Source organism: Marmota monax, unplaced genomic scaffold, assembly GCF_021218885.2.
Source record: "Marmota monax isolate L192 unplaced genomic scaffold, Marmota_monax_Labrador192_F-V1.1 WCK01_AAM20220418_F8-fsc00003, whole genome shotgun sequence".
NCBI lineage: Eukaryota > Metazoa > Chordata > Mammalia > Rodentia > Sciuridae > Marmota > Marmota monax.
This window is the reverse complement of record NW_026694084.1, coordinates 3349939-3474620: the sequence shown is the minus strand read 5'-3', so window position 1 is coordinate 3474620 and position 124682 is coordinate 3349939. Positions and strand designations below refer to the sequence as shown.

At 40.4% G+C, this 124682-nt stretch overlaps 1 protein-coding gene across 2 annotated transcripts; it reads left to right on the top strand.

The window, feature by feature from the left end:
* The first annotated feature begins 28139 nt into the window (after positions 1 to 28139).
* Positions 28140 to 93617, top strand: Cdh17 (cadherin 17). 2 transcript variants are annotated; one of them, XM_046464765.2, is made up of 18 exons: positions 28140 to 28248; positions 39307 to 39377; positions 43475 to 43573; positions 58213 to 58347; positions 59167 to 59305; positions 62198 to 62356; positions 62452 to 62651; positions 64911 to 65042; positions 65342 to 65492; positions 67872 to 68087; positions 71432 to 71508; positions 73429 to 73620; positions 79213 to 79457; positions 83154 to 83284; positions 85393 to 85632; positions 90407 to 90523; positions 90657 to 90770; positions 92326 to 93608. In XM_046464765.2, exons 2-18 carry the CDS (start codon positions 39330 to 39332, stop codon positions 92424 to 92426), a joined length of 2496 nt encoding a protein of 831 aa, XP_046320721.1. In that variant the 5' UTR covers positions 28140 to 28248; positions 39307 to 39329; the 3' UTR covers positions 92427 to 93608. The 2 variants fall into 2 exon arrangements, with proteins under 2 accessions (XP_046320721.1, XP_058441601.1); XM_058585618.1 differs by lacking the exons at positions 28140 to 28248; positions 39307 to 39377; positions 43475 to 43573; ... (1 more) ...; positions 59167 to 59305; positions 62452 to 62651 and having other exon boundaries at positions 62300 to 62356; positions 92326 to 93617.
* The last annotated feature ends 31065 nt before the right edge of the window (positions 93618 to 124682 follow it).

The following is a 124682-nucleotide window of genomic DNA, read 5'->3' as shown; positions in this document are numbered from 1 at the left end:
CTTGAGTAGCTGGCACATCCAGCTCGGGTCAGATGTCCCGGAGAGAGCTGTTTGTGAAGATGCCCCAGTCTGCTGGCTGCACCTGGTGCCAGTTTGAGGAGCAGCCCAGGGGGCACTGAGAGGGCAACAGAGGACAACCTGGAGTCACCCAGAGTCAGAGTCAGCAGTTCCCTTTGACATCTGACGCACACACAAGGAATGAGAATCTAGAAGAATAAACACACCCCAAGCTGTGGAACTGGTAGAGCTCCAATTAGGGAATCATGGGAATTATAACTGTCATTTGTGTCCTTTGGGTCAGGCTTTGTGTGAGGGCTTCTTCTTCTTTTTATTTTTTATTTTTTTTTGGTACCAGGAATTGAACCCAGATTCACTTAACCACAAAGCCAGTCCTTTTTATTTTAATTTTTTATTTTGAAACAGGGTCTTACTAAGTTGCTTAGCACCTCACTAAGTTGCTGAGGCTGGAGCCAAAGTTGCAATCCTCCTGCCTCAGCCTCCAGAACTGCGTGATTACACCACCATGCCCAGCTTGTGGGTTTTATCTCTGCCATTTGAATGATGTCTCGAGATGCCAAGAGGCAAACCAGATGGGCTCCACCTCGTAACTGAGAGAACGAGACTTAGCAGTGTTATGATGTCACAGCAAGTACATGAAGTGTCAGGTCCCAGTGCTACCTGCAATACCATAAGGACTGTCTCAGGCACTGGAGGGACACTTCAAAAAATCCTACAAAATTTCCATTCTCCTTGGAACAGGCCGCTCACCTACCGCAAATGTAGATTGAGATTATCTCTGTGGTATGATTGTAGGAAGGTCCTGAGTTAAAAAAAAAAAAAAGAAAGAAAAACAAACCTTTCCCCAAATGTGAAAACCAGAAAACTCAAACCTTACTCCAGTTTTCTTTCATTTTATGCACTGGTACAAGAAAACTAGTGCTGAATTTAAGGTTTTAATTTCTGATAAAATGGAGACATTCTTCAAAGAAGCTAAAACTGAATGTGGACTAAAAGCAGCAACATATTGGGGGTGGGCATTGGTTTGAGAGTGTAGTGTGTGACCTCATACTTGAAATAACCTCCTTGGGTTAAAATTGACTAGTCTAGGGCTGCGGATGTGGCTCAAGTGGTAGTGTGCTTGCCTGGTAGGTGAGGGGCGCTGGTTCGCTCCTCAGCACCACATACAAACAAAGATGTTGTGTCCGCCGAAAACTAAAAAATAAATATTAAAAAATTCTCTCTCTCTCTCTCTCTCTCTCTTATCTCTCTATCTTTAAAATAAAAAAAATTGACTAGTCTAGTAAAGGTCACATAATTGGAACATTATGGAGAAAAGGCAGGGATAATATCTTATTTGGTAGGAAAACAATCTAAATTCTAAGATATTGAGAAAACATAAAATTTTAGTATGGACATTATTATAAACAAATGTATGTGATACTATTATGCAAAATAAGATAGAATAAAACTGACAAATTGTAATAATAATGTTTCATAAGCACAAATATACATTTGATTATATATTTTTGTGTAACAGAGTAATATATTTTATATATATATATATATATATATATATATATATATGTTTTTAGACTTGAGAGTCAGACTTCCTGGTGGTACACTTAACTAGTTGAGTTCTTTTGTACAAGTTTACTTAAGCTCAATGGGTCTGCATCTTCTTATCTAGAAGATAGTAAACTCATAGTCCACACCTTGACTGGAATGAGTGAATACATTGTATTAATAATACATTGTTATTTTTTTTCCTGGTGCAGGATACTTTTGACATGAATCCTTGCATGGTTATTGTTTTATTGCTGGTAATAGGGTTTGGGAAATAAAGCAGCTACTTTCCTGGTTTCTGATCATTGAAGTGCCTGGGATTACTTCTTGGCAACTGTAATTTAGGGACTTGAACGTAGCTGACTTGGCAGAGAGGGACTGATCTGGCTTTGCCTTATAGCTTCGCTATGATTTTCAGAGCTTTGGTAAATGTGCATTGGCCAATTCTTTGCAGCAAGAGACTCTAAGGAGGGAAGGAAGGGTCTCTTGTGCTGCTGTCACAGAAGACGGTTATTGCAAGACTGGCTGGTCCTGGGGGTGAGATTTTCCTCATGTCTGCATCTCAGAGCTCTGCTACGTGCTCAGATCCACCCCTCCTCTCAGGGCTCCTGGTCCTCCTTCAGGTCAGAAAGGGAACAAAAGCAGGAAGAGGACTCTCTTCACCTTCCCAGGTATAAAGCTGATGGGAGGTGGGCACACAGGGAGAAGAAAGGACATAGACCTCTTTTCCTGCCCCAATCCCACACAAAATTTAAAGACAAACAGCACAAGGGCTTCATAGGAATCATCTCCTTGATGTTTCTACCCTCTGAACAGCTAGCCATGAGCAAGGACAGTTCTGAACCTGAGCCAAAGACATGGTCTCCCTAGGGGAGCCCTGGAGTGGGTCACCTAGGATGCTGTCAGGGGTCAGCTAGAGACCCAAGAGCAGCTGCGCCATTAGCTAGCACGTGTCCGCTGCTCTTTGGAAAACCTGTACTACCAAGTACCAGCAATCACTAGCCCAAGCTTGGTGTTAGCAAAGCCAAGAGCCTGCAGATGGCCTGTGTGATTGCCTTGCCAGGGCCTCAGTGAGCTTCCCTGACAAATGATGATGGTTAAGAGAGTGTGGTAGGTTGGCACCTGTGGTGTGTCTTGCTATGAAAAGCATCCCCAAATCTCTTTGGAAGGGGAAGTTCCAGGTTGCAGTCCCCAGGCTTAGATGAGCATCTGAGAATGCTGCTTCCCACAGTTTTCACCAGAGGAGAAACCACCAACACTGTGGAAGATTAGATGCTCCCCAGGGCTTCTCTTCCTCCTCCTCCTTCTTCTTCTTCTTTCTCTCTCTTTTTGGTATAGGGGTGTTTTTCTACTGAGCTAACATCCCCAGTTTGTTTTCCTTATTTTTATTTATTTATTTTTTGAGACAGGGTCTCACTAAGTTGCTGAGCTGGTCTTGAACTTGGGATCCTCCTGCTTCAGCCTCCTGAGTTGGTGGAATTACAGGTGTGCGCCACTGTGCCCTGCTAATGGCTCCTTTTCTTACACACATTTTCTGATCTTCTTGCTTCCCTTCCCTGTGGGGCCTGTGAAGAAAGATAGCAGGGATGTTTGAGGATCTACGTTCAAATGTAGATTCTTCTGAATGGATGTTGGGGTGTCACTTAACCAAAAAGAGTTTCTTCATCTATGAGATGGGGATTCCACACTTTTATTTGAGAGGTTTAGGAAATATCACATATTAAGAATGTCTGTGTTCAGAACCAATGGATTATTTTTGTCATTAAACAAGAAGAAGAGAGAAAATCTTCCCAGGGAATTGATGCAGTGGTGTTTGAGGTTACTGTCCTCAGTCATAGGCGGTGTCTGTGGAGGGTCCCATGATGGTCTTGGTGTGATGCCTTGATGCTTTCTTCCCCTCTTGGTGACAAACTTCACTCAAGTGCATGTCAGGGAGACAGAGATTGTGATAGCTAATTTTGCTTCAACGTGGCTGGGCCATGATGTCCAGATAGATGGTCACATGTCATTCTGGATATTTCCTGGAGGATGTTTTGGGAAGAAATTAACACTTAAATCAGTGGTAGAGCAGACTGTCCTTCCCAGGCCTCATCCCATTAGCCAAAGGCCTGAATCAGCACAAGGTGGACCTCACCCAGGCAGGAGGGAGTTCTTAGCAGATGGCCTTCAGTCTTGACAGGTGACATATCCCCACCCTGCAGATTGTGGACTTGTTGGCCTCCATAATCACATCAACCAATTCCTTAAACTAAATCTTTTTCTATATAGATCCATATCCTATTATTCTGTTTCCCTGGAGAATCTCGAGTCACACAGAGATGAACCGATTGTGTGAGCATCGGCATCCTCAGCGGCCTTCTTGAGGCTGAGGGATTTGACTGGACACCCAGGCTCCCACCCCTTTTTCCAGAAATAGCTTTTTAGTCTCAGGCCTGCTTTCCATTAATTTGCTTATTTGGGATAAATTGAAAGCACAAAATGGGGGAATAGTATGCTAATAATTAGATTGCACTATGTTGAAGTGAATCTTGACTCAAATGAAGACCCAAAACACAGACCCACTCCTCTTTTGATGACAAAGACAACACAAGCCACCAACCTAGTTCTAAATACAGTTCCTACAGGGTAGCATCATGATTCAATAATTATAATATGATCATAGTAACAATGGCTGCCACTTAAAGCCCTTGCCAGTTCCTGGGCATAGAGAGCCTAAATTATATTATTTCTTCTTTTAAAAAATTATTTTGAGTTGCAGATGGAGACAATGCCTTTATTTATATTTATTTATTTATTTATTTTTTATATGCTCTGAGGACCAAATCCTGTGCCTCACCTGTGCTAAGTGAGAGCGCCACCACTGAGCCACAACCCCAGCCCTCTTTGTTTTTTAAATATATATATTTTAGTTGCAAATGGACACAGTACCTTTATTTATTTATTTTTATGTGGTGCTGAGGATGGAACCCAGTGTCTCACACATGCTAGGCAAGTGCTCTACCACTGAGCCTCTACCCAGTCCCCATATATTATTTCTTAAATAAACTAATAGATGCTGGGGGCCTCACCCAAATGCACTGGGGCATTCTCACAGGCTGCCAAGTTGTAGTGCTAAATTTCTCCCTAGAAATGACTCAGTATTATGAAAGGGCTATCCCCAGGTCATTTTCTAGTATACTCTTCCTAGTTCAGTTCTGAGTCTAACCTTACCACAATCTTCAAGCGATGGACGAAATAGGTATGACACTGGGAGTCGCATTTATCTAGATCCATGGCAGAAAAGACAGTGTGGCCAGGAATGTGAGGCTCGGGGTGATCAGGTATTCTGGTTCTCCAGCCTTTACATAACCACATGTGGCTGAACAGTCATCAGATAAATTTAACTCAATAAGATACATGTAGTACCCTGCCTCTGTGCACTATGATTGTGCTTTGATGATGCATCATAAACCTCCTTAGGAGAGCTTGTTGCCTCCAGGTTGTGTTCCTGGTCATCAATTCCCATTGGACTGCATAGCTACTTTCTAATCAATAGGGTGCTAAACGGAATTAGCTTTTATTGTATGACTTGCCACAGGGGAGAAAGGGCTGCATTTGTTTAAGATATTGTTATGATCTATTTAAAAGTGATATAAGGAGACAGGTCAAGGGAGCTGGAATACGCCTCCTTCTTTCTCACTGTCCACTAGCACCTGCCAGGCTCTGAGGGCTCTTGTCTGGATTTGCAGCCTAAATAGATAACTGAACCCACTGGCTTTCCCAGATGATGCTATTGCCTTTATTTGAAGTTATGGAACCTTTACCCAGGAAATTCTCTGTGTATGACCCCTGTAGTGACACCAACCAGGGGTGTCTCTAAGGTGCTGTCCTGTTGCTTACCAAACTCCGAGAGTGGAGAGTTTTCCAGGCAGACTCTCCTAGTTAGAGGGTTAGCCAGGTCACCTACCATCTGTGTTATCCCAAGCAAGTTACTCAACTTCTCTGAATGCCCTTATTATTTGTCAAATTGGTGCTAACACATCACATGGGGGTGGGGTGTAAAGATTCAATGAGGTAATTATTATAAAATGCTTACTTTGGGACTGGGGTTGTGGCTCAGTGGTAACGCGCTTGAGTAGCATGCGTGAGGCACTGGGTTCGATTCTCAGCACCACATACAAAATAAATAAAATAAAGGTCCATCAACAACGAAAAAATATTAAAGAAAAATAAAATGCTTAATTCATGGCCTGGGATGATAATTCACAAATGATCCAATAGTTGCTCTCATCTCAGATTTCCCTGACTGTTGGAGGTTCAGACAAAATTCTCTACAACCTCAAATCATGCTGAAAAAAACTCCTGCCATCCCCACGCCTCCTGCAGATCCCTGAGTTACAATCTCAAGTGGACAATTTGCCCTGTTCCCCCACCGGCTCTGGCTACCACGCCATCTCCTTGGGTGTTTTCACACTACACCCACCTGGGCAGGTCCCAGCACAGGTGAGGGGTTGACATTATCAGAGACTAACATTGAACAGTCTCATGCTTCAATAATTGTATTCTAGTAGTTTAACATCCAAATTTTCCTTCTAACTCTGAAGTCTTACCTTCCAGCTCGGAAGTTTCCATTCAACTTTTCTGTAAGGCCAGATCCAGAATGTGAAATAAGACAGTTCAGCACAAGAGGTCATGGTCTCTCCTCAGGGCGGCTTTTCCAGTTAGAACATGATCATTACTATCTACAGAAGTCAATGCCTCAATTAAGGAGAGGAAGAATCACCGCTCACCCATTACAAACCCAATCAGGATGTGTGTGTAATTTGTATTTTTTATATCAATTTTTTAAAAATAGAAAATCTAAAACACAAATAAAAGTGGAGAGAAAAATCAAATGGATCCTCATGTACCTTCCAGCTTGGGGAGTCATCAGTGCATGCCTAATCTCATTGCATCTATATTTTCCCCACCCCAACAGCCCAGAGAGATTCTCTTGAGGCAATCCTGAGCTGGCAAACCATTTCCTCCATATGGATTTGTCAGTGATCAGAATGTGTATATAAGTGACCAGAATTCTCTTTAAGAGCTGAAACCACATAACGGTTCTCACACCTAAAAAGGGTTAACATTCAAATTTCCCTAATTGTATCATTCTCCCTTTTTCTTTCATTTTAAAAAAGAGTTGGCTTGTTTCTATCAGGTTCAAGTTTCTTAAATTTCTTTTACTTTGTAGGCTTCTTCCCTCCCTGTTTTTTTTTTTCCTTTTCAGTTTATAGATGGAAGAAACAGCATCATTTGTCCTGCAGTTTCTCATGGTTTGTATTTTGCTGGTTGCAGCCCTGAGGGGTCATTTTTTCCATAACCTGTTTCTTTGACCAGCCTTTTTTTTTTTTTTTTAATTCTAGACTCCATAATTGGAGGTTTGATCTGATTCTCTCAGGAAGCACCTAGTGACCAGTAGTCTGTCTGAGATGTAACAGACATTGTTGGTCTTTGCTTAGATCCATGCTCTGGTCTGTCCCCACAGGATTCATGTGCTAGAATTTTGGTCCTGAGTGTGGTAGTGTTAAGGTGGCTTTAAGATGTAGAGCCTAGGGCTGGGGTTGTGGCTCAGAGGTAGAGTGCTCGCCTAGCACTGGGTTCAATCCTCAGCACCACATAAAAACAAAAGATATTGTGTCCACCTATAATTAAAAGTAAAAAAAAAAAAAGATGTGGAGCTTAGTGAAAGGTGGTTATGTAGTTGGCTCATCTATGCCCTCAGAAAGGATAATTCATCTGGTGGAGTGAGTGAGTTCTCACAAGAGCAGGTTGTTATAATGTATGGTCACCCCATGAGCTTAGCTTCTTCTACAAGAACTAGTTCCTTTTCTGTTTCTCTGTAATGATGTGACACAGGTAGGCGCCCCTTGCTATGATGCCAGTGCTATGCTATTTAGACTCCTAGCCACCAGAATCATGAGCCAAGTAGAACTCCTTACTGAATAAAACACCCAGGTATTTTATTACAGCAACCCAAAATAGACTAATACAATCTGTTATTTCAGTACTCATTATAAAATGGTTATATTCTAATTCTAGCATTCATTTATTAAATGGAAGACTTCCATACAGAGAAACTTTTCCTTAAAAACTATTTGGGTGGCTAAGGATGTGGCTCAGTGGTAGAGCACTTGCCTAGAATGTGCTAAGCCCTGGTTCCATGAAAACAAAATAAAACAATAAAAAAAAAAAAAGAAAACTAAAAAAAACCTATTTGGTTAACCTGATATATTGTTTATAAATCAAGGACAGATTAAATCCTTGATTCTTGACTTGTTTTCAGAATAAAAAGTTGGTTCCCTGTCATCCTCCAAAGGTAGTCGATGAGAAGTTATTGTTCAGTACAGTTATGATCACATGGATTTTCACATTTGGTGCACTTAAATTCATTGACATCATTACTCTTACTGGTTCTTAAATTTTTCCATTTTTACTGGTGAGAACTTCTTTCTGTTGTCTTCTGATGTTTGATAACTCCCTTGCTGTCTCTTGTGACAGATGTTCGAGGCACATCTTGTACATTTCTTGCACCAGACCTAGAGTCAGCAATTTCTCCAAGGAGGCTTGGTTCCTTTTAGATGATGCTGAAAAATCACAAGCTGGCTCAAGAGTTGGTCATAATTTCTAGCTTTTTCAGTGGACAGAATTAAGAACAATACTTAAGAGAAAACACATCATGAGTTCATACTAATATTTTGAATTTGAATTTGGTATGCAGGGTTTTAAGTTTATTTCTTTAATTTTCATTTGTATATTTTCTCCACCTAAAATCTTGATTCTAAACAATATTAATATGATTGCTTATTTGCTTTACTGTACATGTTTCAGAATAAGAATATTGGTTTCATTGTTAATGCGAGATTTCTGAAAACAGTTTAAGATTTTTTTTAAAGTGTTTTTTTTATCCTTAGGCTCTATCCCAATAGGGATATATAGTCAAATAACTGTTCTTAAATTACTTAGATTAATTCTTTAGTGATTATGCTGCCAACTCAATACACAGTGAAGTTCATTTATTTCATTTTACTTTCAACTTTTAGGAATTGCTCTCTTTTCATTTTCATTTAATGTGGTTTTATAATTATGTAAGTAATTTACATTTTTCCAATGTCAAATCTATACAGTAAATTATATTCAAGAAGTTCCAGCTTCTGTGCTTGCTCTCTCCACTTGATCTCTCTCTTGCCTGTGGTAACCAAAGTGGTTTATTCTTCTAATTTCTAAAATATAATCAAATTGATATATATATATATATATATATATATATATATATATATATTTGCATCAGTGTATAATTTTATATATACACATATATGAACTATATACTATTATACACATGTATGTATACATCTTCTTTTTAGATATTGATAAATGTCTATCATAAATAGTATATATGTATATGTAAAAAGTATGCTATATATACTTTTTTTTTTGGTGTTGGAGATTAAACTCAGGGCTTTGCACATATTAAGCACAAGCTTTTCTACTGAGCTACAGCCCTAGCTCATGATCTTTCCTTCCATAATTTTTCACTTAACAGTATATCCTAGAGATTGCTCTAGAATGATATATATAAAGTGTCTTCATTTATATTGTGAATTAAAAATATTAAAAAATATGTGGTTGACACATAGTAGTTGTTCACATTTGTGGGGTATAGTGTGATATTTTAATACATAGATACAATATGTTATCATCAGATCACGGTAATTGGCATATCCATCACCCCGAACATTTACCATTTCTTTGCGCTGGGGGATTTCATCATCCTCCACTGCTATTTGAAATACACAATTAAATGTTGTCAATCATAGTTATCTCACTGTACTGTAGAACATTAGGAGATATTCCTTCTATTCAACTGCACTAAGCACCATTGCCTCCCCAACCCTTCCCAGGCTCTAGTAGTAATTACTATTATATGCATTACTTCTATAAGATTAACATTTTTAGCTTCCAAATATAAATGAGAATATGCAGTGTTTGTTTTTCTGTGCTTGGCTTATTTTACTTAATATAATGTCCTTCAGATCCATCTAGGTTGCTACAGATGACAGGATTTGATTTCTCATGGCTGAATATCCACCCCCCTTCTCTCTCTATGTATGCACATGTACCACATTTTCTTTATCCATCAATGGACACCTACGTTGATTCCATATCTTGGCTATTGTGACTAGTGCTGCAATAAACATGGAAGTGCAGGTGAATCTTCAATATACTAATGTGCTTTTCTTTGGGTCTATACCTGATAGTGAACTTGCTGAATCATATGGTAGTTCTATTTCTAATTTTTAAGGAACCTCCACTGTTTTCAATAATGGCGGAACCAATATACAATCCCATCACAGTGTATGAGAGTTCCCCTTTCTCTGCAGCCTCACCAGCATTTGTTATTTTTTGTGTTTTTGATAGTAGTCACTCTAACAGGGGTGAGATGATATCTCACTGTGATTTTGATTTGCATTTCCATAATGGTTTTTATATACTTGGCCCTTTGTATGTCTTCTTTTGAGAAATGTCTGTTCAGATCATTTGCTTTTTTTTTTTTTTGCACTGGAGTTGAACTCAGGGGCATTCAACCACTGAACCACATCCCTATCCATTTTTTGTATTTTATTTAGAGACAGATTTCACTGAGTTGCTTAGGGCCTCACTAAGCTGCTTAAGGCTGGCTTTGAACTTACAGTCCTCCTGCCTCAGTCTCCCAAGCCGCTGGGATTACAGGTCATTTTTCCTTTTTTTTAAAATTGGATTTGTTTTTCTGTTGAGTTGTTTCCTTATTCTTAAAAGCTGCAACTATTCATTGAGTAATGTGCTGTATTTTGCTCAACTAGAACCCTATTGGTGGACATTTTGGTTGTTTCCAGATTTTTCTGGCAATAACTAGTGCTGCAACGAATAAGCTTCCACATACATCTTTGGACAGTATGTCCATCGTATCTTGGATATATTCCTACAAGTGAGATTTCCAGGACAAAAGTTAAGTGTGATTTTGCTGATATTGCCATATTTCCATCCCTGGGGTTGTATCATTTGGCTTTCTCACTAGAAATGTCTGAGGGTAACTATTTCCCCACATCATCTCCCACAGGCCAGGTAATTTGGGTTTTTGTTAATCTGATAGGTGTAGTTTTTTAAAAAAATATTTTTAGTTATAGATGAACACGATTCCTTTATTTTATTTATTTATATGTGGTGCTGAGAATTGAACCCAGTGTCTCACACAAGCTGGGCAAGCATTCTACCACTGAGCTATAACCCCAGCCCTAATAGGTGAGGTTTTTAATATACCCCTTTCTTATTTTTAGTGAGATACACTGGTTTTTTTTTTGCATGTATTTAAGAGCCATTGCATTTCTTTTCTATGAAATATTATTCATATTGCTTGCCCATTTGTCTGCTATCTTTTTTGTCTTTTTATTCATTATTTATCTAAAAAAATTATTATCATTGCTTTTTCTGGTGCTTGGGATGGAACCCAGGACCTTGCACAGGATAGGCAAGTGCTCTCCCATAAGCCACATCCCTGGCCTTAGAAGTTCTTATGTAACAAGTCCATTAACCCTTTCCCTGTTATATGTTGCATTTTTTGAAAAACTATCATTTCTTTTCACTTTGCTCTTGGTGTTCATTTCCATGTGAAAAAATTTAAATGTTAATATTTTTAAATGTATCATTCTTTTCATTGTCGATTCTGGATTTTGAATTATAGTTAGGAAACTTTTAAAATTCCCTGGTTATAGAGAAATTCACCCATATTTTCTCCTATTACTTGTATTTTTTTTTAACACTTCAATTTCTGGTCCATTTGAAATATATCTTGGTGTGCTATATGAGGAATAGCTCTTTACCCATGTTCCTTCAGGGGTTTTACTAGATCTAGGTAGCAGTAGTCAGGCAAAGACTTAACAGTTTGGTTGGAGCTGGGGAATTAGAATATGACCATTGTGTAAACTCCTACAGAAATAAGTCTAGACAAGGATCATCAAGGCTAATCTATTCATTACTCCGAGCAGCCATGAACACAGCTCAACTGAGGAACTTGCATGGTGAGGGGTCAGAGCAAAAGTTCCTCAAAATTGCAGACCATAAATAGAGGTATAAGAAGGAACTTGAATGGTACAATGTTAGATTGGAGCACAAAGGGACTTGAAAAAAAGGCCTTCCAGAGCCCACCCTGTTTGTAAGTAGACCTTCTATATTTTGAATATCAGTCAGGTGTAGAACAAAGGTAATGTAAAATTTCATGAATTGGCAAACCTGGCCTAGATTCCAGGTACACAGAAGGCCATTCCATCCTGTCCAGCATCTTCCAGAGGGCTGCTTCCAGACTTGCTCACCATGGTTGTTGATTTTGTTTTCTTTTAAGAAGCCAATTTGGATGCTTTGGGGTTGGGTCTTATGATTCAAGGAAACAAGATTTGGCAAGAGCTAATCACTGCTGAAACTGGGTGATTGTACATGGAGGTTAATAACATTATTCTCATTATTTTTGCTTCTGTTTTAAAATTTCTATTACAAACTATTAAAATGAGAAAATCCCACTCATTTCTCTCTCTCTCTCTCTCTCTCTCTCTCTCTCTCTCTCTCACTCACTCGCACGCACGCACGCACGCACGCACGCACGCACGTGCGCGCACACAGCCTACTGGGGACATTTGTATCTGATTACATGCACTCTTCTGGGCTTTCTACACTATCCTTGAATCAAATTAATCACCAGAAGATGGACCCCATTAACTTAACCCTTGCAAGAAAAGTCTTCACCGAGTTACCCTTTGAAGTTTCTTCTTTAGTTCGTATCAAGGGTGGACATAAAACTTGCCTATACAGAGAATGTCTCTGCATCATCTGTATAATCAACACAAAGAGACTTCCCTGTACATTGTTTGATCTGTAGAATTGGTTTTATCTGATTCAGCTATATTGTTCTTTTAATAGGACTCTCTCATAAGTAATATTGCAAACTTATACCAGGAGGGACATGGCAATCAGCTGTTTTTCTTTGTGATGTAGTAGCCATTGATGATCCTTGCCTAGACTTATTTCTGTAGGAGTTTATACCGTTGTCGTATTCTAATTCTATCCTCCTCTCATTTATTAGCAGAAAGACTTTAATAAGAGACACTGTTCCTTGAGACCCTAAAGTTCTCTCCACAAAACATGGTAGACAGGGCTTAAGGCTGGAAAATGCTAAGGAAGGGTATCACTGGTTGCTTTCCTCAACCTCAGGAGAAACTTGGATACTCTGGGCAGCTTCTGATGGGGAGACCTTCGTATTTGGATAGAACAGTTTAGATAAATTTATATAAATATTTTCTTCTGTCCAGATAGGCCATCCTGGAGGAATGTCCAAAGTTCTTGCTTGGAAGACTTCTGGGCTTCATAAAATAGGAAGATTGCTATTTTATTGCTTCAGGGTTGCTTCAGGGTTATAAAGTTAGGGCAATTAACTTGTAGCTACCAGCAGAAGTCACAGTTCCCACTGGGCTTCCAGAAGCCATTTGGTGAGAAATGGTATCCCCAAATTTTGCTCACTATGATGCCTAATGGCTCATCTCAAAATCTCTCACTGATGAATTGATTGACTAATTTAATTAATCAATGTACTGGTGCTGGGGAGTGAACCCAGAGCCTTTGTATATGTTAAGCAGGTTGAGCCACACTTATAAATCTACTGTTGAGCTACACTTCCACACCTTGGTTTTATTATTTTTTAAATAGAAACAATAATATTTGAATTTAACTTTCTCTGGTTTTCTTGGCAAGTGGTTTGATATGTTAATGACTCTAGGGTTTGCTTTTAGTTTTCCAACAGCCTTTGTGATACTACAGGATGAGTAATCAGCCTCCTGATTGCTTAGGCTAATTGCTATCAGTTTCTGGATTGAGAGTGGTTGGGAGACAAATGGGAAAATAAGGTAGGGGAAGTAGAGCTGAAAGTCTCTTCAGAAAAGTAATTTTCGAAAATGTTGGAATCTCCTCTTTCCATCTTCAATATATACTCAAGGAACTTGGTATCATTTTGAGATAAACAGGATTCTCTCACCTAGACCTCTTAAGCCCCCATATCCTTGTCCCATTGGTCACTGTAGTTGTGAGTTCAGAGGAGGGCTGTAATATCAATAGAACAAGGTTATCTAGAGGAAGAATTCCAAATCCATGTTGGTACTAAATACAGAGCCCAAAGAATAGTACTGGAATTGGGATTCAGATCCCAATTTGCCAGTCTCCAAAGTCTGTGGTCTTAAACACTATGCCTTAGAGAATAGGAGACGAACTAGGAAGCTGCATGGAGATGGGGGAGGTTCTCGTTGCCTCCGGAAATGTGCCACACTGAGTCCCATGCAACTATGTTTTTGGTCATTCTCCCTACATACCTTTTCTTCATGACCAAAAAGCAAAGCACCCCATATTCCAATGATATTGGAAAATTAGTTTGCCAAAGTTTAAGGTCCTTGCAGATCAATGATAAATTTCAGAATGAAGGGCGGCAAGTCATTGTCGTGGTATTGGGAACCACATGCTACTCCTGATCTGGAAAGTGTTGTCCACATTGAGGGAGGATGCCGTTTAGGAACTCCACTGAGTGGAACTAATTCAATTATTGCTGGAACCGAGGTGCTCCTGGTGTTCTTTGAGTCATGTGGGTTGCCTAGGCCTGGGGAGTCAGAGCTGAGCTGAGCTAGGGCTCAGTTAATCATTTCCTTATTAACTGTGGGGGAGAACAGCATTCCCCCAGATTAGCTGAAAGTGAGTGGCTAGATGAAGTCTGTGCTCTTGCTTCATGCCCAGGGAGGTCGGGAGGAAGGTAGGGCTAGCAGCTGGGGAGGAAAGCGAGGAGGAAACGTGGTATGTGCCTTGGGCTGGTGCAAGTGCCACCTGAGCAGCTTTCTCAGCTGAGGGGCATTGCTGGTGATGGATGGAACACTCAGAAAAGAGCGAGGGGGAGGGACGGCAGGCGAGAATGCTCGTGGGGTAGGAGCGTTTATATTTTGGCTATGGATGTGTGAGTTGATTGACTGCGATGTAGACTTGGGTCATTGACGTGGGATTGCTGCTCCTCCTAGGTAAGAAGAGTGATGCCAGAGAAGTGTTCCCCCACTGTCAGTGGGCTCGCTGGAGGGTAGCGGTTAGTGCTTTTAGTATGTTTTTTTTTTTTTTTTTAATCAGAACTGGAATCAAATCTTAGAGTATCTACTTTTACTTTCTTCGTTCTTCTGTTTCTTCATTTGTAAAGTAGTAAGAACTACCTCTCAGTTTTGCTGTAAAGATTAAATGAGATAATATATACACAGAATTATTTTAAAAATACCAGGTAGAGAGGAGACATTCAAACTAGTAGTTCTCAACCTCAACTGTAGGGTGGAACCAAGGGAATTTAAAACCAAACAACGCACTTCCATCAGGTTCACCAAACCCCGCTAAAGTCAGAATCCCTATGATTCTGTGCAACCATGGTTGAAACCTCTTGGGCTAAAAATTTGTTATGTGTGTTAGGTGCAGGACAGGCTGAACGAATGTTAGCTGCAGGATAACTCACGCACTCAAACCCCTCTCTGTTTGGTCTTTATCACCTGTTTTCCTCAAGTGTGAACACTCAACCCCACTCAAGGCTGAATACTTGACCCTCGCCCGTCTGGTGCAATGGAAACCCACATCTAGCCCCAGCCCCGTCTGTCTGAAGGCAGAAGATGACACTATTGTATGATCCAATCAGGGTTCGCCAACAAGGCAGTTTGCAGACCCAGAAACCCCATTAGAATTGGGCTATAAAAATTCCCTCCTGCCAGGCCCCTCTCTCTTGCTCTGTCTCCCTCTCTTGCTCTTTCTTCTCTCTCTCCTCTTTTGCACTGCTGCAATAAAGCAGTGCAAAGTGACCACAACACTCTTGGTCACTCCGAGTGTTGTGGTCACTTTCCTTTCATTGGGCAGAAACCCAGGAAGAGGGTTAAAACCCACTTTTGGGTCCCTCTTCCTTTGGAAGTGCCACTCACCAGATGGCCTGCACCATTTTCTTGACCGCCAGAACCCCTGGCCTTCGATTGGTGAGTTTCCCCTTCCTGGAGTCCTAAACCCAATGGTGGTGTCGGGAGGATTTGGCCGTTGATTGTCCGGAAAACCTCTTTGCCCACCTGCGGGGAGGAAAGCACCCCACCACAGCCTTCAAGGCCACGGTGGCCCTCAGGGACTCCTTCCTCGGGCAGATTCGACTCTTGGGTTCAAAATTATTTCCCTTCCCGGCTGCTGATTTACCAGCATAGGCTTTGTAGGTCACCCTCAAAGGACTGTGTATCCTCCAGGGACACATAACAGAAAGCTGAACATCACACCCCACCCAGACCTTCACGGTTTCGATGGCTCTCATAAAGTCTTAATCCTCGCACCTTTAAGACTCGGCTGCTAGAGAGACGCTTACCCTCCCCTTCCTCTCTCTTCCCCTTCTTTTCTCTTCTCTTTCCGGCCCTGGGAGTTTCCGGCCTCTCCAGGAGGGGTCCCGAAAAGCCTTGGCCAAGGTCTCCCACGGATCCGGCCCGTCCAGGACGAGAGCCTTCTCTGTTGGCATTCGGTGACAACCAATCTCTGCAGCTCAAACCTGCCACTAGGCATTCCTGATTTTGGGCTCTAGCGGGGATGCCCCTTTTGCCAATAAATCAGTTTCCTCCCCCTCCCTTATACTACGTTGGCGTCCTCCTCCCTCCTCCTTATACTACGTTTGCGACATGGGTAATGCGTCCTTGCTGCCGGTGGACTCCCCTATAATGCCTCTTGGATAACCTCAAAACCCTCTCCTTGACACCAGACATCAACCCCCCAAAATTGATCAAATATAGCACCCAGGATTGGTCCACTTATCCTCTAGACAACCAAAGCAAATGGACCCCTTTTGGGTCTCTGGATCTCTCCATTCTAATGGATCTCTACAACTACTGTGAGCATTCGAAAAAATGGGTAAACATCCCCTATGTCCAAGCTTTCTTCTTGCTCCGATTCAATCCTGCTCCCTGCACCTCTTGCAAACCTCTACAAATTCTAGCTTGCAAACCAACCCAATCTTCTCCTCCTCCGGACTCATCCACTACTTTTGACCCTGCTGATGAATTTCCACCCTATGGCCTGGCTCGAATAGGTCCTTACCCTCAATCTTCTGCCCCAGCCCCTCCACCGTCACCCCCACCTCCACAACCTGCTTTCTCTCCTCCAATTACTAGATCAAAACCCCACACCACTGCCCTTCCTCAAATTATCCCTCCACCCACTCGCTCCTCTCTTCTCCTGTCAGTGCCCATACCAGGTCCCACCAGGCCCTCTTACGAGCTAACCCAAAGCTCAAACCAGCTGAGGAGGGCCCTCAGACCCTGATCCAAGATCTGGTGAAAATGGCCTTTAAAGTTGCTTTGTCATCACTGAAAACAGGTTACTAAGAATTGTCCCTTACAGGCTTTTTGGGATATTTGCTCCTGTCCTCCCCTCTGCTCTACCTGTTCTACTGCTCAAGTTTTCGTTGCTAGGGAAAACCCCAAACCCCTTTCCCATTATTCTTTTACATCTCCTTCCTCATTCTCAGATCCACCTGAGCTGCTCTCAGCCCCGACTTCCTGTCTTAGCCCCTCCCTACCCAGGCCCACAGAAAAGTCTTAACTGGGCTTCTCCAGAAATCTTCACCATGGCCGATTTTGGGACTGTCAGAAAAGAGTCTCTATAAAAGAGTTCAGTGTAGATAAACTTCCTCTTTTCGTGTTGCCCTGTTTTACTTGGCCACTGGCTGGGAAAAATCGGCACTCCAGATGCTGGACACCCCCTTACTAGTTTTTCACAAAAATATGAAAACAAGTCCTCTGTCCTTGAGCTGGGCTTCACAGAGATGTCTACTTTTTTAAGAGAAGTTACCAATTGGGCTCCATGGTAACAGCTGGCAGGGGGAGGAAAGAAAGGGGAGAAGCAGCTCTCCCCTCCTCGGGTGTTGTCCTTGAAGGGTTAACTTGCCCAAACCAGTAAAAGAAAAAGCTGCTTTTATGTGAACTTCTGCAGATTGTGAACTTCTGAGCCCCTCCCCTTACATGCTGGGTGCAAAATTTTGAAACTACCTAAACTTGGGGTTCAGGGAATTGATTACAGTAGAAGCTGTGCCCTCTGAATCTGGCTACAACCAAATAACACTGGAGATAGGGAAACAGCTTTATCTGAGGTGCCTTGCCTTGTCTGTCCCTACAACAGTATAATTCTATATACTTAAACATTGTTTATTTTCATGAAATGGTAAACAGATGTGATTAATTGTGTAATCCAAATAACAAAATATCTTATTAAAATGGAATAAATTGCCTAAATTCAGAAACTTACAAGAATTGTTTCAAAGTGTGAATAAAGGAGTTAACAGATAGGAAAGAGAAATTAGATGGTTCTAAGTATGGATTTAATAGAAGGAAAATGTGTTTCTGGATAAGAGAGTCTATGTGATTAAGTAAATAAGAGGGTTTAAAGCAAGGAAATTCTTGTATTTGTACTCAGAAGCTTAATGGAGGGAGATCCTCATTGTTATACAAAATTACATATAAGAGGTTGTGAGGGGAATGGGAAAATAAACAAGGAGAGAAATGAATTACAGTAGATGGGGTAGAGAGAGAAGATGGGAGGGGAGGGGAGGGGAGATAGTAGAGGATAGGAAAGGTAGCAGAATACAACAGTTACTAATAGGGCATTACGTAAAAATGTAGATGTGTAACCGATGTGATTCTGCAATCTGTATTTGGGGTAAAATTGGGAGTTCAAAACCCACCTGAATCAAATGTATGAAATATGATATGTCAAGAGCTTTGTAATGTTTTGAACAACCAATAAATAAATAAATAAATAAAGCTGAAATGTAATTAAATGGAGAAAAAGTTTTTATAGCTTGAAACATGTACTAAATGGAAACTAATTAAAATACAAACTTAATGTAAGATAACTGGCTTACTTATTTAGCACTAAAAAAAAAAACTTTGCAGGAATGATTAGTGAAGTTTAACTTTTGGTCATGTATGCATGGCTAGCTATCCTTGATATTTTTATTTATTTTTTAAATTACAAATTTTGTATTTTAGTAATACATGACAGTACAATGTATTTTGACATACATGCATGGAGTTTAACTTCCATTTTTATGGTTGAACAGGATGTGGAGTTTCACTGGTCGTGTATTCATATATGAACATAGGAATGTTATGTCTAAATCATTCTACAGTCTTTCCTATTCCTATCTTCCTTCCTTCCCTTCATTCCCATTTGTCTAATCCAGTGAACTTCTATCCCCACGCCATCCATGTATCAGAAAGAATATTTGGCCTTTGTTTTTTTGATACCCTTGATATCTTTTCATAACATGATGACTTAGCCACATCAGTTGTAAATCTGGTTGGATATAAGCCTGATTCTGTGGAATTGCCTTTGTCTCTTATGGCTACACAGAGCTTGGAAGATCTGGGAGTGAACAAACCTACCTCCATCAGTAGAACAGAGGAAGGACCAGGGAGGGAGGAGGGAAGGAAAGGGGAAATACTGGGGAATGATACTGGTCAAATTCATGTGCATGTATGAATATGTAACAAATGCCACCATTATGTACAACCATAATGTACCAATTAAAAAAAAAATCAGGGGGAGGAAAAAAAAACTCTCCCTCTGAAGCTTAGCCTTTTAGAGAAGCAGGTCAATCTAATCAGGCTTAAACCAGGAGAAGGGGGCTAATTTGTTCTCCAGCCACATAATTAGGGATCTCCCACTGGGCAGCCCCCATGCTGCCTTTCAAGGATTTGAGGGAGCCCTTCCGCTCTGTCCTCTGCCTGGTGGGCTGGGTAGGGACTTCCTTTGGCAGGGGAATAAAGTGGATGAAAATCATGAGATTTCAGTTCCTGTGTTTCCTCATACAGCAACTGGAAAATTCCAGTGTTGAGATAACTTGGCTTCTCCAGAAAATTTCCTGCGTCATTCCTAGGACTAGGCTTCATGTTATCCTGGGTGGGAAGACCAAAGGGAGGATAATTTGGCCTCTTTTGTCTCCTGAGTTACTAGGTTTAGTCACGTAGAAAGAAAGTTGTCCCCTCTCTTGCACAGGCAGCAGGGTCAAGAGGTTGAATTTCCTGAGCTGAAAGTCTAGGAGAGAAACAAGAGGGCCACTGTGGTCATTTGTTTTCTCCTTATTTTATTGCTTAGAACAAAGATAACTTCCATGTACTGAAATGTTCTTATTCACATTTTACAAAGTAGAGCATATATCATGGTAAAACTAGTAAAAACTAATATTTTTAAAGGAAAATAAATGACAAAACTCCAAACACCTATGATAATGGAACACAAGTGATCTGATGTGATTAGACTGAGGTGATTGAAAGTTTTTGCCCATATATATATATATATATTTTTTTGGTACTGGGGATTGAACCCAGTACCATTGGTTCACATCCCCAGCTGTCTTTTATTTTGAGACAGTCTCACTAGGTTACTTACAGCCTTGCTAAGTTGCTGAAGCTGGCTTTGAACCTGAAATCCTCTTGCCTCTGCCTCCTGAGGAATTACAGGTGTGCTCCACCAAGCCTGGTTTAGCCCGGAACTTGTGTATTTGTCAGGGTGGGATTGTTAGCCAGAATACTTCTTTTTTTCTATCAGCTTTATTGGGATACAATTCACATATGGTTATTCCAATCTTTGCCCATTTTCTGATAGGTTCTTTGAGTTGTAAGAGCTGTGCATAGGGCTGAGGAGTAGCTCAGTTGCTGTTTGCTTAATATGCATGATGCCCTGAGTTCAATCCCAAGGAAAAAAAAAAGTTGTTTATATATCCAATTCCTTTCTCAGATGTATTTTACAAATATTTTTTTTCTATGAGTTGTATTCTTCCTTTTCTTTTGAATTTCAATTTTAGAAATCTATTTTGGCAGAGATAAGAGTTGTGGGCAGAGTAAATTTTTTTTCCTTTACATATCTTTGATTGCCACACTTGAGAGAAGAACTCCAAGAGCCATCCCTAAAATATGACATTGGCTTTGATGAGCCACAGAACTCTTACTGTACCTCTGAGTGAATTTGGCATTCTGAGTTGCCACGATAGGAATGTCTTTGCCATTCTTCAAAATACTTTTGAATGGCTGTGAAGTAAAGAGGGAAATCTATTTGTTTTTCTCCCTTTATGACCTAATATATTAGTGTACAGTTTGATCATCCCTTTTACCAGACTCTGCCCAAAGTCCCTTTCAGATGTTTCTAGAAGTTATATTCTGCCTTAAAGGAGGAAAATTATCCTAAAGAAGATTGACAAAAACATGTAAAGTGAGCTATGGAGGAACAGAAGAGGTCCCTCTTTCTGGGAATGAAGTATAAGAATTACTCTGAAGAAGCTCTCATGTACTGGTTAAAAATTAATTCATAGTACTTCATAATCATATGCTACATTGTAGAAAATAAAACATATTCCACTGGAGAAAGCCCACAGAGTGTCAGAAATCTATTTTAAACCCTTTTGTTTGACTTTATAGGAAGGTCTAGAGGAGTTAAATGACTTCTGAAGTCTCATAGCTAATTCTTGGTTGATCTGGCACCGGAGTCCAAGTTTTCTGAGCCCAGTCTAATATGGCTCTTTATTTTTGATTCATTACTGTATCAACTTTGTAAGATTGTAAGAAATTTAGAAGGACTCATTCATAATACAATGGTGCACTCTTAAGTGATATTTTTATGTCTTTGGGTTCTTCTGTTCAAATGCACATTGTTTTTATATAATAATTATGGAGCAAATATATAATCTGTGCTCTGTATTTTTTCCACTTGTTTTATAAAACAAATCTTCTCCTTGGTAAGCATATTTATCAAATTTGCGTGGTGGTCTAATAATCCCGTGTAGACTGATTACATAACCTGAGTTGTAGGATGACTCCTTCCAGAAGTGTGTTCAGGGGGAAAATATCCCCCTTGCACCCACTGGAAGTACTGTGGTCAATAAAGAGCTGCTCAGTTTTACATGGCTCCTGATACATGGAGCCCTCTCTTTGATGTGGAGTTGGACTAGAATGGGCAGCTTTGGGGTAACACTTTCCACTTCTAGGTCCTGGATCTGGAGTGGGTCCCTACAAGCCTAATACAATGCCCCAGGACCTAAAAGATAGTCTAGGAGAGGCCTTTGCATACTCTATGCATGTCTCAGCTTAGAGATGCTCCAAGATGTCACAGCCCTCAACATAGTGCTAGGTGGGGTCAGGAGAAGCTGGGGTCTCTGAGGTGCTGTAGGGATGGTGGGGGGACAGGAGAAAGTGAACTCCCTGGGATGAAGCCTCTACCAGCACCATAGTCGTTGGAGGATGCTGGTACTTATTCAGCCATGGTTTGGATCAGAGGCTAAGACACCCCTGCCCTGACCACCAGGCCCTCCAGTCTTTGATGTAGTTGATGTAGCTGGATCTGTGACCTTTGACCCGGGGGAGATCCTGAATGGGGGGTTAGATCCTGCTGATGCTTTTATTGAATGTGCACCAAGCTGGTTTAGGGGTGAGGTATCAGGTATCTAAGGTGCAGGATTAATGCCTCCTTGCTTTCTGGGGTACCTGAGGTAGGTGCCAGGTGGCTTTGATGGTGTTTCAATCCAAGTTTGTCCTCTTTACCATAATAGCTGGCAGCTGCTGTCAAGGCATGCCACCCAGCTCTTCACCTCCTTCTTGGCTTTTGGGATCTTGTCCAAGATGGCAGTGGGGTTGGGCAAAAGGATTAGCCAGGGCAGGAGCAATATCATCCTTTGGGTTGGAGTCTCCAGAAGTCTTCATTTCTAGCTTCTTCCATAATGCTAACCATTATTCCTCTTCCTGCCTATTCCTGCTGCTCTTCCACAAACAGAAGGTATTGCTGCAGCATGACTTTGGAGTCCATGTGGACCTGCCACTGGCTCAAGTCCTTGAACCTCAGTTTCTTTAGTTTCTCCATTCTCCAGCACCTTCATAGGGTTGTTCAGCTCCTCTTCCTTCCTTTCCTTCTGTGTCCTTGGAGGTTTGTAGTCTGGAAATTATGCATGATGGTTTCATGCTCTATGGTACTTTCTGTTTTCAGAGTCTGTCTTGAAAGTGACTTCTGCCAGGCAGCAGGTGTACTAAATGTACAACTGGAAGATGGGCAGCCAGGTAGACGTAATCTGCACCACCTCTTTGCCAACATTAAACTTCTTCCCCTTGATTTACTCTATAGACTTCTTATAATTCATCTTGATGAGGGTCACTAACTATTACACTTCCTGCCCGTCACTGAGAAGCTTGAGTTTAGGAGTCTTCAACCAGGCAAAGTCTGGTAGATAGTATTTGTTTAAAACTTCTCTGACATCTTTGCCTCCTCCTCATCTCACAAGCCCAAGAGAACTGGTTAGGGTTGGAATTTACCAAGTTTCTCCAACAGTACTCTGTTCCAGTTTTTTAATAATGTTCTTTGAAGCATGAAAGTTATTAATTTTGATGAAATCCAATTTATCTGCTTTCCCCTACTATTGTTTGTGCTTTTGGTATTTATATCTAACCATTTCCAAATCCAATATCAGGAAGATTTACCCCTGTTTTCTTAGAGTTTCAGTTTTAGCTCCTACATTTGTATCTTTGATCCAGTTTAATTTTTCTGAATGGTTGTGAGGTAGGGATCCAATTTCATCCATTTGCATGGGGATGTCCTTCTCACCATTTGTTCTTTCCCAGGAAACCCTTCTTAAGGGCAAAATTTCTAGAAGCAATCCTAAGGTTTTAGTGTCTAGTGGGAGACTCATAGGCAGAGAAGGGGAACAGGTATCTACTGTCCGAGTCCTTCCAGGCAAGGAGGTAAAACCCGGACATCTGCAAGCCAGTCTGTTTGTATATGTGACAGGAGTTTCTAATCAATCACAGCACACCATCTGGCTAAGCTGTGACAATTGCAGAGGTGATATGAGGAGGTGTTATCCCAGGAGGAGCATGATTTGGAGAAATGAAAACAATAAAGTTAATATTGGATATGTGGAGTTTGTTGTGCGTATGGAACATGGGAATGGTGTTGTGTAATAGGAGCCTAGACACAGAAGATTAGAACCCTGACCAGAACAGAGACCCGGCTGGAGAGAGACACTTGAGGCTAAGGCATGTAAGTAGGACCAGATCTGATCTCCCAGAGTGACAAGGCAAGATAATCTGGAATTAGACCTGACAAATCTGAGGAGCCCACAAGGGGACTACCAGGGATTGAGAGGTAGAAGAAAAACCAGAACAGTATTGGTTGAGGAAGCCAGGGATGAAGGGACAGCTATTGATGGTGACGAACCGTGTCAGAGGTTGGTAAGGTGCAGACTGGGAAGTGTCCCTCGATCATTATGAGAAGGTGGTTGGTCACCTTTGCAAGCATGGAGGTAGAAGCCAGATGCAGTGATGAGCTGTGAACTTGGTGTGAACAGAGTCTTGTTGGTTGAAACCTGGTGTGTGTGAGAGAGAGAGGTCTCAGAAAACCATCGACATTGTTATCATTCTGAGGAATTGAAAGAATACCCAAGGTCAAATGAAGAAGTTCAGCTGACTGTGAGGGGAAAAAATGTCTGAGGGAGGTGAGGGAAGACGAGCATGTCTGTGTCTGCCAGACACGGCCTGCCACGTTCACCACCAAACCTTCTTTCCATGGTCTGAGACATTCCTGCAGAAATGGATCCTACCCAGTGGGGACAAAATTAGTCTCAGACACAAACTTTGCTAAAGAATATTTTCTGGCAGATAAAGCACAAAATTCCTAAGCTGGGTTGGTTCTCATGAAAGGGTCTGTGTTTTTCTGCAGCAGAAATGTAGAGTGTTTTAAATTGTCGATTGTGTAAGATCCCAGACTTACTGACCCAGGATCTCGTGGTGTAAGGCCTAGTTTTTAAATAAACTCTTTAGGTTTGGCAAGACGAGAAGGCTTTTGTTCAATATAAAGATGTGATGTGAATACTTTTACTACCTATTCCATTCATGATTCTCCACCAGTTTCCTGGCCTGGGGAACAGAAGCCAGATAAAGGGTCTCACCTATTGGGTAGTTGCTTGAAGCTACAACTATAGGTGAAGGAGTTGAAATATTTCTGGAACAAACAGTTGCAAACTGGATCCACTTCTTTCAGGGGAGGACGGAGATGGGGTTGGGGGTGTTTTATTAGCTTCAAACCATCTTTGTTAAGTCTTTTTAGGAGGCACACAAGGTGGCTGTCAGCTAACAGCCTGGTTTATGGTTCCATGTTTCTATTTGAACCCAGTGATTCATTTTGTTATCTAAGTTTTAAACCCTTTCATGATTCTTTAAAGTGATCTGGTTTGGAAAATGGCTTAGAACAAAACCATAACAACTAAAAACCCCAATCCAAACAAACCAACCCAGAAATAGGTTTAACAGCTATACACAAGTGGGAGTTGGTTACTTGCATTTATCAGAAAGCAATCTCTTCTGGCCGATTAATTAGGGAGGATTGTGCTTCAACCTAAAGCACAGGCTAGCAGAAAGTTTTCATCCATTCCACTAAGTGTAAACCAAAAAATGTAAAATATTGGCTAAAGGCTATAAAATCATTCACTGTCTAGACTCCCACTAGGTTTGGTTGTAGGTAATCCTGGCCATTTAGAACTATTGAATTAAATAACAGGAGTTCAGTTCTAAGAAATAGAACTTTTTTATTGGTTCTTCTTAATTATACATAGCATTAGGATTCATTTTAGCATAATTTTAAAAGCATGGAATATAATATGCTCTAATTCAGTCCGCAGTACTTCTCCTTTCCCTTCTTCATCTCTCCCTGGTTACCTTCCCTCTACTCTCCTGATTTTTTTGCTATTTACTCAGTGTTTTTTAGTATTTTTGTGGACATACATAATGGTGAGATTCACTGTGGTATATTCAGATATGTACACAGGAAGATCAGGCCAGATTCATTCCACTGTCTTTCCCTATCTCATCCCTCTTCCCTCCCCCTCCACGCCCTTCTACTCCACTGATCTATCTACTATTTTGATAGACACCCCCACCCCAGATTTTCTTTTAAGAAATATTTTCTAAGAACTAACGGAGGACATATTAGATAATTAAAATATTATACTTTTGTTTGGTGAAGCTTTATACTGATAGACGCATGACAAAAATATTAAAATACATGATATGTAACATGTAATTAAGGATCATATTAAAATATAAGTGCACAAAAAATGTAAAACATTAGCAATGAAACTCAGATTCCATTTATTTAGAGTTTTAAAGGATAAAAATAATAGAAATGTAACATACTTTGAATTTTAAGAATAATTCCAAAATTTCATAAAAATTTTTGTCTGGGAGGCCATCCAGACTTTATTCTTGCTAACTAACCATAAATTAAACATTGTGTATTACTTGGGCCAGTGTTGGAGGAATAGTTCAAAAGGATGAAGTGCTGAAATATTTTTACCCTCATGAAACTGTTAACTAAAAGCATCTGCCCAAATCCTTTTAACTGTTTACTTGTTTCCATCATAAAAATCACATCTCCTTTGCTCTGAGAAAGGAAATAATTAGTATCTATGAACTATATTTTCTTTATTATTTCTATATTAGTGCTAAGTTCTTGAACTAGCAATGTCTCACTCTTGCATGCAAAACAGATTCCTAAAATGCAGTGGTGCTCCCTTTGAAACGTGCATGCTCTTTATCTTTGAATTTAACCTAGAAGAATGTATCATAGATGTGATGAATATTATCAGTAGCACTCAGAACCATGTGGACCTTTTGTGCCATAGAGTACAGGAACAGACACTGTCATTCAGAAGTGCAGTCACATGACACTTTCTTTGGCTGGTTTTGGCCATCTTATGGAGTTGGAAGCTAAGGCATGAAGTGGCGTGAGATGTTCAGGAAAGCACAGGTAGAGTCTTGGCCATCTTCCAACAACAATGAGCTCCCACAGGGAGATTTCTTCCCTGGGGAATTTTTATTATTTTCATGGAACTGGAGGAAAAGAATCCAGCAGAATTATAGTTGTGGTGAATTGGCTGGGCTTTGAATTGGACCAGAAGGGAGTCCCAATTTTGTTGTACAGGCTGTATGACTTGAGCAAAAAGGGAAAACCTCTTTGATTCTGTTTTCTATTTCATTGATGTTATAAAAGAGTAACTGAGAAAAACCTACTTTTAACTGATACACCAATATGCCATGAACATAGTAGTATAATGTTTCTAAAAAAATAAATAAATAAATAAAAATGACACATAGATGTACTTTCTTTTTAAAAAACTTGATAGACTTAAAATTGCTTTTTTATGTATGTTATTAAAAAGTGTGTGGAGAAGAAACCATCTCCTTTCAGAGCAATGCGGTGAGAGGAGACCACACTGGTTCTAGGAAGTGAAACTCAGGCGCAGGGGGAAGCTACTTGACTTTGTAGAAGAAGTTCATTTGATTCAGCTAGGGGGTGAGCAGAAGTGGTCTGAATTTGAGAAGGGCTTAGCCTCACTGCTCCCATTTCCCTAACATTGTGATGTTGGCTGTGAAACAAAGGAGGGACCCTTCCAGGGCTCACTGCTCCAATGAGGATGCTGACCACGGGCAGGCAGCAAAGTGGTTTCACTTTTAAGGTCCCCAATATGAGTGTGGTCCCCTCCCAACATGGCTGAGGGCACCTAAGAAGGCTTCTCCCAGGATCCAGGAAGGAGGGTGCCCACCTAGAGAGCGCTGGGCCCCCGGGGCTTTCACTGCATAGATGCCCACCCAGGGTAGCTCCACCTCGGCTCAGGAGGGGCCCAGGAAAACGGGGCAAAGTGTGACTCCTCTGATCCCAAGATGGCCTTGATTCTTCTTCTTCAGCATGGGCTCCCAGAGCGAGTAAAATAAGGGAATTGGGAATTGGTCTTAAAGAGGTCTTGACTTAAGAAGTCTGGGGGTCTTGGCTCTCATTGGCTAGTGGGAAACTTCATTTTGAGGGGAAAAAATAACTTGCATTTTTAAAATCCATTCCCTGAGTTGTGAGTTAGAGGGGAAAAGGACTTTTTTTTTTTTTAAATAAAGGAAAAGTTTGTTATAGGTTGTTTCATGCAGACATGATGACTTTGCAGGGGACCCTTAATTTCAGACACAGGCACAGCCAGCTTGTGGCTTCAATCACGCCTTCTGAACCTGTTATAATGTCTCTTGTGGCTGGTCATCAATAAACAGCATTGCTGCTCAGACTTAGTGCCCTGTGCTCTGTCTTTCGTGTTTAATATGGAATCTACATTTGATGGAATCTCCTCTGCAGATGATGCTAAATGTTGGAGGTGCAGAATAGAGCACAGTCTGGAGATGGCTGAAAATACACAAAACTTTATCCTAACTTTTCCTGGTCCTCTAATTTGCTCATCTACATTAAAAAAAAAAAAAAATTCAGCAACCCATTTTGAGATGTGTTAAGGTGGAATGGAACTTCTTTCAGCACACACTCGTTTCTTTCCTGGAATGAATGCAATGATAACTTTTATGATACCCACTGGTTCCCAAAGATCAATAAAAAATGTTACTGGTTAATGTTTGACTGAAGGTGAGGGAGAGGCTGGGGAGGCAGAGCAGGGCAGAGGCAGTGTTCTCGGGAGAGCCTCCAGACTGAGCAGGCGTCTCCACAACCGAATGGAAGAAAAGAACTTTTAACCACCATTTTCTTATTTACAGAACGGTAAGTCTTGATACATCTTAATTATGTCAATAACATATTTCTTCAAGAAGGACAAATTAGATTGGCAGGGGGATTGTCAGGCAAATATATTCCTTGAGGTGATCTATGTGACATTGCTAGGAAGACACTCCCAGTGCGACAAGTGGAGCATAGTTGCTTTCTTTTGCAGTTCCTTTTTGTGGGTCTATGTTTTGGAAATTCATTTGACTTAGTTAGACCAAGCTTAGTAGTGGAATTAAAGGGAAAACGGGGTTCTTGGGTTAAACATATATTTACTCTTTGTGATTAACATATAAATGCCTGGACTTACAATGTTCTGGAGCCCTTATATTCTAGGCAAAGGAGGTTAGAGTCTCTCAGATGGGGTCTTTAAAGATTGACCATTCCATCTACTTCTCAGAGAACAAGATTTGATTTGGAATTTGTAGGACTGTTTAGGATGCAGCATGGAAGGAGGTAGAAAGGAGAGAAGTCTTTTAAAGAAAGTACTGGAATAAGAATTAAAGACATCAAGGCAGACCTGCCTTTACTGCGAAAGGAAGGCTGATGGTGCCGGTCAGCTTCAGGTGCTGCATCTGCTGTGTTGGTGGATTGGTATTATCTTGAGATGTTAAATCATGTCCCGCTTATTGGGGGCTTCAAAGTTCCAGTCTTTGCTGGTCTTGTTTATTATGGGCAACTTTCTAGGGAGAAAGACCCTCTGTGGGGTGGGGTGGGGTGGAGGATGCCAAATGGGAGATTGAAAAGGCGATGAATGCATTTCCTGAGATTTTCTTGACTTTATTATTATTTTTTTAAAAAGCTTCACTAGTAAGTGAGGCAGTGTTTGAAAGAAGTACATGTTTAAATGATCAGGAAAATGGATGACATTCAGCTCTCACCAGGAAGCAAGATGAGTCGTTTCCTGAGCAAGACTTTACAGTCGATTATGGGGCATGTGGTTTATGAGTCTTCAGGGTTGGTCAGATGAGTCAGGCCAGTTTCATCATGTCCAAAGTGTCAAGCCCAGAGCGGAAGGCTCCATTGCTCTGACTTAATTTTTTCATCTGTAAAACCAGATAACCCGCCTAACGAGGTAATTTTGAGAAGTAAAGTAAATTAGGTTGGAAGGTAAAGAATTACCACATTGCTTGGCCATGGTGGACGTTCAATGAGTGCTGGCTCCCTTTTTCATGAGCAAGTTAAGGTCATGACTTGGGTTTAACTGAGAAACTACTGTTTGTTCTGTAGGAGGAAAAAAAAAAATCACTATTGCCACAAACACACATCTTCCATTTTTTTCAAGAAAGTAACTAATGCTATATTAAGGAGGTGGGAACCAACAATATAGGAAGAGAATGATATACTGTTGGGTTCTCATAGATATTTAATTAAAACCCAACAGATAAATGCCCTTTTAATTGTTCCCATTTAAATCTTCAGGTGCAATGTGGGTGTGGCATCCTTTGAAACTTACCAAGATGAGCCCTGAAAAAAGTCTGTTGTTTAAGATGAAGGTCACATCTCCAGCACCTTCTTCCTTCTCTTATAAAAGGGAAAAAAAAAAGATCCTGGTGGGAACTTAAACTCTCATTCCATTGTTGAAGGAAATTTCTGGAAGGGAGAGCATGCCCTCACTTTTCTCCATGTCAAGAGAGGTGACTGATAAGGAAAGCTGAGTTTTGTCACCTTCCTTTCTCTGAAGGTCCATAAATGAATGGTATAGGTGCTAATTTACATGGCTAGAATATATAGATTTATTTGCTGCCATAAAATTGCATCCATTCAGAAATCCCTGGTGTTGATTTAGAAAGGAGTTAGTTGCTCTGTGGCCTGCTTGCTGACTAAATAAGAAAAGCTATTCTGAATTTTGTTAGGGGAATATCCATCTACCTATTAATTGTGAGAACAAACAGAAATGTTTACCTATGTATAAGAAATATTAACTTAATAAAAGCAGATGTTCACTCAGTGGCTAAGGTATTAATTATACTAGAGCTGATTTTCTTTTTCCACTCAAGCAGTTTGTAACAGACTAAGCTATACTTGATGATTATATGTAGGCAATGCAAGAAAATTATTCTTAAAATATTTTGTAATGCTGACATTTTGAAGTCTTTTATCCTCGGTAGTCTAGTCAATTATTTCTTACCATATTTTAATTACTTTAAAACATCAGCACTTGTAGTTGTTGTGTAATGGTCAAAGAGAATCAAAATGATAGATTTTTGCTCTTGAAGAATACTTAAAATAAAGATGGGCACCTCCTCCCCTCATGAAGGCTGCCAAGTCCTGTGGTTCCGAGCTTGGTCTTGGTGCTGAGATTGACATCCTCTGTAAACTATTTTCCTACCCTGAAGGATAACAGGATTCGTGTTGTTCAGAGTACTTAACTTAGCAAATTGTCAATAAATATGAAGGGTTTTTTTTTTGAGGATTTTAATTAAAAAAAAAACAACTAATTCATGATGAGATTTCACAGTGGCATGGCACCTTTTATTAGGTAGAATTAAATTCACTTTTCCTTGCCTTCCTCCTCATCCATCATCAGTTATGATTTAATTATAGAATCACAGCATTAACCTGTTGTACCTGGGCATGACTGTACATTTTTTGTCATTGTAATTCTTGCCTTGGGGTCACCTTGTAAAGGAACTAGTATTACAGCAAGTGGTTTTTGATTTTTTTTTTTTTAAGTCCTTCAATGTCTAAACCCTGTGGGATGGAATCTAATTTAGACTTACCTCTACTGAATTGCTAAGGCCAGAAAGTGTGATCTTATTATCTTGATAAAGTGCTCATCTGTGCACTTTATAATACATGAAGAAGCGTGGTTTAATACATGAAGAAACACTGTCAAAAATAATTAAGTTGCCTTTTATAAGAAATAGGTGTCCCCTGGTGTAAAGAGGAGGATGGGAGTCACTTTGGGATGATGATCTTCTAGATATGGAGGAAAGAATAGTCCTTCCCCTGCCTCCCACCTAGGGTTTCTGAGGTGTGAACCTGTCTCCCTCAGGGAATTCAATGCTGTCTACAGGCTTAAGATGTCAGAGGGGCACCGGGGCAAAGTGGCCTTCTGTTGCCCATGTTAGAGCCTGCCTTCCCTCTGCTGACTAGTTCAGGGCTGGCACACTCTGAGAGACTCTGCAGAGAGACCCCTTCTTCCTAGTTGACCATCCCTTGCTCAGTTTAGGGGATGTGCTGGGAGAAAGAAAGCTAACCAGGAATAAACAAGACCACATTTCTCAAAATATTCCTTAGAACTCCTTATTCTTTTTTTTTAAAACATAGTTTTTAGTTGTAGTTGGACACAATACCTTTTTTATTTATTTTTATGTGGTGCTGAGGATCGAACCTAGTGCCTCATGTGCCATTGAGCCCCAACCCCAGCTCCTCCTTATTCTTTAATAAGAATAATTATTCTAGCAATTTATATGGCAATTGATCATATAAATTTGAACCATGTTAAGTTTTCCAGGGAAGCCATCTATCCTCCCATGAGGTCATGGGCCCTAGTCATGAACATATTAATAATCATCCCAGTTTTACATATGTATAAAAATTTCACATTCTGAAAGACTTATATATCTATATTGTAAAGTTTAGTGAGAAAAGTGCTCACGTGTGTGTGTGTGTGTGTGTGAGAGGCAGGGGTAGGGATGTCTCTCCCTCCTTTTCTCTCTCGATACTAAAAACACGCCATCCAGCGGCCCACTCCCTCCTCAGGTGGAATAATCAGTCTGAAGTGTGCGGCAGCAGCCCAGATTTTATGCCTGCCTGCTTGCTCCTAGCTTATTAAGAGCCACTTTAATTGCGTCCCTAATTTGTCAAAGTGCAAATTGGTCTGCTCCTCCTGTGGTTTTCTAAACCTTAAGTGATGTAATTGGTGCCTGTGATTTGTGAGTCAGACCAAAAGATGGGCATGATTGATCTGGACACTGCTTGATGAACAATAGTGTGAGCCAGCTTTTAATCTGATTTTTATTCATCTCTGGCCTTGCCTTATAATTTATGCTGCTCTTAGCAATACACAATGCAGATGTAAAATAAATGGCACACAGGATATTTGGTGCTATTCAGTTCTGGTGCTGTTATGAATTCTAGCCACATCCTTTCCTGCCCACACCACCCTATAATATTTGAAAACAAAATTTGCAATCCTCTCCTCCTGTCCCTTCTTTGTTCTTTGGAGCTGCCTGGCTCAACCTCAGCCTTAGATGAATTACTAAAAGTCTTTTATATGAATTATCTTACTGATTCTGGCTCTACTTAAAATTTACCTAGCACTTTTGTTTTTGCAAGGGAGGGGGGTGGTGGAATCAATGTTTGCATATTGAAGTTACTTGTAGGTTTGGAAAACTGGGACCGGAAATTCCTTGTCCTTACTCAGATAAATAGGGAAATTACAAAAGTATCTAAAAATGTCTTAATGTCTCTTGGAAGAATTGGAGCCCAGTTGGAGAATAAATCAAGCTTCAAGTTCCCCAGGGATTCCAGGGACACTACATGTATAATAGCAGAGTAAACCCCCGCTTTGAGGCCATTCCTGTCCTGAGATAGTTAGCACCTTACTCAGTCAAAACCAAGAGTAGTTTGGCGTATTGGTTTACTAGGGTTGCCATAACAAAATACTATAGAATGAATGGCTTAAATGACAAAAATTTGCTGTCTCAGATCTGGAGCTATAAGTCCAAGATCAATGTGTTTGCAGGGTTGCATCCTTTGAGGGCTGCAGGAAAGATCTCTTCCAGATCTGTTGTCCTGGCTTATAAATATTATCTTCATATTTGCCTCTCTTCTTCCTGTATATATGAGTCTGTCTCTAAATTGTCCCTTTTTATAAGGTCACTAGTCATACTGGATTAGGGCCCGTCCTAATGGCCTCATTTTAACTTTATGTCTGTAAAAACCTTAAGGTCACATTCTGAGGTACTTGGGAGTTTGGACTCCAGCATATGAATTGGGGAGGGGGGTGGTCCATGCTGACATTTGGATTAATTAAAAAAATTGGAGATGCATGAAGGGAAATGAGAGAGAACTTGACACAGAAGTATATTCAGCATAGGGGCAAGAATCCCAGGCTGATGCAGTCTCTGTCTTTGGATAGAGGTGATGTGTGTGTGGGCCGGGGGGAGCCATGTCAGCATATGAAGAGGGGAAACAGCCATGAAGTAAAGAAATTTAGTATTTGTGTCTTTGGAAAGATTTGCCAGGTGAGGTGATACTTGGTATCTTATCAGGACGTTCATACTTTCAGAGGTTGAAGATTATGTAGTTAAGAGCACAGGCATGGGAATGAGCCTGGCAATGTAACTTTGGGCAAGTCTATTAACTTCTTTGACCTTTATCTTTTGATTTCATTTAAGAGGCAGATTATGATAGTATCTGCTCCTAGGGTTCTTCTGAGAAATTGGTAAGATAATTCACATAAAAGTCTCAGCATGCCGGATGCGCTGGCACATATCTATAATCCTAGTAGCTCAGGAGGCTGAGGCAAGAGGATCACAACATTGAGGCCAGCCTCAGCAACTTAGCAAGACCCTGTATTAAAAATAGAAAATTTTAAAAAGGCTGAAGATGTAGCTCAGTGGTAGAATACCCCTGGGCTCAATTCCTAGTATAGCATTAAAAAAAAAAAAAGATTCAACACTATGGCAAATGATTTCTGATAAATGTGAGATGCCTTTGTGTTGTGATCCCGGTAGACTCAGTTTCAATGTGCAGGGATTTCCATGTTTTCTGGGCTGCCGTGAATTCAGTGAAGGTACATCCCTGGAGGTCAAGGCCAGCAGCCCTGATTCCACATTTTAAGTTAAGGAAGGCCCTGATCCGTGGTTAAAGCAAGCCGTGGTGGTGATGTCTGGTAGGTGAGGTGTGTCCACATTTTGGGGACTGAGTTTTTCTTTTCAAAATTCCTTTTGAAAAGAGCCTGCTAAGGATATGCTTGGCCTGTCTGATAGTTGCCATAGGAACTGTCTGAAGTTAGTCCTTGCACCTGAGGGAGACACTGATAAATAGCAGAAATTCCAAGCAGATGGTTGGGTCAACTGTTTCAATAGTTCAGATGAAATGTCGCTGAACTCTCTGAAAATCTACTGAGTGGACCTATTGTATATGGATGATTGGTGGTTTTAGACAGCTTCAGTTTCAAATAATGGTTTCCCATCAGCCTCATCATGACCCCAGGTATAGTATTGGTGTATGGTGTCCTTGCAAAGAGGAAGTAAAAGCAAGACTTATTTGAGAGAACAAAGTCCTCCTCAGACATAATCCTAGCATTAGTGAAATTTGCTCTGAATCATTTGGGTAAAGTCTGTGCCTCACCACTTGATTTGGCTGTGATGATGTGCTGTGGAGGCTGATTCTTGAATATTCTCAATGGTGGGCTGCCAGAAGTTGAGCATTGGGAAGAGAGGGGTCCTATAGGGCAACTAAATCTCCCTCCAAGCAAACTTGAGTGCAGGGTGACTTTCTGTTTGACAAACACTGTTCCAAATATTAACCCATTGAATTCCATCACTCTCAATGATAGATGCTGTTATTATTCCTGAATTACAGAGGAGTAAATGGGGCCATGAGGCAGTGGAGGAGCCAGGGCCCAAATGAATAGGTCTAACTCCAGAGTTCACATTCCCACCAACTGCATGGTGTGGTAGATTTGTCCTCAAGTCATGGCACCCCATGCATGGGAGTGGAAACCGATTCTGTTTCCCACTGGAAATCCTCCTGTAATGGGTGAGACTAAATGTAAATGACAAAAGATAAACGCATTTCCATTAAAACATTAGTGGCCTGTGGAGCATCGGACTAAAGTAAGGCATTCATTTTATTTGCTTTTCTATCATTCAACCTGTATTTCTTTGAAAGGTTAAAAGTGCTAAAAAACAAAATTGGTTTAAGGATAGATGATATATTTCAACCATTTTTCAACTGTTACCCAGCAAAAAAATGTTTGTATATTTAAAAGAGAAACCAGCTTTCTTATCGATAGTAAAAATGTATGATTGTATTTTATGTCCAATAATGCTTTAAATCTGAAACTGGTTTCCTTTAACATGTTACGTTTTTTGGGGTGTGTGTGTGTGTGTGTGGTGTTGGGGATTGAACCCAGGGCCTTGTGCATGCGAGGCCAGCACTCTACCAACTGAACTATATCCCCAGCCTATTATTCTGAAAGGTCTTAGAGATGAGAACAAATTAATAGGACATCCATCTTAGACAATGACAAGTATTTTTGATTTTAGCAAACATTTGTTGAGGGCTTAATATATTCAAGATATAGTATAAAGAGCTCTAAGAGGTTAAAAAAAAAAGGCCTCTAGCCTGTAGGATTTTATTTTCTATTAGAGGCAGTAATTCCAACATATAAATAAATGATGGAAAATGTGGGTGGAGAAGGGCTTTGGGAAGAAGAGGCTTTTGACTGGAAATCGGGGAAAATTTCAAAGGATTTGAGTCATAGCTCTATGAAGGCAGACCCCAAACTCTTTATTTTGATGTCCCAATTCTTAACATAAGATCTGGCACATACAGGAAGCTTGGTTCAATGTTGTTTGAATAAATGAATAAGTTGGACCTAGATGATAAGGTATGAAGACTAAAAGCAGAGATAAGAAAGGATAATCTCAATCCAAGTTCATTGATCAAGTATCCATTGTCCGTCTTCTCTGTGCCAGGCCTGTGCTAGGTTGGGGAAAGCGGCAAGGGCTGGAGCATGGACCCAGTGGAGCTTTGGGGCAAAGTGCATGGGGTGTATAGCATGGCTGGGTGTGGGAGGGAGTGGCAGATAAGGCTGGGAGAGTTGGGAGCAGCCTGTGAGATCATGAATGCTGAGCAGTTTGAGGAGAAAGATCCCCGGATGTGTCAGGATCCCCAGATGTGTTGTTACTGTCTCTTAAAACTTTTTTCTTTGCATCAGGGATTGAACCCAGGGGCACCTAACTACTGAGCCACATGCCCAGCTCTATTTTGTATTTTACTTAGAGACGGGGTCTCACTGAGTTGCTTAGCACCTTGCTGTTGCTGAGGCTGACTTTGAACACACGATCTTCCTGTCTCGGCCTCCCAAGATGCTGGGATTACAGGCCTGCACCACTGTGCCCAGCTCCCTTTTTACTTCTATTAAGCAAATCTTGGTTGATAGCTGATCATGTGCATTGTGGTTCAGTTTGCTAATATTAAAAAAAAAAAAACTAGTTAAGAGAAATTTATTCATTTATACATATAGTCATCCTAAAGTTTCCATAAGGATTAGTTCCATGATCCCTTTGGATACCAAAATCCAAGTGTGCTCAAATCCCCTTATAAAATGGTACTTGCATATAACCTGTTCATTTTCCCAATACTTGAAATTATCTCTAGGTTACTTAAATACCTAATACAATGTAAATACTATGTAAATAATAATTATACTGTATTGTTTAGAGAATAATGACAAAAAAGTGTGCATGTTTGGTACAGATGCATTTTTCTATGAATATTTTTAATCTGGTTGAACCTGTAGATGTGGAATTTATGGATATGGAAGTATTTCATCTTGTGATATTCTAGGTTCTGGGATTACTTGTAACTTGTTTCCATTTGTCTCCATACCTGTCTTCTTAATTAGAAGTCTATAACAATTAAAAAAAAAAACCTCTTATGTTTAACAAGTTAGTCTAAAATGATGTTTGCACATGTCAACGAAATTCTTTTGCAAAAACTAATTTTTTTAATATTTATTTTTTAGTTTTCAGTGAAGACAACGTCTTTATTTTTATGTGGTGCTGAGGATCGAACCCAGAGCCCCGCACATGCCAGGCAAGCGCGCTACCACTTGAGCCGCATCCCCAGCCCCCAAAACTAATTTTTAAACAATCAAGGAATTCATGAATCTAAGAATCTAGAAAGATTTTAATCCTAGCTTTTCCTTAAAATTGCTGTGGAACCTTGGCATAAGATAGATCTATGTAAATATAACTATATCTCTCTCTATATATGTATATATGTATGTATCTATATAGATCTATGTAGATATAGATGTCTATATAGCTATTTTATCTGTCTATATCTGTTTATATATATTTACATCTCTCTATGTCTATATCTGTATACATGTAACTATCACACTATAATAGGTTATAGCAGTTAGTTGAAAGAAGTTTTGAACTTTGCTATCAAGAGAACTGGTGAATCCCAATAATGTTACTTCTTAGCTGTATGTCTTTAGGCAAAAGGTTTAACTTTGAATCTCAATTTCCTCAAAATGAGAATAACAGTTCCTAACTCATGTCTGTGAGAAAATTGTAAGAACACATATTTGTTAAGCAATTGCTAGGTGTTTTGAGGAAACTGAGTCACTGATCAATGAAGTTGTACACTCATGGCCAAAGCAGAGCTGGGTTGTAGCCTAGACTATCTGGCTCTGAGCCTCCCTTCTGTACCACTCAGTTAGATCTTTTTTTTTTTTTTCAGGGGAGGGGGTATGGGGATTGAACTCGGGAACTCTACCACTGAGCCACATCCCCAGCCCTATTTTGTATTTTATTTAGAGACAGGGTCTCAGAGTTGCTTAGTGCCTTGCTTTTTGCTGAGGCTGGCTTTGAACTCGCTATCTTCCTGCCTCAGACTCCAGAGCCATTGGGGTTACAGGTGTGTGCCACCACACCAGGCCTGTTAGACCATTTTTAAAGTTCTCTCCACAAATTTACCTCATAGGTAATCATAATAAATGCTCATTTTTTTTAATCTCCCAGGGCATTTGTGAGACTAAATTGGGATAGCACTATCACCTTTTTAAAGTTAAAATACTAGCTACAGAAATGTAAAAGCGTTTACTACTTTTAGGGTCTACATTTTCAGGGTAGTTAAATTTTTAATAACTATTTTTCCCCTGATTATTAGTGATATTTATGTTCAACATAGAAAAACTTCAAAAATAAAGAAAAAGATGAAGTAAATCAGGATCATCCATAATCCCTAAAGATAATAGAATTATTAGATTGTAGTGAAATGAATACATTTTTTATTTCCTCGTTTTTAAATTTAATTTAAATTTTTGACAGTCCAGTGTTATAACAGGCAGCAGTGCTGCTTTATAGGCCATTTGGAAAATTTATGTCACATCTTAAAGTTGTTTAATCATGACATGTCTCTGGCTGAAAGTTATAATTTCTCAAATATAAAACCTCAAGGAGAAAATGAAAAATTATTCTGAACAGAAGACAATGTGAACAGAGTTTGGATTTTTATTTGGTCTCTTTTGGAGAAATAAGTAATATATTATTTTCTTCAGGTGTATTGCACCAGGTCACAATAAAACTTAGAACACCAAAGAGGCAGCAGGGTGAGGCCTTTGAATGAAGGATCATAAACATTCTTGAGCTTTTTCTACTTGAGGAATCTTATGTATTTGCAGCTTTTTTCTTTTTTTGGTGTGTGTGTGTGTGTGTGTGTGTGTATGCGCGCACATACTAGGGACTGAACTCGGGGGCACTCAACCACTGAGCCACATTCCCAGTCCTGTTTTGAATTTTATTTAGAGACAGGGTCTCAGAATTGCTTAGTGCCTCACTTTTGCTGAGGCTGGCTTTGAACTCACGATCCTCCTGCCTCAGCCTCCTGAGCTGCTGGCATTACAGGCGTGTCCAACCACCCAGCTGTCTGTATTTGCAGATTTGAATAAGAACGATTAATGTTTTTTAACCTAGTTATCCTGGCATTTGCCAAAATGTATCTTCCACACCCATATAATAAGAGTGAAAACTATTTTAAAAACCAAATCCAAACAAAATAATCCCCAAAGTTGAAAAAGACTTCTTGACTATCTTTTAAGGCTCTGAAGAAAGTTATAATAGAGGAAAGCAGTTAAATGAAATTGCAGAGAGCTCCTTGGGAGATGTCAGCCTACAAGTTGCTATGGATAGGGGAATCATGAAGCTTCTGGAAGACCGGGCTGTTCCACAGAGGGGAACTGGCCTATAGGAATCCCGTTTTACTAGGTTTGCAACTGGATATCATCCAGTGATTCTTACTGGTTTGGAAAAAGATGGTTTTAAGACTGGCGAATAACCACGTTTATCTGCGGTTTATTCACAGGAGTGTGAGTAGAGAACAGCAAGATGTCTCCGGTGCTCCTTCGCTCGCTGTGTCTTCTTACACTTTATTTGGTAAGAGAAGAGGGTGTTCTTCTCTGCTTGTTTACTGGAATATTTTCTGTTATCCTTCTACCTCATACTAGAGAAAGAATGGTTATCATCACTTCAAAAGGTGTCCTATCAAAATCAACTTGCTATAGAATGGACACAGTGTTCTGATGTGACAATTCCAATGAAGTGGTTACAATCATGTCTGTCCTTTATCTGGAGGAGGCACTTTCTCCTCTGCCTGAGTGCTGGTATTGGGTTTTAGAAGCTAAGTCTAAAACTAATCTATCCTTTGTGTGAAGACGTACAGTTTAGGGAAGGAAAGAAATTATAGTGACACATGTCTAAATCTGTATTCCTTAATCCTGACATTTTTTTTCACTTTGATCATGAATGACCATCACCAAAACATATCAAGAAAATCATTCCCTCTATTTTCAACTCTTCTTTGCTCTGTATTTTTCTTTTTTCTTCTAATAGAAGTTCTGGAGTTCTCTGGTGCAGTTGTTGTTAGCCATTTGTTGAGCTAATCCATGGACTGATCGGTTTCTAGAGCTTGGAACCAAGGGGGGGGGTGGTTAGAGTCCTGCCCTTGACCTTGGGGAGAGAGTGGGAGCCATTCTTATTTTACCCATGAGGCTCCTGAGGTTCACAAAGTTTGCCCAAAAGTTCATTGTATTATGAAGCAAGGTTATAGGGACACATCTGTTTTTTCCCCTTAGAAAGAAACTTTAGATCCACACACCTCAAATCTTGCTTCCTTTCTTCTGGGATTCCAAAATAATACACCAAATTTGAAGTCCCAGAAAGTCCCTTAAAGCTCACACAGCTCAACATCTTAGTGGAGTGAAATAGTCCAACTTGCCAAACCATCTGAACTTCCTCCAGGGGAAAAAAACACAGCTCAAACTTGGAGCCAAGTGCGTCCTCACAGTCTGGTTGCTCAAGGCTTGTCCCAGGATTGTATCAAGGGCTGGGACAAACACCCCCATTGGACTTCACTATCCTTCCTACTCTCTCATTTGACTTTCTATCTACATGACTTTATGGTGGCGGTAAAGTCAGACCTGGTTCAAACTTGTTGCTACCACTTATCGCTAGTAGGAACTTGAATGAATTATGTTGGATTTGGACCTCAGTTTTCTGCCCTTTGAAATGGCTTGAATGACAGTACTTGCCTTGTGGGATATTGTTGCAGTTAAATAAAATGCACTTATAAAGCTCTTGAGTCAGTGACTCACAGTCTAAGAGCTCAATAAATATTAGCTGTTAGTGTCGCTATAGCATTTTAAATGTTCAGTGTCTACAGCCATATGGACCCTGACTTCCATGAAAGGACTGTATAGTGATCTTTGCAACAAACTCGGCACCTAGCACAGTACCAGAAGCAGTAGAAATACATGATTATGGACTTATATTAAGAAGCAACAGTGAGATTCAAGAGAGAAGATTCTAACACATTTCTTGGCTATCAGTGAGCTCATTTGCTTCTTGTCTGAGAAGGGGACATGCGTTTTTCTTGCTGGATGAAGGTGTCCTTTCACTACTTTCTACCACACCATCCTTCCCAGTTCTTCTGGTGTGGCCTGATGACTCATAGCATGCACATGTATTTTGAAATCTTTATAGCCCCAATAGTCATATTAATGGGCAGGAAGAAAGATTTGTTGCCCCGAAACAAGGATGCAACTTTGAACCCTGGAACTGTGACCCAGCCCTCCTTTCTGGTGGGTGGGACAGCTCATCCCCATAGGGATATGGAGCCTTGTTAGTGAGGTTTGCTAGCTAAGGTAGTTTCACTGGTGTGAGCAGCTCAAAGGCTGTCTGCTGGCTGGAGTGAGCACAGAGCTGATGGTGGTATGTTGCTGTTGAGCAGTAGCTCCACGGAAAGTACTGCCTGCATCCTGGAGCCACCAGGGTGGCACCTGGACATCAGTACCAGCTCTTGTGTCCCCACCTTCCAAGCAGTTAATGACAGTAGACAAGAAGTGGAGAAGCGGCGGAAAGAAGGCTGAGCCCCCAAAGGAAAAAAACTTATTAAGAACTAGATGGCTAGAAGTCTGTAAAGTTACTGAGTAAGTGTGCTTTTAGCTGCAAGTAACAGGGAATTTGACTCTAGAACTTCTTGAATAAATAGGGGTTTGGTTTCCTCAGATAATAAGAAACCCGAAGTGGTTAATCCAGGGCGGGTGGTAGGTGCAGCAGTTTCATGAAGTTATCAGTGACTCGGGCTTCTTTCTCTTTGCTCCAGTATCTTTTGATCTGGTTTGTGCCCTTGTGGATCCTGGTGGCTGTCCTGGCTCAGACATGAGGTCCACCAAATCAGCAGGAGCCACAGGGAAGGGCTGTGACACCCACATCTTTCCTCCTCCGTCGGGAGTATAAAATGCAGAATTCCCTCTTATTTCACAAACCAGAAGTGGTTGACTTGGCCACCATTCTGGCTGCAACAGAATCTGAAAGACATGCAACTTGACTTCCAGTTGGTGGAATACAGCAAAAGAGAGGGGTTGGTAATGACCAAGGATAGCAAACCCAAAGATCTGCCACAACTCAGAAGAGCAAGTTTAACAGTCTTCTGTTTTTGTGTGTTGCTGTTTTTTTTTTTTAAATCATACTACTAATACCAACTAGTTATGATTCAACAAACTGAGGGATTATATGTAGGACTTTGCTCATATTCTGATTATTTTAGGTGATCCTCAGTGGGCAGCAGTTTCCATGACAAGAGTGTGCTTGCTCTCCCTAAAGTAGAAAACACATTCTCTTCACCCCACCCAGTTCTCCCTTTTTTGATTTTTACTTGTCTAGTTTCAAAAATTGGCTTGTCATTCATGCTTCTGATTTTAACCTAACCTATGTCCTATTTCCACCAAAAATGGGAGACGCAAAGAGCCACCCGGGAAGGAGGGGAGGTCAGCATCCCATATGGGACACCAAGTCCCTGGTCCTAGAGGGTGTCCCCACCACCTGGGTGGCTGGCTGGCTGTCCCTTCCTCTATACCCCTGCTCCACTCTGCCTGGCATCTCCCTTCGGTAAGCTGTCATGGTGAGGAATACTGTGCTGGCAGGGCTGCCCCTGAAGGCTCCCCATTCTCCAGGATGAAAGTCACAACTTCTGGCACATTGCCATTATAGCTGGCTTTCCATTCAGGCTGCTTTTGTGTCCTCTGGTGGGCAGTGGCACATAGTAGCTAAGAGAGCCTGTCTCAGAATTAAAGGTTTAAATTCTGCTTCTAGCCATGAACTGGGCAAATTGCTTCTCTTCCTCTTGAGTTTACCATTACCCGTTTTTACAGGAGATAGTTTATTCTGGTAGAGTAAATCCTGTCACCAGGATTAAATGTACCTATGACAGAGCCCCACATATACTAACTTAGCAAATATGAACTCTTACTGTCACAGCTGGTCTGGGTTTGTTTAAGGTCTTTAGATTTTAGAATCATTGTGAGGTCACTGCTTATAGTAAATATTTTGTGATTTTATTTTTCTAAATGAATATAAGGTACAACCCAATGTTAAAGTAGTAAGCTTTTAAAAAGTTTCAGTACAATTTCAGATTCAAATTGGACTAAAATTAACTTCATGCCAAGTAAGCCTGTGCTTCACACATCCACATATTTTCTTCCCTTATAGAATCAGTTGGCCTTAAGGTGACTATAAACTCTAGAATGCTGGGAATCTGCCATGGATGGCCTCATAAAATAGGAGTGGAGGGAAGTGTAAAACCCTATAGAATTTAGAAGGCTGAGCAGTATTGTGGGAGAACTTGAGCTTTGGCTCAGACATATCTGTCCATCACTTATATGTGTCACTCTGGGCTCAACTCCTCTCAGCCTCATTGGTAACAGGCGATGTTAATATTCTCCCCTTGAGCAACTGCAGAGATGGTTAAACAGCAAGAGCAATACCAAGCTCACAGCAAAGTGCTTTGACAGGGTGGTCCCTTAGCCAATATTAGATTGTTTTCTGCCTGTTTTGGCCAGATTTCACATTGTTTTTATCTATGTTAGAATCCCATGATTCATATTACTGCTTCTGAAATCCCTAATAAAGTCAGCCAGGGACACATGCTCATATGTTCATCATAGATGCTGATTTTTCTCTTTCTTTGTTAACAGACAATTGGATATGGCCAGGAGGGGAAGTTTAGTGGACCCCTGAAGCCCATGACATTTTCCATTTTTGAAGGTCAAGAGCCGAGTCAAGTCATATTCCAGGTAAAGTCTTCCCTAGATCACAGTCGTTTTGTTTTCTCATGTTCTCGCAGTGGAATTTCTTTTTTCTTTTTTGCTCCCTTCTCTACTGTACAGCAGGAAATAAAATAGAGGCTGGCAAATTTCATCAGGAATGATTTCAGAAGCCTAATTAAACAGATGAGTGGCTGCAGTATGTATGAGTCGTACTGACTTCCTCAATCATCTCTGGGGTCAGTGCTCTGTCCCTCTTGCTGAGAGCTTGGTATCTGTGGCCTCCACCCCTCCTCTGGAGTGGGAGTGGCACCAGTCTCCGGAAAAGGCATTGTCTGCCCAGGGAGCTCCCTGATTGAAGTGTTGGAAGGTGGGGCTCTGTGTGGCCAAGGCCTACTTTTTCTTTCCTGCCTTCTCTGAGCCCAGGACTGGGCACTTGGATATGGACTGGGAGGTGATTCTATCATTTGGTTAGGTAACTGTGAAATGCATCAGACTGAGGGGTGCCCTGCAGGTGGAGTGGAGACTTTAGCTATTAAGGGCACTGAAATAGTCCTGGAAATGTAACAAGAGAAGGAGAAACTCATACTACTGCTTTGCCGGGACATTCCCTTGCAGGCTGCTTGGTTGGAGGTGCTTCAATGAGTCCCTGGGGGTGGGCGGGGCAGGGCTCATACCCACTCCCCACCCATGCATCAGAGAAGCAACCCAAGGTTACTGAATGACTTCTGAACTACATGCCTTCCATTAACTACTGAACATTGTTGGACGGGTTCCTGTCCAGAGTGAAGGCTCAAAGCTGTTTCATTTCCCTTTCTCTCATTTGGAGCCAGATTAGTACACAGGAGCCCGGGGTCTGCGTCCCCTGGCAGGGATGTACCTGTGTGCTGGGAACTGAGCTGAGCAGGGTTTTCCTGACCTCTCAGGACAGGGAAGCCCAGCACTGAGCCAGTAAGAATGCCTTGAGGGCTGGAGGCTGGCAGGAATCAACTTGAAGCGGCAGGGAGGGACGGTGTTCAGCAGAGACACAGCAGGAACAGCTGAACTTGCCATGGGAGAGGCAGAGCAGCAGCAAGCAAGGACTGGCCGAAGGCCACATGACTGGGGAGGAGAGAACCAGGAGAAGGTGGGGCTGGGGCTTCAGAGACAGGAAAGCCCTGCCTCCAGAGGTGCTGAGGGAGTCCCCCAAAAGGAAAGTGTTTGAATCCAGGTTGTATTCAGAAAAAACCCCTCTGGCTGCAAACTGGGCATGGGGAACTGGTTAGGAGTCTCTTGCAGGGTCTCTCACAAGAGTTGAATTCTTCATTTTCTTGCTTTCTCTGCCCTGCCAGGGAGCACTTGGTCATCTGTTCTCTGACATTTTTTATTCATTTGTAACTCATGTTTCATAGGCCGATAAGAATTTTGTGTGCTAGGCAAACATTCACTTTCTTTGATTACCCACGAATGGAGTGCCTAAGGTGTACCAGGCACTATGCCAGGTGCTGGGGATACCAACACTACCCCTGGCTCAGTGAGCTCACTAGTTGGAAGGTAAAAACTGACAAGCAGATCAGCGCATGCACCAGATTCCCATGGAGTCTAGCGGGTGGTCAAAGTGCTGGTGAAGAAAGAGACTGATTTTTATTTAAACTGACAGTTGTACATATTCATCATATACAACATGGTTTTTGAAATACATATGCACTGTGGAATAGGTAAATGAGCTAATTAACATGTATCAAATTCTTTTTTTTTTTTTTGGTGATTAAAAACACTCGAAAGGTAAGAGTAACCAGTTTTAACTGAGGATGGTGGTGGGATAAACAGACATGGTTTTCTCAAGCCCTGGACTGAGTACTGAAGGATGAGCGGGTGTTCATGAACAGGAGGCAGGCACTGAGTGCAGCAGGGAAAAGCACAGGGATGTGCATTTAGCAAGAAAATGACAGATGACAGGTGGTGCAGTGTTGAGGGTAGGAGGCGGGTGTGTCGGGTTGGCACACCTGCTGAGGTCTGCATGGGCTGGACTGACCTCTGACCTCCTGTGTAGGTGCTGTGTGCCACCGAAGTTGCAATGCTGAGTGCTCTAAATAGATTTGTGCTTGTTCGAGCTAATCTGGGACCACAGGGAACATGGGTTGAAGGGAGTGAGCCTAGAGGCATGGAGGGTCTTAGGGGACTATTTGCAATAGTGCTGTGAGGGGTGAGAGGGCCTTGTTTAATGAAGGGCAAAGGGGGTACTGTGGTCTGTCCTCTCAAATTCATATGTTGAAACCTAACCGTCCCAGCAGTAGTATTAAGACTTGGGACCTAAGGAGGTAATTAGACCATGAGTGCAGAACCATCATGAATATGATCAGTGCCCTTTATTAAAAAAGGCTTGAGGGAACCTGTTTGTCCTCTCTGCCATGTGAGGACTCGTAGAAGGTGTTATCTATGAGGAACAGGCCTATTGGCACAAATCTGCTGGTGACTTGACCTTGGAATTCCCAGTCCCCAGAACTATGGGCAATAAATTTCTGTTGTGTTTAAGTTACCCATTCTAAGATATGTTGTAGCAGCTTTAATGGAGTACGATAGGGAGACTGGAAGGCAGGAAGACAGAAGCTATGTGAAGGAAGTCATTTGTACTAGAATCTGTCACTGAATGGGTGCAGGAGGTGAAGGGATGGGCTGCTTAGGATAACCCTTAGGTCTCTGACTTGCGTAGTTATTGGCATATGCTGTGTGTGCAAGAAGGAGGAAGGAAATGGAGAAGAGCAATGGGTTTATGGAAAAGGAAGCCAGGTGGTCTGGACAGGTGATTGGAGCATCCTGATCAAGTGCTTGTATGTGACTCGAAAGCCCATCCTTTGTGAGTTATCTCAGTTGCTTGTTGGGGTCAAGGAGATGCTAAACAAAGCTATTTGGAGATGTGACAAACAAGAGCAAACAAACCAACAATGATAACAAAAATGTGAGGAAAAAGCCCCAAGTGTACATGGGAAATTGGTTTCTGATACTTGTCCTCAGTATATGAGACGATAAGGAACAGTGGGAACTACAGTCATCTGGGAGTGCAGAGAAAGGGGACAGGCTCAATTCAGCTCCAGACAATTTTCACAAGTCAGAATTCAGGTACTGACATGCCAGATTTATCAATTTTTCTTCAAAATTCAGAAGTTTTTCTATTTATGTAAAATTCTCTGGCTTAGAAATACCAGCATACTGCCAGCCTGTAAACATCATTCCTTAGGCTGCTTCACTGCTGTTTGGTTCTTTTTCTATTAGCCATGTTTTCAATGTTAATTCAAGTTGTATCCTATATCAGAACTTTATTTGAATGACTGAATAATATTCAATTGCATGGATGTACTGCATTTTGTGTATTTATGTATTAAATAATGGACATTCGGGCTGTTTTCACTTAGGGCTGTAATGAAAAATGTTGCTATGGACGTTCATGTTCAACTTTCTGAGAAAACAATGTTTTCTACTCTTGGTCACACACACAGTAGTGAAATGATTGGGACATAATTCTATGTTTAACTTTTTGAGGAAGTACGAAACTCTTCTTAAGAAACATTTATATTTCTACCGGCATTGTATGAAAGTTCCAATTTCTACACGTTCTCAACATTGGCTTTATCTGTCTTTTTTAAACTATAGCTATCCACATGTTTGTGAAGTGATATTGCTTTGTAGATTTGGATTGTATTTCCCTAATGACTAATGGTGTTGAGTGTCTTTTCATAAGGTTATTGGTTCTCTGTGTCTTCTTTAGTGAAATGTCTATTTGAATCATTTGCCTACTTAGTTGTATCATTTTGTCTTTTTGTTGTTGTTGGAGTTCGTTGTATATTCTGAGAATCTGTATACAAGTCTTCCCCTCTTAGATATGTTTTTCAAATATTTTCTCACATTCTGTAGTTTAATTTTTTGTTTTAAACCTCCTACTCTTTCTCCTTTTGTGCAATTCTGGGGATCAAACTCAGGTCCTTAAATATGCCAGGCAAGCCCTCTACTTCTAAGCCATGCCCCTAACCCTATTTTTTTACTTTACTGATAGTGTCCTTTGAAACACAAAATGCATTTAATTTTGATGAAGTCACATTTTTTTTTTTTATTTTTGTGTTTTTGAGATCAGATCTTAGAAAACTTTGCCTCATTCAGGGCCATGAAGATTTATATATTCTTCTTAGTGTTTTACAGTTTTATATTTAGGGTCTTTGAAGCATTTCGATTAAGTTTTTGTGTATGTTATGGGATAGGGATACAATTTCATTCTTCTGCATGAGGATATCCAATTGTTTCAGTACCATTGGTTGAAAATACGATTCTCATGAATTGTAATGCATTCTATTGTTATATATAACAAATTAAAATTGAAAAAAAAATAAGATTTTTTCCCCATTGACTATCTCACTCTCCTCGGCTGATAATGAAATTGGCTGACCACAGTTGTAAAGTTTTGTTTCTGGACTCCCATTTATTGCATTGATCTATTTGTCTGCCTTAAATACCACAGTATCTTGTACGGTAGCTTTATATTACATTTGGAAATCAGGTAGCGTTAAGTTCTACAACTTTGATTTTTTTTTTTTTTTAATCTTCAGGGTTGTTTTGTCTATTCTGGGTCCCTTGCATTTGTATATGAATGTTAGGATCAATCTGTCAATTCTACAAACAAAGCAGCTATAATTTTGATAGGAATTGTGCTGAATCCCCAGGTCAACTTGGGCAGTATTGCCATCTTTACAACATTAAAACTTCCAATCTGTCAACATGGGATGTATTCTATTTGCTTAGATCTTTTAATTTTCAACAATATTTTCTTGTTTTCACTTTACAAGCAAATTTACAATTTGTCTTTCATTACATTGATTCTGATGCCACTCTTTTTTATCCTATTTTAAATGGCATTTAAGAAGTATTGTCAGGTTGCTCTTTAGTAGTGTGTTAAAGAGATAATTGACTTTTATATATAGATCCTTTAACTTACACCATTACAGGATTTACAGAATTTGTTTTAGCTATTATCTGTAAGAGTCCCCCACCTACGCAGTTAGGATTTTCCATAGATAAGATTATGTCTTCTGTGAACAGCAAGTTTTATTTTTTTCTTTCTAATCTAGATGCATTTTCTTTCTTGCTAATTCCCCTTGCTGGAACCTCCAGCACAATGTTAAATTGACATGGAAAGATTGAACCTTCTTGCTAGTTCTTAATCTTATGGGTAAGGCTTTTAGTAGTTCACTATTAAGTAGGATGTTAGCCAGGAGTTTTTTTTTTTTAAGATGACCTCTATCTTCTATTCCTAGTATATTGTGTATTGAATATATTTTTAATGAAAGGACGTTGGATTTTATCAAATGATTTTCCGCCTCTTTGGAGATATTTGTCTGGGTTTTGTCTTTTAGTCTATTAATACAAAGAATTATATTGGTTGATTTTCATATACTGAGCCAGCCATCCACCTGGTTATTATATATAATCCTTTTTCATATTGCTGGATTCAGTTTGCTAGAATTTTATTTAAAAATTTGGTGTCTACATCGAGGAAAGAAAATTTCAGACCAATATCCCTGATGAACATAGATGCAAAAATTCTTAATAAAATACTGATAAGTTGCATACAAAAATGCATTAAAAAAGATAGTGCCCCATGATTAAGTGGAGTTCAACATATGAAAATCAATGAATGTAATACATCCCATCAATAGACTTAAAGACAAGAATCAGATGGTTCCCGAAATAGATTCAGAAAAAGCATTTGGCAAAATACATCATCCATTCATGTTCAAAACACCAGAAAAACTAGGGATAGAAGGAATATACCTAACATTGTAAAAGCTATAAATACTAAACCTAATGTTAACATCTTTCTAAATGGAGAAAAGTTGAAAGCATTCCCTATAAGAACTCAGACAGGGATGCCTTCTCTTATCACTTCTCATCTACATAGTCCTGGAAACTCTAGCCAGAGCAATTAGAAGAAAGAAATTAAAGGGATTATGAATAGGAAACGAACTCAAACTCAAACTACCTCTATTTGCTGACAACATGATTCTATATTTAGAAGACTCAAAAAAACTCCACCAGAAACTTCTAGAATTCACAAATGAATTTAGCAAATTAGCAGGATATAAAATTAACACACATAAATCAATTGCATTCCTATACATTAATATGAATCAAATGAAAGAGAAATTAGGAAAACTATCCCACTCACAATAGCCTGGAAAAAATATTTGGGAATCAATCTAGCAAAAGAGGCGAAAGACATCTACAATGAAAACTACAAAACTCTAAAGAAAGAAATTGAAGAAGACCTTAGAATGTGGAAAGATCTACTGTGTTCTTGGATAGACTGGCTATTTTGACAGTATTAATTCTTACTACCAAAAGTGCTATACAGATTTAATGCAATTCCTATTAAGGTTCTGATGATGGTCTTCATAGAAATAGAAAAAGCAGTCATGAAACTTACTTGGAAAAATAAGAGGCCCAGAATAGCCAAAGCAATCCTTCTTGAGAAAAGTTGAAACAGGAGGCATCACAATACCAGACCTTAAATTATACTACAGAAATATAGTAACAAAACGGCATAGTATTGGCACCAAAACGGACCTAAAGACCAATGGTATAGAATAGAAGACAGGGGGAAAACCCACATAAAAAAAGTTATCCTATACTAGGCAAAAGTGCCATAAACATACATTGGAGAACAAATGGTGCTAGTAAATCTGGAAATCCATATGTAACAACGTGAAATCAGACCCCTATCTTTCACCTTGCATGAAACTTAAAGTAGATCAAGGACCTATGCATTAGAGACCCTTAGGAACCAAATTCCTCAACAAAACTCCCAAAGTGCAAGAAGTAAAATCAAGAATTAATAAATGGGAAAATAGCAAACCAAAAGGCTTCTTCACAGCAAAAGAAACAATCAAGAACGTGAAGAGAGAGCCTACAGAATGGGAAAAAATCTTTGCCACCTGCACCTTAGAGCATTAATCTCAAGGATATATAAAGAACTAAAAAATTTAACACCAAAAAACAAATAACCCAATCAATAAATGGACTAAGGAATAGACACTTCATAGAAAAATATGATCAGTTAATATATGAAAAATGTTTAACATCTTTAGCAATTAAAGAAATGCAAATTAAATCTACAGTGAGATTCCATCTCCAGTCAGAATGTTGGCGAGGATATGGGGAAAAGGATACATTCATACATTTCTGGTGGGACTGCAAATTGGTACAACTGCTCGGGAAAGCAGTATGGAGATTCCTCAGAAAATTGGGAATGGAACCACCATTTGACTCAGTTATCCTATTCCTCAGCATATTACCAAAGGACTTAGGCATACTACAGTGATGTGGTCAATATTTATGTAGCAGTTTAATTCACAATAGCTAAGCTATAAAACCAACTTAGATGCCCTTCAACAGATGAACCACATTTTCTTTATCTATTCATGTACACAATGGAATATTACTCAGCTTTAAAGAAGAATGAAATTATGGCATTTGCCAGTAAATGGATGGAACAGGAGACTATCATGCCAAATGAAATAAGCCAATCTCCCCAAATCCAAAGGCTGAATGTCTTCTGATATGTGGATGCTGACTCATAATAGGCTGGGAGGGAAGGAGTGGAGGTTTACCAGATTCAACAGGGATAGTGGAGGGTGGGGGGAGAGATGGAGGAGGTTGGGAATTGGAAAGGCAATAGAATGATTGGACATAACATTCCTATGTTCATATATGAAGGTTTGGTATACTGGTTCTGTTCTTGTTTTCATTTATCTCAAAGTGTTTTCTTTGGATTTCTTCTTAGACCTGTTGATTATTAGAACACATTATTTTCATGACCAGTGTAACTCCACATTATGTACAACCACAAAAATGGGAAGTTATACTCTACGTATATAAAATATGTCAAAATACATTCTACTGTCATGTATAACTTAAAGGAACAAATAAAAAATTTAGTGTTTATATTCATAAGAATACTGAAGTTTTCTTGGGTTGTCTTTTTCCAGTTTGGGTATTAGGATAATACTGGACTGAGTTAGGAAATGTTTCTTTTCTGGTTTTTGGAAGAATTTGTGAAGGTTTAGTGTTACTTTTTACTTGTTAGGTATGATTCACCAGTGAAAGCTTCTGATGTAGTCTCGTCTTTGTGAAAATTTTTGATTACTAATTCATCCTCTTTTTCTGTTCATTAAAAAGAACAAGATTTCTTCATGGATTTCTTCATTGATTATTAGAACATATTATTTTCACATATTTGTAAATTCCTCATTTCATTCTATTATTGATTTCTGATTTCATTGCATTGTGTAAGAGACCATACTTTGAATGACTTCAATCCTTTTAAATTTGAGACTTGTTTGTGGTCTACTCTGGAGAATATGCAATATAATCAGCCTTTAGTGGATGAAATATTCTGTAGGTATCTTTTAGCTTCCAGTTGGCTTATAGTTCAAGTCTTCTATTTCTTGTTTTATTTAATTCTATACCTTATTACAAATGAAAATTTGAAATCCTCAATGATTACTCTTGAATCAACGGTCTTTCATGTTTTAGGGGGTGTGTGTAGGCACATATGTTCATAATCATTGACTTTTTTCTGATATAGTGACCCTGTGTCATTGGTGAACGTCATATTTTTCCCTCCACATCTTTTTATTGGGGCATTCTAGTTGTACATAATGATAGGATTTGTTGTTACATATTAGTACACGTACGTACTATAACAATATAATTTGACCCATATCATTCCCAGCAGTTCCCCCTTGAATATCATTTTTAAAATGTATTTTGTCTGATAGTAGGTAGTATAGCTTGATTTTTATTCTTATTTTGAACAATAGTTTTGTTGGATTTATAAACCTTACTTGGCAGTCTTCCTCTTGAAGCACTTAGACTATGTCCGTGCACTGCCTTCTTGCCTTAATGAGAAACTCTTAATTTTATTGAGGAACCCCTGTGATGAGTCTACGCACATTTGAGATTTTTTTTCCCTGCTGCTTTCAAGATTTTCTTTCTAATGTTTGATTATGATGGGTCTAGGATTGGGTCTCTTTCAGTTTATCTTACTTGAAGTTTATTGATCTTCTTGGGTATGTAGATTGGTGTTTTCTCCAAATATGGAACGTTTTCCATCATTTCATCTGCAAATGATCTTTCTTCCCCTTTTATGTTTCCTTTCCTCCTAGGACTCTTATTAAGCATGTGTTTGCTTGATGGTCTCTGGGGCTCTATTAATTTTATTCTTTTGTCTTTCTGTGCTTCAGGGTAGATAATCTACTTAAGTTGACAGATTCTTCTGTTGGCTCAAAGCTGCTTTCAAGCCCCCTCAAATAGAATTTTCATTTCAGTAAATGAAATTGTCATCTCCAAAAAAATTTTTAAAGAAAATTTCTGTATCTTTATCGACATTCTCTATTTGGTGAGACATTGCTTACATACATTCTTTTTTAATGCTTTTATTAGTACAATATAGTTATGTATAATAGTTGGGTTCATTTTGACATAGTCACACATGTATAAAATTTAATTTGCTCCCTTTCAGGCCCCACGTCCTCTTCTTTCCATCCCCTCTCCCCTCCCCTTTACTTTATTCACTTTCCTTTACTCAGTTGGTCTTCCTTCTATTTATCTACTTATTTTTAATTTCTGCTGTATAGATATGCACAGGACAGGAGTTCACTGTGGTATATTTGTACATGCACATAGCATAATTTTGTCAAATGCATTCCACATTTCTTCCCTTTCTCATCTTTCTTCCTTCCTCTTCTATTTCCTCCTCCTACTCCACGGTCTTCCTCTCTCCGTAGGATATCTTATCCCCATCCATCCCCCACACCTCCTTTCCCCCTTACTTTGCTCTATCTTCCACAAATGAGAGAAAACATTCAACACCTGATTTTCTGAGTCTCTCTCACTTCAGTTGGCATCGTTCTCTGTTTCCATCCATTCACTAGCAACTGCCCTAATTTCATTCTTATTTATGGCTGAGTAAAAATACATTATGTGTGTGTATGCCACATTTTCTTAATCCATCTATTGAAGGGCACCTGAGCTGGCTCCATAACTTGACTATTGTGAATTGCACTGCTCTAAACAGAAATGTGGCTGTGCTGCTATTGTATGCTATTTTGGTTCTTTTGGGGAAATACCAAGGAATAGGATGGCTGGGTCATCTGGTGCTTTCATTCCTCGTTTGTTTGAGGAATCTCCACACTGCTTTCCAGAGTGGTTGTACTAATTTGCAATCCCACTAACAATGTATGAGTGTACCTTTTATCCCACATCCTTGCCCATTTATGATTTATATTTTTGATGATTGCTGTTCTAATTGGAGTGAGATGAAATCTCAATGTAGTTTTGATGTACATTTTCCTGATTGCTGGAAAGTTGAACATTTTTTTCATGTTTGATCATTTGTATTTCTTTTTCTTTGAGAAGTGTGTGCAGAGTTATTTTGCTCATATTGATTGGGTTATTTGTTCTTCAATGTTAAGCTTTTTGAGTTCTTCATATATTCTCTTCATTAATCTCCTGTCAGAGGAGTAGCTGGTAGAGATTTTCTCTCATTCTCTGGATATTCTCTCTTCACATTCTTAATTTCTTTTGCTGTGCAGAAGTTTGTAAGTTTGAAGCTATGCCACTTATTGGTTCTTGGTTTTATTTTTTTGAGTATTAGGGGTCTTGTTAAGGAAGTCACTACCTATGGCAATATGTTGGAGTGTTGACCCTCTGTTTTCTTCTAGCAGTTCAAGGTTTCTGGTCTAATTCTGAAGTCTTTGATCAACTTTGACTTGACTTTTATGCAGATAGGTCTAGTTTCATTCTTCTACATGTAAATATTTGGTTTTTCCAGCACCATTTATTTAAAAGGCTATCTTTTCTTCAGCATATATTTTTGGCAAGTGTCAGATACCTGTAACCACGTGGGTCTGCCTGTGTGTCTTCTATTCTGTTGGTCTTCATGTCTATTTTGATGCCAATACCATACTGTTTTTGTTATAGCTCTGTGTTATTACTGAGATCAGATATTGTGATACCTCCAGTATCACTCTTCTTGCTTAAGATTTCTTTGGCTATTCTGGGAACTTTGTTTTTCCAAATTTTAGGGACTTTTCCCCATAGTTCTGCGAAGAATGTTATTGGTATTTTGAAGGGATTGCATTGGCTATGTATAATGCTTTTGGCAGTATGGTAATTTTGACTATTAATTCTGCATATTCAGGAACATGGAAGGTCTTTCCAAATTTTCTAAGATGGTCTTCAATTTCTTTCTTCAGCATTCTATAGTTTTAATTGTAGAGGTCTTTCACCTCCTTAGTTAGATTAATTCTCAAGTATTTTTAAAATTTTAATGTGAATGCAATAGTTTTCCTGATTTCTTTCTTAGCAGAATCACTATTAGAGTATAGGAAAATTACTAATTTATGAATGTTGACATTATGTCCTACTACTTTGCTGAATTTATTAGCTCTAGAAGTGGAGTTTTTTTGGGGGTCTTCTACATATAGGATCATGTCATCAGCAGATAATTTGACTTTATATCTCTTTAAGTTTTTTCTCTAATTGCTCTGGCTAGAGTTTCAAGAACTATATTGAGTATGAATGGTGAGAGTGGACATCCTTTTGTTGTTCCAGATTTTAGGGGAAATGCTTTCATAATTTTTAGGTTCAGTATGGCTTTGGATTGGTCTCTTTATAATTTCTAGGTGAATTCCCTAATTTCTCCAGCATTCTAGCATAAATGGGTACTGGATTTTATCAAAGGCTTTTTCTGAATCAATTGAAATGATCACATGCTTCTTGTCCTTAATTCCACTTTTGTGGTGAATTACATTTATTGATTGGCATATGTTGAACCAAGCCTGCATCCCTGGGATGAAATCCATTTGATCATGGTATCCTATCTTCTTGATGTGTTTTTGAATCTGGTTTGTGAATATTTTATTAGAATTGATGTGCATCAGGGATATTGATCTGTAGTTCTCATGCTTTCTATTTTGGCTCTTTAAAGATTTTTTTCTTTTAAGTTTTGAACTTATTTAAAAGAAATGATTTGAAGTGTTTATCTAATAAATCCAACATCTGAGTTTTCTTAGGGATTATTTCTATAATTTATCTTTTATATATGGACGTACTTTCTTGTTTACTTATGTCTAATAATTTGCTGAAAATTTGGCATTTTAAATAGTATAATGTAGCAACTCTAGAAATCATATCTCTTCCTTTTTAGAATTGTTATTGCTTGTTTAGTGACTTTCATAAACAAATTCTGTGATGGGTGGCCACTGAAGTCTCTGCTCAGTTAGCATAGCATCCAGTTAATGTCCAGATACAGATTACCTTAGGTGCTTTGCACCAATACATCTCTAATCCTTACCAAGGTCTGCCGCAGCCCGGTGGCTGGGCAAAATAGCCAGGGGGGCGGGGTGACGAGCAACTTGTGAAGACTGATACAGCAGGAGTGGGAGCCGTTTATTGTAGGACCGGAGGGGTATATATACATTACACACAGCTTATCTTAATTAACATAAACTAGATACAGCAGTCAACCAATAAGGAATTTCCACACTTACTGGCTCACTGGCGTTACTTCACAAACCACTCCATCTGGCAAAATGCCAGGCGCCATCTTGACTTGTTTACAGACCCTAACAAAGGGCCACTGGTCCATGTTGGGCACACCTTCAACAGTTTGTCATCAGTTTATAACTCTGCCTTACCCTTCACATCCTTCTCATGTAGAGCCTCAAAGTCAGCCAAAGATGAGGGAGAGGGCCTTCTCGGGACCTTCCTGGACATGTTCACAGCCCTGCTCATGAATGTGAGCTTCTAGATTCCTAGGAACAAATCAGAGATTTTCAATTTTCTATGGATAGCTTTCCTCTCAGCTTTTCCTTTAAAATTTTTAGTTGATTTCTTACTTGCTTCAGTTACAGAATCAGGCAGCTACGATGTTAAACAATAGCTGATGATTCTTTTCATCAAATGCCCCTGGGGAAAAAAAAAATCACAGTTGGAAAGCTCTGAGTCAAGTCAAATAAAGACAGGCCCTGTGAGTAAGTGCTTCCAGGGGCTGCCTGACAGGTGAGATGATGAAGTTCTCTGTTGGGTTTTGGGGAAGCTCCAAGCCCCTTCTGCCTGCTCTATGGTACTGTAGTTATGAAGTTGCTGATTTTCAAGGGCACTTCAGGTTTTAGGAAAGCACAAAGGGATTAGGCAAGGCAAACTACCACGAAACTTGATTCTTATTGATATTCAAGAGGCTTTTTTTTCCCCTTATAAACATGCCTTGGATTTCACAAGCATTGGTTAATTCCTGTGGTTCTGAGAAAGTTGATATTTATAATATTTGTCAGTGTGCCCACTGCTTTTATGGAGGAGTGGTTTTGTGCCAGCCTTGGTGCCACCTCTTCCACTGATGTCTGCATCTTTTTCTTTAAACACAAATTCAACACTTTTATCTATTAACTAAATAAAATATCAATAAGAAGATATGCACAAAATCTCTTTACTCAGTTTGTTTGTTAGTAATATTATGGGTATTCTTGTATTTTTTAAAACTTCCATTTTTTGCCCACTGACATGAATATTTTTGGTACTGTTACAGCCCAGCATGGTTTTACCCTTATGTTTTTCTGATACTTTGCATCATGTCATTCTATTTGTCTTCATAACGAACCTCTTAATGATTAATATTCTATCAAGTTTGTTATAATTTCATTATCTTTTTTTTAAAGTTTTCAACCTTACCCAGTATCGGAAATAATAATATTATTAGTAGTATTCTATATACTTATACGACAAGTATATAGAATTTATCTTAAGGAATATTTGAAAACAGTAAAGTTTACTATCAAAAGCTACAAATATTTTATTGCTTCAAGTTATTTCTAAGAGCATTATGTGAATTATATTTCCATCAATGTGTTTTATTTACAGCCTTATTAACACTGGCATGATTATTATAAAATTTATTAATATATAAAATATATTTGGAATTATTAAGGAGGGTAAAAATGTTTTTAAAATTTTATGTAAAGTTTCTATTTTTGTGGTCTTTAAAGGTTATATAGCTATCACATGAATAGTGGATTTTTATTTCTGAAAAAGAAAAGAGGCCATCTAGCATAGTATTAAGTTGAAGCCACTTATGAAATCCTCCCTGAATAGTAACATGTTTCTTAATTTTATCAAAAGTTTTAGAAGTACTAAATGACATCTTTTTACTCTAATGCTACCTTTGAAAACGTTTCTCAGATGTAATATTATAGCTTTCAGATATTCCACGAAAAATATCCTTTAACCTCATTAATGCTTTAATAATCTAATAATTATTAAATTATTTTAATAAATTAACAATTGTTAATAAATCAAGTATTTTAACAAATTATCAATCATTCAAATAATTATCAATTAAATATTAACAAATTCTGCTTTAAAGCATTAATGACTTTTGTCAATGTATGGAATTATATATTGTTTTCTGAGGAAAACATATTTTGAATTGTTACATAATTAATGCACAAGCACAATTTTAGACTGATAACTATTAAGGATTTCTTAGTGATTACATGAATGAAAAGTCTGCTTGAAAATGGTGAATTTCTGGAAATTCCACAACATCATTTTTTCTTGCAACCTAATCTGTTTTTGCTTTCTCCCAGTTTAAGGCCAATCCTCCTGCAGTCAGTTTTGAACTAACTGGGGAAACGGACAACATATTTATGATACAATCAGATGGACTTCTCTATTACGTTAGAGCACTGGACAGGGAAACGAGAGCTACTCACCACCTCCAGGTAAACTGAGACCAGATGAAGGGCTCTAACTCTAACCTCTGCAGCACCCTTCATCCTGGGAATCTCACTGGTACCCTCATCCCTGCATCCCGTGACAACTCTTCTGACATTAGTAGCATACTTTGTGAACCTCATATCACCATTTTTTTTTTAACCAACTACAGCAGAAGTAGTTGGTTGACCAAAGTAAATCAATTTATGTAGCTAAGACCCTCAAATGACCTCCTCATGAAGGCCCTGTTCAGGCACCGGGGCCCAAACCAAGCCAGTGTTGCACTGATGTCTACGTGCAGCTATGGGGTGGGCCCTAGACTCACAGCTTAGTCAGCCTCCATGCTGGGATGGAGCTCCTTTGGCCTTGGAGAAAGCAGAAGGAACTCAGGGTCTCCAAAGACCCTGATCTTTCTCTTTCCACCATAGTTTTCATGGTTGGTATCTGAATACCTAGGACAGAAAGTTAACCGGAAAAAGAGCAAGCCAATAGCCTCCTCTGGGCACCTTCTAAAATGGCTGTGCTTTGGAGGCCACCATAACAGCTCTGTAAGAAGACATGCACTTCATAGGCTCAGAGGGTTCTCCTTTCACCACTTGAAGTCATTTAGAACAGAGTATGTTAGTGCCCAGCACACCCCGCTGCTAGAAGGCTTCTGAGATTAGCCAGGCTTAACTAACTGGACCTCTCTTTTAGCAGCTATCAATTTGGGCTTTTGTGGGTTCTTCCTTTCCTAGTTTCACCAGGCCACTGTAATTTCCTTCAAATGATTTTTGGACATGTAATGTGATGTCTCATGAAGGTGACTTTATTTTCCTCAAAATCAGATTTCAGCCCTGGATGCCCAAGGAGCTACAGTGGAGGGCCCAGTCCCCATCACCATAGAAGTGAAGGACATCAACGACAACCGACCCATGTTTCTCCAGTCAAAGTATGAAGGCTCAGTAAGGCAGAACTCTCGCCCAGGTAACAGGCAGGAGCCTGGAGATGTTTGTGGAAAGACATAAGGGATCAGGTAGAGGAGGCAGCTAATGTCATTCATTAAGCACTTACTGACTTATTTGAATTTCACAGTCATCTTTTAGGAGTTGTTTTATTATCCTAGGGTTTCTCATCTGTCCTTGGCACTATTGACTTTTGGGACCGGATAAGTATTTGTTTCTTGGTCAGGGGCTATCCTGTGCATTATAGGATGATTAGTAGCCTCTGTGACATCTACCCACTACATTTCCAGTAACACTCCTTCACCCTAAGCTGTGACAATAAAAATGTTTCTAGACAGTGCCAAATGTCCTGGGGGAGGGGAGCAGAACCACTGCTTTATGGTGAACTTGAAGACACTTTAGAGTTCTAGAACACCCTAGAACAATCTGGAGAAGTGAACCCATTCTCCAATACGCTTACAAGAACCTCCATGATCATAGTCACTGTGGGGTCCCAGTGATGGTTCATTTTTTCCCTCTGTGCTCCATTGACCTTCTACCCTTCATTTCCACAGAAACCCTCCCTAGAGGCATCAGTGCATACAGCAGGCACCAGTGAAGTAACATCCATCAAAAACAGGGCACAAAACAAAGATGAACTTCCAAGTTCTCAGACTCTTGGCCGTGACTCACATCAATTCTACTTTCATGTTAATCTTTTCCTTTTCTCAGTCTTCAGTGCCTACAACTAATAACTTAGGAAGCAAAGTTCCTTCCACTTTATTACATAGAGCAGTTCACAGTCCCTGTCCCATGTCTGAGTTTGCATACTATAGACTGCCATGTAGAATTCTCCATGCCTTAATTTTTTTTTCTTTAATAATAAAATCTTCTAGAGAAGTGGTTCTCAAAATTTTTGTACCTGGGACTCTTATATTCTCTTGAATTTTTCTGAAGTCTTCAATGAATATTTAGACATGTGGGTTAAATCCAATGTCTTGGTCAGAATTTAACAGCTGTTTCTCTGGGGGACAAAGCCCTGATTTGTGGCATTTGCCAATATCCAGGATATAAAAACTCTCAAGCTACCAATGATGCTACTAATTGACTCACAAAATTTTTTATTTTAAAATTTGTTCTAATTATATATGACAGCAGAATGCATTTTGACACATTGTACACAAATGGAGCATAACTTCTCATTCCTCTGACTGTACATGGTACAGAGTCACAGGGGTAGGGTAATCATACATATATAGGGTAATAATGTCTGTTGCATTCTACTGTCCTTCCTATCCCTCCCCTCACTCCACTCTGCACAAAGTTCATTCTTCCCTACTTCCCCGTACCCCCACTATGGAACAGCATCTGCTTATCAGAGAAAGCAATTGGCCTTTGGACTGGCTTATTTCATTTAGCATGATATTCTCTAGTTCCATCCATTTACCTACAAATGAAATAATTTCATTCTTCTTTAAGGCTGAGTAATATTCCATTGCATATATGTACCACATTTTCTTTATCCATTCATCTGTTGAAGGGCTTCTAGGTTGGTTTCATAGTTTAGCTATTGTGAATTGAGTTGCTATAAACATTGATGTGGCTTTGTAACTGTAGATGCTGATTTCAAGTCCTTTGGGTATAAACTGAGGAATGGGATAGCTGCGTCAAATGGTGGTTCCCTTCCAAATTTTCTGATGAATCTCTCCATACAACTTTCCAGAGTGATTGCACCAATTTGTAGTCCCATCAGCAACGTATAAGTGTACCTTTTCCCCACATCCTCGCTAACACTTATTATTGTATTCTTGATGATTGCCCTTCTAATTGGAGATGAAATCTTAGAGTAGTTTTGATTTGCATTTCTTTAAATGCTAGAGATGATGAAAATTTTTTCATGTTTGTTGATTGATGATTGTATTTTTTTCTATGAAATGTCTGTTCAGTTCCTTGGGCTTTTGTGTGGTGTGTGTTAAGTTTTTTGAAAGTTCAAAACTGGTTCTCACAAAGTGATTCCAGTACATCACTGGTTACATCTATCAATATTTACTGTATTAGATTTTTTAAAAAAAGATTTACTAAATAATTTAAAAGAATGTTAAGGAACATTTTAATGAAAGCTATATTTTCAAGACAAAATGATAGAGGAGTGGCATTGTTTTGATCTTTGCAGATTTCTTTGGTTGGATTAATAAACAATTGGGTTATCATAGCTGTTTCAACATTCTGTTGCCACCTGCTATTTTGGGTTGAAGTAATAAGTGAAGAAAAATTAGTCACACAGATATGTAGTAGGGAAAGAGATGCATATTATAATAGTATTTTCAGATAACTGTGGATCATCTTTGGTAAGGTATCAAAACTTGAAGTGATGGTTTCCTAAAGATTAGTTGTGGCTGGGCATAGTGGCACATGCCTGTCATCCCAGTGACTCAGGAGGCTGAGGCAGAAGGATCACAAGTTTAGGGCCAGCCTCAGCAATTTGCCAAGGCCCTAAGCAACTTAGGGGGACCCTGTCCTAAAATTTTTAAAAAGGGCTGGGGAGATAGCTCAGTGGTAAAGTACCTCTGGGTTTAATACCTGCTACGAAAAGAAATTAGCTGCAACAAAGAATATGAAACTACATCAAGCTATTTTGTACTCTGTACTCCTTTACATTAAAATCCATTAAATGATCTTGTGCTTTGAATGGATTTTTACAAAGGCATGAATTTCAGTGCCACAGAATCCTTGAAATAGACTTGGATTCCCAGAATTCCCTGACCCACACTTTGATAAACCTCTCTTAGGGGAAGGGAGCAGAATAAAAATTCATTTCCCCACAGATATGAATCATGGCCCCCTTCCCCCATGTCTCTGCTTCTTAGGGGGTAAAAAAATGGCTACGATTGGTTTGGGTTTCACTTATCTTTTCTGGGTATGTTTTGTTCAACAGGAAAACCCTTCATGTATGTCAATGCTACAGACTTGGATGACCCAGCCACTCCCAATGGTCAGCTTTTTTATCAGATTGTCATTCAGCTTCCCAATGTCAACAATGTCATGTACTTTCAGATCAACAACAAAACAGGAGAAATATCACTTACCCAACAAGGTAAGTCAAGGGATGCTCTCACAAGACTGAGTCGGAGAAAGGGGCTGTCACCTTCTGAGATACTTCCTTCTCTCCCCTACTCTTCTCCCCTGTAGGGTCTCAGGAACTGGATCCTGTTAAGAATCCTTCCTACAATCTGGTGGTCTCAGTACAGGACATGGGAGGCCAGACTGAGAATTCCTTCAGTGATACTGCATCTGTGGACATTAATGTGAAGGAGAATATTTGGAAAGCACCAGAACCGGTGGAGATTGAAGAAAACTCAACTGCTGCTCATCCCCTCAAAATCACTCAGGTAGACCCAGGGACACCTAGCGCCTCCTACAGAAATATCCTTGCTTTGTAGAAACCTACGTACCCCCACGGTCTTCACGGATACATTTATTAGAGATGTTTTTGCAACACATAAAGCAAATAGTTTCTGGTCCCAGGCCTCTGGAGTTTATCATGGTAGAAAACTTGGATTCAAATACAAATTTGTACTTTCAGAGAGAACTTCATTCCCCTAACCTTAAAACACACACACACACAGGGGCTATTTATTCTTCCCTGTCACTAGTATAGAATATGGGGGCTGCCTTAGAGCAGGTCCCATGTGGTGTACACATCATGTACATGCACATGGTTTGAATTTGGGATTGCAAACATTTTTAGACAGCTGGTGTTTAATCTTATGGGAAATTCTTTACCCAATAGACTCAGAGGATGAGGGACACAGATGGGACTGGCCAAGGGTCAGAGTCAGAGCAGGCAGTCTTTCTCCTAGGAGACTCCCTGTTCTGTCTCCTGTTGCTTCTTCCTTCCATTCAAATGGTCCACGGTCCTCCTTCCCACCTCCATGGACGGGTGCTTACCCTGGGACCCTCCTATCTCAGTTCCTGGAAATCCAGTCTGGATCCCACCAATGTCTGATCTTTTCTGGAAGTCTAGGAGGTTCCATGGCCTGAAAGCCGTGGGCTACGGGGAGAGCCCTGGAGTTGGAAGCAGGTGACTGAAACCAAGTTCTTGTTCCCTTAATAACTAATCATGAACAAGCTGAGCTCTTCCAACCCCCAACTTCTCATCAATAAAATGGGGGTGATAACACCTCTTGGGGGATATTGTAAAGATTCATTGAGGTAGTATTTTAAAAGTAAATGAAAGATCTTAATGTTATGAAGAAGTGCTCATCTGTACTTCCCTGAAGATTTTTTTTAAAAATGAGACTATTGTTAAGGGGGTTGAAGTATGATAGCCCATCCCATCATATCTATTATCTTACCTAAAAGGGACTTTATTTATTGAATGTTGAATTAACTAATGTTAACCTCAGAGGGCAAAAAACAAAAGGGGTTCTACTTTGCCAACTTAAGCTTGCCAGAACTTATTACCAAGAGGATTTCAGATTCGGGGCCTGGCCTAAAGGCTGTTTATTATTTAAGTTATTCCCATGAGGATTCATAAATGCTAAAAAGAACTCATGTACTTAGTTGCTCTTGGGGCTTCCAAAGAAAAGAAATTCTGGAGGGCCACACTCTGTTTCCAGGCCCAGAAGAAGTGCTTTGAGTGTTCTGAACCCCATGAAGAAGAGTAGAGAGGCACAACTCAAGGGAAAAAGTATAGGAAGAACTTTTAGGATATAAGAGCAGCTCACTTTAGAGCTAGGAATATAGTCTTTGGCACAGACCAGGGGCGGGGCTTAAATAACTAGCAAGAGATAAATTTATCTCCTTGATGGTTTTCCAAGCTGGTCTGAGAGAAGAGTTTCATGTGGAAATTTGAACTGACTCTAAGACCCTAGGGAAAAAAAAATCTTAATTTTTTACACACGAATTTCTTCATCTATAAATGAGGTGTATCAGTGGCCCCCATTTCATAGGAGTGTTTGAAGATTAAATGAGATATACATAAAAGTATTTAGAATTGTGAATGGCATGTGGTAAACTCTTGATAAATATTAGTAGTAGCGGCAGAATATCTGAAGTGAGGCTCTTCTATAAGCAAGTAGACTGGTCTTCCTATGGAGTCTGTTTATTTTTTGTTAGGTTGTTTGCAGAACAACTGCCCCAACCCCACTTATTTTCAATTACAATTACAGTGGGCAGTTCACTCTAATCCTGAAGACTAAATAAGTCAGGGGAGGAGTGTGCCTTTACATATCATTTGTCTTACTTAACTAACTTCATAGAGAAGAGTCTAAAGTGTCTCCTATTACTTGTCTTCCTTGGTGAGTTTTAGAAGCTCATCATGGGTCATGGTGTGATTCTCAGATAACTACTACAAAGTTCATTGATGTTTCATGAAGGTGAAGTCTCCGTAGTCTAAATTCTAAAAGGAACCACCCACAAACTCTTGAGGGATTTATAAAGAATTGCTTTAGAGAAGAACAATTCTCTGGCTTGCCTTTTTTTTTGATCCTACTTTAGGTTGAAAATGAAAAAATGGGTATTGGTTACTACAGGAAACTACTGATATACAAAGTTATCAGAAATTGAGAACCAGAAATTTGTTTATATCCTTTCAAGTTCCCTTGGTCCAGTATGTCCTTCCTCACGATTCTCTTTGGGCCCTGTAGGTGCAGTGGAATGAGCCAGGTGCACACTATTCCTTATCTGACAGAGACAAGCTGCCAGTACTCCCATTCTCAATTGACCAGGAAGGAGACATTTATGTGACTCAACCCTTGGACAGAGAAAAAAAGGATTCAGTGAGTAAAATGGGAAGAGTTTCACAGATGAGAAGACAGAGTCCAGCATCCACTTACCCTTGGGAGCAAGATCCATTTTTCTTAAAAAAATAATCTGTGTCCTGGACACATAATCACTTGACAAATTCCCTGCACCTCTGAACCATTTGATTTTTTCCCCCTCTTCATTTCTAAATAAATTGAAAATAAGTGGGGGTGGGGCAGGATGGTCAATGAAATAGAAATGAAAAGCTACTTTCTCGGCTTCTTAGAGGGGACAGTGAAGGAGTCTTGTCATAATTCTGACCTTCCTATTGTAGTACACTTTTTACGCCATTGCAAAGGATGAGAACGGAAAACCACTTGCATTCCCACTGGAAATTCATGTGAAAGTTAAAGATATTAATGACAATCCACCAACATGTCCATTTCTGGTGACTGTATTTGAGATCCAGGAGAATGAAGGACTGGGTAAGACCTGTCTGCCCTGTGTTAACTCTGCGGTCTTTCTCCTCTGTCTGGTAAATGGTGGGTGGAGAGACTTATTTGGTGGTCAGCTGTGGCACAGCACAGGGCTTGAATGTACTGTGAGAGTCACATGGGCACAATATTTTATTTATTTATTTTTAAAAATTTTTTATTGTTGGCTGTTCAAAACATTACATAGTTCTTGATATATCATATTTCACAATTTGATTCAAGTGGGTTATGAGCTCCCATTTTTACCCCATATACAGATTGCAGAATCACATCAGTTACACATCCATTGATTTACATATTGCCATACTAGTGTCTGTTGTATTCTGCTGCCTTTCCTATCCTCTACTATCCCCCCTCCCCTCCCCTCTTCTCTCTCTGCTCCCTCTACTGACATTCGTTTGTCCCCCTTATATTATTTTTCCCCTTCCCCTCACTTCCTCTTGTATGTACTTTTGTATAACTCTGAGGGTCTCCTTCCATTTCCATGCATTTACCCTTCTCTCTCCCTTTCCCTCCCACCTCTCATCCCTGTTTAATGTTAATAATCTTCTCATGCTCTTCGACCCTACTCTGTTCTTAGTTACTCTCCTTATATCAAAGAAGACATTTGGCATTTGTTTTTTAGGGATTGGCTAGCTTCACTTAGCATAATCTGCTCTAATGCCATCCATTTAGATCAAGCATTGTTCGGAGAGTATTCTGAAGTTGAAGCTTTTATGACTACCACCCCCACTAATGATTACTACCATCTACTACTACTGCTATCTCCCTGTCACCATTACCACCTTACCAGTATCCTGTGTACATGGATGTGTCATTTGCAAGATTCTTCCACAAATTATCTTATTTGACCTCTAATCAATTAACTTAAAGGACCAAATCTCATCAAGTCTGCTAAAAACTTAAACATTTACACTCAAAGTCAGGTATCCTGAGATAAGTGTAAATAATATTAAATGGGAGTTGAATTTGACCCCTGAACCTCCCTCTCTAGGCAGCAGATAATTTGGGAGGCTGGCATAGGGACTGAAGTCCCAACTATTGTAAGAATGTTATGATTTCTGGGAGTCTTAGGACATCCCTTGTTCATTCCTGCTGTTAGTGTTGAGCCCATGGAGTAGGCAGATGTGTCTTGAATGTTCTGACCTGTTGTGCCACGTAAGCTTCAGAGGCTTAAAAGCCCTGTAGCCTCTTATGACTCATTTCTGGGGCTGTGCTCTTCTGTGGGCAAATGCTCATGTGCCTGTGGACATTCTCACCATTTCCTTTTGGTCTCTCCACTCCTGTCACCACACACCTTTGCCCCAGAGGCTGCTTTCCTGGTGGCTTGCTGGCTGCTCCTTGGCTTCTCCCTCAGCACTCATTTTTTTTTAATTACAGAAGAAGAAAATTTAATTTCTTAAACAACAATGAAAGATTTCAGCTTATGAGTTACCCTAAATCCAGGATGATTTCATCTCAATATCCTTAACTAGTTACATCAGCAATGACCCTATTTCCAAATAAGGTCCTGTATTGAGGTTTGGGGAGGACATAAATTTTGAGGGTGGAACACTATTACTGCTATCTTTCTGTACATCCTGAAGGGAATGCCTTTGAGAAGAAATGGTAAGGGAGACTCAAGTCTGGGAGAACCAGCAGTTGTCTCCCCAAATTCATATGCTAAAGTTCTAAACCCAGTGCTTCAGAATGTGGTTATATTTGAAGATAGGTTCTTTTTTAAAATTTTTTTTCAAATTAAAAAGTTATTATTTGGGGGGATTAGGGAATGGACCCAAAGGCACTTTACCACTGAGCTACAGCCTTTTTTATTTTGAGACAGGGTCCTTAAGTTCCTGAGGGTCTTGCTAAGTTGCTGAGGCTGGGCTTGAACTTGTGATCCTCCTATCTCAGACTCCCCAGGCACTAGGATATTGGAGATAGAATAAAGATAGAATTAAGGTAAAAGGAGGTCCCTATGGTGGGCCCTAATCCACTAAGACTGGTGTTATAATAAGAAATTAGGACAGGGATGTTCAGAGGGAAGATGATATGAATACATGGGGAGAGAAAAAAAGCCATTTACAAGTCAGGGAGAGAGGAGGCTCAGAAGAAAGCAATCTTGTCAACTCCCTGAACTCAGAAAATAAATTTCTTTTAAGCCATCTAGTCCATGGTAGTTAACGGCAGCCCTGGCTAACTGATAATTAAAGTGTTCAACACAGTACACTATGGGAAGGGTTAAGGAAACCAAAATAAACCTAAAATCCTTGTCTTTATACCAAAAATTATTTACAGTGTTTTCTAGGAACCTGCTTATCCTGTGAAACCATTTTTAAGTAGAATCCATGGAGTCAGTATGAATGGATTTCTTCCTTTTTCTCTCCATAGGTAGCAGCATTGGGACCTTTACTGCCAGTGACATGGATGAAAAAAACACTATCAATAGTATTTTAAAGTATAAAATTGTGGCACAAACCCCCCAAATTCCCACAGATGGACTCTTTCTGGTTGAGGAATATACAGGAAAGCTCCAGTTAGCTAAACAGGCTTTGAAGAAGCGAGATACTCCTCAGTACAACCTAACAGTAGAGGTGTCCGACCCAGGTGAGTATCCATCTGCTGTCATGAGTACAAATACGTGCCTTCTTTCCAGTTCTGATTTGTTGGGCTGCTCCAGTGCCTGGCTACGTTACAGAAGGATGCCATTTAAGAATTCTTTGCTTCCGTTGTGAAATCATGCAACACAGAGGCGGGTGTTTTCATAAAGGCCAGAGCTCTAGCTCAGGTAACATTGTTGTGTTGTTCTGCATCCTCCAAGAAGCAGACACCAAGATGGGACTAAATGTACATCCTGAAGGGGATGCCTTTGAGAAGAAATGGAAAGGGAGACTCAGCAGACTGCAATGTAAGCCTGACCCTGATTGAAGGAGACGGGGATGAAGACTGATGGGAATACCCTAGACCACTGAGTGGTCTAAGAAAAGTTCCAAATGGCTGTCTGGGAGTCCAAAATACATTATCTCTAAAAATGAGCCCATCCTCATATCACTGCCTTGCTTAATAACTGGCGGGGCAGCCTGTGGGTAATGAGGCCTTATTACAAATATAGTGTTGGATTTTGTAGCCTAGCATTAGGGCAATCATCAATCAATATCCTAGTCATTGATAGTTTTGCCAGGCACAATTTTACAGCCATCCTGATAAGAGGAAATTAATTGTATTTCCCAGTTCTTGCCTTCAGACTCCATGGGCTTTGTGTATGAAAGTGGGAGGTATTATTTTCTCCTGCCAGCTTCTAGTTGGTCATTTGACAGTGCAGGAGACTTTCTTCCCTGCTCTTTGTACACTTTCAAAACAAGTGGTTCTTAATACCTGGGTCACAAGGCTTTCTGAGGATCTGATGAAAACTGCATTCTAAAGCATACACTTCGACAATTGTGTGCAAATGCAGAAATACTTATTCAGAGACTCATTTCTGGGATACTCAGACTTCTAGGAGGTTGAAAATCCTTCTTTGAGTTAATTAGCACTGAATTCTAGATTGCCAAGGAATTCAGTAATTATTATGCTAGATAGCACTGGTTATATAGGCAAGGAGAAAAAAAAAAAAGCATTGTTCCACTCTGCACTTCACATCTCTCTCCTTTCCATGGAAGTTGATGTACTGGGCGAGGTGAGCGGGTTCCCAGTGCAGAATGTTTGGAACCCAGTAATTTGGCAAATACTGAAGGTCAAATATTTGTTTAGTACTATGTTAAGAAGTACAACAGAAGTCAGTATAGTAAACCATCTGTCTCAATGAAGAGGTGACAATTTGACACTATTAGTCATCCATTCTTTCAGCAGTTATCATTTACCTTATTTGAGGTACTGGTCAAGGTATTGAGGAGACACAGCTAAAGTAGATCCAGTGTCCTCAAGGAGGGCTCATTCTGGGATCAATCAATTGTAAGGACATGTACAAGGCAGCTCACAGAGGAGGGAGAGAGCAGGGAAGGCTTTCTGCAAGAGTATCATTGACCTAAGTTTTGAATAGATATGACAAGTTACAAAAGTGTAAGACTTACTGAGGAGTGGGGATTCCACCTGCAAAGACATCAGGACCTGAGGTAGTTTGAGATTATTGGAGTATAAAGTAGAAATCAAGTTACAAATTTATTTGTGTGCATGAGTACATCTAGAGAAAACATGGACCAGATTATAATATATATCTATATGTAAGTATGTGTGTATTGATGGAATTAATGCCCAATTGTGTACTAATTAGCTGAGGCTATAATTAACCTAGTTTTATATTAATGGCCCTCCTGGATTAAGTGGAAGACCCACTGCTGGCCCAAAGAAAGGTTTTGCAAAGTCAGTGGGGCCAGCAAGTTCAGGACCTGGGATCGGCAAATGTTGGGGGACTGGCCCCAACTTTATGTTGGCCTGCTTATAATTAGATTATTATTAAAGTACCCCTGCCATCCTGTTCCATGCATGGAGTACAAGCTCTAGAGTTAGACCACCTGTGTATAGTTGTCAAGATCCCAGCAGAAAATGAATGACCTTCTCAAAAGGAGTAACCAAACATGTTAAACAAGGATTATTTGTAAAGGTCATGGGCAGGGCTAAGGGAGACCAATAGGAGGTGTGAAGCAGGGAAGAAGGCTTTGACTGCTTTGAAGCCTGAAGGGGTGAAGGGAGGAAGCTTTCCCCAGGAGAGCAAGACCTTAGTTGGAAGCCAGGAAAGAGGGACACCTCAGTCACTTTCCTCCTGCCCCTTTCCCCAGTCCTGTGGGGGCTCCCATTGGCAGAACCCAACTGTTGCCCATAGGGCAGTGACATCCACTGATGATGTTGATAAATCAGTCCTGGGGGCTCAGAGCAGGCAGTGCACGGGGAGGACAAAAGCAGCATGTGGATTTGAATCCTGGCCCCACCACTAGTTAGTTGTGTGGCCTTGGGAGAGGCTCCTCATTTCTGTGTCCCTTGGCTTCCTCCATTTTTAAATGAGAATGATCACAGCAACTACATCATGAAGTTATTGTAAAGATGAAATGGGTAAAGCAGACACTTAACATGGTGCCTGGTACAGGGACGTCACTAACAATTTGTATTGTGACGAGAACCTTGATTCTATGCTTATCCACCTTGGGTAGATAAGCTGAGGCACAGAGACACACCCACATTCACACCTCTGATAAGTGGGATCGAAGAACCAGAGGCTTAACCATTATCCATTATGGTATGCTGGGATTGAAACCCCTAGGAAGAACCTGTCATTTTGCTTCTCCTTCTGGCTCTCTCCTCGGGCATCCCATCCCCACCTTCACTGCATGATGATTTTGGATCTAGGATCTACCTGCTGTCTGACGGGGTCTTTGGCTTGTCAGCTCCACACCTCAAAGCCTGTGCCATTTCCTCAGGGTTCCACAAGTTATCTCATAGCTTCCTTTGGATAATTGTACTACTTTCTCCCTGACTTAGAGGGGAGGGAGTTGGTGCCCTTGAATCTCCCATCCCAGGGGACAGAGCTGATGTAGGACAGAACTGCTTCAAGAAGGAAAGACGACTCCTGGGATGCCTCAAGAAGGCTTTCTGGAATGATAGTTTTACACAGGACACTGAAGACGGCTTATATTTCGCTAGTCAGAAAAGGGTGGCTGCTCTTCCCAGAAAAAACCATCTTCCTCAGGGCCAAGCCTTCCCTAGGGTGAGAGCAGGTGGAGGGCGATGGAAAGCCCAGGAGAACTTCTGTTTGGTTTTTCTTCAGCGCACACTTCCCATGCCTGAGGGTGCAAGTGGGGAACAGAGAGAGCATCCATCCTCTTTCCACACAAATTGCATGTCAGTTGTGAAATTTTGGCTACGGTTGTCACGTCTCTTGCCAATTTTTCCTTACAGGTTTCTGATTTTAATGCATGATTTAATGCAATGAAAATTTCTGTGATATGACTATTTTTCAGGTTTCAAGACCTCCTGTTTTGTGCAAATCAATGTCATTGATATCAATGATCAGATTCCCATCTTTGAAAAGTCAGATGTGAGTAGTTGAGACCATTTGTTTTTTCTTTGCTTTGTCCATGTTACTAAATCCTGACTTCTGGGATAGAAGCACAGATTATAGTTAAGGAACATATCAGACCTGACAGGTAGCCTTGGTCAGTGAACCAGTAATAAACACAGGCACCATCTTTAGTGAAAATCTTTAGGGAACAATAACATTCATTGTTACAGGATCTGGGAACGAATGTTTATCAACTCCTGCCAACAGCTCATTTATTCAAAGAGCTGCTTAAAAACTACAACCACAATCTTTGTCAAACTGAAAGGAATCGAGTGGTTGTTTGCCGTTTATTGTTGTAGATTTTGTGTGTGTGTACTGGACAATTAGTAGATTATTGGTAATTCTCAACCAAGCCAAAATTTGTTTTTTGAGTCAAATTTAATTTTTGGGAATACTGTTGACTTAACTCACTTTGCAATATTTGGGTAAGAGAAAGAAGAATTGAATGTCTGGATTAAATGGAAGAAAAAGATGTGCTCGAGATATTGGCAAGAGTTAGGAAGAGAATTGGGCATAAAGAAAAGCTCAATATAAGACATCAAGAAAAATGCAGATTACTGTTTTTTGTCATTAATATAGGCATGAGATTTGCTGATGATTTTCCCACTGCTTCCCTTCAAAGGAATGTCTGTTTATTTTGAAGGATAGAGACACCCATTTGGCTAGATTGTTATGTCATGTTTGAAGTCAGTTATGAGGTGGCCCAGAGCCTTCTCATGATGTTCATAAATCAAAATAGGGACAAGGCTGTGACAAAGAAGGGGATTGATGTATGATGGGGGTTGGAATGGTAAGAGGTATGACTGAACTCCACAAGAGGCAAGGTTAAGCAAGTATAAAATAAAGAACGGGTTTTTTTTTCTCAGGCTCCATTTCTTGAGCATTTTTATCTTTCCCAATATTGTGATTTCCCTGCATTTCATCTAGACAATATTTAGATTGAAGGTAAAAATTCTGCTCTGGATGTCTCAAAAGCTTAGAAATGCAGATTGGCTATGGGGAGAGAATATGCTTCCTTCATTGTGGTGGTCCTCCCAGTTACGTCTTTAAGATCAGGAGAGATGACCTGGGGAAGTTTCAGGGACTTGGGGAATGGTTCACACCAGTGACTAACAGCATCGTCTTTGGAGTTGGAGACACAGGGGTTTGAATCCTGATTCTGGGACTCACTAGCTGTGTGATCCTGGGTGGGTTTAACCTGTCCAATCCTTTGCTCCTCTGTCAAAGGGAGATAACATAGCTACCTTTCTAACATAGCTCCCTTTCTTACATTTTTCGAGCCCTACTTATGTACCAGATATTCAGGGGCTTTAGATGCATTATTATCTTTCTTAATACCTATAGCAAGCATGACATAGATTCTATTACTGTCCCCATTAAACTTATGATCAAATTGACACTCAAGGGAGGTAATTTGCTTCAGGTCCTTCAGTTAACAAATGGCAAGTTTACCCAGTATGTAGACTCCCAAGTTCAAGCTCTTAAGCTCTACTCCTTGGTTAAGAATTAAAATAATGTATGAAATACATTAAAATAAATTAATGAACAAAATTAATAGATGCAGAGTGCTTGTCACATTGTAGGTACTCAATATATTGTAGCTATTTATTATTGCTATTAAAATATCATGACGGTTATTCAACATTGGATATCAGAGTGAGATTCTGTCTGGGAATCCTGCCAGTGGGTCTCTGAAATGTACTCTGTACCATGGGTATTGGTTCATGAATATGACTGTTAAAATCAAACACAACATATTCATCAATAGGAAAAACATGGTTGGTAAATGTCAGTACAAACTATGACTTGTGTCCATTCTGAAATCGGGGACAAGTTTGCCCTTGGGCAACTATGCTTGATGGCCAAGGACATTCTCATTATTTGTTTCCTCTACAGTATGGAAATGTGACTCTCTCTGAAGACACAGCGGTTGGGACCATCATTTTAACCATTCAAGCCACTGATGCTGATGAGCCATTTACTGGAAGTTCTAAAATCCTGTATCGGATTATACAAGGAGACAGTGAAGGAAGACTGGGGGTTGACACAGATCCCCAAACCAATAGAGGATATGTCACAATCAAAAAGGTAAATGGCCATTTAATGCATTTGTCTTTTTTGGTGTATTAATTTAAGATTGTGTGAAGACATCAGCAAAGGGGACACATTTGCAGTGACCTCTGAGGCATGGTGGTAGACTCTTGGCAGAGTTATTCCTCTTCTCCTTAGTCTACGTGACAGGTTCACAAGATGACTCATTTGTCAGTAGTACTCTGTCATCCAGTACACTTAAGGCCTTCCTTGGGGAGACAGAGAATACTTATAATTAAAAAGGCCCAGAGGTACAGCAATGGAGAATCTGCAAGAGTGGCTGACTGCAGAAGGATTGCAGTATAGTGGGCTGGAGGCTGTAAAGGAAGGTTCTGGAGGACAGTTTTGAGCCAGAATAAAGGAAAACTGCAAGTTAAGGTTAATAATAAAGACTAAATGCTTCAGTTCATTTTCTATGAAATTATTTCAAAGAGGGAAAAGCGCTAGAGCTGAATCAAGCCTGAGACTGCATCTCAGAATGCCAATGACATTGTTGTCATATGTCCCTCCTCTGACAAAGGCTGCACTGGGTTTCAGCAGAGAGGTTTGTGTTTGGATTAGTGGAAGTCCAGCATTCTGTGAAAGGCCGACATTGAAAAAGACGCCATTACGTTCTCTTCTTCTGTTTGGAGACAAAGAATCTCAGAAGGAAAGCAGAAGGCTGTGTCTGAGTGGGTGGCTAGGCAGCATGTTGGTGTGCCTCTTTTATATAGGACAAGGGCAGCTTTATCTCCCCCAGGACCAGTGCTCTCTAGTGATCTAAGGGAAGATAGAGACCTACCCATCTCAACAAGAATGATTCCCACATTATCAGCATTTTTTAGGATGGCTTATTGTGAACCAACCTAAGCTAATCTGGCTACTTTTGGTGAATGGACACTTCTAGGGAGAAGTTGATAATCTCAATTTTTTTTGTGGTAGGTGAGAGCTTTGGTAGCCTCCCATGCAGTCTTGACATGAGCTGGTTTATTACAGTAGAGCAGGCCTCTGACCAAACATCCTTATTCTGTATGTGGTTGTATTTCAAATGTTTAGAATATTGCCTAGCATATAGTGCAGTTCAATAAAAATTTTGCTTAACTGAAGGAGCACTTGAAATCTTTCCTGTATATAACTAACAGTCACATCACAATTATTCAACCTGTGGTTTGGGCCTCAGAAGTCCAAGCTTTCTGTCCTTTGGACACTGATAACAGTACTCAGGCAGTAGGAGTTGTCTGACCATGCAAAGGAAGGTGATCTTGAGAATAGATCTAGAACTAGAGCCCTGGAACACTGTTCAGTACAAGCTGCTGGGCCAGCCAAAGATGTATGCACCTGTTGGCAAAATTCAAGAGAGGCAGTCTTTGAAATTTTTTTGTTGCTGTTTTTAGTTTTTGGCAGTGCTAGGGATCGAACCCAGGACCTCATATGTTGAGCACTTGCTCTACCATTGGGCTACAGACCCAGTCCCAAGAGAGAGAGCGTCTCTGTAACCAAACTCAGAATTTATTTTGGATTATTTTTATTTTTGTACTAGGGATTGAACCTATGGGTGCTTACATCCTCAGTCCTTTTTACTTTTTTTTTTTTTTTTTTTTTTAAAAAACATAGGGCCTTAACAAGTTGCTTAGGACTTCACTGAATTGCTGAGGCTGGCCTTGAACTTGTGATCCTCCTGCCCCATGAGTTGCTAGGATTACAGGCATATGCTACCATGCTCAGCCAGACTAAGGATCTTTAATAGCAAAAGTATCACTAAGAAAATCTCTTGTAAGATCACTTTGCAAATTAACAAGACTTCCAGTGCTGATTGAGGTGGTGCTAGCTGGAGGACTGTAGTAGCTATCTCTGGGGTATGGACCTCAAATTAAGATGTTTCCAATGCTGAGTAAAAACCAACCCTCAGGTGTGGATTCTAGACCGGGAGACACCAAATGTCAGCCCACAGAATGCAGAAAAAGTGACTAATATGGGTGTTCCTACTGTTTTTGCCAAAGTGTTTTAAATTAAAGACTCCATAATGTGGTTTCTTAAGGAGGCCTTAGTCTTATTTCTGTGTTTCTATGAAGCCATCAAGGCACTACGCACACACATGCTAGACAAACATTGTGTCACTGAGATGTCCCCAGTTCTCAGAATTATGATTAAGAAACCTATCAGAGGCAGAATTCTATTATCTGAATTAAAGGTGGGAAGGTCACTATCTTCCCTTAATCCCTAGAGAGCTCTATCCTGGGGGAGATTTTTCTTCTCTGAATTACAAGGAAATTTCACTGAGGAACTCATGCCTGACAACTTCCATCATTTTCCTTCATGAAGGATCCTGTCCCCTGTACTTCTCACACTGCTCCTGATGGAAGGAGGCAGGAGTAAGCCCTGTTATATAGACAAGTTCACAGGCTTCCCCATAATGGCAGAGCTGGGAATTTGGCCTAGGCTTCTGAGTCCTCTCAGGAAGTGATTTCTGCAAGGCCTGGCATTGCCACTTGTGACCTTGACCAAATGATGTAACCTTGCAGTCCTCTAGTTTTCCATTCTATAAAAATGGGTAAAATGGTAGCACCGTCTCATAAGGATATTGTAGAATGAAGTGTGAAAATACATATAGAGCTTTTCACACAGCATCCTGCATGTAGCCAACTATATAAATGTCTGGCACTACCTTAATTCTGATTGAATAGAGCTGGGAACCTGTTGACAGGTGTGCTTTCCCTCTTGCCTAAGGGGACCAAACTTGCCTGATTTAAGAGTCGAATGGCATGCCAGGGACTGCTGCTTCAGCCTCTCCAGGGAAAGCCTGGAAACCAAGAGTTTTGACAATGCCCCAAGTGATTCTTCAGATTAAGCAAGTTGCAGAGATTCATGGCTCTGGGGCTAAGCAGGTGTTGATCAGGAAGGACATTTCTTTGAGCCCTGCCTGGGTCATCATACCTCTTCTGGGACCCCCTTCCTTGAAACTCAGGGTTTTGCTTTGAATTTTTAAATGCAAATTTTGTCCCTGCTCCATTGTGGCTGGTACTTTTGAATTCTTGATTCATGACTATTTTTTTAACCAGTTCCAGTGTCACCTAATGTGCCCGCTTTCTCATCTCCCGCCTTGGGTGAAAATGTTAAATATCCCCCATCTCGGCTCTTCTTCCTCAGCCCTTTTTTTCCATGTTGCATCTAAATCACTGGCTTGACCCCTCAGGCACATTGTGACAGGAGCAGGTGTTTTAGTTTACCTGATGGGTGCATCCCAAAAGGCTGTGATGGTCTCTTAACGTGACTTTGCCGCACACCCCCTGTCATGAAAGGCCATAGTGTGGCTTGATGAGACTTGGCCCTGATTTCGCTTTGCTGAATTATCATTTGCTAATTTAGTACCTTTCATTTCTAATTCTTTCCCTGGCAGATTTGGTTGGGCGTTATTCAAGTGTGGAAGTAAAGCAGATGGAATAGCCAGTGTCAGGCTGCTCCTTTGTCATTAGTCCCTCCCATTCCTTAAATGTATAAGGGGCACTGATACTGTCTCCTGACTCTTGTCCATTCCCTGGTTTGAACCCAGCCCTCATGCAATTGCTCCTAGAGCCATCTTTCTAAGATGGGAATCTGACCTTGACAATCAAAGGCCCAGCTCTTTGCCTTGATGTACACAGCCATCTCTGTCTCCTCTCAGTCTCACACATTCTATTCTGGTAACTGGCTGCTTCCCACTTGCAGAAATACTTTCTCATTTCTTTATCCCTTTGCCTCTTGGACTATAGAGATAGTATGGAAAAGCCAGTTGGGAGATTGAAGATCCATTGGGTGGTGAGGATGGACAGGCCTCCTCTGCCACCTGCCTGAGACTGGGCTTGACTGTACCCATAAGGAACAAAGAGTGTGTCCTTAGCCCACATGGTAGGGTGGTTGATGAATCTCAAGTCCCATCTATTTTTGTCCTTTAGTCTTGACTTTGGGACCTTCCTTCTGCATCTACCAGGGCTATATTTCAGTTGGATACCATTAGCATCATGCCCTGAGATGGGGAGATCATGAGCCTCTAAGTGAGGGTCCCACCGGATATGTGCAGTGATCAAGAGGTCATCAAGGGGCCATTCTTTGCAGATAGTAGGTGCTTATTTCTAGGAACAACCCCTTTCACACCCTGGCTGGCTTATAGAATTTTATATCATTTAAAAAAATGTCAGTGCTTTTTCTATCTCAAATGACTATGAGTTACATAATTCTTCCTCTTTCACAAGACAGTCTTCTCATTGCCCTAAACTAAGGCATAGTTGTGCATGGGGAGAAGGGCTTCTAGAAGGAAGGAGTGGCCTCCAGAGTCTCCTTTCCACTGGAGCCCTCAAGCCCCAAACCTTTCTTCTCACTGCATATCCTGACCAACATACTACAGCTACTGCATGTCAGGGATGAGGTGGGAGGTGAGGAGGAACATAATTCTTCCTCTTAGAAAACTGTTTAGTGTTTTTGGATCCTCACTAACCATTAGAATCCTGGTTTAGGTACAGTTAGAGGGTAATAATCAGGGAAGACATGAGGAGGACACCATTGAGCCAAACCCTGGTGGAGGGGAAGAATAGCTTCAGTTGTTTGGAAGGGCAGCTGGCCAGTGCCATCCCACTTCAGTTTTTCTCTTCATGAAAAGATATTGCACGTGTTAAACCTTAATTTTAATTTTAGTTTTTAAGGTCAGTTCATCAAGAAATCTTGGAAAAGTGAATAGTGTAGTGCAGTTTCCATTACCCAAGATAGATCTGTTGGTCATTGGTTCCTTCATACTTTGGGGTCCCTTTGAGAATCATAAAGTTCCTCCTCACCAAAAAAGACATATACATTACAGAAAAATATTTAGATTTTAGTTCCAAGAGGGTTCAGCCACCACTGTAGCCTAGTTAAGAAGGCCTCAGCTGGGGTTGTCTATACTTGGCAGGAGAATTCCCCTATAGGTTCTTGGAGACCCTGCTTTGAGAGAGACCATACAGGTCCCATAGAACTATATGCTTATATGATAATTTTCTTTTTTCTCTTCTGTGCTAACTGCCACATGTTGTTAAGCCTGTGCCTGGAAACTTCCAGAGCTGGGAACTTACCATTTGCAGCTCTTTCTATTATTGGTAATCCTACCTGCTAAATTCTTCTTCATCCTAAACTGAAACTGGTTTCTTGATTTCCGTTCCTGGTCGCATCCGGTACGGCCTGGAAAGACAGCAAATCATCTATTTATTTATTTTACCTGCTCTCTTTTCCCATCCTCCCTGAGTTTAAAGTCTTTTATTTGGGAACTTGGGTCCTGAGGTCACCTGGAAAGATTTCTCCATACAAAGTAGGAATCTCTGTAGCATTTTACAAACCATCCTCTGAGAACTGTCTTGAGAAAATGAATAAGTTTCTGGTGAATGAATGGAGTCTCCCAGGGCCGAGTGCCTTTGAGGAAAGTCACAATGCACGTTAGCATATTGGAAACTCTGCAGGTAAGACTTTTTCATGGTTCTACTATTCTGAGAGGCAGAACAACTGATGCTGGATTGAAGAACTACTACTCTGTATGAGATTTTTAAAGGTTTAGAGGGAATGATCCTTGTAAGGTATGGAATATAACCCCTCTTTTTTCTCTCTCTCCAGCCTCTTGATTTTGAAACGGCAGCCTTCTCCAACATTGTGTTCAAAGCAGAAAACCCTGAGCCTCTTGTATCTGGTGTGACGTACAACGCGAGCTCTTTTGCCTCGTTCAAGCTTATTTTAACAGATGTGAATGAAGCACCCGTATTTTCCCAGGATGTATTCCAAGCAAAAGTCAGAGAGGATGTTGCCATTAACACTAAAGTGGGCAACGTGACTGCCAGGGATCCTGAGGGTCTGAACATCAGGTACAAAATAGGGCTGGGTAGGCCTTGTGGCCTGGGGCAACCACAGCCAAAGGGGATGAGGAGGGAGGGGAAGTTGCACTGGCTCCAGGGCTGTCTCCTGACCCAGCAGCCAGAGGCAGATCTGTGGCCTTGACCAGGCAACAACAGGTTTGGCTCCAGCCAAGGGCTGGTGAGTGGAAGGCGTGAACTTCACCTCCTACACACTGGGTGAGCCAGAGCCAGGCCCCGTGTCTAAGCCAGTCACAGAGGCTGGGAAGAGGTTCCAGCCTGAAATAGAAGGAAGCAAAAGCCCAACTAAACAGATAAGGCCACTGTAGGTAGTTAAGAGAATCTTCTGGTTGCAGGACGCTTACATTCTTAGGCTTTCTAGAGACCTTGTCTAGGCAGCAAAACGCATTCCATACCCCACCCATGGAGGAGCCAATGCTCAAGGTGAGGTAGCTAAACAAAATGTGTTAAAAATTTCCATCTTAGCAGTGCTCAGTCATTTTTTTAAAAGTGGAATAGGACTCATATGGATTTGCCTTAAAAATGTGCAGTGATCATTTGCTCAAGATATGTACATATATATATATAACTAAATGGTATAGTCTTTAATATCGTACAGTTAAGCATATGGAGAGGTCTTGAACGTGGATCTTTTGCTTCTACTGTATGACATTTTCTGTAGCTAGAGCATAACAAATATTGGTTTTGCCACTAGTGTGACTTAACTGATATGCATGTGGTTATAAATGACAATTTCCCATGTTTCTCTAAATTTCTGAGGGTAATCATTCATTCCGTTGAGCTGTCCTTTAGGTATTTAGAATGAATTTTAAGATCTTTTTGGATTATCAGTCATGGCCTACATTAGTCCATTTTTTATTACCATAACCAAATACCTGAGGCAGGCTAACTTTATAGTTTGGAAGGTTCAAGGGCATGGCACCAGCATTGGCTAGGCTTTGCTGAGAGCCTCATGGCTGATATCACAGCAGGAGCCTGTGCGAGGGGAAGACATTATATTGCCTGGTAGGAAGCTGGACAGACGGGGTTACACAATCCCTTCTGAGGGCACTAGCCAGTTGACCCAAGGATCTCTCACTCTGCCCCACTGACCAAAGACCCTACCTCCCAATACATGAACCCTTGGGGGACAAACTCAAACCAAAGCTAGGAGAAAAGTTAGCATCTGCTGTTTTACACTCTACTTCTCCAGTTTTGTAAAGAGAGAAAGAAACAGGTTCTACTAGATATAAAGCACAGTATCTATGCTATACTATCAGTCACAGATTATGCTGGGGAGAAAAATTTAGACAATACATCATGGCTGTATAATTTATAACAAATGCTTCTACCTCCTTCCTGAAAATGCTATAAAAATCGTTGGTCCAAAACGAGTGAACAAAAATTTTAGTTTTTAAGGGGGAGAAAACTAAAACAACTAAGAACATTTCTCTGATGGATCAGGGAAAGCATCTACATACCAGGAAGTTGCAGTTGGGTAGTTGAGGTCAGTGAGGGAGACTGGGCAAGACGTGGTCCTGAAGGACAAATGAAAAGAGTATCTTAGGAATGATCAGTCCGTTCAGATGCAGGTAATAAGTAAAGAATTAGGGATGCCTCAAGTTTTGGCTTGGATAATTTAATTCTCCAGCTCCATACATTTTAGAATCCATCAGAAAATGTAATAGATTCTTTTGTTGAAATATACCCAGAATCCTAATGATTCTCACTCCCTCCGACATGTACTAAGCCACTGACCTCTCAGCTCTGAAGCCACCCTTGCTCCTACCATCCCCTGTACTGTTCTGCAGTCACAGTGAGCTTTTAAAGAAAGCAAGCCATTCCAAGTTTTCTGGAGAGTCTCCATACTGATTTCCATAGTGGTTGTACCAATTTGCAGTTCCACCAGCAGTGTATGAGTGTACTTTGTTCCCCGCATCCTCACCAGCATTTATTGTTGGTTTATATGCAAAGGACTTAAAATTGGCATACTACAGTGACACACCCTCATCAATATTTATAGCAGCTCAATTCACAATAGCTAAAAGACAGAACAAACCTAGGTGCCCTTCCACAGATGAATGGATAAAGAAAATGTGGCATAAATACACAATGGAATATTATCTAGCCTTAAACAAAAATGAAATTATGGCATTTGCTAGTAAATGGATGGAGCTGGAGAATATCATGCTAAGTGAAATAAGCCAATCCCCCCCAAAAACAAAGGCTGAATGTTATCTCTGATATGGGGATGCTACTTCACAGTAAGGGGGAGAATAGGGAAGAATAGAAGTACTTTTGATTAGAGAAAGGGGAATGAAGGGGGTATGGGAATAGGAAAGATAGTAGAATGAATAGGAAGTTACTCTCCTATTTGCCTATATGATTACACGACTAATGTAATGCTACATCATGTACAACCAGAAGAATGAGAAATTATAATCCATAATATATGTATACATTAGAATAAATTTTGACATTTTATATATATAATATCATGCATACCTAATAATTTTTTTTAAAAAGCAAGCCAAATCACCCAACTCCTCTTTCCAAGCCCTCAGAAAAGTTCTCACTTCTTTCACAGTGAAATCCAAATACAGAGGATTTCTTGTTCAGCACCCATGTAACTGTGGTTGGCATATACAGTATACTTAAAAGGGAAAAATTTAAGCAGAATTTTGATCATTTTTTTATTCCTGGACAAGTTGGCTGTTTTCAGCATTTTTCATCATAGAAAATATTTTGAATATATGTGAGCATTTAATTTTTTTAACTTCTATCACAGGTTTAGGTAAATGTTCCAGGAGAGAGAGCGTATTTGGTCTAAATATATGCACATCTCTATGGATTTGATGTGTTGTACTCATTGGTCTTCCTGTGATTCGGGGCTTATCTCGCACATTCGTCTTTCATACCTCTCCCAATGGGTTCCATTTCCACTTACCACCATAGGATGGTCGCCCTCCCCTCCCTCTGGGACAACCTTCAAATCTGTGGCCTCATGTCTTTCCATCCCCTGCTTCAGTGTGTATTCCAGCACTGCTGTTGCGTCTCACACAGCAAGCTATCCTTGGCCTCTCTGCTCTAGCTTGTGCAACCTGTCCTGCTTGAAGCACCCTTCTTGCCTGTCTTAACATCACCTTCAGAGAAGACTTCTCAGATTGCCATAAATTTTCCTGAGATGCCAGTGGACCCCTTCCATTGTATTTACCACACTTTTTGGTAATTACCTGTTTCTATGTCAGCCTCCTCCACTGGCATAAACCCTCTGTTGGTGTGCTGCCTGATGGTAAGTTCTCAACTGATGTTTCTTGAATGAGAGATTCATGGTGTCACCAGCAGTCTATGATTATCTACCCATTTTACCCAATGTCTCCATCACTGGGTGCTCTGGTTTCCTTAGAGGGGGCAATTTGCTGAGAGATTTTAAAATCTGCTTCCAGGTTGCTTTAACTTGTGTTCTTTGATTACCAGGAATGTATAAAATGTTCTTACCACACTTGCAACTAGACCTTTCCAAAAAAGCAAACGCCACTTTGCAAGGATGAGCAAATCCTTTGAAAGATGTGATATTGCAATTGAAAAGATGAGATAGTCTTTTAATGGTGTAAATATACTAGTAGTAATGTAGACATAGTGTGGCAGTGTGCAAACTTTCTTTTGACGCATAGTCATGCGGCTTTCTGCTCTGTTCATTTTATGAAGATATTCACTGAGCGGCGACACAAGAGGTTGGCTTAAAATTGACCCCGTCACTGGTGAGATCTTTAGTGTGGCTCCGCTGGACAGGGAAGCAGAAAGTGTGTATCAGGTACAAGTCGTGGCCACTGAAGTAGGTAAGCAAAATAAATCGGGTGGGGGGGGGGCGGGATGCATCAATAGAAATGAGCAATAAAACTGAAAAGAGTGAGAAACTCACCATACTGGAACAACTAGAAGGGGACAAAGTGTAGGAACACTCCCCTCTCTCTGGTTTTGTTAAAGGCAGAAACAAGCTGTGTCCCTGAAGGCTGGCCGGGCTTCAGGGATGTTGCTCTCTCTTTGGGGGCTCCAAAGTAGGAGTTGTAGATGTCTCCTGGGAGCCAAGTCAGACCAGTGGTCCTCTGACTTGTCCTTGAGGCTTACATTGTAGCTCCTCAGGTTTTACCCTTCGTGAAATTCTGCTTCTAATGTTTTATGGAATTCTTTCTGCTTTGATATGCATCAGAATTACCAGGCAAGCTTGGCAATAGAGAGCCAGAAGTCCACCTTTGGAGATTCTGCTTCAGTAGGTTGGGGGAGGCCAGGGTATCTGTTGTGATGAAACAGGGTGAACTTTTGAAAGAAGACTATTGCACAGATATGCTCAGGATGCTTGAGCCATCTCTACATGATCTTTGCATCCATTTAATTCAATTGTGGTTGATAGGTGTTGCCCACTGGTTCTGAATGTTGAATTCTAGGGGATTTTTCAAGAGTAAGATGAAAGTAAACAGAAATAGTATATTTGTGAGTGATAAGGCTGGTGACTAAAACTGGAGTTTCTGTGCATTTAAATGAATTTTTCCAATGTACAGTAGGAATTATGCAGATCAGATGCTGTAATTAGCTAGTAGAGATATCAATGTTGCTTACCAAAAAAAGAGAATTGAACAAATTACTACTAAATATAGCTTTAGACCGTAAATACATTTTTAAAAATGTGAAGCTTGAGTTTGGAGGCTGGAATGGGGAACAGAGAAGGGAATCATAGAAATGGACCACATAGGTGAAAAGATTAAGAAGAAAATCACAGCAATCAAGTTAAACTGAAGCAGGCAGAGATGCAGAACTGAGTGCCAACTTTGGAACGAACGTGTGAGTGGACGGGCCCTGTCCCTCGCCTCAGGTTGAGTGCATTCCACTATCACATTGTATACATTTAACTCTTGATTTAAAAGCTCCCCGTTAATCAGCAGGAAGTTTCTGGCGGAGCTCCTATGCCTCATGCTCCCCTACGTCATGCCCTGGGGATCAACACTTCACTTCTATGTGTTCGAAGGGCTTCTCACATTTTATAAGTCTCAGGATTCAAGACCACAGTCCAAAACCCCGTTCCATTTTCAGTTGTTGGCACTGAAACAAAGTAAACAGACAAAATGACTTCAAGAACACCAGGGAATTTTTCTCTGGTGCAGAGCAGCCAGGGTGTAGAAGACAGTTGAGAAGCTAGAAAACAGGCTTTCCTGGAATCAGAGAAGGGGCAAGAAAACAGGGCTTACTGGAACTGAAGCAGAGGGAAACTCTGGAATCTTGTTTGATGGCAGGGAAAAGATGATCCATGTTTACATTGCACCCATTGTCCCTTTCCACGCACTTAGCATAACAACTTACTCCTCATGTAACACAGCGGACCACGTTTCATGGCCAAGGAGACCAATGCACTGAGAAATTAAAAAACTTAACCAAGATCACACAGCTACCAACTGGCCATGCAGCAAAGGACATGTTTTTCATCTCTATAGCATGATAAATATTTGTGCAGACTTTTCTATGTTCTAGAACATTCACGCACATGTGAGATTCTCACAAAGCTACATGTTTCTCAGCGGAAGAACTGAGGCTTAGAAAACTGGACTTTTATGCCTAAGTAGTGGTAAGGAGTCATGAAGGCTGTGGGCATTAGACTCCTGGATCGGAAGCCTTTCTACCACTCACTAGCTGTGTGAGCTTGGGTAGGCCACACAACTTCTGAACCTCAGTCTTCTCACCTGTAAATATATAGTTTGTTTTTTTTTTAAAAAATATTTTGAAATGTGACATTCAGCACAGAACTTTTAGAATCAAAAGCTTGGTTTTATTACTAAAAGTTTCTTTCTACACCTCATTAGACATTAAAAAATGCCTTTTAAAAAAAGAAATATTCTTTGTTACTGAGAAGAAAATGAGCATGCTGATACCATATTCCAATAATTAAATTTCTTAGGTGGGTCATCTTTGAAGTCCACATCGAATTTCCACCTGACTCTCATGGACGTGAATGACAACCCCCCACGGCTCGTCAAGGACTACACGGGCCTGTTTATCTGCCATCCTCTCACTGCACCTGGAAGTGTCATTTTTGAGGCCACTGATGATGACCAGCAGTCATTTCGGGGTCCCCAGTTTACATTTGCCCTTGGCAGTGAAAACTTAAAAAATGATTGGGAAGTTTCCAAAATCAACGGTGAGTTGTCAAAACTCTATTGAGGAAAACATTGATAGATGATGAAATGAAGTTTTTGCCTCAACACAGATCTGCTTCCATGTTCCAGAAAGAAACATTTATGCACAAGTATTTTGTAGGGATATGTCCTTTCATTTTTTTTCTTGGTTAAATAGCAAGGAATGGAATGGCTAAGTCAGTTGAGAAATTGTCAAACTGTGTCCCAAATTAACATTTTGTATTCCCATTGATGTATGAGCGTGATCCAGAGTTCTCCCTAACACTTGCTATGCTCAGTTTAATTTTAGCCATTCTAATGAGTGTAGAGTAGCATCTTAAAAGATTTTAATTTATATTTCCGTTATGTCTAATGAGTAAAGCATCTTTTTGTGAGCTGATTTAACTGTGGTGGTGAAGTTTGTGGTCAGATATTGTTTCCATTTTTTTTAAAAATTGGCTTCTATTGTTGAATTGTAGGCATTTAAAAATACATGTAATAGATGCATGTGCTTTGTCCGATATTTAAAATTGTGAGTCGCTCTCCACTTCCAGAAGTTACTATTTGAAAAAAAAAAAAAATATATATATATATAAAACTTATTGGTGCCTTATAATTATACACAGTAGTGGGATTCATTTTCATACATGCATACAGTATAATGTAATTTGTATATAATATAATTTCATTTTCCAGCATAGATCTTTTATAAATATTTTCTCCCAGGAAATGGCATTTTCTTCTTACAGCAGTGTTTTAAGATTTTAAAGCTTTTTAAATGATTTATTGATTTACTTGGTATAATTTTTCTAATGTTGAAAAAATTTTGCCAATTCCAAGGTCACTAAAATTTTTCACTGTCTTCTTCCTTTGAATTTTATAGTTAGCTTTCATGCATCTCTATAATTCATCTGTTTTTATATAGAATGTGGTAAAGATCAAGGCATATTTTTATTAGAGCTAACACCATTTAAAAACTGTACTTTTCCCACACTGGACTATGTTGGCAACTTTGGCAAAAATTGAGTGGGCGTATATATATGGATCTGTTTCAGAACTTTCCTTTGTTTCATTGATCTGTGTCTATCTTGATTACCATGGCTCTATAAGACTTGAGATTAGGTAGAATAATTTTCCCACTATCCTTTTTCAAAATTGTGTAATCTCTTCTAACTGGTTTGCATTTCTATGTAGATGTCAGGATGTAGTGTGTCCATTTCTACTGAGAGAAGCCTGCAGAGATTGTGATTGGACTGTACTGAATCTATGGGACTTTGGCGAGTCTTCTAGTTTGGGAACAAGGCATATGTTGCCATGTTATTTAGTTCTCCATTAATTTCTCTTAGCAAGTTTTAGATTTCAGTGTATAGTTCTTGAAAAATTTCCCCTATTTCATATTTTTGATGCTCTTTTAAGTAGTATTTTAATATTCATATTTCTAAAATACAGGAATAAAATTGATTTTTGGATTTTGATTTTATATCCTATAACTTTGCTGATTTATTTTTCAGGTTCCATAGATCTTTCTACCTAGAAAGTTTTGTTGTCTGGAACGGACACTTTTCTTCCTGTCCACATTTTTTTTTTTTAAACTGTGATTAAACCCAGGGGTTCTTAACCACTGATTCATATTGGTATTAGTTTTTCTTTAAAACTTGAGAGGACTTAACTAGTGAAGAAGACATTTTAATGACAAATTCAATTTCTTTTTGGTTGAGCTTTTTTTTACATCTTTCAAATAATGTATTATGTTTGACTTGTCTAATGGGTTGGTATACAGTTATTCATATTTTATTATCTTACTATCTGCAGATTTGTAGTGATGTCATTCATTCTGACATTAGAAGTTTTTTCCTGATAAATCTAGCTAGAAATTTAATTTTATTGTCATTTTCAAAGAACCAGCTTTTTTGTTTTTTTTTGTTTTTTTTTTGAACCATTTTATTTTTCTTTCAGTATAACCTCTCTGTGGATCATGCATTTGGTAAATAAATGTATTGCTACCACATACATTAAGGTAGAAAATACCCATAAAATTATGAAATCTAGAGCATTTGATGAACTCTTAATGACAACTGCAACTTCTGTAAGGCTTACTTAGTGCTTCAAACACTTGAAGAACCAGCTTTTGATTTCATCAGTTTTGTATTTGATTGTTTAGGTCTTATTTCTTATATTGTGTTTAATTTTATTCTTAATTTTGTTCTTATTGTATTAATGTAGAAGCTGCAGCAATTAGAAAATTTTTATCAGGCATTTTGTGCTATAAATTTATTTTAGCTGCATTCTGCAAAGTTTTATATACTCTGTATTGATTTTCATTAGTTCAAGAGTTTTTCTTTAGACTTCTTCTGTGACCTGTGTTTAGTTTCCAAATATTTAGAGAATATTTTATACATCTTTCTGGTTCTCATTTAATTCTATCATGACTGGAGAACATATGGTTGAGCTACTTTAAAAATTTGAGACCGTTTTCCTTTAAAGCAACTTGATTACCTGCCATGGTGTAATTTTATTTATTTTTCTTGTTCCTGAGGTTTACCGATTTTCTGGAATAAGGGCTTAGAGTTTTCATCAGAATTGGAAATATATTACTCATTATTTAATATTTTTAATATTTTTTTGCCTTCTTCCTCTTCAGAAATGCAATCAATACATGTATTTAAGCCACTTGAAGTCCATCAGAGCTCACTGATACCCTGTTAAAAATGGAGACAAACCAAAAAGTTAATAGCTTATGCAACTTTAAATTCATTGATTTTTTTTCCCAATTTGATGTTAATTTCATCTTTTTTTCAGAAAATCTCAAACTGTTTAGTTTTTAATCTCTAATTTGGGTCTTCATGTCTATATATAACATTCTCAACCTTTCTTCTAGCTTCCTAAAGAGAATATGACCACAGTAACTTGTCTTGTCCACCGTTCTCATGATGTGCCATTTCTGGGTCGGTTTTGACATCTTGCTTTCTCATTTTTCTGTTCTTGGATGTCTCATTTTTTTTATTAAGTTATTTGGATGCTGAATGTTTTTATATTCCCATAAATATCTTAAGCTTCAGTTACTTGGAAAGTGTTTTAAAACAACATGAAAGCATCAGTTTTAAACAATTTTGTTTGGTTAGGCAGGACAAGGGCAATGATCTATTTTAGAGCTAATTTTTCCAAATGTCTGAAGCAAAACCCTTCTGTGAACTCTATCTGATGCCCCTTGAATTATGAGGTTTTTGGTTCTTGGGAGTTGACAAACATTGTTCTAATTGTTCTATTAGGGGGTTCTTTCCCCAGTCTTATGGAGCTACCTTATGTATACAGTCTGACCAATACTTGGTTAAGGACTTTAGTACGTACACAGGTGCTGTCTCCCAGGTACTTGCTTCTGTGAACTCCAGTTGCCTTAATATCCATCTCCTTATTCAGCTCCATTGCCTCAATTCAAGGTCACGCCTGGACCTTTTAAAGTAGTAAGCTAGAGGCAATGGTAGGACTTACATCATCTATTTTTCAGGGATGGTTGTCCTTTGTTGTCTAAAAGCCAATGTCTTTGAAACTATGGTTTCATAATTTGTTCTTTTGCCATCTATCTGGCTAAATCTGATCCCAGTTATTCCATCTTTTCTAGAAATGAAAGTGTATGCCAAAATAATTTTGAAATTTGAAATCTAAAAGTCTTTCACCAAACTCTGGAAAATTTCTAGGCATGTATATGAATAGGGAGTTGCAACAAGATCAAAACTGTCTCTAGAAATGTGAGTCTTATAGAACATTAAGAATGCAAAGTAACTAAAAGAATGGAAAAGGGAAGTACTCTGAACGAGGAGATAACATCCCCTTATTTCAGGACTTGAAGAGATTCTCAGGGCTATTAATGCTATGACTCGCCAGTGTCACAGAGCTTAGGAGGAGCAGGTTAGAAACTCAGGATCAGTTCTACAGATGTTCCCTCCTCCGTACTCTCTACACACCATGCTGTAGACATCAATTCTCATTACTTATAGGTTATATATTTACAAATCATTGTCTAGCTAAGATTTATAACCCCCAAACCAATACTTAATAAAGGCTTTTGCATTCACGGACCCCTGCAGAGTGCACAATGCATACTCCCAGCCGAGGATGAACAAGGTGATGCTTGGCCTCTGGATTTTGCTCACACTCTTGGCAAATGTTCTTTAGCAACCTACTTAGAGCCTTGTTTGGGGAATGTTTCTGCTCTTCCTTGGGGATTTTGTTATTTAAATGGCTCTAAAGCAGAGTGAAGGGCCAACTAGTGTTCCAAGTAAAAGAAGGCTGTGATGTACCTTAGAGAGAAGGCACACATGGTAGATAAGCTGCCTTCAGGTGGGGGTTGTGACACTGCTGGCTTTGAGCTCAATGTTAATGAGTCAACAGTATATGTTAAGTAAGATATTAGCCAGAAACAGGCAGGAAACACACTAATATGTTCATCACTTGATTAAAATGTTGTGACTGACAGCTCACAGGAATCTAACCCCGTGTGTCACTTAATATTTGCTACTTGAGTGTTTAGGGCAACGCTTATAGAGCCAACTACTAGAAAGAATTGTATTTGTTTCTACCTAGAAATCATGAATTGAGAACTTAAAGGATGCTTTAACCATTCAGCATTATGAGACAACACACTCAAAGGATGTAGGTGATGGCTTTGGGTAATTTAACTTATCTCTAACCACTTCCCAACTTTGTATACAATACAAAGCTGAGTTCTATTCTTGGTGAGCCAGGGATCGAGAAGTTGTGTTTTCATGTCATTCATTCACTTTTCCCCTGTGTTGACAGGTACTCATGCCAGACTCTCCACCAAGCACACAAACTTTGAAGAAAGACTTTATAAAATCGCCATCAGCATTAATGATGAGGGTCGGCCACCCTTGGAAGGGACTGTCTTCTTACCAGGTGGGTATTTTACTGCAGGCAACTTAAGATATTATCTGTCAACATGAGCAGTTCAAAGTCAAAAATTCCTTTATAGAATTTGCACCATGTACTTGCAATTTAATCCTACCAAATAATGTTCTGTTTTTTTCAGTTACTTTCTGCCCATGCGTGGAAGGAAGTTGTTTCCGGCCAGTAGATACACAGGAAGGGAGGCCCACTGTAGCTATGGCAGTTGGTATACTCCTGACAACCCTTCTAGTCATTGGTGAGTACAGCTTCTCTAGGCCTCAGAAACACAAGTTCTTCTCAGTGACTGCCTTGGTGGATTGCTTGGGTGGATGCTCACATGGCAAGCTAGGCACAAGTCGGAGATCTCCAACCAACCACATCAAACTTTATTGGTTTGGAGAGATTGCTTTAAGTAACCCTATACATATCACTGTCTTTTTAGTTTGGGAATATAAGAGGCTTTGTGTCAGCTTAACAATAAGTTATTATCTCCAGGATTTGACACAGTAAAAAGATTTATTTGGTTCAGTTTCAGAGGTTCCAATCCATAATTGATTGACCTCTTGCTTTTGAGTCCATGGGGAGGGAACATGTGGTGGCAGAAGTGTGTGGCAGAGCCAAGCTGTTCACTTCATAGCAGGGGACAAATGAGAGAGGAGGAAAGGGCTGGGGTTCCATGGTCCTCGTTGAGGGCATTCCCTGAAGGATTTGAAGACCTTTCTTCCACAAGACCCTAATTCAAAGATCTCACCACCTCCCCATAGCACCATGAACCCCTGAGGGACATAAAGCTCCAAACCCTATCAAGCTTTAAAGCATAAATTATTATATTCTAAGGCTAGTTACCCAGAGTTCATGACGAAAGAAAAAAATGTCATTGCAGTGCCCAGCTATGGGTGTCATAGCATGCTTGGGCCAGGGTTGGGGGGACGCAGAGGTAGAGTCTCTGCCATTATTGGAATAGGTAGACATTAGCTTTCCACTGGAGGTGCTGACATGCCTGGAATGCGACAAAACTGCCCTCTGTATATTTTCACGACTGGACCCTGATTCTTTATGACCCAAAATAGCTCCACTGCATCATTGCCTTGGCTCGCTCTTTGGCAACAACTCAGCGCCTACTATTGTAATTACCATTTTCAGTTGTTACCCTCACCACACGTGCACCTGACTGAAGGGGTTAATACAGTTTCACATACTTTCTCTAATAAAGAGGGGAATGGAGATTATTGTGAGTATTCTTTTTACTTTGTTTTTTTTTCTTTTCATAGTAGCAACATGTGTGCTAAGGTGTACAATGTAATTTTGTAGGAGTTCAGAGATGGGAGAAACCAGAAAGCTTAGGCAGTCTACTTAAGGTCCCTTAATAGTTCCTTAGGCTGGAACTACAAGGAGGGTGTCAAAGAAAATGTATATTTTGTGTAGACACAATAAAAGTAGGCTGTGAGTGGGCAAGTAGCTCAGAACAGCTCTGTGGTTGTTTTGATGGAGGAGGACTATTTGAATATGTACAAAGTTCAGGAATGCTGTTAGAAGCTTATCCACGCAGGAGTGTAGGACATTGGGCTATAGTCCCTCATAGAGGGCCAGTGAAAGCCAGCAGGTTAGATATGACTGGGAACTTGATAAACACTAATATCAAGTGATTACTTATCCAAGAAAGCCAATGTCTAGAATCCCTTGTTCACTAGGACAACGAAACATTGTTGAAGCACAAACAAAAATGAAGCTGTGTGAGTCACTTTTTCCTAAGAAGATTCTACTTTTCATCTGAAGATTCCATCTATTTGACCCTGGGTTTTCTCTTTTAGGTATAATTTTAGCAGTTGTGTTTATCCGCATGAAGAATGATAAAGGCAAAGATAATGTTGAAAATGCTCAGAAAACTGAAGTCCAGCCTCTGAGAAGCTGAATTTGAAAAGGAATGTTCGAGTTTATATACCAAGTGCTCTTACAATGACTATTGTTCAATCTTTTCATCCACATGTGTACTATCTAATATATATATATATATATAATTTTACAGATATTCCCTCTTGCCATTTAATATTTTACTACTTAGATATTTCATGTGCTATAGACCTTAGAGATTTTTTTCCATTTCCCATGACTTTTTTTCCCCTCTGCCAAAAGAAAAAAAAACCTAGCTACTTAACCCAAACCAAAAATGTGTTTTCCCCTTAGGATGAGATGATTAGATATTCTGTACATTTTTGCTTCGTTAAGGAGATTATCAGCTGTCTTCCACAGAACTTTCTGGATTCCATTTAAGCTTTCTCTGATTCCATCTTGTGCCCCCTTTGTCCGTATCTCCTGGGGTATAGTACTGAATTGAGAACATTTGTCAAACAAAAGAACAAAGAGGACCCAAGAAAAAAAAATAAAAGAGCATCCCTGGCTCTTGTTATGAACAGAAACTGTTACTTACTAACCACCTTGAACCCAATGTGGCTGATTCTACTCTTTGATGGACAACCTCCAGCTTAGGAATGGCATAGAACCTCAGAAGGTACCCAACACAGTTGCCCTGTTTCTATAAGGGCCAATTTCATAAACCTGGGTACAGGAACCACAACTACCCAGGTTTACTCATTTCCTAACATGCTTACATGCTGCACATGTTTTTTTTTTTTTGGGGGGGGGTGGGTACTGGGGATTGAACTTTAGGGCTGGGGATGTAGCTCAGTGGTTGAGTGCCCCTTTTTTTGTATTAATTTAGAGACAGGGTCTCACTGAGTTGCTTAGCACCTCACTGTTACTGAGGCTGGCTTTGAACTTGCAATCCTCCCGTCTGTCTCCCAAGCCACTGGGATTACATGCATGTGCCACAGTGCCCAGCACTGCACATGTTTTTATTTGTATATTAATAGTTTTAGTTATTATATATTTAATATGTGGAAAAAATACTGAAGCATGGAACTGGTGACAAATCAAGAATAAACGTTGAGTGGCTCGTTTTGTTTCCCCAATCTCTTGGCTTATTTCTTTATTTGTTGAAGCCTGGATAACAAATAGCTGTTTACTTCTACATAGGAGGCAATTTCAACAATCTAAGAGCAAGTATCTATGGGATAATAAAAGCGACAGAGTCCCTCCTGCTCCTATGGTCAGGGATTGAGGTGTTCCTGGAAAGTACACTAGAACTTTAGAATTTTAAATGAGAACTTTGTTGGGCATTTCAAGGTCCGGAGCTGTTGTGGGGCTCTTGGTGTGAAGCCTGGGAGCATTCAACATAGTTAACAGTTCTCGGAGGTGGAACAAAGAACAACTCAACCATGCTCCTAAGCAGTTGGGGGAAGCAGACCAAGGACTAATTTGTCACAAATTATCTTCTTTGTGATCTATTAGTTTTTTTAAAGGCACAAAAATGAAATGAAATACCTAAGTTTTTGAAACCTCAGTACCAGTTTCTTGTATAAGATACATGGTGCCTCTCAAATGAGTTATCTGTCTTCATATGGGGATCATTGATAGTTCTCACGATGGGTAATGTTCTCTCTTGGCCCACTTCACAGTAAAAAGGCAAAACAAAAATCTAAGAACATCAAAAGGAAATCTTCTTTGTGAGTTGTATCCCAAGTTGAACAGTCCAACTTTCTTAGTAGCTCTATAGGCACTTAAAAAATAGGCATGGGGTGTGCAGGCTGGTCCAGAACTTCTGGGCTCAAGCGATCGTAATACCTCAGCCTACCAAGTATCTAGGACTATAAGCATGTACCTCTCTGCCCAATGTTTGCCTATTTTTAACCAAGGAGTAACTAATGGGACATTTAGGTCACTTAACATTGTATTGCGAGAACAGGCGCAGCGGCCTGCTGAGGGGCAGAGCCACCCCCCCACCCCGCGCCTGCAAGGTAGGTGGAACTGTGACCACCAACAGAAAAGGCCCAGTGGCCCGAGGAGGGGAAGAGCTGCCAACCAGGCCTGCAAGGTAGGCGGGCCTGCGACCCACTGGCAGAACAGGTGCAGCGGCCTGCTGAGGGGCAGAGCCGCCCCCTTCCCCCGGAAAGGTAGGCGGAACTGTGACCACCGGCAGAACAGGCACAGTGGCCTGCTGAGGGGCAGAGCCGCCCCCTCGCCCCGCGCCTGCAAGGTAGGCGGAACTGTGACCACCGAAAAAACAGGCCCAGTGCCCGTGGAGGGGCAGAGCCGCCCCCTGCGCCTGCAAGGTAGGCGGACCTGTGACCCACTGGCAGAACAGGCCCAGAATTCTGCGGAGGGGCAGAGCTGCCCCATGCGCCTGCAAGGTAGGCAGACCTGCGACCACCAACAGAACAGGCCAGACCTGCAACCGACAGACAGAACAGGCCCAGCGGCCTGCGAAAGGGTAGAGCCGCCCCCCCCCCACGCCTGCAAGGTAGGCAGACCTGCGACCCACCGGCAGAACAGGCCCAGCGGCCTGCAGAGGGGCAGTGCCGCTGCCCGCGCCTACAAAGTAGGCAGAACTGCAACCACCGACAGAACAAGCCTAGCGGCCCACAGAGGGGCAGAGCCGCCGCCCGTGCCTGCAAGGTAGGCGGACCCGCTACCGACCAGCAGAATAGGCCCAGCGGCCTGCCGGCATGTAGGCACATTGCCCCAATTGGAGGGGGGGCAGAGCCGCTGCCCGCGCCTGCGAGGGAGACTTTGCAACTATACAAGACCAATATAAATATATAGGGGGAAAATTCAATAGCACAACAGTTTCACCAAGTAGAAAGAAACGCGAACAGTATGAAGAGACAAGGAAAGAAAGGACCACAAGCAATGCAGGTCAACTCAACGTTAGAGGAGGTAATAGCTGCAGCAGATGGAATGTCAGATAAAGAATTCAGGATATACATGCTTCAGATGATCTGGAGTCTCAAGGAAGACATCAGACAGCAAAATCAGACAATGAAAGATCACTTCAACAAAGAATTACATAAACAAATCCAAGAAGCAAAAGATCAACTATACAGGGAGATAGAGGTAATAAAAAACAAACAGAAATCCTAGAAATGCAGGAAGCAATAAACCAACTTAAAAACTCAATGGAGAATACTACCAGCAGAGTAGAACACTTAGAAGATAGAACATCAGACAATGAAGACAAAGTATTTCAACTGGAAAAGAACATAGACAGCTCAGCAAGACTGTCAAGAAACCATGAGCAGAACTTCCAAGAAATATGGGATAACATTAAGAGACCAAACTTAAGAGTCATTGGGATACAGGAAGGGATAGAGTTTCAAACCAAAGGAATGAGCAGTCTATTCAATGAAATAATAGGAGAAAACTTCCCAGACTTGAAGAATGAGACAGAATCCCAAATCCTAGAAGCCTACAGGACGCCGAATGTGCAAAATCATAAGAGATCCACACCTAGACACATTATAATGAAGATGCCCAACATACAGAATAAGGAGAGAATTTTAAAAGCTACAAGACAAAGGAAGCAGATTACATTTAGGGGTAAGCCAATCAGGATAACAGCTGATCTTTCAACACAGACTCTGAAAGCTAGAAGATCCTGGAATAACATATTTCAAACAATGAAAGAAAATGGGTTCCAACCAAGAATTGTGTATCCAGCGAAATTAAGCTTCAGGATGGAAGATGAAATTAAAACCTTCCACAATAAACAAAAGTTAAAAGAATTTGCAGCTAGAAAACCATCTCTTCAAAACATCCTCGGCAAAACATTACAGGAAGAGGAAATGGAAAATAACAATGAAAACCAACAGTGGGAGGTAGGACAGTAAAGGGGGCGAAAATAATCAAAGAGGAAAACAAACCATGTTTAGTAACATAAATAAACAAATATGGCTGGAAGAACAACCCATATCTCAATAATAACCCTAAATGTTAATGGCTTAAACTCACCAATTAAGAGACACAGGCTAGTAGAATGGATCACAAAACAAGACCCAACAATATGCTGCCTACAGGAGACACATTTGATAGGAAAAGACATACATAGACTGAAGGTGAAAGGATGGGAAAAATCATATCACTCATATGGACTTCGGAAACAAGCAGGAGTGTCCATACTCATATCAAATAAAATAGATTTCAAGCCCAAGTTTATCCCTTTTGATTAAGAGGGACACTACATACTGCTCAAGGGAACCATACACCAACAAGACATAACAATCATAAATATATATGCCCCAAACAAAGGTGCAGCTATGTTCATCAAACAAACTCTTCTCAAGCTCAAGAGTGTAATAGACCACCATACAATAATCATGGGAGACTTCAACACACCTCTCTCACCACTGGACAGATCTTGCAAACAAAAGTTGAATAAGGAAACTATAGAACTCAATAACACTATTAATAACCTAGACTTAATTGACATATATAGAATATACTACCCAACATCAAGCAGTTACACTTTTTTCTCAGCAGCACATGGATCCTTCTCAAAAATAGATCATATTATGTCACAGGGCAACTCTTAGACAATATAAAGGAGTAGAGATAATACCATGCATCTTATCTGATCATAATGGAATGAAACTGAAAATCAATGATAAAAGAAGGAAGGAAAAATCATGCATCACTTGGAGAATGAACAATAGGTTACTGAATGATCAATGGGTTATAGAAGACATCAAGGAGGAAATTAAAAAATTCTTAGAGATAAGTGAAAACACAGACACAACATATTGGAATCTATGGGACACATTGGAAGCAGTTCTAAGAGGAAAATTCATTGCTTGGAGTTCATTCCTTAAAAAAAGAAAAAACCAACAAATAAATGATCTCATACTTCATCTCAAAATCCTAGAAAAAGAAGAGCAAAACAACAGCAAAAGAAGTAGAAGGCAAGAAATAATTAAAATCAGAGCTGAAATTAATGAAATCGAAACAAAAGAAACAATTGAAAAAAATTGACAAAACTAAAAGTTGGTTCTTTGAAAAAATAAATAAAATCTACAGACCCTTAGCGATGCTAGTGAAGAGAAGAAGAGAGAGAACTCAAATTACTAGCATACGGGATGAAAAAGGCAATATCACAACAGACACTTCAGAAATACAGAAGATAATTAGAATTTATTTTGAATCCTTATACTCCAATAAATTAGAAGATAGTGAAGGCATCGATAAATTTCTTAAGTCATATGATCTGCCCAGATTGAGTCAGGAGGATATAGACAACCTAAACAGACCAATATCAATTGAGGAAATGGAAGAAACCATCAAAAGACTACCAACTAAGAAAAGCCCATGACTGGATGGGTATACAGCAGAGTTTTACAAAACCTTTAAAGAGGAACTAATACCAATACTTTTCAAGCTACTTCAGGAAATAGAAAAGGAGGGAGAACTTCCAAATTCATTCTATGAGGCCAACATCACCCCGATTCCTAAACCAGACAAAGACACTTCAAAGAAAGAAAACTGCAGACCAATATCTCTAATGAACCTAGATGCAAAAATCCTCAATAAAATTCTGGCGAATCGGATACAAAAACATCAAAAAAATTGTGCACCATGATCAAGTAGGATTCATCCCTGGGATGCAAGGCTGGTTCAATATACAGAAATCAATAAATGTTATTCACCACATCAATAGACTTAAAAATAAGAACCATATGATCATCTCGATAGATGCGGAAAAAGCATTCGACAAAGTACAGCATCCCTTTATGTTCAAAACTCTAGAAAAACTAGGGATAACAGGAACATACCTCAATATTGTAAAAGCAATCTATGCTAAGCCTCAGGCTAGCATCATTCTGAATGGAGAAAAACTGAAGGCATTCCCTCTAAAATCTGGAACAAGACAGGGATGCCCTCTCTTTCCACTTCTGTTCAACATAGTTCTCGAAACACTGGCCAGAGCAATTAGACAGACGAAAGGAATTAAAGGCATAAAAATAGGAAAAGAACTTAAATTATCACTATTTGCAGATGATATGATTCTATACCTAGCAGACCCAAAAGGCTCTACAAAGAAACTATTGGAGCTAATAAATGAATTCAGCAAAGTGGCAGGATATAAAATCAACACGCATAAATCAAAGGCATTCCTGTATATCAGCGACAAATCCTCTGAAATGGAAATGAGGACAACCACTCCATTCACAATATCTTCAAAAAAAATAAAATACTTGGGAATCAACCTAACAAAAGAGGTGAAAGACTTATACAATGAAAACTACAGAACCCTAAAGAGAGAAATAGAAGAAGATCTTAGAAGATGGAAAAATATACCCTGTTCATGGATAGGCAGAACTAACATCATCAAAATGAAGATATTACCAAAAGTTCTCTATAGGTTTAATGCAATGCCAATCAAACTCCCAACGGCATTTCTTGTAGAAATAGAGAAAGCAATCATGAAATTCATATGGAAAAATAAACAACCCAGAATAGCAAAAACAATGCTAAGCAGGAAGTGTGAATCAGGCGGTATAGCAATACCAGACTTCAAACTATACTACAGAGCAATAGTAACAAAAACAGCATGGTACTGGTACCAAAACAGGCGGGTGGACCAATGGTACAGAATAGAGGACACAGAAACCAATCCACAAAACTACAACTATCTTATATTTGATAAAGGGGCTAAAAGCATGCAATGGAGGAAGGATAGCATCTTCAACAAATGGTGCTGGGAAAACTGGAAATCCATATGCAACAAAATGAAACTGAATCCCTTTCTCTCGCCATGCACAAAAGTGAATTCAAAATGGATCAAGGAGCTTGATATCAAATCAGAGACTGCATCTGATAGAAGAAAAAGTTGGCTCAGATCTACAGTCGGTGGGGTCGGGCTCCAAATTCCTCAATAGGACACCCATAGCACAAAAGTTAATAACTAGAATCAACAAATGGGACTTAGTCAAACTAAAAAGTTTTTTCTCAGCAAAAGAAACAATAAGAGAGGTAAATAGGGAGCCTACATCCTGGGAACAAATCTTTACTCCTCACACTTCAGATAGAGCCCTAATATCCAGAGTATACAAAGAACTCAAAAAATTAGACAATAAGAGAACAAATAACCCAATCAACAAATGGGCCAAGGACCTGAACAGACACTTCTCAGAGGGGGACATACAGTCAATCAACAAGCACATGAAAAAATGCTCACCATCTCTAGCAATCAGAGAAATGCAAATCAAAACCACCCTAAGATACCATCTCACTCCAGTAAGATTGGCAGCCATTATGAAGTCAAACAACAAGTGCTGGCGAGGATGTGGGGAAAAGGGTACACTTGTACATTGCTGGTGGGACTGCAAATTGGTGCAGCCAATTTGGAAAGCAGTATGGAGATTTCTTGGAAAGCTGGGAATGGAACCACCATTTGACCCAGCTATTCCCCTTCTCGGTCTATTCCCTAAAGACCTAAAAAGAGCATGCTACAGGGACACTGCTACATCGATGTTCATAGCAGCACAATTCACAATAGCAAGACTGTGGAACCAACCTAGATGCCCTTCAATAGATGAATGGATAAAAAAATGTGGCATTTACACACAATGGAGTATTACTCTGCATTAAAAAATGACAAAATCATAGAATTTGCAGGGAAATGGATGGCATTAGAGCAGATTATGCTAAGTGAAGCTAGCCCATCCCTAAAAAACAAATGCCAAATGTCTTCTTTGATATAAGGAGAGTAACTAAGAACAGAGTAGGGACTAAGAGCATGAGAAGATGATTAATATTAAACTGGGATGAGAGGTGGGAGGGAAAGGGGGAGAGAAGGAAATTGCATGGAAATGGAAGGAGACCCTCAGGGTTATACAAAATTTCATACAAGAGGAAGTGAGGGGAAAGGGGAAAATAATACAAGGGGGAGAAATGAATGACAGTAGAGGGGGTAGAGAGAGAAGAGGGGAGGGAAGGAGAGGGGAGGGGGGATAGTAGAGGATAGGAAAGGCAGCAGAATACAACAGACACTAGTATGGCAATATGTAAATCAATGGATGTGTAACTGATGTGATTCTGCAACTTGTATTCAGGGTAAAAATGAGAGTTCATAACCCACTTGAATCAAAGTGTGAAATATGATATATCAAGAACTATGTAATGTTTTGAACAACCAACAATAAAAAATTAAAAAAAAACATTGTATTGCTTTTCTTATTTTTGAAATTCTATTAGCATTACTAGAAGACCAAGGTATGTCTGAGTGGACTGAGTCCCTCCTGCCTCACCAATAATTCCTGGGAGGACCACACGGTGGTATCTCCTGATAACAGGTTGATCACACAGAACTTTCTCATCTAAAATAATTGATTATTCAATATGCTTGTGCCTTTTCTTGGGTGGGTCCTCTCTCTGAACCTTCATACTGTCCCATAATCAGATCTTACCCAATCTTAAGGTCCAGTGTAAACACTGTTCCCTCTGGGAAGCCATCTCTGCCTTCTTCCAGGAGACCAGGCCACTGCCTTATCTAAACTGCCACTCTGTGGTGAGAAAAATGCTCTCCCCAGCCAGGATCCATTACTCTCTTCTGTTAGGAGCCATTGGGTTTCCCAAAGGGAAACATCTCCCCCAGTTACCACCCAGTTTACAAAGTAGGGTAGAGCCAATCCCTAGATTGGCTTACCCCCAGATCTGGAGTTGGGTACTTGATCTCAGATTTACTTTGACAATTTTGGTAGAAAATCTTGTAAAAGGACTCTGTTCATGTGTAATTTACTAAAATAGTAAGAAGTAAGCTTAATACATTCCAGTTACCATAAGAGGTGGGCTTTCGCCTAGAAGGAGGATTGCAGAGAAGGATGAAAGGGAAAATTCTGAAGATGCCGAGTAACTGGATCCCACTGTGTCTGAAAGCACCTGCCCTGGGCTTTTCTAGCCTATGAGCCAATATTTTTCCTTTGACTCTAAAGCACAATTGATTTCTACCCCTTGCAACCAATAGAATAGATATTTGTGTACGGCCCTTCTCTTGTTCTGCCATTAGTGCCCATTTGATTTCCCCAACTAGTGTGGGACCTCTCAGAAACCTCAGTGCCACTATGTGAGCAGAAGTTCTGGTTCATGGTATCTTCTTCATACTTTAATAAAGAATACATGAAATAGCTAATTCATCTTGTCCATTTAAATGCCACCCATTCAACAATCTGAACTAAAGAAATGGTATAACTCATCTTTTGTATTTATTTGTTCAGAGTATCCTCAAAGACCCCTCAAACTCTTTCCCACTCCACTCTCCTTTTGTCTATACACAAACCCTGATGCTCCATTCAAATATTCTCAGAGCATGTCACAGTGCTGAATGAGACCTATAAATTACAAAGATCCTCAATTTCTGAATGCTGAAGAAATAGCTGTGAGACCAAGAGGATTTCAGGGGTGGGTTGGGGAGATAGGTGGAGGTTCTTGTGAGAGCTTATGTAGAAAGTCTCAGGGGCTTCTACAGAGCAGGAAGAGTAGGGCTACCAAGGTATTAGTCTGATATAGAAAAGGCACAAGCAAAAAAGGGAGATTACCTGTACGGTATCTAGTGGAAGGAAATTATTTGCTTCCAAGATTCTGTACAATGCAGCACGCATCATGGTAACTTGGCAAACTTGGAAACCCGAGTGATCAGAAAGAATATTTCTTACAATATCAACTTAAACCTCACCAAGTGTACAGCTCTGTAGCATTAAATATAGTCATACAACCATCACCACCACCACCATCCATCTCCAGAACCTTTGCATCCTCCCAAATGAAACTCTGGACCCTTTAAACAACTCCCCCATTCTATTGCCCCCAGGCTTTGGTATTATGGGATCCTGATCTCTTCCTCTTTTTCGCTTTCTGGCCATAGGTGGTCAGCTCTGCCCGACTGTGCCCATCTCTCCCTCTCTTCCCCTTCCCCCTGTCCTCTCTCCCCTTATATACATACATACCCATGCAAAAAAGGCCACATGAGGATGCAGTGAGGAAGAAAAAGAGGAGGCATCTCCAAATCAGAAAGAGTGACTTTGAAAACAAACCCTTCTGGACCTTGATTTGAAATTTCCAGCCTCTAGAACTGAGAAACTCTGTGTTCTCTTAGTCCCCCAGTCAATGGTGTTGGTTATGGCAGCCCGAGCAGACTAATACAAAACCTAAGTCAGGATCCTTCTTCAGAACACCCCCACTCCAGTTCCCTTCTCAATCCCCTCAACTTCCTGGGCATCTTTAACCCTAACCAGGCCCACACAGACCTTCCCCCAGATATCCATAGACAATTACCTGGAACTCAAGGAAGACAGGAGGTGCTACTATCAGGAAAGCCATCCAAAGATCCACAGAGACCCCTCTACTAAGAGCAGCCTGAGTCACTCTGCAAACTCCCCTACCCAAGCCAAGAAGGACACAGCTGGTTCTCGCCTACAGGAGGCAGCCCCTTCCATAGGCCAGAGCCAAGTAGGGAGCAGTAAAGTCTCTCTTCACCGTATGCAGGTCTCAGAAGTGGTCCTCTTGTGCATTTGCTTAGAGAAATGGTGATATAAATGAATACCATTGGCAATGTAAAGAACAAAGAATAGTTTTGTAAAACAATGACTTCCTGTTTTATTGATTTTCCATATTCCTATTTTTACATACCAGCATTAGCCCAAGTTTTATCCGATATTTCAAAGTGATTTTATGAGTATCTGCTATATGTTCTAAGTCACTTGTAAGACATTTGGGCTCTGAAGGAGGATGTCCTCCTGGGGTGGTAGGCAATTCTGGAGGGTGAGGGGTGCCTGGAGTCCAGGAGTAGTAAATGTTGATGGCTAAAGTCTAAGTTTTACTGAGACCTCCATTTGTTGTTTGTCTTCAAATAGTCATTGGTTTATTTGCAGAGAAACCAAAGCTCCCTTCCCCCCCTGTGTTTCTCATCCTGGGCAAGCTGGCTGAGAGGACAGTGAGGCAGGAAGGTCAAGGAAGAGGCGGCTACTGAAGCAATTGTTCATCTGATTGAGGGAGAGCATTTTCATTTTTTCCATTGCAACATCAAGCTGATGTGTGACTCTAGAATCCAAAGGGTACATTTGGGAGGAGGAGGATGTGCGCATGGGAGGTGGGAATAAAAATAGCCCATGTGTTTACCCATTACTCTCTTGAATTAAGCATAGGACTGGGAGGAAACATATTTTTGGTAGAAAATGACAAAACTAGGCCTCTTTGGCTACTGGCCAAGAACAGATTCCAAAGACAGAATTTCCTGGGACTCTGCTTAGGCACGACGAAAGTCAGTCATGGCCTTGATCCATGGGATACAAGGGACCAGGGAAAAGGTCTCAAAGTGACCAGGTCAGCTGTAGGGCAGGGTGGGGAGGCCCTGGCTGAAGTTCTGCCTTTGGTAGTGGATCTCAGACAGCCTCTCTGGAGCCCATGAGAGGAGAGGGCAGAGGTTCCCATGTAAACAAATATGGCCTGGTAGACACTCACTGAAGCCCTGGCCCAGATCGTGTTGAACCTTTGTACTCGGGTTAAGCCTCCCTAGGGTTTAAGCTCTTTCTGGCTATTCCTCCATCTTCTCAGTCAGCTTCTCTTGTAGGATCAGTCTAGAAACTGGGAAAATGCTGCCTGGGTCCAAGTAGGCCCAAGTGTGTTTCCTGGGACTAATAGGTCAGTTTTGACTTCCAAGAAGCAAAGGCCATGACATAATTAGACAGGCAAGAGATTTATTGTGTGTGTGGTGGGGAAGGCCTAAAAAGACTAAGCAAAGGGAACAGAAGAGGTGAGGAAAGTTCCAGATCATGGAGAAAGTTTGCTTTTAAAGAAGGGAGGAGAGGAAGAAGGTTTGATAGGCTATCTTGGGCCATCACACAGCACTGAGAAAGTCTGAGCTGGGATGATGTAGAGCCCCACAGCAATGATACTGTGCTGGAGGACCCTCTTTTGGGAAGAAACCATTTGGCTCCAGGACCCACCATGATCCTTTGCTTCTGGGAGTGTGATCCTGTGATCTTAAAGGTATAGTAGCTGGAGGCCACCTGCCAGCCCACTCCCCCGGCAGGGTCCTCTTGAAGGAAGAGCTGAGCATGTGTTCCCATCAATGTCACAGTATGCTTTTTAATTTATTCATCAGATACCTAGTAAGCCCCTTTATGGCCAGGTACTAGATCGGTATCACACACCATAACAACAACTAATAAATATACAGCATTTACAAAATGCCAGGCTCGGTTGTAAATGCTTTTCCATATGTGAAATCACTGAATCCTCACAGAAACTGTACGGAGCAGAGATACTTGGTGTGCCCATTTTTCAGATGAGAAACTGACATGGAGGAAGGTTAAGTATGTCACTTACTCAAGGTCACATATTAAATAAGTGATCCCAGCAGTGTTACTCTAAAGCTTATGCCTGAAGCTACCATATTTCATCTAATTGAAGATACAATTATAAGATGTGCCATGATTTGGTGTGACATGAAGAACACTGCCAATGAATTTTGACGTGCCATTAAAATGCATCCTCAGTTTCAGAGAGATTAAAATGTGAACAAGTGTGAGCTGATAGTTATTACACAAAGGGGCCGTGCCTGTTCTCAGGGACTTCACAACTGATCATGGGGGAGAGGCCTAAATAACTGCCAAGTACCAAGTACCACTGAGAGAAGCTTATGAATCACTGTGTGCAGAGAGGAGGAAACCATTACTTCTGCCTGAGGTTGTCTGGGAACCCTTTGCAGAGGAAGTGGCACCCAGTGGAGCCCCAGGGTGTCTCCAAATAGAGAGGGGAAGAATGGAATTTGGAAATCTTGAGTATTTATAGAGGTCGCAATTGATAACACTGACACTAAAAATAGTAGCTAATGATGGCCAATAACTTGTTGAGCACTTACTGCTGTGATAAGCTCACTTTATGCACCATCCCATCTAATTCTGAGAAAGCCTACTTTATAGGAGAGGAACCCGAGGCTCAAGAGGTTAACCACTGTATCCCATAGCACACAGCTAATGGAGAGGATAAGGATCTCCAGCAGCGCTTAAGTTTCAGATGTCTTGCATGCTGCTGACCCACCTCTTGGAAGTGGGTTAGTGACCAAAATCAGTCTTCTCCACTGAACTCTCCATTCCTTAGGAGAAGCCTGAATGATAGCTGGACATGGTGGAACACAGCACTGAGGGAAGATTTTAGGATCCTCAGCTCAGGCTGAAGTCAGGCTTGGGATGACTTAAGGGCAGGGAGAGGTTCTGGAAGTGTTGGCACATGACTGAGACCTCTGAGTCATTTCAACTGTCCAGTATTTGCTGAAGTTTCACTTTGAGCTAAGGTTTTGGAGGTACCAGAAGGACTACTGAAGTCCCAGGCTAAACCCTAAATGTTGAATGAAGAATACGTAGGGTCCCTTCCCAGGTCAGCCAGATCTGGCCCCTCCTTCCCAGACTGGGGCCAGACTTCATCTCCTGCCTCCTCATTGCTCACCATGCTTCAGTCACCCTGGCCATCTGCCACTTCCTTGAAGTCAAGCTCCTTCCATTGCTGTTCCTTTAATGTGCCTCTGCCTAGCCGTTTTCCTTCCCTCGGTCCATTTTGTATGACTGGCCTTTTCTCTTGTTTTTAGGTCTCAGTGTAAAGATCACCTCCTCCGAGATCTTCTTCCTGTTATTTTCCATCACAGCACCTTATTAATCTCCTTCCTAAGACCTTTCACAACGTGTGATTAGGTCCTTTATTAGTTTGCATCTTTGGGGGCAGAGGCCTGGCTGGCTGTAGCCTCTAGCAGTGAGCATTTTTGCCTGTCCTATGGGAAAAGCTCCAATTTTGAATGAACAAATAGCTTAGTTTAGAATCTGATTACAGAGTCAAGGCGCACATCTGACACAGAAAATAATGAAGTGCTGAACTGCTTAGAAGAGTGGAGAGATTGATGTGTGCTGAAACTGTCAAGGAGATGTCAGAGTTGAACAGAGGGGGCAGGATTCAGAGTTTGGGATGGCAGGGGAAGAAAACCAGCCTATGAGAGGACCAAAGATGAATTTTCCCTGTAGGATTAAAGCACATTCATTTCCAGTATCTGGATCCTACTAGCTTCTCTGACCTCCTGGGCCCCATCTGCTACTTGTAGAAACACAGGACGAAGACAATAATGACAAGTTGTCTGGTGGGCTCTGTTGGGGGACCAAATGGAGTCTTGATACGGCACCCACATATGGCTCCTCAACATAGTAAGGATGTTTTGAAAAATAATGGGTGTTGCACTCTTTCACTTTGTATCAGGGACAGCGTGACTCTCAATGTCTAATAAGACTCTTACATGGATGTATTTTGGAATTCCTTCAAGGATTTTAGAAACAGGAGACAGACCTCACCCATTACAGTATGTTCTGACCCCGCTATTTCTTTTCTGATATTTTTCACACAGAGATACACATACATAATTCAGTGAGTGAATCAAACACTATCAATTTGAATTTCATGGATGTCTATACCACGTAGTCAGTAAAGGTCAAGACTCGTTACTATTTGATACATGACCTGGTGATGTTTAGTAGGCAATTATTTATCTTAATCTCATCACTGAGTACAAGCCTTTTGCTTTGTTCTTTGTTCATATGCCTACCTGCCCTCCCTTGAGCACACACTCAGCTCATTGAGGGCAGGGGATCATGCCTTATTATCATTGCTACTCTTCAACAGAATCTTCAGAAGAATCTTTAATAAGATAGCTGCTGGAAAACATTGAAGAAAATGGAGAAGTTTCAAGACCTTACAGAAGTTCATTTCTCCGTGCTTTTTGGCAATCTAAATTGCCTCTGTCCACTTGATCCCTGTTAACTCTATGCTATAGTTTGGATCTGAAGTGCCCCCCAACGGCCCATGTGTTGAAGCCCCGTTTCCCAGCCGTGGACACTGTTAGGCAGCAGTGGAACCTTCAGAAGGTAGGCCTAGTGAAAGAAGTTAGGTCACTGGGACCATGCTGTTCATTGGGAGGACATAGCCCCTTTCCTCCATTTGCTTTTTGGTCTCCATGTGGCAAGTAGCTTCGTCCCACCACACACTCCATGCCATGATTTGCTGCCTGGCTACAGGGACTTAAAGCTCTGAAACCATGAGTCAGGAAAAAACTTTCCCTTTTCAAAGTTGATTTTCTCAGGTATTTTGTCACAACAATGGAAATCTGAATAAAACACCCCATAAACCAAAATGTGTCTTCCTTGTCAGATTTTTTAGCCTTAACTGAACAGGGACTTAGTTTGGAAAGCTTCTCCTTATGCCAAACTAGACATGATTGAACAGGAATAAAAAAAAAGTGAACTAAAAATAACTTTGTGCTATAGAACAATTTTAAAATATAAACAAAACCCTCTGACAAATCCCAACAGTTTTTAGAAGCTTCTATCTATTTTAGAGTCTGAAGGGAATATTAATCACCACATTTTGGCCAAGGACAGCATCATGTGATGGAGCTAGGAATGAAGTCATCTGGGTATGTGTTTTCTGGAACCCTGCCCTGAATGTTTTTCTCTTTGACATATGCCCAGCTCCTTAATACAGCTTAACATCAATAATACTCATAGCCTTTTTAAAAAAATCATGTTTAGAATATAAAAGAAGCATGGTAAAATGCTCAGGGTGAGGGAAAGGAGAGAGAAAAGAAAGCCTGTGTTAAAGGCTGGTGTATGGAAATGCTTGCTCTGTCCATGAGAGCCCTCCGGATAAGTTATATCCATGGGTGGCATGATATTTGCTCCCTGAGTTAGGGTACTCTGCACTAACTACAAATTGCCTTCTTCAGATTCATACATTATCACTTTTCCCACAAAATACTGATCATTATTTTGCTATCCCTAAGAAATAGTTAGAAAGTATCAATAACAACCACAACTTTTATTCTTGAAATTTCCTTTCCATTAATCCTCTAGCTCAACTGAGCTCTCAGGTCTTTAGAGGGAATTTTGGATGATCCCAGACTTCAGGTTCAAGGATTCTTCTACCACATGATGAGTGTTAACTATAACGTTTGCCCATCTTGGACCATTCCTGTCTCTGGTATGTTACCAGAGTCAGAACCTGATCCTAAGATCAACTGGAAAATATTTTAAGGAAAAGCAAAGCATGAAAACCCACCTCTGTGAGAGGCCAGATCTGCGGAGACACAGAGGACTTAGCAAAAGCTCCCCAGCAGCTGGGAACAGTCAGTCCAGTGCTGCAGAATTCATAAACCATGTTAAGAGTTTTGGTGCCTTGGAAAAAGCTCCAAAATGTTCCAATCATTAAATTACTCAACTTAAATCACTTTCAGATGAACAAATTCGGGACAAACATTACCAGCTTTTAAAACTACATCATATGTTCCAAAAGCAAAATGGAAAACAATAAAACTGAATGATCTGTTCTTACCCCACCTGTGTATGCAGGTGATCTCAGATCTATAAGCAGAGTCAAAAGACATCTCTAGTACTTCTGCCTTTGGAACCAATAAGGTGACTATAAAGAAAACTTGGACCACTGATTCAAAAGGAATTTTTGAATGGTTAAAGTGGTTTACATCAGGGCCTCTAAACCATGACAGAGGCTCAGTAAATGCTCATTTGATTCATATAAGAATATATGGCATCTGATGAAGAAAATAAGAATAAAGTATTTTGAAAACTCAAAAAGTTTGTCAGAGTGAAATGGCCCACGACAAAGAATAGAATCACTGAACAAAAAAATTACGCAAAACCTGTGGACTAAAGTGTTGACAAAAATTAGGGGGGAAAAAAGGAACAAGTGATCAGCAAGGTATAATGTAGTAAGGGGCCTCAAAAACAGAACTGATAGGTGGCAAGGAAATTTAACAACTGAATGGTAATCAGGGTGACACTAGTGGCAGTCTGAATGAAAGATTAATTCCATCGACAGCCTCTAAGATTGCCCCAATACTTGGTATTTATGCCTTTCTGAAATCTCCTACCATGGGTGTGGGCTGGATTTAGTGTTGTAATCCTAGTGAAAGTCTAGCAGAAGGGATCACATTTCTGATACTAATAAGCCTTCATCTGGGGCTTCCCTGTCTTGCTCTCTCTCACTTGCTTGTTCTGAGGGAAGCCAGCTGCCATATTATGAGCTACCCTAAGGAAAGGCTCACATGGACAAAAAACCAAACCAAACAAAAACCGGATGTTCTTGGTCAAGAGTCAGCGAGAACCTGGGGTCTGCCAACAGCCATGTGCATCCAAGTACATTCCTGCAGTCATTTACTATGTTAGGAATATGTGTTCACAGGCATGGATTCCTTTCCTGTATCTCCAACATTGTAACGTTCCTGCTGAAGACACTCTGGCCTAACAGCAATGAGTGCTGCACCTGTGGCCTTGAGGAGGGGAAGAGCCATTGCCTCAAGGACTGGGCCAACATGGATGTCTTCAACTCAGCTTACTGTTTGGTCTCTTAATTCATGCCTATACTTCAAGGTCTGCTTAGTCAAAATTGGATTGGAATTGTCTCAAGAGACAAAATAGATGACCAATGGTCAAAACCAAATATACTTCAAACTGATTTTTTTTTAAATGGAGTTTGTTTTCAATTTGTGGTTTTAAAATGATATACCTGAACAGAAACATTTTAACAAGATTTAACAAAGCCATTTGGATATGGTTATTTTGATTTAGGGATTATTTTGATGCACCTGTTTCGATCCTATGTTGTGAGATTTCATCAAAATAAAAAAATTACTGTTAGTTCTTTTAAATTACCAAGTGAAGTATCCAAAAGATTTCTCAATCTCTTTATCCCTGGATCCTCTGTGCCTCCTAGACCATCCTGAGTTTAATTTCCAGGTAGCAATTGTCATGTGACAAAATTTAGGGATGTGGTAAAGATGCCAACCTTGAAGTATTACATTTATTGCAGTTATTTTTAAAATGTAAAATTTTTTTAGTGGGATGAATTTTTTTTGGCACAGTAAGATAATCTGATTATCAATACAGTCATTTCAAAATGTCAAGGAATTGGAGGCATGTAAATTTTACTAATATCTCTTTGTTTTTGTTCATGCTCAGCAGTCTGTACTAATATAACTCCATGCAAATGTGGTTTTCAGCTCTGAAGGTAGATGAACTGCAGATGTGTGATCTGTGTGCCATTCATGCTGGAATGTGTCACAATAGAATGGTTGAGAGCACAGGACCTTGTGTTAGAAGCCAACTACTAACAATGACATTCCCATCTCTGAACTGCACATTTTTATTTTATGAGATGGATCTCATAATAGTATTTGTGTACAGTAAATGAAATGTCAAATCCCTTAGCAGATGGCCTGCATACTAAGCTATATATTGATATCAGAAATGCTTATTTAAATTGGACCTGGAAAGGTGATTACATTAATAATATTGTAACATTGATAAAATCTGAATAAGAGTACCAATGTGGTTCCCAAACATGACTGCATTAGAAAAAAAAAAAAATCACATGAAAAAACTTTACCTTCCTATAATGGAGGAAAGAGGTCTAGACTTAACCTTTGACCAAGAGAAAAACAAAACTCAAAATCCAAACAAAACAAAAAACACAAACTAGAAAACTAGACAAGATACTTGCAACTACTGTTTTCAGACTTGACACTACAGGCAGGACATAATTGATATTTGAGAGGAAACAGACGAAAGTATGCCTTGTGAACGCTCAGCTCACTGCTCAAAGGCAATTCACAGGCCACGGAGACAAAAAGAAGGAGTCCAAAGAGGGTAGCAGGCTGAGTTAACAAGCTGGAGAAGAGAGTATGGGGAGGTAGAGATGGCCAAAATTGTTAGAGTGGAAGATAAAGGGAATAATCTAAGAAAAAGAACTAAGTCACTGTTGAGTACTACGCTGTATGTGCATAAAGTGTAGATTTTCACCAGTCTTGGCACAGAATGATCAGAGGGTTACAAGCTGAAAAATTGCCAGAGTTCCTATAGGGAAGAAAGAAGTTTTGGCTCTGACCAGTCATACCAAGGAAGGGTGTTTTATTTGTTTTTTTTTTTTTCCTTTTAAGTATTGGGGAATTGAACCCAGGGCCTCACCCATGCTAGGCAAGTGCTCTCCCACTGAACTCTATTCCTAGCCCTTTGTAAACTTCTATTTTGGACAGGGTCTTGCTAAGACCACCCAGGCTGGCTTTGAACTTGTGATCCTCCTGCTTAAAGCCCCTGAGTATCTAGGATCATAGGTGTATGCCACTATGCCTGGCTTATACTGGTGAGTTCTATTTGATTAGCCACATCATTAAGTGAAGAACCAAGAGGAGTTACATCATGTTAATAGGGCTGTATCATGCTTGAAGTGATACTCTAGACCCATCATAGAAAAGCTTAAAAATGTGTGTCAAAGGGACAAAATAGATTAGCACATAACTGATTGCAAAATAAAGACTGACACTCTTTAAAGGACTACAGTAAAATACAGATGCTCAACAGGGTAACTCAGTGTCCAACATTCAATCACAAAGTGCTAGGCATGTTAAGAAGAAAAAAATTGACATATAAAGATTAGGAGGGGAGAGAAGAAAAAGAAGGGAAGAGAAGTGGGGAGGAGATATAAATTGCCAGTATCAGAAACAAAAGAAGGGACATCACTACCAATATGACAAACATTTAAAATAAGGGAATACTATGGACTTTGTGCCAATAAATTTGTAAACTTGGATGAAATAGAAAAATTCTTTAAAAATTCTAAAATTCCCCAAATTGACTTAGGAATAGGTAGGTGATTCTTATGCAGCCAACAAAGCACTGATCCATTGAATGCAACTACAAACCATTGACTTAGTTCTGATTTTAATCATGTCAGTAAATCAAAATCATAAAATTTTATCAGAATTAGACTGTCCAAATAAATCCAACAAAGCTAAACAACCCATTGAATAATAAAATATACAATCACAGTTGATCAATACATCACCAAAGAAATCTCAAAATATTTTTTTTCACTACCAAAAGCAATATATAGACTCAATGCAATCCCCATCTTGATTTAGAAATTTTAGTTTTGGGGGAATTATATAATAAGAATCAGAAGTGAAGGCATAAAAACAAAAACTAGGAATAAGTATAACCAAGGAGGTGAACTACCTCTACTATGAAAACCACAGAACACTGAAAAAAGAAATTGAAGAATGTTGGGAATTGCCCTGGCTCCAAAGACTAACTTCCCCATCCCCCAAGAAGAGCCATCCAATGGTGAGCCCTGCTGGCTCACATGATCCTTACCCACCAATCAGACTAGCCCTGCTGACTCACATGATCCTTACCCACCAATCAGAAAGCACCCCATGCCAACTGTCAAACCATTCAACCATTAAACTCTCAAAACTGTCAAACCACCCCCGGCTCTATAAATATGCAGAGCTGTTCCTCAATAAACGCATCTTCTCTGACAACGAGCCTTGTTCATTGTTTCAAAGAAGACCTCAGAAGATGCATAAACCTCCCATGTTCACGAATAGGCAGAATTAATATTGTTAAAATGGCTATACTACTAAAAGCAATATATAGACTCAATGCAATCCCCATCAAAATACCAAGGAAATTCTTCACAGAACTAGAAAAAACAGTCCTAAAATTAATTTGGAGGAATAAAAGACCCAGAATACCCAAAGCAATTTTAAGCCAAAAAGAGCAATGCTAGAGTCATCACAATACCTGACTTCGAATTATACTACAGAGCTATAGTAACAAAAACTGCATGGTACAGGCATAAAAACAGACACACAGACCAATGGTACAGAACAGAAGACACAAACACACACATCTATAATCATCTGATCCTTGATGAAAGTGTCAAAAACATACATTGGAGAAAAGATAGCCTTTTAATAAAATGGTTATCCATACATAGAAGAATGAAACTAGATCCTTATCTCTCAAACTCAAAATGGATCAGACCTAGAAATTAGGCCATAAACTATGCAATTCCTAGAAGAAAATATAAGGTCAACACTCCAGCATATTGGCACAAGCAATGACTTTCTCAGTAGGATCCTTAAATCTTAGGAAATAATAACAGTTAATAAATTGGATGACATCAAATTAAAAAGCTTCTGTACATCAAAGGAAACAATTAGGAATGTGAAAAGAGAACCTATAGAATGGGAGAAAATCTTGGCTAGCAACTCTTCTGACACAGGATTAATATCTAGAATATATAAAAAATTCAAACTTTACACCAAAATCCAACTCAATTAATAAATGGGCAAATGATTAAACAGACACTTCTCAAAAGAAGAAATGCAAATGGCCAAACACTGCATGAAAAGATGTTCAACATCATTAGCAATTTGAAATGCAAATCAAAACTACACTGAGGTTTCATGTCACACTAGTCAGAATGGCAGTCATTAAGAATACAGATGATAAAATGCTGGAAAAGACGTAAAAAAAAAAAAGAATATTTAACACTGTGGGATTGTAAGTGAGTACAACTACTATGGAAATCAGTCCAGCGATTCCTCAAAAGACTACCACCCCTTGGTATTTATCCTCAAGAATTAAAGTCACCATACTATAGCGTTACATACATACCCACGTTTATAGCAGCATAATTCACAGTAGCCAAATTATGGAACCAGCCCAGGTATCCATCAACAGATTAATGGATAAAGAAAATGTGTTTATATATACAATGGAGTTTCGTTTATCCATACAGAAAAATGAAATTATGTCCTTTGTAGAAAAATGGATGTAACTAAAAACCATAATGTTAAGTGAAATAAGTAAAACTCAGAAGATCAGTGGGGTCATATGTTTTCTCTCATATGTGGACACTAGAGAGGAGAAAGGAAAAGAAAGGTGGGGCTGGAGCTCATGAAAATAAAGGGGAGATTCCTAGAGGAAAGAGACCAAGGGGGGAAGGAGGAAAGGAAGGAGTGGGGAAGTGTTTGGGAGTGATATTGAGCAAATTGTCATAGTGTGCAAATATGGAATAACAAATCCCATGTTATGTACAATTATGATGCACCAATAAAAATATTTGGGGGTGGGAAGTGAAGGCACCAAGTTGGCTTCCTAAGCACCCACTCCCAACTTCTTTCTTCCTCGCTTTCTTTCTGAACCTTTCTTGTGGCTAGATAAGGGTGGCCATATACTGCCATTCTGGCAAATGAGTGTACTCACATGCCTGTTAATGGTGGGGGATATACCTTGATAAAAGGGGACAAGTGTTCAAATGTTTAGCAGTCATTTAGCAAATGAGACAATGGTCCTGACATTGAGCTGCTGAATCAATAGTATCCCCCTCTTGATTTTCTGTAGTTATGTGAAAAAAAAATTATACACACACACACACCTATGTCTTTAAACACTTAAGTTGGGTTTTTGTTTACTTGCTGCATCCATAATCTTGATAGAATGACACATTTATATGCCCCCATAACAAAAAAAAAGTGTGTGGGGGGGCATCAATTTAGCTCTTCTTTGGCTGTAAAATCTTTGCACTCCCCCTTATCATCATGACCAGAGTGTTGACATCAACGGGTAATGAAAACAGCTATCTGGTGAAAACAGGACTGAAAGGAACAAAGCAGAGGCTTCAGAATCTCTTGACCACTGCAGAGATAGCATGCCGATACTGGGAATGTGTGTCCATCAGAATGTTTAAGTCTAGGCTGGGATTTTCCATGTGGCATAACAGAGCTTCACCAAGCTCCAGTTTTAGCACAGATGTGAAAAGTCTTGAAATTTCAGCGGTGCATACACCGAAACGGAGCCAACTCCTAAGAGGATCAGGAAAAGTAAATGAGGCACATTCAATGTTTTTCCAACAGAAACCTCTGACAACATTTCATATGAAGGAATCTTTGTCTCTGATTCATTTTGCAAATTCCATGACCCATGTTCTTTTCACATGATAAACCATCAGGGCTCTGAGAGAAAAAAAAAAAACAACTCCCTGTTGAGCAAATACTTGTGGTCAAGGTTTACAGAAGATTTTTGCCCATAAATGGCTTATGCTGTAGTCAGTTTAAAAGTATGGGTGCTGACAGAATTTCACAGGACAGCTAACACCCAGGAGAAACCACACAAGCTAGCTGAACATAAATAAATGGAGCGAGATGCTGTCAATCACCACTTACACTTGAAAAAGAGAGGACAGTAGAACTGGAATCCACACCACCATGGTGCCTTCAGTTTTCTTCCTGAAGTGTGGAGCTGTTAGTTCATCATCCTAATTGGTCATTTTATTTTTTATATATTATATATATATATATATATAATATATATATATTATATATATATATAATTTTTAATAAAAGACTCTGGCATCATTGGCTCTACCCACTTTCTAGGTGGCAATGTCGACATTAGGGAAGTAATTTAAACATGCAATTTCCCCACATATAAAATAAAGATAATAATGGCCCCTCACCTAATGTCAAAATAATAAACATTTATTGAGCTTACTGAATACTTTTTTAAGCACTTAAAGTGACTTAAACTCATTTAATCTTTACAACTTTATGACAGACTCATTATTATTATCATCATCATTATTCCATTTTAAAATGAAGCAACTGAAGAAAAGGGAGGAAGCTGTCCTAAGGTTCCGCAGCTGGTGAGTGGCAGTAGGCTGACAGGTTGTTGTCAGGATTGAATGAGATGGTGTATTTAGAGCCATGCCCAGCACATAGTAGGCATGTGCCACAATTCAGGCTTATTGTCACTAGTTGATGTCACCTTAGAAACAATTACTGAAATCTCCTGGAGGTCATGAGCGGTAAAAATGGCACAAATTAAGTCACTAAACATTCTATTGAGAACAAATTTAGTGGAGTCATAAATACTAGGGTAACAAGAAAATAGAAGCTTCCCATGAACCCACTGAGGAGAACCAGCTGGTGCTAGCCAGATCTGGAGCTCGTGTTAGTGGAGAACTAAAGTCAGGCCCAGCAGAGGAGCAGAAGCCGAATGCTCTCCCCGACAGGGGGAGCTGGGATGCACTGTGAAGGGGGTAACCACAACAGATCTTTCCCAAACCTTCTTAAAATAATTTACAGTGGTCTAATCCTTTTGTTTTTCTGTTTCATAATTAAGAGAGTCATTGCTATTTTCTGCCTCACAGATAAACCCACTCTATTAACATGGGCTTTTAGAACATTTTTCTCCATCTCCAGAGAAATGCTTCATGCTAATCCCACCCTTAGTTTCCTCTTGGGCCAAACTGAATTTTGTGCATCTTTACTTGCGTGGCCTCCAACCCCCTTTAAAACTTTTCACCAAGTTTCCATTTTCTCAAAAGATATTTCCTGCAATCAAAAAGATTTATTTAGATGAACTTCTATTGAAATTGTATAATTTTTTTTTTTAAAAGAAACTATTCAGCGCATATTTCCATTGTATTTTTTTTTTTTAAGAAATGGGAATTTAAAGCCAGTCTTGGAATTTGTGATGTCTTCTGAGAGATGCTTCCTTCCTTTCCTGGAGGCTTTCCTGCTCCAGCCAAAGTTCCAACCCTCAGCACCCTCCTTTCCTTCCTCTTTGGTTCTACTCTTCCTGTTCCTTTCCAGCATCAACCATTTCTTCCTGTCCTACATCCCCTCTCCCTACAATTTCACAGATTATCTCTTATTTTGCTGGTCTTTGTGTTTTCTTCCTCTTTTACTTCCTGCCAATCAGTCCTCTCCAATAAGGGGCATCGCTTGCCTGTGTAGCTTTGCCACTGCTCAGTCCTATTCTCTAGAATGCCCACTTCTTGATGACCTGTTATCTTCTATTTGCCAAAGTCAACAGGCTTCCCCTGGATTTTCCTCCATCTGAGCAGCATTTGGTGCTACTGACCCCGCTCTCCCTTCCTGAAATTCTCCTGCAGGAAAAAAAAAAAAAGGTGCTTCTTCCAGGCAGCCACTCCAGATTCCTTCCAGCAAGATGTGGCTCCCTCCTCCCAAAAATTGTGTGTGTCTGACATATCTGTCCTTGAAGATTATAGCTTCTTTGTGGACATGTTTTTCATGGCATCTTACTCCACTCGACTGGAAGACTGATCTGCTATGGCTGTGGGAAGACTGGCCACATTGAAGGCCGTGTGGGTGACAGGGAGCAGAAAAAGAACAGAGCCAATACACACCACAACATACTAGTAGGTGCTCGTGAGGCACCTTTTCAAGGCTTCCAGGAGCAAATCAGTGGTACTTTTCTTATTTCCCACCTTTATACAGATGGGGCTACCTAGTCACTAGGCATCAATTCGCAGGTATTTGTACCTGCACATCTTTCCAATAGAATGTTAACTTCAACAGAGGCCTAAGTAACAGTGATTTAAATGAAAAATTGACTTTCTCTCAGGAGAAAATCCAGGGACACAATGCTGAATGCTACGGCAGCTCCATAATCATCAGGGCCCAGGTTCATTCATTCTTGATGCTCTGCTATCCTCAATACGTGACCTCTAACTCATGGTTCTAGATGATACCTCTAGCTCCTGCCATCAAGTCTGAAGCAACAGAAAGGAAAAGGGGGAAGGGAGGAGACATTGCTTATTTTAAAAGGTACAACTGATAAGTTGCACAGATCATTTTCTCTTATATCCCGATGTCCAGAACTTTGCTATAACTGTGAAGCATGCTGAGAAGTACAGGGGTTAGCTTCTCACTCATCACTTTCGAAGACAGGGAGATGTTCGTTTTGAGCTAGAAGTTTCTTCCCCATCTGTCTCCTTTAGACTGGAAGCTCATAGAGGACCAAGCCTCTGGCCAACCTGATTCTACTGTGCATTAATTTATGCGTGCATAGTTTGATGGTCCATAAATCAGCAGTGCCCTGATATCCTGCTCTTGTCACCCCATCACCATGGGCGGGTCACAGTGGGTAGCACTAACACCTGCCAACAGAAGCTGAACCTCACAGAACCAGTATCTTCTCTACCACTTATTCATTGTGGGTCTTTGAGCAAGTCAGCTGGGACAGAAGACTCTGGAACTCCCATAGGAATGATAACACCTGCTGCCATAGGTTATGAGGATTAAAGGTTTAGTATTTTGTACTCGGCATACAAATTAATGTTTTTAAAAACCAGACCATCCCAAGGCAACACCATGGGCTACATGCCTGATTCCAGTCTCTTGGCAATATATACAACCTTTGGTATGGACAGTGTAGTTCTGGATGGGTGTGTGCTTGCTTGAGTCAAGTGAGTTTATAATCTTTGTAAACAACCAAGAAGAAACCTCAGCAAGTAGCTTTAAGAAACGAATAGACTGAATCCCTCCATGATTTTATGACAAAGGTTTTCTCAGCAAGGCTGCCTTGCCAGGTGACAGTGGAAACCATCTTCTCCTGTCTAGTGAACTAGTCAAGAGCAAAGAGCTTTTCAATGAAAGGTTCTCTGTCCTGCAAAATTCTCCAATCTTGCCTGAGGTTTGGCCAAAAGGCTCACTGCCCAAGTCTTTCTATCCTGTGCTAAAGGGTCTACTGGTTGAGAACTCCAAATACAGTTAGTTCCTTCTAGAAGAGCGAGACTCTAGACCACCTTCTTTATTGCTTAGAGTTATAGCATCAACCATACAAATCACCATTGCCCAAGTTGGTGCTACAATTTTAAAGTTTATGTCCTTGAGCTTGTCACCCACAGGAACAAGAATCACATTAGCAACACAGTGGCATGGGAAGAGCAGGGGAGTTAGAACCAGACAGACATCAAACCAAGTCCCAGCTCCAACCCTTAGCTGAGAGACTTGGGACATGCCCTATAACTTCACAGGGTCTCAGTTTTCTCGTCTATAAAGTGGAGGCTAGTTCATAATCTCAATAGAATTATTCAAAGAATCAGAACTAAATTCATATCAAAAAGCACCTTGTACACAGAAAAGTTCTGTGAAAGTGTTGTTACTTTTAATACTATAAAAGAGGTCGAGGACCCTTTAGTTCTTCTAAAGAAATCCATGGGGTCCTTTCCACAAGCTACCCCTCCGGCATCCAAAGTCCAGGATGTTGCATCACTCTGGCTGGTTGGGGGACTCCATCTCATATCTCCCCCCATGTGGTGAGGAACATTCAGAGAGGAATTAGACTAACTCCTTTCTCATATCCCAGCCCCATGAACATCTGAATCTGTGGTTCCATGGGTTTTCTGAGATGCTGGCCCATTCTTACATTTATCAGCAGGTTAGGGCTTGGCATTAGTCAGAGACATGACCTTGAACTCTACTCTGACTCACTTGGTGGAAGCTTTGAGCAAGTTACTCACTTGACTTGACTCTGGATTTCCAAGTGAGGAAAATAGCAGCATAGTGTCAATTAGGAAGCTTTTGGCTGCAAGTAGCATAATAATTCAACTCAGATTAAGCAGTAAGGGCATTGCTTCTCTTATGCATGAAGACATCTGGAAGGTTCTCAACTCAGTGGCTCACCTGTGCCACTGAAGAAGCTCTTCTTCCCTTTTTTCTGGCTCTGCCATCTTTGTGCTAACTCTGCCTAAACAGTCAGCTGGACTGCTGCCACCACTCAGGCATCAGAGATTACACCATTCAGGTGTCAGATTAAGGAACTTTTTTTGATATTCCCCAGGAGCATCCTCCTGTAATCTCACTTTCCAGAGAGGAGGTGCACATATGCATTCCCAAATGGCCCTGGGATGGGGACATGATTGATTACCCCAGGTGACTGAGCCCTCCCTGGAGCATGGATGCCTTTGGTCAAGATTATATTGGGGAAGAAGGAAACTGGGGTTCAATTAGAAGTGTGAAATTCCACAAGCAGAGACCATTAGTGTGAGGCTGTCTCCATACTGAGTTCCAACATAATGAACCTCAACCAAACTTAGATAGAAACAAACCCAAACCTAATTTAGGAGTGTATTTTGTAACAAACCACAATGTTTAAGGCAATCACAAACAGCCCACTGATCAGATTGTGCCCAAATAAGGCAAGCACCTAGCTGTGGCCAATCTTTGCTCCTGTGTCCAGACTATAAAAGCTCCTTGCTCACTGGGCAGGGTAGGGTTCTCCGAATCTCCTCTGGCTCAGAGTGCTGAATCATTCTTTGTTCACATAAATTGTTGGAGTTAATTGGTCTAAAGTTTTTAACAGAATGAGCAAAATGGATGCTGGATAGGAGTTTCCTCTGCCAATGCTCCATGAGGGTGATGTGAAGGATAAAGGAAATAAGATGGTGAGTGTTAGCCTGGGCATGGTAGTGACACCTGTAATCCCAGCAGCTCAGGAAGCTGAAACAGGAAGATCCTGAGTTCAAAGTCATGAGGCACTAAGCAACCCAGTGAGACCCTGTCTCTAAATAAAATACAAAATAGGGTTGGGCATGTGGCTCAGTGGTTGAAAGTCCCAGAATTCAATCCCTGGTACTAAAAAAAAAAAAAAAAAGTGAGTGCTGGTTAATGTTACTTATGAATCCTGTTTTGTTTTTTTTGCTTCTCAAGCTCTATCCTGGCTCCAGTTACCTTAAGACTCAGATGTGTGATCATGGGGCTCTTCAAAAAAAAAAAAAAAAAAAAAAAAGTGGCAGTTCCTAATATCAAGAACCATGGTACAAGACTTTAAAGCAAAGGGAAACAAAAAGCCTCCTTCAAATAGTAACCATATAGCACTTTCGTGAGGCCCAGCATGGGTCACCCGTGTCCTCCGGGCAGTTCAGGGGCCTCACTGTGGTTGCCACTGTAGGGAAGGAGAGGTCGTGGCACATGTTCTCAGAGGTTGTTCTATAGCTGGCGCCTGCAAGGGCTCCCTTTATAACCATCCCCCAAGGCCTCACTGCTTTTCATTTGCTCTTTCCAGCAAGTGAAACCATATGCATAAGGGCCTCAATATCCTTGGAGGCAGAGTTATTTTGAGCAGCATTATGAGTAGAAAAGGGATACTATTGTGAGAAAATTAATCTGATACAGTTTTCATTGAGTCCTTGAATCATAAGTCTGGGTGTTAGGCTTATTACTCAGAGAAAGAGGGTGGTTGCTTCTAAAAATAGCAAAGATACTGTTTTTTCATAGACCATTCTTGGATATTGGTTTCCACATTAGAACATTCCAAAGTATAGAATGTGTTATTTATTTTAACAAGACCATATGGACTCAAATGCCTTGCACTTACGGTGACAGACACATTCTTCATGTACCAGTTGAGGGTCAAAGAGAACAACATCATAGAGTCAACCCCTAACGAGGGCCCCTCCTCTACCCATACTAGATCTTTCACTCTTTTCCCTTATCTCCTTTGTTCTTATACTCTTCTCTCTGCTGGGCTTTACTTTCTCTTTGCCTGACATTTTTTTCTTTCTTTCTTTTTTTTTTTTTTCAGACCAAGCTCAAGCCTCTCTGAGGTTTCAAACATCCACCGGGGGTCTTAGAACATAGCCTCTGTAAATAAATGGGGCTTCTGTACCTGGAAACAGCTTTTGCAGATGTAATTAGCTAAGTTAAGATGACATCATATAGGATCAGGGTGGGCCTGACATCCAATGACAGGTGTCCTGATAAGGAGGCCATGTGAGGACAGTCACAGGGGGATTTAGAAGGCATGTGAAGATGGAGGCAGGGATGAGGTTAGTACAGCTACAAGCCAACAACTCCAAGGTTTCCTGGAAACCACTAGAGCCTAGGAAGAGGCAAGGAAGGGTGCTTAGAGCCTTCAGAAAGTAGCCCTGCTGCCATTTTGACCAGAATTGTGATTTTAAATTTCTAGATCTTAGGTCACCTGGTTTATGATAATGCTACAGAAATTCTAGAAAATAGAGATGGTTTTATGGAGAACCCAATATCTCCAGAAATGGCACAGGGTCAGCTAAGAATTCTTAAAAGCACCATGTGGTGCGTGGACTTGAATGTCCCAGTGGTGACTGCAATGCTGGAGGAATGCTGGGGATGTGATATTCCTTTTTGGTTAGACTGAATCTGATGGGCTGAAGAGGAGAAAACTGTTGCTATTTCATGATCTGTTGACCTTCTAAGGATGAGGTCAAACAAGATTTCTGGGTTCCATGGACTCTGAGGAGATGATCAATACTTCTGAAGATCTGCTTCATTTGCCTCAACATAGAATGAAAATCTATCAAGAAAAGATCATAGCTCTGTGCCTGTCACAAAGGAGGAAGTCAATAAATATTGTTCAATGAGCTTTGTAATATAGGAATATCTTCAATTGTCAATAATAGAGACCAATTCAGATGTGTGTGTGTGTGTGTGTGTGTGTGTGTGTGTGTGTGTGTACATACTAGGAATTGAATCCAGGGTGCTTTGCCATGGAGCTACAACCTCCACCCTTTTTATTTTTTTTAAATTTTGAGACGGAGTCTAGCTAAATTGTTGAGCCTAGCCTCAAAATTGCAATCCTTCTGCCGCAGCCTCTTGTGTTGTTGGGATTATAAGCATGTGGCACTGTGCCCAATCAGACTTTTATTGGCTCCCTCTCATAGCTGTGGAGGAGCAGGACACAGATGGCTTCTAGCAGGGCTGGTCTGTGGGGCTCATAAGGAGCACTCAGGTGACCATTTCTCCACCTCTTAGCTCCATTTTTACTTCATTCTTAGGAATATTTTCCCCACCACTCCTTGTAAAGGCAGATGACTACAAGCAGCTTTTGATTTATATAATCCTCACAGTTAATTTTAAAGTGAAGAAAGGAGTTCTTAAGAGTTCCTGAGAAAGTCCAATGTGTGGTTGTGATGTACCCTGCTGGACCACTCAGGTCACATGAGGACTGAACCACAGGATGAAGAAGGAAAGGCATGTTTCTCCCATGAGACAAAAGAACAAGAAACAAAAAAACCCATATCCATCACTTGCCTAAGGTGTCATTTGGAGTGGGGCGCCACGGCTGGCAATTGCTCATCTCTTTTTTTATAGCTTCTCCTGGTTGTCTCTAGAAGTTTCATTATTATACCATTTGGCAGCCTGAAGAAAGCAGATCAGTAGCAGCAGTCCTTTTCTGGCACAAACTTTCTGGGCTAACTATCTAAAATCTAGTTGGGCTCTTTCGCTTCGCTCCGGGCAGAGAAAGTGAATGTGTAATCAGCAGTGGATTGTAAGTACCCTAGGCAAAGAAAGCTCAGTGCGCCCCGCTTTTTTTTTTTTTTTTGGAATATTTTTTATACAGGGAGAGTTTGTGGATTGGGATTGTTGGCTGGGCTGCGGTTTCTGTGCTGAAAATCCACTCCGCGGGAGCCGCCATTTGCTCTCTGCTAGCTGTCTTGATGGCTATGTCTACATTGTCCGGCAGCCGCACCTAGAGGTTGGAGCTGGGCTGCGTGCCGAGCCCTGTCCTCCAAAGGCTGGACTGCAGCCTTGAGCGCCTGGGTCGCCTGTTCGCTGCTACACCCTCGGGCAGAGCCTGCTCTGGGGTCGTTCTGCATCCCCCTGCGAGGGGACCCGTGCTCCAGAGGAGGGAGCCGGAGAGCCGTGATGGCAGCCGCTTGGGCCCCGGGGGCTGGGCACTGGTTGCCGGCGCAGCTACGGTCGCGGACGAGCGCGGCGCCCCTGAGCGTGGCCACAGGGAAGAGGCGACGGCGGCAGGGTTTAATTTCTAGAAATCTGGACTGGAAACAGAAGCAGCAGTTTGTATAATCCTAAGAATTTGCTTATGCCAGGAAGCTGTAAGGGCAACATGAATATCATTGAGGAGATCTAACATGGCAGCAGGCAGGGAGAGATCAAGTCTCTGACCTCTTCAACTGCGCGGGCATAGGGAGCTGTAAATTGTATAAATGCTGTTTGCTCAGGATCACTAGGCAATGCTGAGCTGATGTGGATCTGGGGTGTACAGTCTGGGCCCCTCAGAACACACACACCGAGCCCAGATCGGCTGCATCCAAGCTCCGGTTCGCCTGCTTCTCATGACTCAGCACTAACGATCCCGCTGAAATAACTGGTTGGCCCTTAGGAACTTTCAGAGGTAAAAACCAACCCAGCCTTCATAGGCAGTGGCCACAGGATTGAAACGGGGGTTGGGAGAGACAGTCAGGACCCACCTGTTGCATTGGTCACCCGGCAAAGGGAATGAACGGTCACCATTTGCATGTGATACCACGTTGGCAGAGAACTGACGTCATGGGCGGAGGAGATAACTGCATTGAAACCAGCACAACAGGGCTCCCAGGAGCAGCAGACATGGCGTGTAGCCAGTATTGTGGTGAGCGTCACAGGTGAGCGTGGCCTGGCTTGAGGAAACACAAGAGAAGGCCCTAGGCACTCAGGATTGGAGACCCGCCCAGTCTGTGAGGAAGAGCTGCTACACAGTGATTGGTTCCCACCTAGTGAGAGGAGAAGCTTGACCCAGTGGGCACAGCTCCACCTACTGGAAGAGAAATTAATCGAACTCTATGACTGCATTTATTATTATTATCATTTTTTTTCTTTTTC

Coding starts and splice junctions, on each gene's coding strand:
- Cdh17 (XM_046464765.2), top strand. CDS start 39,330: ATGTCTCCGGTGCTCCTTCGCTCGCTGTGTCTTCTTACACTTTATTTG. Junction 59,306..62,197: donor AAGGCAGAACTCTCGCCCAG/GTAACAGGCAGG, acceptor TTTGTTCAACAG/GAAAACCCTTCATGTATGTC. Junction 79,458..83,153: donor CCTGAGGGTCTGAACATCAG/GTACAAAATAGG, acceptor CATTTTATGAAG/ATATTCACTGAGCGGCGACA.